This window comes from Gobio gobio (genome assembly GCF_949357685.1).
Source record: "Gobio gobio genome assembly, chromosome: 7".
NCBI lineage: Eukaryota > Metazoa > Chordata > Actinopteri > Cypriniformes > Gobionidae > Gobio > Gobio gobio.
Window position 1 is genome coordinate 42,922,712 of NC_137103.1, and position 144,179 is coordinate 43,066,890.

The 144,179-nt window shown below is 37.7% G+C and overlaps 6 protein-coding genes across 15 annotated transcripts in view; 4 read left to right on the top strand and 2 right to left on the bottom strand.

Moving 5' to 3' along the window:
* Window positions 1-647: 647 nt before the first annotated feature.
* LOC307128769 (high affinity cGMP-specific 3',5'-cyclic phosphodiesterase 9A) lies at window positions 648-10,086 on the bottom strand (the record flags this gene model as incomplete). The annotated part of the gene is made up of 14 exons (XM_079820712.1): window positions 648-1,007; window positions 3,449-3,595; window positions 3,763-3,867; window positions 4,029-4,131; window positions 4,322-4,371; window positions 4,526-4,618; window positions 4,692-4,814; window positions 6,276-6,453; window positions 6,921-6,980; window positions 7,096-7,238; window positions 8,166-8,268; window positions 8,664-8,715; window positions 8,840-9,001; window positions 9,999-10,086. The coding sequence occupies 14 exons, from the start codon at window positions 10,084-10,086 to the stop codon at window positions 849-851; spliced, it is 1,566 nt and encodes a 521-aa protein (XP_079676838.1). The 3' UTR covers window positions 648-848.
* Window positions 10,087-10,905: 819 nt separating this feature from the next.
* Window positions 10,906-14,352, top strand: nifk (nucleolar protein interacting with the FHA domain of MKI67). Its single transcript, XM_079822197.1, has 6 exons — window positions 10,906-11,139; window positions 11,371-11,499; window positions 12,083-12,191; window positions 12,278-12,489; window positions 12,590-12,649; window positions 12,911-14,352. The coding sequence occupies exons 1-6, from the start codon at window positions 11,026-11,028 to the stop codon at window positions 13,094-13,096; spliced, it is 810 nt and encodes a 269-aa protein (XP_079678323.1). The 5' UTR covers window positions 10,906-11,025; the 3' UTR covers window positions 13,097-14,352.
* Window positions 14,353-15,075: 723 nt separating this feature from the next.
* Window positions 15,076-105,893, top strand: clasp1a (cytoplasmic linker associated protein 1a). 3 transcript variants are annotated; one of them, XM_079822158.1, is made up of 38 exons: window positions 15,076-15,172; window positions 17,394-17,972; window positions 52,232-52,310; window positions 52,803-52,906; window positions 53,256-53,347; window positions 53,612-53,687; window positions 54,298-54,395; window positions 57,144-57,214; window positions 65,343-65,486; window positions 65,955-66,031; window positions 66,126-66,218; window positions 66,329-66,474; window positions 67,850-67,985; window positions 69,579-69,649; window positions 69,788-69,847; window positions 70,331-70,408; window positions 70,576-70,743; window positions 72,788-72,834; window positions 72,930-73,100; window positions 75,048-75,155; window positions 77,620-77,775; window positions 84,385-84,488; window positions 85,643-85,666; window positions 87,352-87,581; window positions 87,774-87,837; window positions 88,729-88,892; window positions 88,999-89,077; window positions 89,176-89,319; window positions 90,715-90,861; window positions 91,831-91,937; window positions 92,853-93,000; window positions 93,554-93,794; window positions 96,915-96,971; window positions 97,859-98,031; window positions 98,161-98,289; window positions 99,026-99,232; window positions 102,686-102,802; window positions 103,904-105,893. In XM_079822158.1, the coding sequence occupies exons 2-38, from the start codon at window positions 17,778-17,780 to the stop codon at window positions 103,988-103,990; spliced, it is 4,392 nt and encodes a 1,463-aa protein (XP_079678284.1). In that variant the 5' UTR covers window positions 15,076-15,172; window positions 17,394-17,777; the 3' UTR covers window positions 103,991-105,893. The 3 variants fall into 3 exon arrangements, with proteins under 3 accessions (XP_079678284.1, XP_079678286.1, XP_079678285.1); XM_079822160.1 differs by lacking the exon at window positions 15,076-15,172 and adding an exon at window positions 82,239-82,400 and having other exon boundaries at window positions 17,651-17,972; XM_079822159.1 differs by lacking the exons at window positions 15,076-15,172; window positions 17,394-17,972; window positions 52,232-52,310; ... (3 more) ...; window positions 54,298-54,395; window positions 57,144-57,214 and adding exons at window positions 59,331-59,470; window positions 89,683-89,778.
* Window positions 105,894-108,441: 2,548 nt separating this feature from the next.
* tfcp2l1 (transcription factor CP2-like 1) lies at window positions 108,442-119,877 on the top strand. Of its 2 annotated transcripts, XM_079822189.1 has the most exons (16): window positions 108,521-108,889; window positions 109,229-109,374; window positions 110,246-110,317; window positions 110,639-110,712; window positions 111,465-111,570; window positions 111,924-112,030; window positions 112,112-112,264; window positions 112,641-112,751; window positions 115,238-115,329; window positions 115,420-115,471; window positions 115,578-115,671; window positions 116,407-116,497; window positions 116,588-116,670; window positions 116,759-116,901; window positions 117,840-117,891; window positions 118,982-119,877. In XM_079822189.1, the coding sequence occupies exons 3-16, from the start codon at window positions 110,308-110,310 to the stop codon at window positions 119,017-119,019; spliced, it is 1,206 nt and encodes a 401-aa protein (XP_079678315.1). In that variant the 5' UTR covers window positions 108,521-108,889; window positions 109,229-109,374; window positions 110,246-110,307; the 3' UTR covers window positions 119,020-119,877. The 2 variants fall into 2 exon arrangements, with proteins under 2 accessions (XP_079678314.1, XP_079678315.1); XM_079822188.1 differs by lacking the exon at window positions 110,246-110,317 and having other exon boundaries at window positions 108,442-108,889.
* Window positions 119,878-126,866: 6,989 nt separating this feature from the next.
* On the top strand, window positions 126,867-132,125 carry ddx18 (DEAD (Asp-Glu-Ala-Asp) box polypeptide 18). Its single transcript, XM_079822177.1, has 14 exons — window positions 126,867-127,011; window positions 127,320-127,481; window positions 127,571-127,753; window positions 128,511-128,646; window positions 128,739-128,839; window positions 128,959-129,158; window positions 129,235-129,349; window positions 129,645-129,784; window positions 129,888-130,049; window positions 130,441-130,593; window positions 130,694-130,807; window positions 130,911-130,967; window positions 131,083-131,260; window positions 131,745-132,125. The coding sequence occupies exons 1-14, from the start codon at window positions 126,891-126,893 to the stop codon at window positions 131,888-131,890; spliced, it is 1,968 nt and encodes a 655-aa protein (XP_079678303.1). The 5' UTR covers window positions 126,867-126,890; the 3' UTR covers window positions 131,891-132,125.
* A 1,235-nt stretch (window positions 132,126-133,360) lies between these two features.
* The window catches only part of ccdc93 (CCC complex scaffolding subunit CCDC93), a 14,624-nt gene continuing 3,805 nt past the window's right edge, over window positions 133,361-144,179 (bottom strand). For 2 of the 7 annotated variants that reach the window (XM_079822178.1, XM_079822182.1), the window contains exons 8-24: window positions 143,925-143,954; window positions 143,608-143,644; window positions 141,953-142,054; window positions 141,786-141,836; window positions 140,215-140,301; window positions 139,755-139,868; window positions 139,606-139,668; window positions 139,106-139,179; window positions 136,191-136,272; window positions 135,996-136,070; window positions 135,024-135,095; window positions 134,829-134,937; window positions 134,487-134,569; window positions 134,319-134,356; window positions 134,099-134,183; window positions 133,852-133,965; window positions 133,361-133,748 (exon numbers count right to left, since the gene is read on the bottom strand). In XM_079822178.1, the coding sequence (XP_079678304.1) occupies window positions 133,692-133,748; window positions 133,852-133,965; window positions 134,099-134,183; window positions 134,319-134,356; window positions 134,487-134,569; window positions 134,829-134,937; window positions 135,024-135,095; window positions 135,996-136,070; window positions 136,191-136,272; window positions 139,106-139,179; window positions 139,606-139,668; window positions 139,755-139,868; window positions 140,215-140,301; window positions 141,786-141,836; window positions 141,953-142,054; window positions 143,608-143,644; window positions 143,925-143,954 (1,273 nt within the window). In that variant the 3' untranslated portion in view covers window positions 133,361-133,691. The remainder of the gene's footprint in view (window positions 133,749-133,851; window positions 133,966-134,098; window positions 134,184-134,318; window positions 134,357-134,486; window positions 134,570-134,828; window positions 134,938-135,023; window positions 135,096-135,995; window positions 136,071-136,190; window positions 136,273-139,105; window positions 139,180-139,605; window positions 139,669-139,754; window positions 139,869-140,214; window positions 140,302-141,785; window positions 141,837-141,952; window positions 142,055-143,607; window positions 143,645-143,924; window positions 143,955-144,179) is intronic. The other 5 variants (XM_079822180.1, XM_079822183.1, XM_079822181.1 and 2 more) reach the window with 3 other exon arrangements.

Consider the following 144,179-nt stretch of genomic DNA (forward strand, 5'->3'; position numbering starts at 1 on the left):
AAATGAATCCAAAATGAATGACAGCCATTTACTATGCAAATGTGTACAGTGCTGCATGCTAATGCTTTACCTGCCTCTTACCTGCAACTGAATGGCTTCACATAGAGTTCAGAGGGAATTGTGGGTATTGTGCAGGATGGTATTTGAGAGTAATGCAAAACCGCATGCCTAATATTCCATTTGCATCATCAGACTAAAGAAACACTATATGGATTTTTGGGAAATAGATGTGTAAAGAGAAGTAAGTTTTCTTTTGTAAAATAAATTTGAATGTAAGTCTTGTGATGTGTTGATTTTCTGTTTTTGACCCTCTCTAATAACACATTGAAAAATCAGTGGCAGTAAACCTTTGACCAGGATCTCACACTCTATGTTTCAGACCTACTTCAGTCAATATAATGGAATTAATAGTGGCATCTCTTTTTTTATTTTTTATTATTAATTAAATTTAATGTTCCATTTTCAGCCTCCTCTCTTGTGGCTAGGAAATTGTAGCGCCATCTTTTGGGCTGACTGTGCATGTTCACTATTCATTTACAAAGACAAACAGTTCTCAGTAGACATTGTGATTTTAGAAGTTTTGTCATTAATGCAAAAGACATATGAAATATTCTGAAATTGAACATTAACTTTTCACTCAACTTATGCTGATTATATAATTTAATGAAAATGTTAGGCTATATTCAATTAGAAAAAGGAAAAATTGTATTTTCACTTGTGCCCTCCACAATATGTATTTAGTGCTGACATTTAACTCTTTAATACAGTACATTTAGCTGGTACATTTACTTTAAGCCTTAAAGCATGACTTTCATAATAGAATGCACATTTAACAGCCTGAGGTTAGATTACAAGTTGACTGGTTTTGTCGTCGCACCAGGTTCTGAATGAGCTTCTGGCTCTTTTGAGGTGCTGGGCTTGACCACCTTCTCACTCTGGGCGCGGTTCTGTTTCTCCATCTCTGTGTAATAATCCAGGGCTTTCTGCACTGGGTCAATGATGTGTTGCTGTTAGAAAGTAAGAGTTGGAAATGTTTGTACTGAGAATACTAATTCAATGACACAAAGAACTGCATGAAGGAATATTCACAATTATTAAAAGCAACGTTAGACTTTCATTTTGTTGACATACTAGAGTTAAAGATCATTTTATCACACAATAAATAAAAAAATACTGTCAACAGTCAATATAGAAGGGTAGTTGACAAATAAGCAGTAAAAACACTGGGTTTTTTTTGTAAAACACCACTTTTGAAAAAATAATGCTTGTTATGTAGTGTGAAGTCTGATGTTTGGAAAAATATAAGGGGTCACTAACTTTGTCAATTCTTTCACTGTTTTTGAAAAAACATTTTTACTGAAATTGTCCAATGGTGTGACTGAAAAAAAATGAGATGAGATGTCCAATGGTGTGACTAAAAAGAATATAGGGGTGTCGCACCAAAGGACAACAGAAATGGACAGTTTTATAGTGGTTCCAACTAAGTTAAATATTTGAACAATTCTGAGACAAAATCGTACCATGTGCATTGTGCACATGACATGTCATGGACTTCACAGTAACATGACTTTGAATGGGGTCCTTCAACTAATTAAACTTGTCAGCGGAATTGCCCGATTTAAAATCAGCATAATGTACGCTTTTAGAAATATATAGATTTAGTCATTTACTAAAATAGACACTTGTAAAATTATGCCTGAGGTATTTATTAACATCTGTATGCTTTTCTTTTTAATTTATAAAAGTCGCACCATAGGACAATTTTGAGATTTGGCTCAAAAATTGTAAAAATCTAAAAACAGGTCCATGTAAGACAAAGAAATGTTTAACCATTTACTGCATTTTAAATGATGACAATACTAATTATATTCATTTTTATCTTGTGTGACAGTGAAAATGCCATGTCACGTCAACAACCCAGAAATACATTTTCACTATATTTTTTGGAACGTTAAATAAAGTTAAATAAATCAGGTGAATGATACATGAACAACTTTTGAGAATACATAATTGGTCTGGGGAGTCTGCTATGTATTTTCTACTACACAAGAGGCATGATCAACTCTTGCATAAATTACAGTTTTTCTCAGTCGCTTTGGTACATTTCTCGAATCATCCTCGACATTTGCAAAACAGCAAGTGCATCTCTCAAAACAATTCGTACAAATAGCAAAACACCATGGATTACCTGCAAAAGCCAGTCTCTTGCTCAAAATCCTTAGTTCATCTCTCAAAAGTAAATATCTGTGTCAATGAACATGTCAGTGCCATCAGAATGACAAGTCCTTGTATCATTGTGTACGGATAAGACCGTCAAATTGCTTAGTCATGTTGTCAATATAACTGTACTCTGGAGGGATGTTCTGATGAAAATATGGCTAAAATTTTGATGACAATTATTGTAAATTGTAGGTTACACCTTAGTGTATGTGGGAGTTTGAATGCAAGAGACTGGACAAGATTCACATTTATGCTTTTACTGTTTGTACTGTAATTTGTTGACAGACCATGTCATTGCGATACAGAAAGGAAAAGACAGCACTGCATAGCACAAAGGGGAAAAAAACAGAAAAACAAAAGTAGAAATGTGAACGTCTAATGGAAATGTATAGAAATATGCTTGACATTTTATGACAACTTGTTCAACCATTTTGCATGTAAAGACTTATGCTATGAACTAATGCCTAAATGTTGTGGGGACGAGACTATTGAACAGAGAACCATTATAATACATTTTGATCAACATGACATAAGCAACTGATAATGTAGGAAACAGCAGAGAATTGTACATAATCATTTGCATGGATGTACACAAGCATTTGCAACTTGTTCAAAGAAATGAGAAACTGCTTTTTTGATGTGCACAAGTGGCACAATGATGTGAAGATTGAACAGGTAGCTTTGAGAATTTCAATTCTGATCTGAGAAATGTACCAAAGCGACTGAGAAAAACTGTAAATGACTCTGTACGCAATTGGATAGTCCTTCATTCAATCAACCACAAGAGGCGTGATCACCGGTCAACCACCCATCGCTTCTCTATCCGTCATCATGTTAAACCCGCCAATAGCGCGCCAGGTGGATAAGCCAGTCTGTGATTGGTTACACAAAAGTGTAACAGAAGCAGTAGAAATTAATGTACAGGTTGCCAGACTGAGTTGCAGGGCGAAATTAAATCACCGGCAGATCAGGCTGGGTTTACCCAGTATAGATTTCTGGCTCAGTGCATGAGAAATCAGCTTTTAAAGATATGTATTATAATTTAAATCTAGAGTCGCAAATAGATAAAGTGTAATAAATAAACACTTTGATCCACTAGTCTGAAAGAAGAAATGTTATGGAAGCAAAATAGCCCAAAATCTCAAAATTGACCATGATTTTTCTTGCCCTAAAAATGTTGATTACCTCTTAAAGTTATGTCATAGTATGTCACAAACATTCTCCTCACCTCCAGACAGGGGAACAGATTAGCCAGTTCGATGAAGAGAGGAAAGAGAACGAAGCGTATGAATCCAGTCTGAGAAGACGGTTTGGTCACTTTGTCTCGATCCATGAACGGGGTGACAGGGAGACCTTCCAACTTCTCCATGTCACTCTGGACAAAGATTTCACAACTCTTTTTTACATTAGATAACATAAAAGCACAAAATTCTATTGTTTAAAATTAAATTTATACTGTACCGCTCCCAACATGACACTGGGAGAGTTTTGACTATTATACAAAATGCATAAAAAACAGATGTTAGCAATATTTAACAGTACCTGATTAAAGAACTCCTGCAGCAGACAGTCCAGCCACGGTTCTGCCACATCCATGGGTCTCGCCTCGTTGGAGATGTCACTCACTTTAATCATGATCATCATCAACTGCGACAGAAGTGGATCATCGTCAACAACAGTCCTAAAAACTGAATGCTTATTGCAGCTAAACTAGATTTAACAACATTTTTCATTTGCTGAACATAATGCTAGTTATTTTCTATAGGGTGAAATGGGTGGTTGTCAGGGTGTTGCTATGTGGTCCTCACCACATCTCTGTGATCCTTGTTGCTGAAGTCGAACACAGGGAGAATGGCTTTGAACTTGTTGAGGATATCTGAATGTCTGGTCATATCAGTAGCGAGAATGCATCTGCAATAATGATAAGTAGTTCAGTTTCGGTTTAAAATGGATATGGTTGTTTAAAATAAAGATGAATAAACAATATACTTAATTATGCCCTCTCTTATTCTTTTGTAGTGCTCTGTCGACAAGTTTCGGAAAATGTTGCTTTCACTCTGAAAAACAATGAATGTTGGTATTGTATACTGTGCATACATACTGCACCACAGAATTAGAATGAGTAGTATGGTAGCCATGCTGTTTGAAGGGCTATAAATGGTTAAATATATGCAACACATTTTTATAATGAATGCTGAACATATCATATCAGTGAAAGTAAAAAAAAACTGTTTAAATGAACATTTATTCAAAGTATTTATTTAAAAACGTATGACTGTGATTCATATCTTGAACAAAAGCTTACCTTTTCCAGGATTTCAAAGGCCACAGCGCAGTGGTGATTTTCCAGTGGGGAGATGTCATTGTATCTCAAGGCAAGCTCAGTGCGGGCATTAATCTGAAGCGAAACGTAGTTCCGTCAGTTTACTGTGACTGAACAGCAGCAGAACCTGTGACAGCGTCCCTCTCACCTGGTAGGCGTTGTTGTAGCCGGTGTGATCGAGATCGTGACAGACGGCTGAGGTCAGCATGATGAGGAGGTCAATACTGTCAATCTTGCTCCTGAGATCTGTTAGCCATATCAGCCCATACATCTGACAAACAAATGGACCCAGATATTAGTAACAAGGATTTTTCTTATATAAATATATAAACTTTAAAAAATAGTTAAATATTTATAAATGATGTATTACAATTATATATGAATTTATATATTATACATTAATACTTATTTTATGTAGAAATTACATATATAAAGAATTATTCATATATACTGTAATTGATATATAATAATGCGATTCATATTTATATACAAATTAAATTATTGTTTACAATAATTCATTACAATATGCAACTGGCCCACAAGGATGGATGGATGGATGGATGGGTGGGTGGGTGGATGGATGAATGAATGGATGGATTAGGCAGGTGGGTGGGTGGATGAATGGATGGATTGGGCAGGTGGGTGGGTGGAAGGATGGATAGATGATTGGGTGGATGAATGAATGGATGGATTGGGCAGGTGGTGGGTGGAAGGATGGATAGATGATTGGGTGGGTGGGTGGATGGATGGACGGATGGGTCATTGGGTGGGTGGATGGATGAATGAATGGATGGATTAGGCAGGTGGGTGGGTGGATGGATGGATGGATGGATGGATGGATTGTATTGGATGGATGGTGGGTGTGTTGGTGGGTGGGTGGATGGATGGATGGGTTGTTGGGTGGGTGGATGGATGAATGGATGGGTTGTTGGGTGGGTGGATGGATGGATGGATGGATGGATTGGGCAGGTGGATGGATGGATGGATGGATAGATAGATAGATAGATAGATGGATGGATTGGATTGGATTGGATTGGTTTGGATGGGTGGGTGGGTGGATGGATGGGTGGGTGGGTGTATGCGTGGATGGATGATGGATGGATGGATAGGTGGATGATAGATAGATGGATGGATAGATGGATGGATGGGTGGGTGGGTGGTTGGATGCGTGGATGGATGGTGGATGGGTGAATGGATGGGTGGGTGGGTGGGTGCGTGCGTGGATGGATGATGGATGGTGGGTGTGTGGATGGATGGATGGTGGATGAATGGATGGATGAATGGGTGGGTGGGTGGATGGATGAATGAATGGGTGGGTAGATGAATGGATGGATGGGTGGATGGATGGGTGGGTGGCTGGGTGGGTGTATGGATGAATGAATGGATTGGGTGGGTGGATGGATGCATGGATGATTGGGTGGGTGGATGGATGGATTAGGTGGATGCATGGATGGGATGGATGGATGACTAACCTACAACCTTCACCGACCTTCAAAAACATGAATTACAACACATATACAATCATTTCTCTTTTTATGGCTTTGAAAAACAACAATGACCCACTGGAAAGACTGGTTCTAATAAAAAACAAATAATATTTTTAGCAGCAGTGGTATGAGTGAAATGATGGCTGTGTGGGGCATAACATTTATTAATCAAGCAGATGGAGAAGTGGATAATTGGAGTGATTGGGAGAAACCCTGAGGCTGAAGCTGATTGCACCCACTCTTACCATCTGAGTGACACAGAAGCAGTGCTTGAAGTTGTGGAAGGGGATGTTATTGTAGCGTCTGTATACTTCATAAAGAAACTGCTGCAGCACGTCTAACTCAATGTTGAAGGTGGAGATGAAGTCCAGATCTGTGTACATCACCTGGAGCAGCACCATAATCTCAGCATCCTCCCATTGCCTATAGCACAAAATCTTTATTTGAGGCTAATTTCAAATGAACACGTTTATTTTCCTGTTAACCCCTTAGAAAGAATCGTATCTTGTTGTGTTAATCTGAAACTAAAGCCTGGTTTCAACAAGATGAAGGAAGACTATTGCATTAATGAACACGGAGCTCCAGCCCTTTGCTCACAAGAAGTGCTTTTGATTTGTAATCCACGAACAGGACCATTGATATTGATATGAGGCTCTTCGGGCAGATGAAAGGCCGGACATCAGCCATGTTCTTTATGCTTATTTTAGAAGTGCTGTGCTTTGCTTCACTAACAATTTCCTATTCATGTATGACAGGTGCAGGACTTTGATGTGGCTACAGCAACTGTGGAAACTCCATGATTCCCTATTTTCTTTCAAAATTCTCTTAACTATTATGTGTAGTGAACATAAGAAGGAAAAGAAAGTGTGAATTTCGATCAGCATACTTACCAGTTATCAAAGGTTGGTGTTTTAAGATACTGTCTCACCTCTTCAGAAACCTCCAAAGAACTAGAGAATTAATCAGGAGCCAATCTTTTATGTTCTATATTATATACAATTTTATTTTTATTTTTTATTTTTTTACAATTGCTTATTACACCCTTGTAAGTGGCAGGAATGTCACCTCATTTGGAGGAACTTTTCCCTGACATGCTCACACTCCTCACGGGTCTTGCGCAGGGTTCTTTTATGGTAGAAAGGGGAGGGCTTGTGGGTGCCTTCCGACATGTCCTTAAACAAGCCCAGCCAGCTCAGGTGCTCAACACTCTACAGAGAAAGACATTATTTATACTTGGATAACTTTATTTAATGAGTGTTTCCTGGTATAGAGAGCTTAAAGTCAGATAGATAGACAGACAGACAGACAGATAGATAGATAGATAGATAGATAGATAGATAGATAGATAGATAGATAGATAGATAGATAGATAGATAGATAGATAGATAGATAGATAGATAGATAGATAGATAGATAGATAGATAGATAGATAGATAGATAGATAGATAGATAGATAGATAGATAGATAGATAGATAGATAGATAGATAGATAGATAGATAGATAGATAGATAGATAGATAGATAGATAGATAGATAGACAAATGGACAAATAGACAGACAGACAGACAGATAGATAGATAGATAGATAGATAGACAGACAGACAGACAGACAGACAGACAGACAGACAGACAGACAGACAGATAGATAGATAGATAGATAGATAGACAGACAGACAGACAGACAGACAGACAGACAGACAGACAGACAGACAGACAGACAGATATATAGATAGACAGACAGACAGACAGATACAGACAGACAGACAGACAGATAGATAGATAGATAGATAGATAGATAGATAGATAGATAGATAGATAGATAGATAGATAGATAGATAGATAGATAGATAGATAGATAGATAGACAGACAGACAGACAGACAGACAGACAGACAGACAGATAGATAGATAGATAGATAGATAGATAGATAGATAGATAGATAGATAGATAGATAGATAGATAGATAGATAGATAGATAGATAGATAGATAGATAGATAGATAGATAGATAGATAGATAGATAGATAGATAGATAGATAGATAGATAGGTAGATAGATAGATAGATAGATAGATAGATAGATAGATAGATAGATAGATAGATAGATAGATAGATAGATAGATAGATAGATAGATACCTCCAGTTTCTCTCTGAATGACTCCACCTGTCTCTTCATCTCATACACAATGGCAGGAGTCTCTGCTGCTTCAGCTAGAATTCTTTTCTCCAGGCTCTGTAACCTGATTAAAAGTAAATTACGCAGTGAAATAATACTTTTCTCCAAAGATTTGTATTGGACTCATAAAATGAATTGAATTCTGGTGTAAAATAAGAGCCAATGCCAAACTTTGTGGCACATATAAAATGTGTTCGCCAACTTCCAAAGCCCCGCCCTCTCGCCCAAAACCCGGCCTCTAAAGACATATCAGCCAACCTGATGTCAGAACGTGCAAAATGATTGACAGGCAGATGACGTTTCTGATTGGCTAATTTTCTGACTCTTCTTTTGCTGCCGACACAGACAGGTGTGATTTCAGTGAAGGGCGTTTTATTCTCACCGATTATCACCGAAAATGACATTTTTAATACCAGCTGATACTCCAAAATGTGCATTTTAAATGTGTTCCAACCTTACCTTTTCTCCATAGAAGAGAGGTCAAATCCGAGAGCAACGGCCAGCTCTGAACCTAAAAGAGAGTGTTCAACATGATCCTGGTTATATGTGTGACAGATATCATGCATGTACAAGAAAATTATGTTTATTCATAAGTTTAACAATACAATAACTCCAACACTCTTGGTGGAGAATACCTAACAGCTCACTGTTGCAGTCTGCAGCAACCACTTCCAGCTTATAGCAAGAGTGAGGGCTGTTGGGTGCCAGCTGAGGGGAAATATTAATGATATTGCCTTTAGTATTGTAGAGCTTTAAGATGTCATGTGGCCCTGCTTCAGCTGCAGCTCGGAAAAGATCTGTGATGACACAAACATTTAGCAGATGTAATTCATCATCATATTTCTCATCTTCATGAATGAAGGACAATGTCAATTTCCTCAAGTCATGTAATTAATGCACTTGAATATTGGTGACCATGCCATATGTTTCCTTTAGGGCACTGCTTGGCACTTGAAGACTGACAGACTGTCAGCCCCACCTGTGACTCAATCTGTCTAGCTGAAGTATGATGGTTAGTTTGTTTATGAGTCGAAATGTGGAAGATATAAAGTTAATTAAAGCTCTGATATGGCCCCTAGAGAATATTATCTTATTATTTAATATATCTTTATAAAAATTCCAGTTCTTTAGAGTCTAGAGAACTGGATTTTTATATACAAAAGGTAGATTAAACAATAAGATCATCTTCTGAACAACTCTCGTGTTGTAGCCTATTAGCTATCCAGGTCAACAGAATAGCTCTTTATATGGGCTCGCTGTAGTCGAGAGGACCTGATTAAAGAAGCCTGTTGTCAGCGCCCCTCAGAATGAGATTGAGAACAGTCCTCAAGGTTGTTTTCAGCAGAATAAAGGCTAATGAGGGCAGAGAGCCAATTTGGTCACAACAAAAACTTCTTTTCATATAAGAAATCCTATTTGATGTTGATGCATGAATTAAAGCTGCTGTCATTCATAGAGCGAGACTATGTTTACAAATCTCTTTTTTTTAATCTGATAATCTATATATATATAATGCACTATATAATCATTTAATTGTATATATTGAACACTTTACATTAATTTAATTTTAATAAATGTAATTATATTATTATTGGTTATTGGTTTTCTCATTTCAATACACTACAATATACTTTGGAGATATATTTGACTGATATATTTTGATATTTGAGCATTATATTTCACTGCTTTGCTTGAAGTACAGCACACCAAAAACGTGACATCTTACTGTTTAAATAAGTATAAAGTTCCAGTCAGACTAAAATAAAAAGATAATTTGAGATAGCTAATCCTTACCTTTAACATCTTGTGCAGGACAGTCAATGGGAAACTCAGCTTGTTCTGGTCTTCCATTCACAGTAAAATAAATGATTGTAGTTGCCATGTCAGGTGATGCTGTGCTGCACTCTCACCTTTGCTGATGGATTTGTGTACAGTGTTACATCAGTGATTCAGCCTATCCTTCATTCAAAACCCGCCCATTTTTACACCATCTCCATGGGGTCCAACCCTTTCATCCTCAACCCTGCTCTGAAAGTAATTTATTCTGTACCCGAAATTAGTTTTTTTTAAATGCATTTTAAATGCTATATGTTTGTTTAATGTTTTTTTTATTCATCTCAGTGTGCTTATTAATAATTAATATTAATAATATAAATGTTTCGCATTTAAAATCATTGTATGTTTGCAATTAATTTTTAGAAATGGCTTAAAAATATGAGGATTTAAATATAACGTCTTTTTTTTGTTCAAATGGCTAGTTCAAAACCCTTTAAACTTAAAGCAATGTTTGTATCTGTATCTTTATGTTGTATTTATCTGTCACGTTGTCATTTGTTCATAAGTTCTTATTTTATTACTGACTTTTTGTTTGAGCAGACGAAATGAGCTCATTGTTTCTGCCTTATTTTAATACGTTGTTTAAATTAACACTTTGTTAGCCAACTGCGTACATTTGGACAAGCTTGGACAAATTTGGACAGTCACCTTTGATAACAGATCACTCTAAATTGTAATATATACACATGCATGTGAATCGAATTAAATGAAAGTGATAATAATTATTCAAACATAATATCTATAAAATATGTAATCAATCTATATACCATAAGAACATGGTATATCGATATACTCTTTTTTTAAGCGTTGTAGATATAGCGGACTTTTATTTTGTATTGAATTGTGTACAGCGGACTTTTATTTTTATTGTGAAGTTTCCGGAACGAAGCAGCCAGTTTCCTGAAAGAAGAGCAGCGTGGTTTAAGGAGAGGTAGTGCGACACAAGGTCCAAAACGCATTTATTTCACCAATCTTATATTTTAACATGACAGAAGGGAAAATATCAGAGAAGCCGGCGAAAAACCTGCTGGCTCTGAATCCAAAGGAAGAAGCAGAGTTTCAAAAGAAGGTCCAGCAAGTGAAGAAACGTCCTCAAACGGTATGATGCGTGGCCATGTGGTGTGAGTGTAGCTTCATGCTGAATCGTGGCTACAAGTGAATTTGTCATCTTTATTAGCCAGAATTAGGTTCGGAAGAGCTAATGACACTAATTTACTGAAGTCTTTAAGCTACAATTTTGTTAGACGTGCGTAAGGGTTTAACGTTGACATGCCTATTTTAATATGTTTCATTGAATGTGATATTATTTATTATTTTTTCCTACTCTCAGGGTCAGTCACTTGCTCCAGGAGTATTATATGTTGGTCATCTTCCTCGAGGGTTGTGTGAGCCTCAGTTGAAATCTTACTTTCAGCAGTTTGGGAAAGTCACACGATTAAGAGTCTCCAGGAGTAAAAAGGTATGATGTGCTTGTAATTGTTGTGCACGTGTTTTACTATCCATTTTGTTGTTGCATTATATTTATAACACTGTCAATTAATAAAGAGGTTAACATAAAGGAACTGACTTAATACTAATGGAATTTCTATAATAATTTGAAACCAACCCAAAAGAGTTCTAGTAGGAATCCTATAATGAAATCCATAAGATCCTTATGGATGAATTTAGTTAATCTTATATGGTCCTATTGATTGTAAGAGGAGTCTTGTTTGATCCCATTGGGGCTGCTTCCAAATTATCATACAATTCCATTAGGACTCCTAAATGCTTTTGTTTTGTTTTTGTCGTCTTGTTTGTACGTTTAATCTATTTTACAAAACTGATTAAAAAAGGCACAATCTGAAAATTACCTTCCGCATTTGTAGCGTTGTGTAAGATAATTGTGCCGACAGTAATCTGGTACATATAGCTTATTGCCAACTCCATGTAGTTGTGCAATGAAACCCATGTGCCAACACTATAAACACACAATAGTCATACTAGCAAGTAATGTCTGTCTTTTAAGATTTTAACATGAGTATCATTAAACTCCTCTTTCATAGACCGGAGCGAGTAAAGGTTATGGATATGTGGAGTTTGAGTGTGATGAAGTGGCTAAGATTGTGGCTGAGACCATGAACAACTACCTTATGGGAGAACGGCTCATAAAGTGTGAGTTGGGAGTGATTTGAAAGATTTTGCATGAATATTTTCTTACATAGTATGTTGTGTCAACATTCATGTTTTGTGCTGTTCAGGTCATGTGATACCACCCGAGAAGGTCCATGCAAAGCTGTTTGTTGGTTCCATGAAGGTCTTCAAGAAGCCAAAGCATCCTGCAGTTAGCCGGTACAACAAAGCGCACGCGGAAGAAGATCTGAAGAAACTTGGTGAAAAGCTTTTAAGCAAAGAAACTAAGCTTCGCAAGAGACTGGCAGCAAAAGGCATTGACTATGATTTCCCAGGATTTGTAAGTACTATGTTGTTGTTTTTAATCAGAACTTTTAGGATGCTCTATTCTATTGTGTTTTAGTGTGACCATGTTATCTTTTTTTATTTTCTCAATCCAGGCAGCTCAGGTTCCTGCAAAGAAGGCTCAATCAGAAGCAGATGTTTCAGTATGCAGTGAGGTACGGTCAGGTTTTTAATTTATTTTAAACATTTTCTGCACAGATTTTGTGTGCATAGTCTTGGCACTGACTGAAAATTACTTCAGTTGTAACCATTGACTGGAGTAAGATATCTGTGCCAACAGAAAATGGTACATTTTAAGCTTATTGTCAGTCAGTGTGACTCACAATGAAACCCATGTGCCAACAGTTATTGTAGAAAATGACTAAGATATGTAGCCTTGCACTATTAGTGTTTAAAGACAATTTATTTGCATTTAGGATGTCACTCCAGTATGCACCCCATCAGTTTTGGAGAGGAGGAAGTCGATCAGAGTTGAGGATGAAGATGTTGATGACGAAATAATCATCAAAGCCAAAACAGTCCCGGAAGACGGTGAGGATGTGGAACATAGCGAGGAGGAATCTGATGAAGAGGATGAAAGTGAAGAGGAGCAAACCGCTTAATAAAAAGACTTCAATCCCTCTTTTTAGAAGGGATACTGGACTCACTTTCTGAGCCGTTTGTATGTGATTAGTTCTCAGTCCTCCCCTACGGCTGGAGAAGAGGACTAAACACTTTATACTGATCATCAATGATCTGTTGATTTGAGGTGTTTTACCTGATGTTGTACCTGTAACCTTTATGGGTACAGCGTGGTATCCCAGAGGTTTCTAAAATCAGATTGTCTGTGCAATACACACAGTAGATGTGTATGGAAAATTAGATCGCAGGATGATATTCTATTTCTGACAATTCTTGGTATGATGTATACTGTCCAGTACTATCTTCAGACATGTAGCTTTGCAACATTTGTTAATGTGCTTAAACCATTAAAGGTGGATCAATTACATTTCTTTAATGCTTTTTAAAGCAATTTTGACTAAACAATGGTTTCTTTGTAAGTGTAAGTTTGTAAGAACAGCAACAATATACATTCATGTTAAGTGGCATTGTGGAGAAGAGATCAATAGAAATGCTTCAGAATAACCACTAGATGGAGCCAGGAGTCTTTACCATTGTTTTAGGTTTCACGTTATGGCAAGCCATTTTAACATTTTCTTTAAATGTACTGTTTGTGTTACTATTACTCATGGTAACTCATTTATTAAACTGGTCATTAGAAACTCTATAAAATAGCAACTTTCTATTTGAATACTCTAAGTACATCTGTATTCTGTTGTTAACACGGGTGGATTTAGTGATTTGGAGGCAGGTTTTATATATCTATATATAGCACACATGTACCTAGATCATCCTTGAGGTTTCTTTCTCTGTTGGGATGTTGCTGCTGCACGGTGGTGTCCCGTAGTTGTCCAATTTTTCTACAGTTTTCATGTATGCCTAAATTTTATATTGGCTTTTTATCCTTGTTTAAGACCCTGAAATAGCAACAGTAGGCTATGTGGTGAAATGACACATGGAACTGTCTAAGCGGTTTGGTGTGGCTTAGACTTGCCATATCATAATTTACATCACAGTGCAGTTATGGTATCATGTGGCTCTCCAGGACCAGAGTTCGTCACCCCTGATATACACGTTTAAACAGATTATAACAGTATTAGTGTAGGTTGTGCTTTGGGGTAATGTAATATGTATTTTTGCCAAACATGCAGAAATAAGACATTTTGTTTTATTTGTTTTTCTTTGATAGAATACATTTATAATTTGTTACATTACGACTAGTACTGTTACTACTAATAATAAAACCGATCTCTGTGGGATGTGCGTGGGCCCTAAGAATCGTCTTAAATTCCCTCCCCTTTAGTGGCGCCCCTGCATGCATCTAATAGATAAAAAGCATTTTTGAGGGTTCTTTGGCTTTTGGGGGCTCAAGGCGGACCTTTGCCCAATGGTAAGTCTGGTTGTTAATGACATAAATACAACATATGAGTTCTATATCACCAAAAACAAAACTTATTTCTAATAACTAGTCTTACCTAGTTGAAAAAAAATTAAAGGTGCTTGTTGCTATTAGAATGCTTACTAACATTTAAAAATACATCGGCTACCAGTAACATATGCTATAGTTTTGAGGAATCAATGTTAAATTGGTCTGCCATAAAGGTTCATTGTTTTAGCTACACAAGGAAAATGGCCATGTGGCTGCGATACAGAATGAAACCATAGGATTTCCAATGTGCGGATGTAAACAAAATATCTGTTGGTCACGGTGTAGATAAGCACTCAAATATAAGAGCAATAATCGCTAATTACAGAGGGAAAGGTGCTTATAGAAAAAATACTCCCATACTGTATACATGCATAAGAAAGGGACACAGGCCACATTTTTAAACAATAGCTAGAAATCATAATGGCATAAAAAGAAACATGTTTGTCATGATGCAACGTTTGTATCAAAACTGTAAGCGGGTTGTTTATTAAATTGGTAATAGAACAGACTCAACAGAGGTGTGTGGCGCATGCGCATTCCGGCTCCATCATTGTGTCTACAGGAGCAGCACCAGAGAGACAAACCTCGTTTACCTTTAGGAAACCAACCCGTGTCATTTCACTCAGAAACCACCGCTAGATTCGGCAGAGTGAGTATATAACCTATTATTTTATCCAAGCTTGTCGTTTACATGTACCGGTTTGGTGTAAATCGCCGGAGTTTTGACAGTTTATTCGGTCGGCTAGTGAGAGCTAGCATAACCGGCTAGATGATCAATGAAAAAGAAACAAAATCATCCATATATGATTTGAAAACACTTGATAATTAAATACTGATTCAGATTTCATAAAAAGGGTGTTGGTATTTGAATTGTTAACGTATATAAAAGACAATGAGACCTTTTAAAGCCTGGACTTAGGAGTAAAGCATCTCATTTAGGGTAGATGACAGATACTACATGAGCATTAACGTTAATGTATTTACATTGATACTCATGTATGATCTGTCATTCACTCTGTTTGAGCCTACTTGTTTTGATTTTTCTATTTTTCTATTTTATTTTTATATCAGTTCTGTTGTATGTACATGATGATTTTGCTTTGAATTATAATCACGTTTTCACCTAATACTGGTGAGTATTGATGTAATTGCATAATACATTTAGCTTGTGTCCAGCAGGCTCCGTTCATTTACTTATCAACCAGTTTTAAAACAGACTGCCATGTTAATGTAACACACAAAAAAAAAAATTCAGTGAGCTGTAATCAAATTCTGTGATTGATATATGTTTGAGAGAGGCATGGTTAAATCATCTTCGACATCATTGAATTATCATGCAGTGTGTGACATCACTGATGACTCAAAGATGAACTCCTGTGTGCTGATTTTGTTCGGTGGAGAATTAGGAGACGTAAGGTCTCCTCCCATTATTGTGTAGCTTAGAGACATGAAGCACAAGCACAGACTTGTAATGTAAACTAAGCAGAATCAAATCCGCTTGTGACAGTGAAGAACACACACAGCGAGGACCAAATGTCGGCGACCATTAGTGAATCAATTAAAAAAGAAACATACAAAATCATCTGTTTTGTATTTTTCTGTATTTAGTCTGCATAATAATTTGAGTGGAAAAGTTGAATGTAAAAATTTTATTTGTTTATATTTGCTTTGAGCTGCAGGAAATATTTTGTGCAAATCATTCATTTTACTTTGTCATTTTTCTGCCTTTGTTTTTTTATTCTATTATTATAATTATAATAACATTATTTGGAATCCTGAAACTGGAATGTTAAATGGTTTTGGACTGCACTGTACATGCATACTGATCAGATTGCCTCAGTGACCAGTACATTCATCAATTTCAGTGTTCTGTCCTAATCAATGGACAGTACATTTTTTGCTCATTTCATGAAGTCTTTCAGAAAAATTGTCCTGCGAGCATCAGGTAATCTACTTAGAGTAATACACTTTGCGGGGACCAACTGTGATTGCAGCCAGATTATTTCCATGATGCCCTTATCAGATTTTTGTCTCAATGCAGTATCCTAGTGATGGCATTGCTGTTTTTGTGGTGTGCAACACAAAGCTTTACGTTACCTAGAAGTTTCCTGTAATTCGCTCATTGTAGTATAAATTCTGCATAATAACTTTACAGAATATTTACAAATCTTCAAATTATTGTGCTTTAACTTTAATAATTAACTTCTAAATTCAAGTTAAGTGTAGGCATTATTTCACCCAAACTGTTATTTTTTTCTGTACAAGAGAAAAGGAGAACAATTTAAGAACTTTAATTAAGCGTCTTTTGAAAATGTGGTTATTAAAGTGCACATTTCATAGGCAAAAGCTAGTCATTTCAATATGAATCTGTGCAAGGTTTTGCTTGAGGGCGAAAAAGTTCCCTACGCAGATTTCACTCATGTCAACAAAAAGGTGCTCGACTTGAAAGTGACTTTGGTGTGAGCTGTGTTGTACATTGCTACGCTATTGACAATAGACATTTTTTGCCCACATTAATTTGCCTAAATTTAGCTAATGTTTTCGAGCTATTGCACCGCTTTGAATATAGTATAGTATGGTATACCATCAATGACAGTTATAATTTTGGGGCGAACTATCCCTTTAACCAAAGTGGAATTCCGCTCTTGCTGTATCCCACAAATCTGTGCAGCTGATGCGTGGTCAGCAAATAAATAGTTAAGAGTATGCAATCCGGACTTTGAGTTATGTCACCACCATCAAAGGGCTTTTCTGCTTTTCTCGTAAGTGGCTGCTGAACTGAGCTGACAAAAATGCAGGACTTGCCGCACTGGCATTTGATATCCAGAGGTGGTACTCGACTAACGGCTCTCTTTTCTCATCCTGAGCAGGGAGGACCTCTGAATTATGAAGCAATGCTCCGCCGGACCCTCTCTCTCCTGCTCTAGTTACCGCAACTCCTGCTGCTGCCACCGCAACCGAGAGCGCTTCTGCTGCTGCTAGTGGTTTGGCTGCCTTCTAAAGGGACAAAAAGGAGAATTCGCAGTCCTCATCAGCTGTTGTCTAGTCACATATGGTGCATCGTTTGCATTCCCGAGTCGACATCCCTACCGCTCAGCTTCTTTGCCAGTCTGTGGCACTCATAGGATTCATCAACACGGGATATTAATAAGCGTGTGCTCTTGTTTTGCCTGGATTGCACACGGTAAAGGCCTTTTTTTTTAATAGTTTTTCCACTCCACTGCCACACGGGTGGTGGCAGGACATCGTAGGCCATGGAACCCAATATGGAGTACTGTCTGACCCAGGTGCTACAGAAGGATGTGGCCCGCAGGTTGCAGATGGGTCCGGAGCTCATCGACTACATCACAGATTCAGACAAGTGTCAAGACCTGGAGAGTGACCAGACTGCGCTGGATAAAATGGTGGACGGTATCGCCACATCTTGGGTTAACTCCAGCAACTTCAAGGTAAGAGGCTGTTTATACCATTTAGATGATTAACAGTAATTTTCTGCAGGTTTGATGGGCTTTTTGAGACTGTGAATGGTGCATGGTGGTGTTTCAATGGGGCTGGGTATTATGGGTTTTAAAGCAAGGGCTTTTCTTTTGGAATTCTCCTTCAGGCAGTTGTCTGGCATAGAATTGAGGGCTTGAATCGATCCCTTGAGCAAAACAGAGCAGGCTTTTGAGGTCACTGGAACATTTACAGGCCTTCATGTTGACATATTCCAAGATCAGACACAATGAGAGACTTCACTTTGTGTCCACGTCCTTGGATGACGATTAAGCATTCATTCACCGAGAAATGAAAATTCGGTCATTGTTTGCTCAACCCATGTCGTTCCAAACCTGAATGACTTTCTTTTGTTGAACACAGAATACGTTTGGTGAAATGTTTTTCATGTAGTTACAGCTAATGCTGGTTGCAAACCATAAGATAATCGGTGCGATTTTGGGCCGATTTCTTGTCCTGATTATCTTGATGGTTCTACAGATTATCTTATCAGATTTTCCTGTGGTGTGAGTAGGGTTGGGTACCGAAACCCGGTGCCAATATGCGAATCTGAACGCAGATTTCGGTGCCACTTAAATTCAAATGTGCTTTCGCGCTTTTTGCTGGCGCCGAGCCAGAGACAGACGCGCTCAACGTTCATCACATATCACAACAATTCAGTGTTTTCAACCACATTTAGTTTTCAGACATTTAAATGCTCATAAGTACTAGCAAAAAACACACTGATGTCTATGGAAGCGGCAAAAATAATCCTTTCAGACAGTTATAACTTGACTACATGTTTTATTCATATCAGATACACATTATATAGTAACCATATAGTTTACTCTATTCTTTTCCCAGTTCAGCAGTCACTTACTTTCATGTATTTTGTGAGATGTGAATGAATTTACGTGATTCTCTGAGGCGCAAACTAACATGGCCCTGCCCATCGTGCAGTATAGATCAACTAACACACATTCACGCACACATATTTGAAAATCAGAATATCAGATAGTTCATGACATAGTTAGCAAGTTTGTGAATATTTTGAATAAAAAAGAAAAAATGAAATATACCCGATACAGCTGAGCTGTCTGTAACACAGCGCTATTGTGGCAGCTGTGTGTCATGTGCGAAGCACGATATGTCGCCATGGAAACAATAAGGCAATGCCTTCTAAAATATCTAGCCAGAGAATATGGTCATATTTCTGCAAAATAAAGCTAAAGCTTGAAGCTGGTTTGTAGCATACCAAGAATACAGACTACTGCTGTTATTACTGTAACTGTTATTTAGAGTTAAGTTAGGCCTGTTTTAGTTGGGTTAGGTGGCTTTAGTTTTACAGTTTTTTTGTTAAGTAAATTGTGTTTTGTATTTATATATATATTTATATATTTAAGTATACTTTAAACTTGTAATAAATTGTTCAATTTTAATAGTAATATAAAATCAATAAAAAGCCATTCTTTAATCTCATCCACCTTGTTTTGTGGCCCTTTTTAAGTATCGGTTCAGGCACCATTTAGGCCCCGGTACCGTTTTTAAAGTATCAGTTTGGCATCGGTATCGAAAAAAACCCAAACGATACCCAACCCTAGGTGTGAGGTGTGTTAAGAGTGACTGAATCTGCTCGGAAGAACGTCGGAGGTAGCCTGGTCCTACCAGACTCTCGTATACATTTCATTTGCACTAACTTCCTTGAAGGCGGGTACTCTGTTGAAGTTTAAAACTATTGGATCTGCCCAGAGCCACGCTGGATCTGCCATAACCAATCGCTAACGTTTGGTCGTGACGTATGTCATCTCAAACTATCGCACAACATCAATCAACGTCATCGTTCTCAGCCACTCCTTCTGTTCGCTGATTGGACCGGTTAAAATTTGACCGGAGAAAACCAGAGAATTATCACGTTAAACTAAACGATACGCAATCGGAAAGTGAGCTGACGGAAGACTCACATTTTCATTTTCCTTTTTCCCCCCTCAGATGTTCTCTAAGAAGCAGTCCATACAGTATAAGCGCCATTTCTACTTGCCGGTTGACCGCCATGTTAGTTTACTTTAAAGTCATGTTTGCTGCAAGAGATTTTGAGAGATTTCCTGTGTTCACACACAGGCGGGGCTCTGTTATTTGTGAATGGAATCTGTTAGTGTGTGGTGTGCTTTCCTGATCATCACATCGTGGCGCTCCACACACTAGAGGAACAAAACGGTTAAATCTATGATTTCTTATCGTTTGAAAAACATTTTGAAAATCTTATAAGATTCTAAAAATCTTTTAGTGTGGTCCCAGCTGAATGCAAAAAAAAGAGTTCTTCATAGATGAAAGGAAGTCCTTTAAATGTGAATGATGGTGAGATGGGAAATGTCATTTTTGGGTGAACTAGCCCTTTAATTGTGTAAATGGCAGGCACATTTTTCATTCATTTTTGTTATGGTCTTTTTTTTTTTGTTACCAGAACTCAAGCTGACCTTAAGAAGTTGTTGTTATTTTTATACATGATTATTTATGCAATAGGTGTTTTATACTGAATGCTGTCTACAGTAGACATTTAAGAAGACTGTAGGTTGAATGTGGTCAATTACTGGTTTCATGTTCAAGAATATCAAACTCTAACATCGACAATTAATGGAGATAAAGTGTTTCATGGGAATCATGCCAAAAATCCTCTTAAGAAGCAACTACGAGAGATTTGGATTTCAAATCTTTCTCCTTGACCTCAAAGCATTGCAGTGCTGAGTCAGAGCCGGCGAGACGCCCATCTGTTTTTTGTTTTGCGTAGGTTTTGTTTATTTGTGATATATTATTATTTTGACAGTGTTCAGAGCCTGTTTATCTTTGATGTCACTTCCTCGAGCAGCTTGTAAACATAGAGTAGCAATTATGTTAAGCGGTTAGTGCCATGAAGCGCAGGTCTGCTACTTTTTGTATTCATTTCAATGCTGTGACATCATGCATGTAGTGTAAATTCTTAGGCTCAATGTTTTGCAGTCACATGATTTGAGCATTAGATTGAGGGATACTGAGAGCACATTTTTAATGAACAACCTCATTTGAACTCTCTTCTCCTTGAACTCATGTTTCAGCCAGTTGCTGTGTGATACCATGAATGGAAAATATTTCATAACAGCCATCAGGACTGGTGATAGTTAATATGACAGCCTTTTGATGTAATTCATTGTTTATCTCTAATGTATTGTCTTAATATTTTTCCCACCCAAACAGAAAAAACATAATTTCATCCACAAAGAGACTGTAAATAAGATTCAAATGAGATGCAAAATGTAAAGTAAAAACCAAATACAAACAATCAAGGCATTTTTTCCACTAAATTTACACTATTTAAAAATTTTTTTTTAAAATACACTGACATAACAAAACAGGGTAATAAATAGCAGTAGCCTATTTATTTGCATACATTTATTTAACAAAAATCTGATGCACTTTTGAGTTTAGGCAAATTAATTGCTGAATCCTTTTGAATCGATTTATTGTATTAGTAATGAATGAAGCATATCAAACTCCACTTTGCTAGTCCGGTTTAAATCAGAGATGCAATTAAAAATTCTAATGGCACAAATAGTGTTATAAGTAATATAATAGCCAAATAAAAAAAATCTTTGCAATATTATATTGTCAGCAAAATCACTTTGATTATATTGTGATCGTTTGATATATATATCGCCCAGCCTTAATTGTGAGATGTCAGTAACCACACAGTTGCAAGCAACTGCCTGAGAACAAATGATTTCGCTCACGTTGCGTTTTATCCACAAGCACCAGCCTTGAAGGAGACAGCAATTGATGTTGGGAGTAATGTGGAAAGTATTCGGGCAGGGTTTGGGTGAGGTTGGCCCTCCATGTGAGATGCCGTATCAGAAGACAGTTTGGTGTTTGAAGTAATGCTGACTCTGTTACTTTACAAGCTTTACAGTACTTGACAGCTTTGGCTTCATCATGTTGTAGGTTGTAGTAAAACAGAATTGATTACCCGACTCATCTAAAAGTTTCGTGTTAAACGTTTTTTTTTTTAGTTCATGACTTTGTGGTTTGTACACTATAATAGAAAAGCAGTGTTTCCCATACATTGATGTATTTGTGGCCACCCGTTACAAATCGATTTCCTAGTTTTCACTTAATTTTTTTTTATTTTACAATTTAAAATGTGTTAAATCTTACGTTAACTGGCTCAGCACTTCTCTCTCGCATGACAGCGAGCAAATTAAAACATGGGGGTGTTTCTTAATATCCGTTCATCTGTGTTCCCATGGAAACGTCATCAGTCACAGATGTTACTGACGTAGAAGACGGCTGACCGAGTTTACCAGGACTTCATGAATGGTTAATGTCATGAACACGGTCACTTGCACAAGTCCAAAACTCATGCATTGATTTTAACTCCGATAATGCCTGGCTCACACTACAGGAGTTTTAAAATCCTATCCGATTGTAAAATCTGGTTGCAGCACACACTTCAGGAGAATCTTTGCAGATTTTCTTCCCTCAAATCTTAAACATGCTCACACTACAAGATTTGAAATTCGTGAAGCATCACACACTACTAGGCTTGCTACGATAGTCGGTGTTGCCGGTGTTACCGGTGTCCAGACTCAACACCGGTTACATCACTTGCCCACCGTGGCACCGCCCACCGTCTTTTTGATTTTTTTTTTATAGTAATAAAATAATTTAGTTCAGTTAGAGAACAGACAATACAAATAAAAACTGAACGTGTCTGCTTAATAAAGCAGGATCCGACCGTTAGTCTCGGCAGGAGTCATTCGGATCAGATTTAAGAGTGAGGAGCTGACTGAGATGATCGCGGAAGATTTGGTTTCAAAGCGAAACGTAAAAGCGCCTATTTAAGGGAGTTTGTCATTTGTTTTGTTGTTGTGTTTTTCATTAAAAATAATAGGCTAATGAACCCACAATTCAAGCAACCCATGGCCTCACAGAGCGCGCATTTACAGACGAGCGGTCATTCACGGTGTGTGCGCACTGGCGCGTTTTCAGTTCAGAGCGGTCGTGTGCATGTTACTTTCGGTTAGATAGAATTAGTGATTTAAAAGCCTCCGCCGGTGATACCGGTATTACCGGTGTTGTCACACATCAATTAACCGGTGGGAAAATTTCCTCACCGTCACATCCCTACACACTACAAAATGTTATTAAGATTATCGTGCCAGAGGAAGCGCGTCACGTGATCTACGCAGCAGATCGGAATCGGGGAAAATGGATACTGTAAACCGAAAACTTGCTTGTTGTGAAAAAAAAAACAAAAGCGTAAGAATAAACGAGTGTGGATGAGAAAATGGTTGGGGAGACGGGATCAACATGGACTGTCAGTTCTTCAGCGAGAAATGGAGGTAAAATTTACCTTATATTACTATCATAAGCCCTAGTATTCGCACGGGATTAGTATTATCTGGGGACCTCGTGTGATTTAGAAATTACTCCCCACATCTGAATTTTGCGTGCATTTGCACGGGATAAGCAAAGCCTGTGATTTTACTCGAATTTACTGACTTATCTCCCGGATATGATGTCAAGACTTAATGTTTTCTTCGTTATAGATATAGCTGTATGAAATTATAAACAGTCGTATCAATATCATTTTGATTGTTTTATAGTAGGCCTAATAAAAATAATAATTTAGTTAAGTTAGAGAACAGACGCTACAATTAAAAACTGAACTGAGCAATATAATATATACGGCGGAAGATTCAGTTTCAAACCTAAATGTAAAAGCGCCCATTTAAGCGAGTTTGTCATTGTCATTTTCTGTTTTTGTGTTTTTCATTAAGAATATTAAACACACCATTCAAGCAATTTACTCCCAAATTGATGCTCATTCTAAAGTGAAAGTATAATCCGCGCGGCCGCACGGGAATTCATAACGGTGCGCATTTTATGCAGCCTAGTGCCATTCTTCGTTAAAGATAAAGATAAAAATGCACACAGGAAACAAAAACCTTGCAAAAATGATATACGATCCGCCTAAACCCGGCCAAATCACAGAGATGCAGATTCGCACGGGACTAATATTATCACAGGGCCTCGGTGTTTGGCAAAATATGGTAGGTCATTTGCGGGGGAATATTTACTTTACATATTACAGACATGGCCGATTCGGACGGGATTAAGATCACAGACATTCTCTGCAATTAATACAAATCACCAGATGTCCCCAGATAGCCTACTAAACCCGTGCGAATAGGGCTATAGTGTGCTAGAATGTTTACCGTTATAATATTGCCTGCCTAGTTCAAAAGCGACAGTGTCACCTTTTACAGTGTAGATTTGTGCTGTAATATGAAAATACAATTGGTGCTAGTATAGTAGGCTATGTATTATGAAATGTGTCTACTTATAAGAAACAATGGTTTGCAGCTTTCTCTCTCTCACACACAGCGCGCGCGCGCACATACATAGTCGTAGACTTGTTTCCTATTGGCTATTGTGACAGTACTGACGTTATTACAATCTTGCTCATCCCGATAAATATCAAACATGTTTGATATGATCGGGGCGAGCCCGATTTGTGTGAGAGCAGATCGGGAGGGGCAAGATTTTATCTGTGAATGTCTCACATTACCAGATAATCTGCGCCGAACATCGGAACCGATCGAGGTCGTGGACAAGATTTTTTCTCAGAATCTCGGGAGGGGAAAATCGGCCATAAATCGGCCTAAAACTCCTGTAGTGTGAGCCAGGCATAAGAGTCTATGTATGTTCTTAACACAACGCTGCAGAGACCCAACGCCTCAAATTCAAAGAGATACAAAATTACAGGGCCGGAAAGCTGAACAGTCCGAGCTGTATGATTAGCTATCCAGTTAATTTGATTTGAATATTTCCAGGCTTCAACCAGTGCTGCTGTGGCAACTGAAACAGATTGAGAGGGTCAGGAAGAGATCGATAATGAAGAGAGAGATTCCCTTATGAAAGGACATTAGTATATTTTTATAGTATATATATTTTTTAGAAAGCCAGATAAAATAGCATGTTCCAACTAAGGGTGCAAAATTTGCCATAAATAGAAGAGCCGTAATGTGTGGGAGATGTTTAATTATGTAAATAAAGTTCATTACAATTTGAAATATTTGGCACATATTTTTGTGTTATGTACTATAGTATTAGTTTCCAGCAGCCCCTCCCCGGTGGAAGTACCACCACAAATAAAGTGCAAGTCTGTGGGAAACACTGAAAAGGTTTTGTCCTGTTGATTGTGGTCCTTCCTTCACATTAACCAGAATTAAAAGCTTTTGTGGTTATCTCTATTCTAATGGTGTTTTTGTACAGCTTAATAAACTGATTAATAAAGCCTTTTGTGCTTTATCAAAGAGCAAATCATTGTGACTGCAGTCTAGACTTTCAATCCAAAGGACCTGTTTAGCCAGTGAAGGGCAAAACGCTGTTAACACTTTCTTATCATGCAGGATCTAGTTTAATTTGTTTTGGCAAGTACATGTGGCACTAAGCCTCTAGTATGTTGCCTATAAATATATATTTTTAAATTAGTGAGTCAATTATTCACTGAGGTGAGGTGTAATAAAAGCCATTCTGGACCAGGGGTAGTAACACAGTTTCAGCCAATCTCCATGTTAATTTTGAGTACCTACAGAGTAGCATTGCATAATTCATATCTCAAGAAAATCTTTAGTTTTATTGGATTTATAAAAGACAGATAAGCAGTACCGATTCTTTCCGAAAACAGCCGAAGGCGTGCAGTGGGCAAAGCTAAAGACGCACACCTATGACAAACACACGCACACACAATACATTTTTTGGCATTTCCCTCCCGTGATAACTTTCTATTCACTGTACGTTCGTGTTGTTTACATTTATATGCACTTGCGTGCCGATTGTCAACAAAACACAGACATTTGATGCAGTATATCGACTTGTGATCGGGAACAAACTAGGGATGGGCAACAGTGGTCGAGTAATCGAGTACTCGAACGTGACAGCGATCATCGATCATGAGAACGATGATCGCCCTGAAAAAAAAATATTTGTCTCTTTTTTTTTATTGGTTATTGCGTCGTTTTGCGCTGTACCGGAGGTCTGATTGGTTAGCGTTATACAGCACATCTCCTGACCGCGGCAAAATAAAGTGAAACTGAGGCGTGCACTGCAGTGATGTCTGGAATCACTGTGATCATTGAATGGTTAGTGCAAGATGTGCAGCGCCAATCTGTCATAGCCTACATAGCATTGAACACGAACACGATGGAAATTAGAATGCTGTAAATGATCTGTGCTTGGTTCCCCGTTTATCAGCTGATCCATAGAGAAACTAGCGAGAACACTCAGACTAGCGCGTGAAGTTCATGTGCGCATTTGCGTCCTTTTCTGCAGATGCACGTTGTAAGATTACTTTTATGTTGTCTATCGGATTAATCTAATACAAGAATCGTTTGGTTGAGCTTAATAAACTAGAAAAGCGCTGCCGTTATACCGGCTGTTGTTCATTCTCTTCAGTTTCAGCTCAAATGCATATTTCATGCTCGACATGATGGTTTAGAGACAGTCATTCTTTTCAGATAGGCTATTTCTTTCTCAGAATCATTGATATTAGTAATGCAGCAGTGCTATACTGGTCTCATATTTTTTAACAGTAGACCTATAGTTATTTAAAGTTGTTTTTCGTTATGAGTTCGAAAACACGCAGTGATGTCTGTAAACGCTTGAATAATAAAATTAAGTGCATGATGTGCAGAGTCAATATGTCAAAGCATTATAATGAGAACACGATTTTAATAAAATGTTGTTTCTGTGTGCTTTCGTTGTCCGTGTATCAGCGTTGTTAAGGGAAGAGCGCATTCAAAATGTTCCGTTTCAAACCCGCGCCTGTCAAATCTAGCACGCTGAAGTTCACGTGCGCATTCACGTCCTTTTGTGTTGATTTATGTCGTAATAGGTTCATAATAATCTTCATATTAATCTGATATAGTGTGCGTTTGGTTGAGTTTATTAACCAGCTAGCAAGCTCTGCAGGGTGGTGTTATTTCACAGTTTTAGCTCAAAGGCAATGCTCGATATTTCTGACTTGGTTTGAGACGGTCATTTTTATAAAGATGTTTCTTTTTCAAAGACATTTATGCATCATAATCTAGCAGTTATTTTTTTGTTTTATATGTTCATGTTTTCATATACCTGTTTTCATGTCACTTGTATTTGTCAACAACCATTTTCAAAACAGTTTTCATTATCTCAATGACGGACAAGCCCCGCCCCCTGCACAAGCCCCGCCCCCGAGTACTCGAGTACTCGTTTTTGAGACCTATCGATGATCGAAATGAGAAATTGACAAAAATGCCCATCCCTAGAACAAACAAATACACTTGCAGTTGCTGCTCCAGAAAAACAAACTGCATTCATTGTTTCCCTTACGCTGGGTTATTGGGAAGCTGAACAAGGTTATCTTTCCCTCACAAACAGAAAAACACTTCTTTAGTGACATTGTTGATGTTGTGGTCTAAAAACAAAATGACAGCACTGGCGTTGGCTACCGTAACCCGAATGAAGCATGGTGATGGGCGCGCTCTCGCACGCGCTCTTCCTGGAGAACTGCCCATACAAAGAATTCCCCCCATTTTGACGTAAGGCATGGCCATACTCGAAAAAAACTTTCCGAAACTTGTTTGAATCCAGAAGGAGTGTATTTGGCACAGAAAAACTGTCATACGTCCAACTCATTTTATTACATTTTTTGCCATGTTTAGCATAAGAAACCAACACTTTAACAGTGTAAATAAGTTAGAATGCATGAAATAGAATTAGACGCCCCCCCCCCCCTTTAAAAAGTGCCCATTGAGCTATATTCATACAAGTGTACTAATTGTACATATTTGTAAAAACAATTGCATAATTCCTTAATTTTATGCCGTTTTTTTCTGTTCTGGTTAATCATATGTAATGATATTATAGGCAGTTTAGGAAAATTAACAAAAATGAATGTGTTTGACATGTTTATGAGTAAATCATACTAAAAAAAAATGTGATTTAAACTACTATAACGATTATATACATTTAATTGAATTACACAATTACAAAATGACTCGCATCTATGGTTTCACACAATCAGAGCTGTCAGCCAGTCCTGTAAATGAATGTAAAATTTGTCTGCAGCAAATTTTTGAAGTTGCTTAACAACAGCGGAATATTCTGTCTTTAAGCAGCTTACAGAGGAAATGTGGCTGACTGGGGACAGAGAGGAAAATGGAGGGCAAGAGACTGTCTTTTTTTGTCATGCAGTTGCTGTAAGCCCTTTCAACCACCCTTGACTTTATAATAGCGGGGTGTAGATGTTACTTTCATAGAAAGCAACTTTACGGCACCTCCCTTTAACCATTACGTTTTTTTTATTTCTAACAAAAACATTTAATATTTCTTAAACAAAAAAAATTATATAATCTTTTTAACTGTTCTCCACTGGTCACACGCTTTTTGGCACAGCAGCTGTTGCTGGCTTAATTTCTAATTCACTTTCAGATGGTTTGTAAACGGTTTATTGTTTTATATATTTACCTATAAAACTCCTCCTTCACAATTAATGCTACTGCTCTAAGTTTTAAGTTTGATCAAGTTGATCAAACATCTATTTGGTATAACATTAGACTAACTAATTCCTAGGAAATTGACCACATTCACTTCACACGCATGCCTATGTTTTCCAGAAGCATCATGAGCCTGAGTTGATCAAAGAGACCATGGTGCCAATAGTTTCGACTTGGGCTTATGATGCTTTTGGGAAATACTGCCCTGGTCTTATTGTGAACGATGCACATTATTTCAAAGGAAAACAATAGAAAACACGTTTCCCGATCTAATCAATTCCCAACAGAAATTCAAGTCCCACCCTACATTCTTTCTCATTCAATGTTCTCTTTTATTCTGAAATGTCACATTGTGGAAATTAAAATGGGTTGTAAGTAACTTTTGTGCCACTAGCAACACCAAACAAAACCGCAAATCTAATGGTTTTGAAATCCTCACAGTGTTTAAGCTTTTTTGGCAGTCATCCTGATTCCTGCCACTGGCTTACTTGTAGTTGTCTCTAAAAATCAATAAAAGAAACGTATTAATTTCTTTTATATCAGGAAATTTTGGAAACTGACAGAACCACTTACCTAGCAAAGGCATTTGTTCATGTTAGTTAAACATTTATCTTTTGAAGCGCTTTAGTGGAGAATGTTGCTGTTGTCATTTGAGCATGGCTCAAAGTTTAGTAGGCCGCATAACCTCTTGTAACGTTTGTTTAGTCAGTGTGCGCTGGAATGTCGAGTTGAAGTCATCCTATATTTGGCAGGTGGACCCTGCACATTATGTCATCATGCTTTCGGTGTGTGCAAGAATGAATTCAGGAAAAATCTGACATTGGACAACAATTAAATTGTGTTAAAATGTTTTTGCTTGTGATTATTTTATTTTCATCTTTTGTATGTTTCTGCCTGAACAGTTGGATTATTACTAACATTCTTGTTGCTCATATATAGTGATTGACTGATATAAGGCAAGGCCAATAATATTTTACCATTTTGAGATTATTGGCATCATTAATGAATTTTAATTATTGTGTAAGATACAGTACCATTCGAATGTTTGGGGTCAGTAAAATTTGTTCTTTTAAACATTCATCAAAGAATCCTGGAAAAGTAGTTAAGGTTTTCACAAAAATATTAAGCAGCACAACTGTTTTCAACATTGATAATAAAAATAGTTTCTTGACCTTGATTTTCTGAAGGGTCACGTGACACTAAAGACTGGATTATTGGCTGCTAAAAAAATCAGATTTTCCATCACTGGAATTCTATTTTAAAGAAATATGTGTTACGTCAACACATTGAATAATGCTGCGTGTTTCAAGGCACTTCAGTTGGCCTTTAAAGCCTTGTTTATACTTTCGCCTGGCTCAGCAGTGCAAGCCTCCGCTGACTGTGCGCGCTCCTCCCCAAACGGACGAGGCGTTTATACTAGGGGTGGCATGGTTCACAAAACCCACGGTTCGGTTCGTATCACGGTTTTAGGGTCACGGTTTTCGATTCTTGTTGTTGTTGTTTTTTATCGTTAACACTCCAGAAATTTACTTCAGCATATGATATATAGCTTAATCATCCACAATTTAGAATACAGTATTAAAGGTCCTGTTCTTCGTGATCCCATTTTTCAAACTTTAGTTAGTGTGTAATGTTGCTGTTAGAGCATAAATAATACCTGTAAAATTATAAAGCTCAAAGTTCAATGCCAAGCTAGATATTTTATTTAACAGAAGTTCCCTTTCAAAGCCTACAGCGAACGGCCGGTTTGGACTACATCCCTGTACATCCTGCTTTAATTACGTCAGTAGAACCGTTTGTTGACTAACCTCCGCCCACAAGAATACGCGAAAAAGGGGGCGTGGTCTTGTTGCTCTCCCTTGTGGAGAAGAGGAAGTGTTGCGTTCGGTTCGGTTCGGTTGCGTTTGTCGCCATGTCGTTCAGACGCTGTTATTTTCATCCCGGAGTCAAATCACCTTTGTTTGGTCTTCAGGGGCTGTAGTTTGAGCGCGTTCATCTCCCCATTATGGTAAGAGGCGGGACCTTTCCGGGCAACGTGCGCTAAGCTGCTGTCGAATCACAACACGGGAACCGCTGGCACAATCAGAACTCGTTACGTGTTTCAGAAGGAGGGACTTCATAGAACAGGGAAATCTTTCAAGCCGTTTTGAGGACAGTGAAAACAGCGGTATACAGATAAGTAAATTGTGTGAAAAATACTGAGTTTTTTTACACGTGAAACATGAACACGTTATATTGCACACTGTAAACACAATCAAAGCTTCAAAAAAACACGAAAAACGGGACCTTTAAAAAATTGTTAGATCATGTAGAAGTTGTTTCCTAACTGGCTGTCTACAGAGTCCGACACATTGGCGTAACATTTTTCATGTTAATCATGTCAATTTTGATCAGAACAATGTACTGTGGCTTTAATTCAGCTGACCTGATTAACACATTTCACCATGAAGTGTTCCGTGTGTTTCACTATCACCATCGGCAATGGGGTCTTGCGCTCCCAATGCGCATGACCACCCACTCCCCATTGACGTAATTTTTGCCGCACGCACACCCTCGCGCTCGTGCGGACGCGTCGAGTCTAAACAAGGCTTAATGCGTCCACACTTCCAACATGTGCTGCATTGCGGAATTTAGAAGCGTGCGTGCCTCTCTTACACGCGCTGGTTGCTGTATTTGATCGCGTCATCAAAAACCTCATTGTTCGGTAAAATTTATTCTGTATTTTCACTTATTCGGCCAATAATTTCGGTTGCCGAACATTCGGTGCATCCCTAGTCATTTCTGGGTGAACTATCCCTTTAAATTGTATTAAATCTACATTTATATTCACCATCAGCCCTCCTGGTCTTTAGATATTGCTATCAGCAATGGCATCAGTCATTCAAATCCCATATTTCTTGAATGCTAAACATAATAATGAAAGTATAATGCTACTTTTTTTGTAGATAGTTAGAACAGCGATACTCAACTACGTTTCAGTTGAATTAAATAGCAGTGCATCCATCGGCTGATCATCTCTTCACGGTCTCTTTCACCTGTTCTCATGGGGTTTTCCCTCTCTTTTTTTCCGTGCTTTTTCTGTTCTGTCAGTGTGCATTATTCAAGGTCCTATAGTCTCTGCCTCTCTGTCTCCTCACCTTACTCCATCACTCCATCCTCTCTTTTTAAACTGCGGGAGCTGTGTTGTTCCTGCATGTTGCGTGAGCCCCCTCCCTTACTGCAGTGTGATGGCTTGTACGTGCGCGCCGCTTGCCGCTAGCTGAACCGTGTGTGATGTGCACGCAGCCAGGTTGGCGGCAGGAGAGCGCCATGATGGTGTTGACGCAGGGGGTGATGGGATACCGGAGTACAGTGGGGGAATGATTGCATGCTGCGAGCAACTGCTCTAGCCCGTCTCTCTTAAGCTACTAAAGCTTCCGGAAGACGAGACTCTGATTTAGTTGGCAGCGTTCCACCTCTGTCTTACTGCCCAGCTGTTGCCCTCTCTTCTCCTCTCTCCTTAGACTCCTGCAGTTTTAACTTCTCAAATATTTATTGCTAAAATCATCAGAGAGTTTAGTTCTTCCTTTTATCTTCTATCATGTGGTAGCCTCTACCAAGTTCTAAATGAACTTCCATAATTCCCAGTAGATTTGAATCGATAAAATTGAATTAATAAGAATTGATTAAATTTACTGGCCATAAATGTTTCTTTTTGTGGCATACTTCACATGAACAATTTCTCCTGTGCTTGTTTCTTTTCAATGCCACTGCATTATATGTGCTGTTCCACTGCTTGAATATGAACAAAGCAGTCTGCGTTTTTGTACAGATGTATTGGCTAACTAAATTGTGGGGGAAATAGTGCTATCTTTTTATGTAACCCATCCCTTGTGCTTTTGTCAATCTTACTGAATGAGTTCGGCTTCCGTCGTCTAGGCCTATGTGCTTTGACGAGATAATAACTCATCATGTGCCATTGTTTGTCTTTGTGTTGGAAAATGAGAAAAAAAATCTAGTTATGAGCTCCAGATCCTCCGACTGATGTGTAACCACCTAGTTTTATTTAGAGTTCATTGTGCCTAATTGTGCAAATTCTCACATCTTTTTTTTTCTTCTAATGGTGGCTATATAAGCACAAGGTTTGGGTGGATTATTTCTTCTCTTATGACACATGACACATTTATATTCCTACATTTATTTGTTGCACAGTTTTTTTTATACAGTTATATTGTAAAACTAAAATACCTTTTTCAGTTTGCGGTGTTAGATTTGTGGCTGCATTTGAAGTTCTTTTTCGCTTAAGAAAAATAAATAATATTACTGTCAAATGCATGTCAGATAATAAAAATACTGTAATAAATACAGTAGTTCACTGTATGTATTTGTTCATGTTTTATTAAGGGATAAGTCTGAAGCACACCATAAAATAATTCTAGCAATTCATACAGGGCTAGCAGTATATACAGATACACACCTAGGTATCAGATCAGTACTCGTTATTGGCCGATACCCTGAGCCCAGGTATCGGAATCGGTATCGGAACATCTCTAATATTCGTGCTCTGTGGGTGCGCTGCGCAAGACCCAAACTCAGAGACATGGGCACTTTATCGTCTTGAATATTGAAATAGGCAAAGCTTACAAATGCGAAAATTATGAGTGAAGATGTAACACTGGCCCAAGCGGGCATGTGACCGCTCCGTCAACTGCCCGATGGCCCAGGGTCAGTGTCAAAGAAACTCCAGTGTCTTTGACGCTGGCCCTGGGCCATCGAGCAGTCCTTATTGTTGAGCCCTGAGTGTCATCCCATAGTCTTTAATTCTCCTGCCAGAGATTCACATTTGTCAATAACAAATATAGGCTACTGTTGGCAGGCCCACACAGAAAGCTCTGTGCACATTTGGAATGCTTTAGAAGATACCATTTGTGCTTTTATATATTCTGTTCCAGCAATGTTTATGTTGATAAAGATTGTTTGGCGTTTTGAAACTCTACCAGCTTGTTTGTGCTGAATTTCTACCAATTTTTTGCCTTTTCTTTGTTTCTCTCTTACTCTCTCTCTCTACTCTGCGTGTGTGTCGGTCTCCTTTCTGCCATTGTGCTCAATCAATGCTTCCCTTTATGAAGTCTAATGAAGTCTGCTGGTGCTGAATAGCCACATTAAACCTACTCACAGACCTCCAATGGTTTGCTTTCAGAATCTGAAACTTATGTTGAAACATCAAGCCCTACTTGTTAAACAGAACATTTAAGGGCGTACTCACACTAGGCACGGTTGCCTTGTACTGGCCGGTCCCGCTTCCCCTCTGGACTCAGTCACATTACAACTTTTTGTTTTTAAAGAAACCGAAGAGTCAGAGTTCGCAGGGAGGGGCGAGAGTTTATATGCTTTGAGGTTTCATAGGTATAGTTAGGAATGCTCCAAATGATCGGCCACTGATCGGACCCAGTTGATAATTGCTTCCTTTGATACTATACGAGCTTGATCACACCAGCTGTGTGTAAAGATCAGCAAAGGCTGCATCTCATTCTCCACCGCGCTAGAGTACAATAATAACGCAGTAAAAAGGTGTGTATAGTTCCAACTACTTCATTGAAAAAAAATCCAGAATTCTTCCGCTCTCTTCTGAACTCTTTCGCTCACACGTGAGTGTGTTCTTCTTATTAGAGCTTCAGGTGAAAGGTTGCCAGTAGTAGAGATGCAAGGGTCTACCGTCCATCAATCAGAAACGGCCAGCCATGCCAGTTTAGTTTTATTTCTGGTGATCTCTGTTCCGGACTTGCACACAAAATGCATTGCAATCATTTCCCAAAATGTAATTTGTGTAGACGTTAACAGAGGCCAGAGACGGGACACACTGAAGATGGACGCAAAGAGAAGAGCAGAGAACAAACTGTACCAGGCAGAGCAAGATCACTGTTGCGATGCTCGGAATATTGGAAGAAAATTCTGCACATTAAATTGGAGTGAGAGTTTATATTCATGGACAAAAGGTTGGGAACCACTGGACTAGTTTGAGTCCACCCTCAAGCATCCTTTTTTTTTTCTGTGCAGTTAGTATTTTATTCAGTTGACTTGTGCTTGAGTAGAATCTTTTAACCGTATTTCATACAAAAACCTTGAGTCTGTGCCTAGAAACTGTCTGTAAAAATACTGTACTTTTTTCAGTATTTTACACGTCACTGAAACAATTGGCTGTTTGTGTTAAAAGACAGAAAGTTGTCTTAAGCGTTCTTTGTGTTTGTTGTTCTTGTTCATTCTGCTTGGGCAACGGGATGTGTGAAATCAGTCTGAAGTTCAGTGGTTTAGACCAGTGGTTTTCAAACCTGTCCTGGAGGCACCCCACCCCTGCACATTTTTGCCTCCAGGACAGGTTTGAAAACCACTGGTCTAGAGACACTTCAAAACCAGGTCATTTAGCCATTTAGTCTTCTGAATAGAAAACATTGAGGAACGTAGTGAGTGTGTGTAGAAGTTAAAATTGATAAATTTAAGTTTTACATTTTTAGATCTACCGATGCTTTCTTAAATTTTAGTGAACCAGCATCTTCACAACACTAGAGATAGTCAGCAGGATCATGGTATGTATCGCAAACAGCCCGCATTACAAGACAACAAGCCATATCAGCTCATCCAGGCTTATGAAGGAAATAGAGCTGAACCCCACACCCATAAAGAGAGTTCAGCCCTCCGTACAGCGGATCTGATTGCTGAGGATAACGCACGTCTTTGTTGTTCATGCAGACATCTCCCTGTCAGTCTTATTTTATCAGCGAGATGGAAAGGATGGCAGAGGTGCTGATGTGGACGTGAGGGGACAGAGTGTCAAGAGTTGTTAATTCAGCTGCCCTTCAACAGCACAAACACCTCCCAGTGCGACTCAATGATGAACACAGAGTTCTGTGTTTTTGTTATTAGTAAATCTTTTTTTGTTTTTCTTGCTTTGCTTTAGAGTATCGGCTCATACATTAGTTTGTCGGCCCTGTTAGAACCTGATCATCTTTGTTTTCCTACGGTTGCCTTGGACGGCATGCAGTAATCCAGGCCTTCAGTTGAAATGCAAGAACAGCATCTCGTCCATTCTTCTTCCTCTTTTTTTTTTAAGTGGCAGGAAATTTGAAAGTAATGTTGTTTTAATCATCTTCTTTAATAACCAGTGCTCTCATCCACCCTCAATACCATGACTGAGGTAAGACCCTTTAGCAAGGCACCGAACCCCAAACTGCTTCTCGGACGCCGCAGCAAGATGGCTGCCCACTGCTCTGGGTTAGTGTTCACTACTGTGTGTGTGCACTTGGATGGGTTAATTGCAGAGCAAAAATTCCAAGTATGGGTCATAGGGGTGTAACGGTATTCGTACCGAACTGTTTCGGTACAGGGCTTTTGGTTCGGTGCACATGTGTATCTTTAACAGTTAACAGTCGGCTTGTTTTAAGCACACAACACACTTCAATCCGAGTTCCCACACGTACATATTAAGTATTTAGTCCATTTTACCACGAAATTCAAACGATAAATGCCGTTTTGACGCTCTTTAATGTGACGTGACTCAGTGATCACTGTTTATGCGCGTCAGTTTAAGCGGCGGCGGCGTGGCGTGCGAGTGAACACGATCATCTCTTCCTAAAGAATGAACATGAATTAATATCTCTTTAGGTATGTTGAGGATACATTACAACTCACTGAAACGGCATATGTCGTGTAATCGTTCAATCGGTGTTTCGGAGAAATCAACTCTTTCACTAAATATATGTACTATATTAGCATATACAGGTGCTGGTTATATAATTAGAAAGTCATCAAAAAGTTGATTTAATTCACTAATTCCATTCAAAAAGTGAAACTTTTATATTATATTCATTCATTACACACAGACTGATATATTTAAAATGTTTATTTATTTTAATTTTGATGATTATAACTGACAACTAAAGAAAATCCCAAATTCAGTATCTCATAAAATTTGAATATTACTTAAGACCAATACAAAGAAAGGATTTTTAGAAATCTTGGCCAACTGAAAAGTATGAACATGAAAAGTATGAGCATGTACAGCGCTCAATACTTAGTAGGGGCTCCTTTTGCCTGAATTACTGCAGCAATGCGGCGTGGCATGGAGTCGATCAGTCTGTGGCACTGCTCAGGTGTTATGAGAGCCCAGGTTGCTCTGATAGTGGCCTACAGCTCTTCTGCATTGTTGGGTCTGGCATATCGCATATTCCTCTTCACAATGGGGTTAAGGTCAGGCGTGTTTGCTGGCTAATTAAGAACAGGGATACCATGGTCCTTAAACCAGGTACTGGTTGCCTCTGCACTGTGTGCAGGTGCCAAGTCCTGTTGGAAAATGAAATCTGCATCTCCATAAAGTTGGTCAGCAGCAGGAAGCATGAAGTGCTCTAAAACTTCCTGGTATACGGCTGCGTTGACCTTGGACCTCAGAAAACACAGTGGACCAACACCAGCAGATGACATGGCACCCCAAACCATCACTGACTGTGGAAACTTTACACTGGACCTCAAGCAACATGGATGCAGTTTAGTGTGTTCTGAATAACATACAACACTGCATTATAAAATTATAGAGTTTCCAGAATATAGCTTTTTGTTTGGTCTTTACGTTACATTAGTCTAGTTTCACTCTCTCCTTGCCTCATGACTTGCAAGTGTGAGAGAGTCAAGAAGACATGTTTTAATAGCATGTCTAATTGACATTTACATATGCTACTTGTTTCCACTGTTGCACAGACTTTCACGGATCCACCCCCTCTCTCACTGCTGGAGTCTTTAAATTTGTGTTATTTAGACAGCGAATCTAAAAATGGAATCACACTTGCTTACATTGCCTTTTTACCAATATTGTAACAGACTACACACTGGCTTTGGACACCCCAGCAATTTGATGAAAGTTGCCTTTGACACACACTACACTCATGCACACTCAGCCGACTTCAGATTTCCTGCACTGGTCAGCACCTCCTGTCATGAAAGCTGCATGTGTGTGTTTGATAAGAGGAAATGCTCTTTGCTAGATATCAGCTGTAGTTGTTCTGTCTCCGTCAGGTTTCCGTTTTGTTGGCAAGGATTGTCCACATTCCTCTCTCGCTGTGTAATGACGGCCGCCTCTTCGCCCCAAGGACATTTTTGAGTGGATATTCTAAGTGGTTGGAAAGTTTCCTCTGACCACTAAGTGTAGGCTTGTGTGGCATGTTATTGTGAGGAAAAAGGAAATGCTAGGGTTGTCATTGACCTAGTCGATACTGCTTGACTTTTGATGGCCTTTTGTCTGCACATCAACATTGACTGATATTTATTTTAGTGCTGCACTGATATTAAATTTCTACCTGACACTGATACATTTATTTCAAACTAGACACAAAAAAGAACTAGTGCTGATGAAAGCTGACTGTGTTTTCATCTCGCGTCGCGTGTGTCGGGGGAAAATAACAGCACCTGAACACAAAGGACTACAGGCGACTGTCAACTAGCATGTGCATTCTAGCATGTGATTAATTTATTTGCATGTTATGGCCGATTATAAAATAAAAAAAAATACACTATTTTGTCAAAATAAATAAACATAAAAAATATCATTTGAAATACTACTAAAGTGAACTTAGGCATCACAACATTTAGCATTTCGCAAAAGATTACATTTAACACAGATATTATTAATGTTGTTAAAGATTCACATTCTGTCAGTGTTAGATGATGTTAAATATGATTTAGATTGTAAATCGAAATTTAGAAAATAAGGACTTTCACAATGTAATGTCCTGAGTGTATATACCAAAAATTGTACGGATGTATTGTGCATACCTACTGATATTGTTGGTATGATTCTTTATTATTATTATTATTCATATTATTGACCATGAAATCTTGAATACATTTTTACCATCCTGTGTTCACCACGGCATAAGGGAAATTGTGAATTTCTGTTCACAAATTAAAAAAATAAGTTACAGGGTATTACCATTGTCTTTTTTTTTTTAAATACCTTGGAGTACTGTGTAAATATATCATGTGGAATGAATATGGTAATTATTTAGTACCGTTCTATCAGTGTACCCTCTGAAACAGCCACTGTCCCATGGTACCACCATAGTACTTTTTTTGTAAGGGGTTAATGTTCAGAACATGAAGTTTCTTCTTTCCCTCAGGGTGTTTTTGCAGGATTTGTTTTTGTTTTCTGTTAAAATGTCCCTTTTTATGAGGACAGTTTCTTACTGACACCATTATCAAGATACACAATCTGTTTAGTGTGCAGCAGGACTGGTTCATTTGAAAAGCTTTAGAGTAACACAGCAATGTTTATTGTACTAACATGAGATTTAATATGTAATGTTCATTTCACAGAGGAAAGTGTGCTCAATGCTGGGCATATGAGTGCTGTTGTCTGCAGCATTCTGGTGAAGATTTTAAACAGCCTCTAGAGAGTTCTGCAGCCCTGTGAACCGCATTGATCTCTGCCAGGACACTGTGTATGTGTGGACAGTGCTGTGTGTTCTCTCTCTTGCATAAAAAGCAAGGTGATGGGGTTGAGATCAGGGCAATGGTAGTAACCTCTCTCAAATTCATGCATGCTTAAATATGGATGCTGTTTAATAGTGGTCACACAGGTCACAGAAAGAACAGCAATTTTTTGGTGCATTGAACGATTTTAATTTACTCACACTATTATTGTTCAGTACCTTTTTGGGTGGGCTTTCTTGTAAAGCTTTTTAGCCCTATTGTCAAACAGTAAACCAGTCCTTGTTACGTTGCAGTGATTTGTGTTTTGATGCAGGCCAGCTTAGGTTTAGCTCGTGGCTTGTGCATGTTGTTTTGATAGAGATCATGCCTGCAGTAATCGGTCCCATGAGCTCTCTGAAGATCTTAACAGCTCCCCTGATGTGTTTTTAGTCCGCTGTTGAATACGGAAAACTTGCACTCCTTTAGGATTAGGCTACGTTCACACTGCAAGCCTTAGTGCTCAATTCCGATGTAGTGCTGTTCAGATTGTTATTTTAAATGTGGCCAATATCATGGCAATATGTGGCGAACAGATCATGGTCCTGGACTGACCCGCATGGGCAAAAGAACGATAAAAAGATGTCACGCAGAACGCTGCCATATGAAAGTAAACACAGAGGACATTAAAGTAAGCGATTATGCGTTTATTTATAGCGTAATCTGCCGCGGAAGCCAGCTAATTTATGCACAGGCAATATAAAAAACAAAGACGAGGATACCAAAAAAGAAAGCAGAGTTTTTAAACATTTATGATACAAGCCCTCATGTTTTGCTTGTATATAGAGCTGTCATTGTAATACTTATGAGTTGTGACCACATCACTGACTACCTTTCGCAACTGTCGTGACAACGTCGGGTATGAATCTGTGACGTAAAAGTTGCATGAATTCCTGTTCAGACTGAGGTCGCATTGCAAAACATCTGACCTGTATCGCATTTAGTACCACATATGGAAGTGCCACAAATCAGAAGATCAGATTCCATGTAGTTTGTGCTGTTCACATAGTCATGAGAAAAACAGATCTGAGTCACATATGAGCAAAAAAATTGGATTTGGGCCACATTTACCTGCAGTCTGATGATCACACCCTTAGAGATGCTAGTTTTGGTCCAACAACTCATATGGATCTAGCCCAGGGATTCTTTTACTCTTTCTGTGTTATAAGCTGCTTGTGTGTAAAAGAACACGGTGCCATGCTTCTCTCTGAAACATGTAGTGCATCAGACTAAATCGCAACATTTTCCAGTTTGATAAACACACTAAACCATATCCATGATTTCAATTTTATGTTGAGTCATTGTGCAGTCCTGTATATTTGACATTTTTATGATTTAACTAAATATTTGCTTTTCATCAACTAAAGAACCTTTGCAGTTCCCCCTCAACCTCCCATATGGTAGGCTACACCCTGTCCTGATTTTAGCTAATGATCTCATTTTAGTTTTTAGGGATGGTGTAGGAAAGACTTTTAATTTATTTTTTTTAACCCCACACAAAGCTATCGTATGGCTTCAAAATATTGCACACATGCTGCATAGACTACTTTTATGGTTATTTTGTGTGTTTTTTTTGGACCTATTTGGAGTTCGGCAGCACTCTTAAGGACTTTTGTGAGCAGCAAAACATGCTCCCATCTTAGAGAATGTGACAGTGCATGGATAGCAGAGCCAGAGCCAATACCAGTCATAAACAGAAATAACAAAAGTGCAGTGGGAGGCATTTATGTTGCGTAGGATGAGCCAGGCTTCTCGTTTCAGGTGTTTCTCAAGAGAAATTCAATCAGGAAAAGTGTCCGGTCATGTAAGCATTGTTCAGTATCAGTGTTTCTTTTGCTGTGCTGCTGCAGTGTTGTGACTTTCTATTTATCTTCCATTATCATAGGCGTTTTCTCTTTTCAGACTTCACTTAGCGGCTCCTGACATCCCTCAGGCCTTTTTTACTGGTGACTCAGGAAGCCACTGCTTGAGAACAGCTGTGGTGCAACTAGTCTTATATTACAGATGGCCTTGAATCTCCCTCAAGCACTGACCTGAGACCAGCTTATCTAATAAAAAGCTTTTGAACTCACAATCCCTCTAAATTACAAAGCTAATGCAGGGAGCATGGCCATTACTTTATCTTGGTGGTAGTGAGGTTGCAGGTATGATGATGATGATAATAATAATAATAGGCCTAATAATAATAATGGCCCATGAGCAGGGCCAATCTATGTTGATTTCTTGTGTCTATGTCTGGGCCTGTTGACTCCATCCCAGCTGTTCTCCCTGACTCATGGAAAACAACAGAGAATTCACATTTTCAATTCAATTCACATTTATTTGTATAGTTATTTTCACAATACATATAGTTTCAAAGCAGCTTTACAGAAAATGTATGCATTACATTACAATTTAGAGTGATCTGTTATCAGAGGTGAGTGTGTCCAAGTTATGAATTACAGAAATGTACATATACAAATCACACAGTTAGCTAACAATGTTTTCATAAACAATGTATTCATTTAAGGCAGAAACAATGAGCTCATTGAAATAAAGAATACATGTTATCAAATTATTAGGATAGAAAAAAACATTAATTATTTAGAATGCTCACAAAGCTACACCAATGAACAAATCCTGCATTGAAGCAAATCTAGATTCAAGTTGACATAATGATCGATAGTAGTTGGCAGTGTAACAAAGTTAAAGGACAACTCCGGTGAAAAATGAACCTAGGGGTAATTAACACATGGTTACCGAGTAGATCGTTCTCTGGGATGCGTTTTCATGAAAATCGAATGTAAAGAGTTTTATCTCTAAAAACAGATTAACGCGAGTAAATGGGGCACAGAATAAGTAAAATTAAATCGCTAGTTAATACCACTAACAAGGCTCAATATAGCCTCACATTAACACGGTAGCATAATGAGGGTCCCTACATGCAAACCGGAGCGTTGAGAACTTTGTAAGTGTACAAACAGTTTAATAAGAAGATACTTTATAAAGACAGTACATTACGCGTATACAGACAGGAGCCATCTTGGAAAACCGTCTCGACAAGTCGAGCCACGAACGCTGTGCTAAGCTGAACTTAATTCCTATCGACAGCTCACTTAGCACAGCGTTCGTGGCTCGACTTTGCGAGACTGTTTTCCAAGATGGCTCCTGTCTGTATACGCGTAATGTCTTTATAAAGTATCTTCTTATTAAACTGTTTGTACACTTACAAAGTTCTCAATGCTCCGGTTTGCATGTAGGGACCCTCATTATGCTACCGTGTTAATGTGAGGCTATTTTGAGCCTTGTTAGTGGTATTAACTAGCTATTTAATTTTGCTTATTATATGCCCCATACACTAGAGTTATAAGCTAATCTGTTTTTAGAGATAAAACTCTTTACATTCGATTTTCATGAAAACGCATCCCAGAGAACGATCTAATCGGTAACCATGTGTTAATTACCCCTAGGTTCATTTTTCACCAGAGTTGTCCTTTAACTAGAGCTCAGCTTTAATGAGCTTATTTTACCAGCTACAACAATTTGTCTTTTTTTTTTAATAGAAATTAATATTTTTATTTAGCAAGGATGCATTAAATTACTGTTTTTAACATTGATAATAATAAGAAATGTTTCTTGAGTAACATCAGCCTATTAGAATGTGACACTGAAGACTGGAATAATGAATTTTTCACAATATTTCACTATTTCAGCATTACTGTATTTACTGGGCATTGACACACATTCACGATTCAATATTGATTAATTTGGGCCTATCAGGTACTGTACATGGCAAATTTACCTCAACTAATGCTGTAAACTATACAGGAAGTCAGTTGGTACATTACTATAATATTGGTTGAAATTAACAAATGTGTAGGCTACTTATATTTAAATTGCACATAAGGAAATGTAAAAAAAATAATGTTATAATACATTTTTAATGACAATTATGTTTCTACTTTTTTATACAGGCTCTCATAAAAACATGTGTCATTTATTCCAACTCTTCTAGTTTGGTAAAAATGTTATGTATTATTTAATGAAAATCCTGACCTTAATATTCAACAATATTATCTGCTTGCATTGACACCATTAAATGAGAACTGAACTGAGCTGGACAATGACATCACTGTTTTCTCCAGAGCTGCTGTATAGATGAACTAAATTAATACATTTACAACAGAAGTGAATCAACACTGAACTTAAGGTGGACAATGACCTTCTAGAGCTGCTGAACAGACAAAACAAACTGTTGCATTATTTTCCTGTTATCACTGTAAAGTTTCTTTGAAACAGTCTGTATTGTAAAAAGCGCTATATAAATAAAGGTGACTTGACCTGACCTTGGCCGTTGGTCTTCTGTGCACAGCTATGTGACTTGCGCGTTTGTGAGACTCTATTAGTACTGCCCAGAAAAGGCACACAAGTTGTGAGGAAAAAAGAATAAATCTTTCAGTCTATGCTGTCTATGTGATTCAAGTGAAGCTTTACTGCTAGTTACAGCATGAAATAAACATGAATGAACATCAGAAGGTATTTTGAAAGATACTGTAGAACTTACCAAAATCCATATCACCACATGTAATTGCTCAATCAATGTTGTAACCTCTGAAAGACGTTAAAAAAACAGCTTGTAAACAATGTCACATAGCGTTCCGTAATTTACTTCAGAAAAGCCATTCAAAACTTGTTAGTCAGCTAGAAAAATTCACTCTAGAGAGGAGCATTTTGCTAAATATATATATATATGCATAACTATATTACATAATAATATTTTTACGTAATTTTCATTTTAGGGTGAACTGTCCCTTAAGTCCCTAAAATCTTCCTGACCCCACAAACCTTTGAACACTAGTGTATCAAAAATGCAGTTTGTTTGCTTAGAATATTGCCTGAAAAATGTAGGCTGTAACAAACCAGTGCAATGGTGAACTCAATTTAGAACCTTTGTTTTCATCAGAAACAAATATCGATCCAAGTTAGATATTCATGCAGAACTAGTTATTCTTTCATCTTGCATTCATGGTAGAGCCCGACCGATATATCGGCGAGCCGATATTATCGGCCGATATTAGGCTTTTTCCAAACTATCGGTATCGGCATTTATGATGGCCGATAAATGAATATTTTTTAAAAAATAAAAAAAACGGACGAAACACCTCTCAAACACATTGAGTGTTGGCGTTTCATAGTTTGTCCACCAGATGGCGCTCTACAACGTGCCGGCTGGCAACACCACCAGTTGATCCAGCAGAGTCATGCTGAGCTTCAGCGCTCTGAGCGCTGCATTCACAACACAGATCATCCGCGAAATGCATGTAAGTTGGCAACGAGACATACATTGCTTGAATTGAATAACAGTTAAAAGAACATCCCCATCAGTTCTCTTAACTCAAATAACATGACACAATTTGTAACTGCCAAGTCCAGTTTTGCTGTTACATGTAAGCCAAGAGAGCTGGTAATTACGCTAGGTTACAGTTGACTGACTTATTTTACCTCGGACAATGTGACTGAATAAAATGTATTTCTTTAATAGTCTGACAGTTTGACATCATGAGACGTATCATCTCTCCCCTGCCCGTTATTTTGAAAAAGTATACATATTTCTAAATTATAACTTATCATAGACGCTAACCAGAAAGCTAGCTAATGCCATGGCTATCAGTGGGAGACCGCTAACATTAATGCGCCTTGAAAAACACAACAAACTTATTCTGCCTAAATAAAGTAATGATTACTGTATTTATAACTAGTATATTTGTAGTTCCAGTCTCTGCATTGTAAATCGTAAGTTAGGCTCGTGAAGAGTGAACGAAAGTGCGTGACTTCGTTCAGACGCCGTATTAACGAGTCAAATAATGGATTACACGAGTCATCATCAGTAACGTTAGTAGATTTTAGAAGGCAGGCAGCAAATGATGATTGAAAATGGTTTGTGGTAGCTTGATGGATAGAATTAAAAGTGCATGTAAAGGGATAAGCAAGTTGACATTGTAATTATAAGGTGGCTCATATTTATACTGTATATAGTTTATGTTTTGCTGTTGTTGTTATTTATCAGAACTTCTAGAACTTAACTGAATATTTTTTTTTCCAGTCTTGCTAAAAGTTATATTTATAAAGCTTACCACATCTATTAATACTGGTAACTTTGATTTTTTGTTTTTGTTAGCCTATTGTGTTTTCGTCCAAACGACTTTAAGTTTCATATCTTAAGTTTGTATTTTTATACATTTTATTTATCAGAACTTTAATATATTTTATGTTCCTCTGTTCTGTTGTAACAATAAAACAAACAAGTTTATTTTTAAACTGCATTATCATATTATTTTAGAGAGGCTGAGGGATCATGAATAACTACAAATAACTGATGTATAAGGGAAATCTGTTTGTGTTTTTTTACGCGTTTCTGTTATTTTATTTTTTTATTTTTTATATATATCGGCTGATATATCGGAATATCGGATTTTTAAGTGACCAAATATTTGTATCGGTATCGGCCTTAAAAATCCTTTATCGGTCGGGCTCTAATTCATGGTGCAAGATGCAAGAAAAGTCAATAGTAATGAAATTGTCTAAGTGGTCAAATTAAAATGTATTTTTCTATTCTAAAGTGTATAACATTATTATGTGATGAGGAAGAGAGTGGGGTAGGAGTGTGGGATCGCAAGAATTTTGTAATATTCTAGGGGCCCAGTCAAGCATTTGATGTATTTATTTTTTTTTTTAAATGCATTCTCTGAGGTTCATTTATTATTTTTTGTATTATATTTGTATATTAGGAAACGCTCATTTTAATAATACATGACCATTTTCCACTCTGTGTTCGACCCTCTGAAAAAGCCACTGTGAGTTCTCAAAACGTACCGTTTTTATTTTTATTATTGCAATGACCTCTAAAATTTCAAACTATCAAGGAAAATCTAATTCCTCATGACATGACCCCTTTAAAAATGGGTCGTGCACCAAACAAGGTTGAGTACCCCTGACATAGTGATGGATGTACAGGTGGTGTGGGGTTGATTAGCAAGGCAATGCAAATTGTGGTAGACCACAAAACCGGGTGAATGAGCACATCTCTCTGAAACAGATCTGTCTCGTTAGTGTGTTCTGACAGATGCAGCCTCCTCTCTCCTGTTATCCACTGTTTGTCTCACCAGGTGTGACGGAGCCTTTGTAGACTTATGTAATATTTTATTTTGGTATTGATTTGAGCCTGAAGCAGAAACTGCCTGGACTGATCGATCACGCTCCTGTGTATTTCCTAGCAGCAGTTAAAAAGGAAACAGAGGAAGGAATGGAGCAAAATAAGGCACCGAGAGATGAAACAAAAGCTCAGCAAGGAGAACAATAGTCCTTGGCTTCTTTCTTTGACTGTGGTGGATAGGAGAGATATAAATAGCGGGATGGGGTATGTTTAAATTTGGCAGCCTAAGACGGTCTGAAGCAGGTCGCTGGTGAGAAGATGGTTTATATTGCACATTGGGAGGAGGCAGGCTTACAATCCATCTGTCTCTGTGAGGAGTGTGCGGTGCTCTGTTCTATAGTGGGTGTGGTTAGATCTTCAAAACTGCCTGGAATCTTATCATCAGACAGAAAGAAGCCCAGCTCCCCTCCAAACCCTTACATTCAGATCTGCTGATGTTGTTTTGTTATTGTGCTTTTGTACATATCTTAAGTTAAAGGTCCCATGGCATGAAATTTTCATTTTATGAGGTTTTTCAACATTAATATGAGTTCCCCTAGCCTGAATATTGTCCCCAAGTGGATAGAAATGTTGCTCGGTGTAAACCCGAGTTCTGGCTGTCTTTCTCTGCCTTTGAGAAAATGACAGGCCAGACGAGCCAATCCTGAAGTCTCCTGGTTTGACGTCCAAGCAGGAACGGTTTCCTCCCTTTCCTCCGCCCAGAGAATCTGGCACGCCCATGAAAACGCTCGAGAGATCATTGCGTGTGAACGAGTGAACGCTGGCAGTTTGTCTTTTTTGCAAGTCTTTTTTCAGTTCCTTCTGATCTGTGATCAGTGATTTCTGATGTGTAGCTAATTATTTATTATTCGTGCACACGCAGCGGCTTCTCTCTCTCCCGACAGAACGGTGTTTTCGTGTTTTCTATCTTGTGAGTCAGTGTTTTTGTACGTCCTCGTCGCGTCTATCGGTTCTAAAATGTGCATACAGTCATGAGTTTCTGCTCAACATCTTTAGAGATAAACCTAACACACGCCGAAGCTCGGGCTGCACTGGCCGGTGGCCTTCAACATCCCCGACCCACAGTACTGCATCTGGCCCACAGCGGAGGCACCAAACGCGGCGTGAGATTAAGCAGAAGGGGGGTAAGCGTGAGCATATCCGGGCTAGCCAGCCTAGCCCCACAATAAACTGGATTACATTCGATTACTGCTGTTGTGTCTTTGTTTGCGCTGTGTACTCAACGCGCGTCACTGACGCTTTTATTTTATTTTAAAAATAATGCTATTATCAACACTTACTTTTAACTCGTTCATCTCGACAGCTGTAATGGTACTTTGCATGTGTTACAAAGTTGGTAATAATGATGAAGACGGACTCGGCGTGACTGGGACTCGTGTTTATTCAGAACTCTCAGATACAAACTCAATAAACTCGCGCTGACAGACAGCGCTCTCATAACTCAGTAGTTACTATAAATAACTTTGTTAGCAATCGCTCCGTCTCCGTGATGTCCGGTTCGCGAACAATCTTTCTTTTGAACCAGTTCTTTTTAGTGAACCGAATCAGTTCACCAAATCGGACTGAATCGTTCTAAACGGTTCGCGTCTCCAGTCAGCGCTGATCCATAATTTACTAAAGTTACTAACTTTCTGACATGAGTGACAGCCCCTCCGACTAGAAATAGACTAATAACCTGAAGTATATGCTGTAACTACAACAGTTCAGACATGCTGAGAACTGATGTGAAGTGAACTCAGGTCCATCCGTCTCTCTGGCAGCAGCTCGTGCCTGCTCGTGCCTTGTAGACCTCGGTAAACCACGCCCCCTCCGCTCATTTAAAATGCAAAGATGTCAGCCAATCACAACAGTGGGCGTTTTTACTGAAGTCTCACAGCAGACACGCCTCTTGAAGCAGGGCAGTCAGCCACAGGGCAAACAGCAGTATAGAAAAAATGCCTTTTATTTCTAAATTATGACATTTTATGATGTAAAAGTCATACTAACGATATAAGTACACCTCAGGAAACATTATAAAATAATAGAAAAATGCCATGCCATGGGACCTTTAAAGCTACACTGTGTGATATTTTCCCCCATCTAGTGGTGAACTTGTATATGACCATCCAGTGAATTTTAGTTTCTGTTCTGTTCAATTCCGATTTCGTTTTAACTCCTACGGTGGCCGATTTAGTCCAAGATTAATATGGCTTCCAGTTCGACCTCGTCCACATTCGACACGGTGCCTGTGGGATATTATGTGCGCAGTGGGATGGTTGGAACTCAACTGGCCTAATTATTCGGCTAGAAAGAACTGCAGCTAATCCAGAGTGAACTTTGATGATAGTAATGTTTATTCAGTCATCCAATTGCAAGGCATAAACAGGTTTGCATGGATATGTACATAAATGTGGTTTCTGTGAGAGAACAAATTAGGATGGTAAATATACATGATAATGACATGACAGAATATACACAGTTAAGAACTGTATAACTATACTTATAAGTTACATTTGTATAATGTAACCGTAAACCAGAGCTTATTGTACCATATATAGGCGCTAAATGCAGCTGCATTAAAAGGAGCGGAGCTGCCGCTGCTGCTGCTAACAAGCGGTGTCGGATTACAAAAGTGTGTGCGCAGGTTTAGCTCTGTATAACAAGTGTTAATATGCCGATCAGACCTGATACATATTTCCATCAACATACATTACAAGCAAATATTTTCTATAAACGAATAAACATTGTTAATAACTGAATGACTATTCAAATAGGTGAGCATTACGCTATTGTATGTTGACACAAAAATACTTCTGAGGTGACATCAACTGAATTACGCGATGACACACTCTGAAACACATCCACAATAACAATAACTATTATTACTTACGGAGTTATTAACGCACAGAAATACCACACAAGGAAAAACAGACTTTTGAGGAATAAACAAGCCAGGAAAACTCTGTATAACTCTGTTACTGGAGCTGCTGAGATGAAAACTCTCTGCGCATGCACCAGACAAGTCTGAACAAGTTGACGTGCACAGTGTTAAAACCGGTTAAAACGCGAAAGGCGAAGCTTGAATTTACGGGTATGTCCCTCTTTGGCTAATGTACTTTCAAGATGGAGGGGCAACATGGCGACCACCGTTAGATCCCATTACCTTATGTATTTTCAATGGCATATTATAAACTTACGAGAATACTTTATTACTTGAAAGAAGTAAATATACATTAATGAGCACATATATTTTTGAAAGAACTAAGTGTTTTTAGCTAAGAATAGACTAAAAAAGTTACACAGTGTAGCTTTAAGATTACCGGGTCAGCAAGAATTTTCAGATACTCTTATGCTCACCAATTATGCATTTATTTAATTAAAAATAGTTATATTGTGAAATATTATTACAAATATTATTTGTCAGTTTGTCAGTTGAGGCTGCTTCATTTCAGAAAACTGACCACTACATTTCAAATGCAAAAATGCTCCTACTGTCACTTTTGATACATTTAATGCATCCTTGCTGAATAGAAGTATTAATTTCTTCTTCTTTTCCTCCTCCTTAAAAAAAGGCTTACTGACCCCAAATTTTGAACAATATTTATCAAAGTTGAAAGTGCCTAAATCTGTTTACATCTGTGGGAATGTGTGTATGCAGAAAGGACAAAGAAATCATCTGTGTGCTACCCAGTGCCTCATGATACGACTTGCATTTTTTACACCTCCTCTAAGGCATTTAATACTCTCCTCAGCTGATGTGATTTGTCTGTGTCTCAGTCCTTTATTTCAATGGTGTGTCATCAGGATAATTACAGTCATTTTCTGTATGGGTGAGAACATCAAGACTTCGTTATAGTAGATATAGTCAAGCCCAGCAGTTTAAATACATGCGTGAAATTAATCAAGAGGGCAGGACTAAATAAATAACTGGAGATAAACTTTAAAAGTGAAATTACACACTGAAGTTAATTGCTAAAATAATGAGTTTCCAAACTGGTTTCCCAGACGCTCCCCTTATTTTCCATTAGTCCCACCTTATACTGGAACTTATCTTGTTTGTGGATTTAGGTTTAACATCATCATTTGTCATAGTAGAGAGTTGACAAAAATTGCACCATTATCTGACATCAAGGAAGTCAGGTGATGCGATTTGTGTTGGTATGGCATTAGCAGGCCTGCTCTCACTATGCGCTCATTGAACAGTTCTCAACCCCATGACAGGGAAAGTTACGTTTTTTGGGTGGCACATATGCAGTCCAGTTGTTTTCTGACAATCTTCTCTGTGATGGTTGGAATAAAAATGAAACCAATTTGTTGACAATTGCAAGGAAACTGCAAGGTAAAAAGGTTTAATAGTACTTTACTGGAAAAGAACACTGATTGTATTGTCAAAAAAGGCTGAGAAATGAGAAAATAAATGAGAAGTTAGGGATTTACCCATAATCCTTTGCACTACTCATTCAGAGTGGGATTTCTAGACTGTTACCCATAATCCTTTGCACTACTAATTCAACTATTGCTGAATTTGGAACTGCATGCTACTCTTACTACTTCGCTAATGGAAATATATTATAAAATTAGTAATAGTAAACTATTATGCGTTTCTAAATTCAGCATATATTTGAAGTATATTTGCATACAACTTTTAGGCCCGGTTTCACAGACAGGGCTTAGACTCAGCCAGGATTAGGCCTTAGTTCAATTAAGGCATTTAAGTACCTTTTTATAAATGTGCCTTAGAAAAAAAAATATTACTTGTGTTGTGTGCATCTTGAAACAAAACAATGGCGTATTTTAAAGTCGGCATGAAACGGAAGTTGAGATCGTCTTTTTCTCCTTATTTTGAAATTAGAAAAAATGTAGGGCGAGGCTTGATTTCGTCCTTCGGGAATTGATTGGATCGTTGGGCGTTGCTAACAAAATGGAGGCAGATTTGAAGTTTGCACTCAGTTGTGGAGAAACTCGATCTATCTCTTAAATAAATGTATTTTCTCTCTAAATCTTTTCTACATATGTTACTGAGCGTATTTCCTCACTTTTCGCTGGTTTATGCTACAGATTTCACTTATTTTAAGCCTTTTATTGGTTTATTTCTGTAAAACCTTTTTTCTCAGCTCTCCCTTATAAGGGGGGCGCGCCGTAAGTGTGTTCACACACGCTGCATTCCTAAGTGCGAGCCGTCACGACAAGCTGTTTGTCCGATTATATTGAGTAATTTTTACATAAATAAAACTTTTATTTCTCATATATTTCTCTCTTTTTGCCTCAAGTCCTTCTTGAAGAAGGTATTGTGTACACCAAGAAAAATGCACCTAACCACCATATTGCTACGATCAATGACAGGTTTCTGAGAGGCGGTGCAGAAATGAGACAGGGGGCGATAACCCCGCTCTCACGCCATAGCACATGACCGGGGGAGAAGAGAAGTCGTTTTGATGGGGGAGGGAAAGTTAACATATTTGATTAAAGATTATAAGGGTAAATGAAAAAAAAAAAAAAATGAAGTGCACAGATAAATCAGTTATAGTAAACACTACAATATTAAATATACATTTTGATTTCATGCCACCTTTAAGATATGTCAGTGTAAGTTGCTTTCAGTTAAAACAGTTCAAACTTTCACTTTATTCTGGGACTAGCTTAAACTGTCTGTGAAACCGGGGGTTAGAGTAATATGCTAATGTGTAGTAATTCTAATACTAGTAGCCATACTTGTAATATGTTATTTTGTATTCAATTGAAATTTGGGTTGTTTTGTCTATTACACATAGTTTGTTGCATTGCTCTTTCAGACTCGGATGTGTAGTTTGTTACCCATAATCCTTTGCTCTACTCGTTGGGAGGTTGGGTCATTTAATTAATTGTACATTCTTGTTTCCTTTTTCTTTTCTTTTTGATGCTTTGAATTGACAATGACATTGTAGTATTAAATAATTTTGTGTATTGTAATACACACATTTAAAAGTATTTATCTCTGTGTTTGATCTAATGTTTTTTCCATCTTCAGTTGGCGTTGTTGGGAATGGACCTACTATCTGCCTTAGTGACAAGATTACAGGACCGATTTCGGCCACAAGTTGGAACAGGTAGGATTACTAAAATCTAATGTGTATAAATAATGTTAATTTTATGACACTTTTTCATGTTAGTTTATATAGATTTTTTTAAAGAAACTTTTAAAGATGTATTTTCATCATTATTTTCAAGCAGTGCTGCTTTAAAGGGGACAAATGAAGAGATGCAACTTCCTGCAGAAGATCTTAGTGTGCTGACAGTGTTGTACTTCAAGTGCTGTAACTGTCAGAATTCACTGAAACTGTGTCAGAAATTGCTTCTTAAAATCCATCCGCTTTAAAGCATCGCTGCTGCAGTCATCAAATAACGCTTTTGTAACAAATTCACTGCATTCATCAATGAATTCCAGGACAATCATTGTCAGACTTCCCAGTATTACATAATCTCAATCTCCAGTCTCTAATTATTTGAAGATTCCTTAAGACCAACTAGTTGACTAATCAATAATGAAAATAGATTTGCACATCCCTATTATCTTTAATGTTTGTTCTCTCCATCTCCAGTTTTACCCAGCTTGACAGATCGGTTAGGCGATGCCAAAGATCAAGTCAGAGACCAAGATCAAATCCTGCTGCTGAAGATCATGGAGCAATCAGCTACACCTCAGGTAGTTTGTGGGGGTATTTGTATTTATTTAGCCTAAATATTAATTCCAGGATGTTCAAGCTGACACTGCAATCCTGTTGTGCTTTCCTGAATAAAGTGCATTATGGCTGCAAACATACATCTGTGTTGCAGTATTATGACAGCTTAAACAATATTTGTAATGTAAAGTCTGAACAACCTCCTCCATTTAGAAGTGCTCTTGCGAGACACCTTTGTGATGTTTTAATTTCATTTAGTTAATAAATTGAACGCTTTGTTCCATGAAAAGGCTTATGGGAGGTCTCTTAATAAGATTAGATGCCATTTAATTGCATTACATAAAAAGTATTCCATTCGGATTGTCTTCACAGTACATATGGGACAGAATGTTGGGGGGTTTCAAACACAAAAACAACCGGACCAGAGAGGGAGTCTGTCTTTGTCTCATTTCAACTCTGAACACGTAAGTTGCATTGCTCTTAGTCTGGATATTGAAGCTTTCATTCATTTTAAACGCAACTCACATTGACATTTATGTTTGCAGTTTGTACTTCTGTTTATTTTTTTTGTCTTCTTCTGCTGAATAGAGATATTAAGTTGTTAAAATTTAAATGTAGCTGCGCATTCTTCTAGGATAATCCATTAAAGCTGGACTTGGCAAAGATACTGCTACCCCCCCATGATGCACTAATGCTGCCCTCCCTGTCACATCGCTTCTGTTTTTCAGATACGGTGCCCAAGGCTTGACTCTGAGCAAAATTGTACCACATATATGTAATCTACTCGGAGACCCTACAAGTCAGGTATGCACATTTGTTGTAATCGAATACATTTTAAGATTAAACCTTGATCTGCATGACATGGCTTTTTTACAGAGCAAGGGATGATGGTAACAACATTAGACAAAGCTATAGTGACCTCTGGTGGTGGTTTCTGATATGGAGTTTCAAGAAATATGATGTACATTTGTGTTTTTATTAAATGATAGATACAGTATACAAGAATGTTGGTAACCGACACAGTGGAAAGCATTTCAGACAGTATAATAAACATGAAAGTAACACTTAGTTGTAATAGGTTTCCTGCTCTCGCTCTCACACACACACACACACACACACACACACACACACACACACACACACACACACACACACACACACACACACACACACACACACACACACACACACACGCACCCAAAATGAAGAAATTTCAAATACATTACATTATTGTGGCAGGCAAAGCAATTAAATAGACATTACAAAAAGTAGCTATAAAAGTCAATCAATTATTTTATTTCCATATACAAGCTTCCATTGTTAAAAGTGTCCCCGAATAGTTTTAATTGCATAGTTTATTGACTCATTTTAAAATGAGTGAAATTATGAAATTGTTGTCCAATTATCTGCCTAGGTTCGGGATGCAGCCATGAACTGCCTTGTGGAAATATACAGACATGTTGGAGAGAAGGTTAGGATTGACCTTAGCAAAAAAGGACTGCCGCAATCAAGGTAAGCTCTTGTTTTTGGTACCAATTCACAGACAATGGATCAGCTTTACATCTACCCTATTTGAGTATTTATGACACTCCCACTCTTTTCTAATTCAGATGGGAATTTCTGTCTAATTCTAAACTCATCTGTATGTTTTGGAGGTCTTTTTCCCCTCTCTAGATAAATGCTGCATCTGTTCATTTACTTATATCAGGCATTGATAAATCTAGACAGATGTTTTTCCCCATTAGTAAGTGTTTCTAAACAGAGTGAAAACATTTATGCCTCTATTTAGGACTGTAATGATTTGTATTCACTTAAGGGGGTAAAGTGGCTCTTCATACAGGTCATTAGGTCTTAATTTCCCTCCGGACCCAGAATCAGGCCCTGCCCTCTTAACTTGAAACTAATATGCTCTTAGCGACTAACATTATGTGCTCATAGCACACTATTTCATTTAGCTTAAACTTCCTTACAGCAAGCATTCAGAACAGTGTGCCATTCAGAGTGTCACTGTCAGATGTTTTGCTCTATAGGTTTGAATCTGCAAGCGAAAACATCCACCCATAATACTCACAGCATGAACTGCTTGAAGTTGAATGCACAGAGAGGAGGAAGGCATGCCAGCATTTGCTTGTGGCCTGAATTTGGTTGTAACATCTGTTAGGTGTCCCTCCCCCTAAAATCTGTGCATGTCTCCAGGGACTGTGCAGGCATCTGTTTCTGTGATCTTCTCAGTGGTTTTAGTTTTAAGACTTTGAGGGCCGGCTCATTTGGAACTTGCCTGGGGAAAACAGTTTGCTGTGACTTCGGACACAATGTCAAACCAGCAAGTAGCTTGTGAGCATCCTGGCTGAACTATGTGTATAACTCCAAAATCTTTGAGTTAGTTCACCATATCTCATTAATACAATCATTTGGGTCAAACTAAAATATTTTAAGCTAATGCTAATTCTTTTCCATTTCCGAGAGTCGCGCTCATTAGATTTGATTTATTAGATTAATATCATTTCCATGCTGCCCTCTCAGATGGCTTCATGGGCATCTGTGCCTAAATTCTTTGGGTCTAGACCAAATCCTGTTGCTATAAATGATAACCACACAATTAAAATGGCCCTTGGAGGGATCTATGATAGAATCAAACCTCGCTAAAGCCCACATTTAGCATAAATCAAGCATCCCTTTTGAGTCTTAAGCACACTGACAGCCTGACGTTTTTTCATAGACTGCCTTGAATGTCTGCAATTCAAATCTTCTCAGCTTAATTTAGAGGCACAGAGTCAGTTTGCTTGGATGCCATTAATAGAGGAATAAATCTCTTTTGAACACTATAGTGAAGAAGGGTTTAGCAAGCAACACTTTTAACTTCTCTCAAATTGCATAAAGGGCCTCACATCTCATTTGCAATTCAAAATTCTGTTGTGGGGCACTTGGTAAAGCCGATATGATGGAATTGTGGGATTAAATGTTTGCATTTGTCAGTCGTTGTCAGCAGGGATGCCTTAATTTAAAATTAAATCCTAACAGCATGATTGTTGTGAACAACACCCTTTAAACATTTAATGTTACAAGGCTTTACTTACTTGTCCTAGTTAGAATTTAATTACTTTGCCAGTTGGAGTTTTGAACATTATCAAAATATTCACAGTGTTGCTTATTTTTTATCACTAGCAAATATCACTGCATATAATTAGTATTTTGAATATTCAATGTATCGCCCAGCTCTATTTTGAACCTAAAATGATTGTTTGCCACACTGTAATGCAGAAATGTGGCAACCCATCTGGGCTCAGCATGGCAAAAGAACATGAGGATGAATCAGCTTTGATGCTCAGGGCTCTGGGATCTGCCTGACTCGCACAGATAGTCTTTTGAGAGGAATGTTCAGGATAAAGCGTTCTCAGAGGGTATTACAGAAAGACAACATCCTCAGCTCTGTGAATGCGCAGTGGGAGGAGTTTCAGGGAGCAGCGCTACATGGTTCGGTTTTACATGTGTTTCCCAAATTGTTGCTTCATTAAAGAGGTCATAATTCATTAAAGATCAGTTTTTCATTTTTCATTTCCTGCGATCTACTTGTAATGAATCTTTCATCTAATAGTATTATTGTACACAACTATCTTTTTGACCCTTTTATTTCTCACTATACCTTTAAAACTTATAATTGACCTCTGTTATGATGATTAGCTCTTCGCACAAGGATTACACTTACTTCTGGACTTGCAGGATTGCTGTGGGGTCAAATATAGTTTGGTGCAAAGCCTGCATTACACTAACAGGATCACAAAATCATCCTTGCTGAAATGTCACATCAACTGTTACATCACAAGCCAGTCTCGCTCAGCCAGACTTATGGCTAACGGCAAAAAGTCTGGTCCTCATTGTCGCTTGTTCTGGCCTTGAACCACCCATTTAGACCGCCTGACCTACATGTTAAGCAACCAGCTATTCTACTGTCTGTTGTGTCCGTATTTTATGAGTTAGGTCATCATGTCATTATGTCCATAACTAATAGTTTAAGCGTTTAAGTAGTAGTGTAGTGTAGTCAGGAGGTACTTTAGGACAGAGGGAGTGACCGAATGACATTTACCCTACTTGCTGAGAGGGTTTCCTGTTAGATTTGCAACACCTGTTTCTGAGGATTGTGTTGTGTATAGTGAAAACTCTCATTTCTAGGAGTTACTGTTCTGAAGGTCTAGTTATTGCTTTTCTGTAACTGAGCAATCTTTAACTTAAATGGATTTATTCTTCTTCCTTTTTTTACAGGTTGAATGTAATTTTCAGCAGATTTGATGAAGTCCAAAGATCCGGGAACATGATCCTCTCCTCAGGTTCAGGTAGGCGCTTTATATGTGGAAATTCCAAGAATTCAAATTTTCAAAACGGCTTTTAAACATCATATCTGGGTTGTTTACCCTGGCAGTGCTACAAAATCTAGTTCTACTCCCTACATCATCCTAACTGAAATGCAACCTCATAACTGAAATGCAACCTCATAAGTGAATGATTTGTAAAAGCCCCAATTTACTTTCTAAGTAATTTCGACTTAAACACATCTGATTGGCCATTGCATTCACATGCTCAACAGTTATGTCTGTGATTGGCTACATTGCTCAACACTGCAATAGAAACCTATTGATGGAACATTTAATGGAAAATAGAAACCTTTGATGCTGTTTACAGAGCGCTTACACAAACACTAACAGGAGTCTTTTAAAGCAGTCGGCTATCCACAGGTACCCATACTACAGAATGGCAGGTATTGTCACATTAAGTAATCAAATAAATCTTTGGCAGTGCAAAGATTCCTTTTGGAGGCTGCCAAAATATTTTCAATGCAGGAAAACATCCTATTATTATGAAGCATCACAACCGAAAACTACTACAGTATGGTCAATGTAATACCCACACAAGGTACATTAAATGTATTTAACTGTTTTATTGGAATAAAATAAGTACTGTTTAATGACTAATATTGACCTGATCAGGTACATTATGACAGCCCAAAAGGTTTTTTGATCAAGCTTTATGAACCAAGCTCTTTGTAGGGCAGGTTTTGTTATGATAGTTGCCGATCTACTATTAGAGGCTGTAAAGGATGTTTGTTTGAATGAGGGATTAAGGAGCTTCTGAATCCCCCTCCTCCTCTTTCCTCCCCTGCAGCCCATTGCACATTACAGGATTTGTACTGGTTGTGCATTTCAGTGGGAGGTTGAAAACAGCATCTGTATTATAAGGTTTCACTGAAATTGAAACATCTGTTTATTGGGGTGTATCGTCTCTTCGATTCGTAGTTTTCTTTGTAAATCTGATTGAACTGTCAGTGAAATCAGGCAAAGGTAATGTAGAGAAAACAACATGAGTCTTTCATAATTTTTAGGATAAGCGTCGGCTTTATAATTAAATAAAAGAAAAACATAAAGAGCAATATTCTTCTTGATGTATGCTACATTTTTTGGGGGGGAAATCGCTTTGTGTTTGTCTTTTTCAGATTGAAAGGGACTCACTTTGTCATCCCTTTCTAAATTCTGATTAATTTAATGGAATAATGTCACACTGATTTTGAAATTGAAAAGCTTTGATGTGATCCTTGGTTCACGCTGCTCCATATAAAGCAATTTTTCATGGACCTTTTTGCTGCCATATTGGAACTGTGAGAGTTTTACAAATGATGACTCATGATACTTTTAGCAGTGTTCTTTTAGAAGACACTGAAAAAGTGTCTGCACATCTGAACCATTTCTACCTGAACCATTTTAACTATGCTCTGTCGAAACATATTCTTTAAGAATTTACAGATATCAACATCTTCGGATGGGTATCAGCAATGACCTTCCTGACTTCTGATAGGGTTTCATATTTCTACATAACATCCTTCACAAAAACTATAGAACATTTCAAAATAAGTAAAAAAAAAATTTTTTTGCTACTTTTTGAACTTATGGAACCCTTGAAAGACATAGCCCTGGGATTGCTGCTTGCAGCTATATTGAATAATATTATTCATATAATTATTATAAAAAAATTTAAATGAATAAATAAATTCATGAATTATAAGTATTAAATTCCACTGACATTTTTAACACCTCTTAATTTTCTTCTTGTAGATGCAGAGCTTGAAAACTCTTTTAAAAAAGTGCTGTCTCTGCACAAATATTTATAGCATTAAATAATAGGAAATGTCTTTTCATTTGCATTACTAATATTTTGCATAAATCTCTTGTGTGTGAGGGCCAGAGAATCCGGAGCGTCTTTCCTGTGCCGAGATTTTAGTTTGTGTAAGGATGATGTTTCAAGACCAGCGAACGTAAACTCAAAATAGATTAAGGGGGAGCTGTAAAGCAAACAGCCCCAGATCCACTGTATGTATATTACATTCAGTATTTACTGGGGAAATTTAAAGGAAAGTCCTTTATTTAGAAGAGTTGGGTGTCTTTTGTCTTTGGTGAAGTCATAAGACCACAGCAGCAGGAAGGGAAGGGAGGGAGAGGCGGAGACCAGAGAGAGACTAAAAAAAAAAAATCTACAGCTTTGTTGTATTTGCAGTGTCTGTGTGAATTGAAGAGACGCTTGCTCTATGACAACCGGAGAAGGTAAGGATTGGAATGAAATAGCGACTTTAATGTGAAGGACGAATAAAAGAAATGCTGGGCACTAGCAGCCTTAAACCTCCTGCTGCTGTTCTGCCAAAGGAATGGCATGTTTATCTGTGTTTTCGTGTTTACAGATGATTACGCTTCTGAGATATTCATATTTCTGAGATCTGGATATTATTTTGCTTCGCCTGTCTCTTTAGCTACATTTCAAAGCATTGGAAAGGCAATGTTTCCATTGATAGATGTTGTAATTTTGGAAGAATAAAACATGTCCTCTCTCAGATTGTCATGGATACAGATATGCATACACTAGACTAGACTTATGACTCTTTTTTTTTTGAACTCTCAAGACATCTCGTTAGTTTAATTTTATGTGTTTTATGCAGTCTGTTACAACTTGTCTCTTTGTTTTTGTTGCATTGCATTCACTAAATATAGCTGCATCACACTCATTTTGACGACTACTTGCTCATTTTTACAAGTGACTGCTATTTTTTGTGCCTTTTTAATATTGTCCTATGCACCAGATGGATTACTATGGCTGTTTTATCGTGTACCTCTATTTTATTAATCGTCTCACAGCATGCGTGTTGCATTTTTACATACAACATTTGCTAAGATAATGCCAAAATAACTTTTTGGTTGTGGTTAACATAATTTTTTCCCGCCTATGTTATGGTTAGACATTTTTATTTTTGTCTTTTGCTATAACATTTACTGATAATTCATGCACAATATAAGACCAGGAAGTTGTATAAAATATTTAATGTTTACTTTAAATAAAGCGATCAGCAGATTGTTTTAAAGCAGAATCCACCCATAACACTTCCTTGGCTTATTTTAAAACCAACTGACAGCATGTTTCCTTTCCCCTCTGCATACATAGTGATGCAACAGATCGAGGACTTGTGTTCTGTTCAGAACACTACTTCATTTGTTCACCTTCAGCAAAGTGCCCTTCTCCAACCTTTTGTTGTCACAAAGTGTTGCCGGCACCTGTGAGAACAGGTTATGAGTTGCACGTGCCTTATTGTATTAGTGATGTCTTGGAGACCCTGTGTTTATACGAGGACACACTGCAGGAAGTGATGAGAAAGGTATCCCATATCTTCTTTAAATTCATCATACAGTTGATATTGGGCCCAGTTGATAGTTTGAGATTAATGTGTGTGTGTGTGTGTGTGTGTGTGTGTTCATGTCCTACAGCACTGTTATGTAAACATGTCGCTTGGGTCCTGAGCTTTTTGTGCTGACATGCTCAAAGTCACTGACATGTTATGCGATGTCATCGTCTCTGTCCAGTCAGGAGCTAAAGAAAGTTGTCACTTGGCACAGTGGCATGTACTGTTGTCATTTGGCACAGTGGCCACTTCAGTGGCTGTGAAGAACAACACAGATTTTTGACAGGTGTTTTCACAGGTCTATAAGCATCCCATGTTTTTGTGGTAAACAAATGACAATGTTCCAGGATTAAAACAAAGTTTGTCTTCAGTCGCATGTGAAAAAATGGATTTAGGAGCTGGGGAAGCACTTTGTCCAATGTTGGCAGGTCATGCAGAAAAGATTATATCCTCCTTTCCTTTTCCAGCTGAAATGACACATTTCTCAAAATCAAAACTTCAGTGGCGTGGAGATTAAGGCCCCCTTCAGGGGTTTGTCCTCTTAAAAGGACGTTAACATTTTGATTAAACATTACAAGCTCAAAAAAATCTTTAAAAATGAAACGCATGTGTGTGTTTAGAGCAGTATTGTTAAAATCAATGCTGCTAAGGTATAACTAGTTCTGTCTTATTTCATTTGACATGTTGCCACTTTGATCTTGGAAGTGCCTTCCACAATCTTCAGGCAGTATAAAACAGGAAAAAAAAGTCTGATTAGCCATTTTTACTACAAGGGAGACGTTTCTATTTAGTTGAATAAGAGCTCGCTGTTGCATTGATTTGCACAGCAGTTTTATGATGCACCATTTCATTTTCAAGGCCTTTAAGTGAGTTACAGAGCATGTTGTTTAGTCAGTGGTCTGCTTCTGATGGATCTCAAATCAAAGCAAATTGTTATCATTGAGTGAAATGGAACCTCAACCTAGCTGCTTGGGCTCCAGCTAAAACTGATATGTTAATATCAGAGTGAATGATGCCTTTGTGACATTTTTGACTGTCAATAGCTATCTGCCCACATGCTGTGTTATGAAAGATGCCTTTTTGTGGGCATATCGCCGCTGTCTTCAGATGTTTTATGCACATACACATGTTCTGTTGTCCCTACAACCCACCGATGGGCTGTATTTTTCAGCAGTGAGCATACCTCTCAGTAGACATTCCAACGGGTTTAATTAGAGCAGACTGCGACTGCTTTCCTCCGCCCACAGTGGCTCTCTCTAAACGACATTTCTCAGCTCAATGCTGAAAAAACAGCCTCCAACCTGCTTATTTCCTTTTGCATGCAAGTTTGAAACTTATGGAACTCTTAATTGATCAAATGGTTAGATTAAACAAAATATAATCAAAATATTTTGCCATCGTTTTTATTTCTTGGCTTAGAGAAGAGAAAATCTTGGCTTGAGAGTAAAATACTCATCTTTAGGAGAATTATCAGGAGTGGTATATAAAAGGGGATTTTTTACCATAGTCAAACAGTGTCTACTCTGCCATCATCAGCACAAAAACAGATGCCACCCTGTGAAGAGACTTCGCAATCCAAGTCTGCTTGGAACAGAAATATCAATTGAATTTTTCTTCCCTTGCTCTGACTGCCTTGATTTGTTTTGACTGGTTTGTTTGCAGTGGGATCTGCAGGCTTGTCAGGATTGTTACATAATTGCCTCTTCATGATTATTTGATTTAATCAATGTGCATACTTCCACATTGCCACAATGCCATACAAATATGTGAACATATGTGAAAATGCTATGACATTTATTCGAATTAGACCATGAAATATATCAAATTGCATAATATGTGGTAATATTCTGCTATTCAACAAAAATATATCATATATATTACAGTGATATACTATTAAAGTAAACTGGGTTCAAATATTGGCATGAAAGGAAAATATACTGAATTGTTTACATAATTTATAATACTTTTTTTAATTTTGTTAAATTGTGCATTAATTATCCAATATTAATTCTTTGAGGATATCATCCATTTTATTGTCATTTTATAGTTCAGTGTGAATAAATTACTTAATGATCATGTGTATAAGCTGAACCAGTTTATTCACAGTTATATCTGTATGACATTTAATCGTCAAACTAAATTGCAGGACAGCACTAGTGCTCTGCAAGAATCAAGCAGCAGAATAGATTCATCCTGTAGCTCCTTCCTGTTCAGAAAGATTGGTGTGCCGCCCCTTCCTCTCAGACTGCTGGAATGTGTTAATGTCCGCTAATTTTTTTACTTTGGCTTATGTCCAGAGTCCCTTGCTGTAGAGTGTAGATTAATCTATATATTTTCCTCATAGATGTGCTCTGAACTATAACCTGCTTTAGACATCACTCCAGAGTATTTGCTGCCATGTTTAGATTAGATTAGATTAGATTAGATTCAACTTTATTGTCATTACACAAGTACAAGTACAAGGCAACGAAATGCAGTTTAGGTCTAACCAGAAGTGCAATAGCAGCAAGTGCAGGATATACAATGGTTGCGTAAGTGCAGGACATAAAAATGTTCTGAATATAAATAAATATGTATAAGTAGAGAGATGGTTATTACTATAAGTAGAACTGAATTTACAGATGAATATATACAGTGAATAAATATACAGATGGCTATTACTATAAACAGAATTTACAGGTGAATATGTACTAGAATATAATATACAGATGGCTATTACTATAAACAGAATTTACAGGTGAATATGTACTATGAATATAATATACAGATGGCTATTACTATAAACAGAATTTACAGGTGACTATGTACTATGAATAAATATACAGACGGTTATTACTTGAACAGAATTTTACAGTTGGAGGTATACAATAATATGTTAGGCTAATATGAGGAATATAGCAGTGGATTAAGTTAGTACAATAAATTATGGACAGAGCTATCCGAAAGAAAGTGTAAAAGTGCAGTGGAAAGTGGTTGCATATTCCAGTTAGAAGTACGGTGCAAAATGCAAATGTAAACATTGTTACTGTAAATACAGTCGGCAGTGCAAATGAGCATAATCCAGTTACGGTATGGTGGTGCAGAATGCATAAGTAAACAGTTGTTACTGTAATAAACAGTCGGTAGTGCAAATAACAAAGTGAATGTAGGTGTGAGGTAGGAGAGTTCGCAGTTTATGAGGGAAGTGGATCAACGGGGGTTTGAGTTCAGTAAAGAGACAGCTCTGGGGAAAAAACTGTTCTTTAGTCTGCTGGTCCTGGTCCGGTGGATCCTGAAACGCCTGCCGGAGGGCAGGAGAGAAAACAGTCTGTGGGCTGGGTGAGAGGAGTCCTTGAGGATGCTGCGAGCTCGATGCAGGCAGCGTTTCCTCTGGATGTGTTCGATGGCAGGCAGTGGAGTTCCTGTGATGCGCTGGGCAGTTTTCACCACCCGCTGCAGTGCCTTGCGCTCCGCAACAGAGCAGCTCCCATACCACACTGCCACACAGTTGGTCAGGATGCTTTCTATTGCGCAGCGGTAGAAGTTCACCAGGATAGCCGAGGAGAGCTGATTCTTCCTCAGTGTCCTCAGGAAGAAGAGGCGCTGGTGAGCCTTCTTGACCAGGCTGGAGGTGTTGGTCGTCCACGACATGTCCGCCGAGATGTGGGTCCCCAGGAACTTGAAACTGGAGACACGCTCAACAGCCATTCCATTGATGTGGATGGTGTCGTGTGTGCCTCTTGACTCCTTCCTGAAGTCCACGATGAGCTCCTTCGTTTTGGTGGTGTTGAGGAGCAGGTTATTATCAGCGCACCATGTGGCCAGGTGCTGGATCTCCTCCCTGTAGGCAGTCTCATCGTTGTTGCTGATGAGACCAATCACCGTAGTGTCGTCCGCAAACTTGACGATGGAATTAGTTCCATACACAGGCTTGCAGTCGGAGGTGAAGAGGGAGTAGAGAAACGGACTTAGCACACAGCCCTGTGGTACACCAGTGTTAAGAGTGATGGATGTGGAGCAGGTGGATCCTGATCGAACATTCTGGGGTCTGTCAGTTAGGAAGTCCAAAATCCAGTTGCACATTGAAGTGTTGATGCCCAGGTCTCCAAGTTTGGCAATTAACTTGGATGGGATGACAGTGTTGAATGCTGAGCTGAAGTCAACAAACAGCATGCGTGCATACGTGTTCTTATGGTCCAGATGGGTGAGCACAGAGTGCAGTGCCATGGAAACGGCATCCTCTGTGCTCCTATTGCTGCGGTAGGCAAACTGGTGTGAGTCCAATGTGGATGGTAAACCCTAAAAAAGGTATTTGGCTTGGTCTTGCAGTATGAGGAAGCTTTGGTCTTCATTCCACACATTTCTCTGAAGATGGGGAATTATTATAATCAAAAGATGCATGGTTGGCATGATGTTATGATCATGAATGTGACAAATTAGTGGTAATTGGTGATAAAATAGTGACTCTGAGATGTTGGGAAAGTAAATGTGAGCCTTCCCTTGTGTTTTCAGGAAGAGAGTGTTTCCTCTGGTGTTCCTTGTGTGCTCTTCCAAATAAGATTAATTAGCTTGCCATTTGTTACCATCTGATACATTTGTGTTACCATCTGAATGAGCCCTAAGAAACAGATTCGACTAGTTATTCAGACAACCCATAATGAGTCGATTTCAAGAACATACTTTTGCAACTCCCTCGTCATTGGTTTGCAGTTTCAGAGCAGATGACCTGTCTTCTTGACATTGATCAATGATGCTTGTGTTCCCTACAGATAAGAACTTTGATGACGAAGACTCTGTGGATGGGGGCAGGTCCTCCTCCTCTTCCTCTTCTAAGGGCTTCTCCAGCAGCAGGAGAGGGGGCAGCATGGGCTCAATGAGACGACCCAGTTCTGCCTCTGGATCCAGGGCTGCAGGTAAGACCACAGCTACAGCTCAGCCCAGGTTACTCAGAAACTGAAGTCAGATCAGAGTAAACACTGTACACATCCATAATACTTCACATAAGCATGTTGAACAAGGAAACATGTAATTGTTCTCAGAAAGATTACATTTCCAAAAGCTTGTAGTTTACCAGAGTGAGAGGAGAAGTGATATTGAGAAATGACTGGAGATAAATAAGGACTCTGTTGGCTGGCCAAGAGGAAACACTGCAGGAATATAATATATATTTTAAAAAAATATTAAAATAGTTACTTTGATTTGTTATAATGTTTCGCAATATTACTGTTTTTACTGGGATTTTAATTTGATTCAATTATAATGTTAATGTTGAATATAATTGTGAATGTAGATTAGAATTTCGAAATGTCACCAGTATTGGCATTGAATGCTACAGTAAATCTTTTTTTAAATATATAATTTTGTGATTTGCGATCCCTCAGGGAAGGACAGTGTCAGCGCTGGAGCTGTGGATGAAGAGGATTTTACTAAGGCTTTTGAAGATGTACCTGCAGTGCAGGTAATGTATCTTAAATTGACATTATCATGCAATTTATCATGGTTTCCTTGAAATGAAACATTCAAAGCAAGACATATATGTTGTTCGTTTTCAGATATATTCCAGTAAAGATTTGGAGGACTCCTTGAATAAAATCCGTGAAATTTTGTCAGATGACAAGCAAGACTGGGAGCACCGCGTCACTGCTGTAAGTCGCTGATTAGTTTCACTGCTTCTTTTGTCCACAATACATGCACTCCAGCTTGAAGAATTTGTCTTCAACGTGGCACTAAAGGAACTCTTATATTATGTATTTAGCTGAAGAAAGTCCGGTCACTGCTTCTGGCTGGTGCGACTGAGCATGAGGGTTTCCTTCAACAACTACGTCTTTTAGAAGGTGCCTTCAAGCTGTCGGCTAAAGATCTTCGGTCCCAAGTGGTTCGAGAGGCTTGTATCACATTTGGGTATGAAGCCACTCTTCTCTACCAATTTTCTCTTCCAGTCTCTGTAAAAATCTTTATTTAAAGGTATAGTTCAACCAAAAATGTTAATTCTGTCATCATTTACTCACCCTCAAGTTGTTTTAAACCTGTATGAATTTCTTTCTTCTACTGAACACAGTAGAAGATATTTTGAAGAATATGATATATAATATAAGAGTTGATGGGTACCATTGATGGGGAAAAAAATACTATGGAAGTCAACGCATCTTTTTTGTGTACAGCAGAATAAAGAAATTCATACAGGTTTAGAACAACTTGAGGGTGAGTACATGATGACAGAATTTTCATTTTGGGGTGAACTGTCCCTTTAATATAGCTTTCAAGTGTGATATCTACTACCAAAATCGACTTGTTAACTCTTTCTCAACAATTTACGTAATTTTCCGGCTTTCTGTGTCTTCACTGTTATACGGTAGGGCGTGCTGTAATGCATCTTCTGAAAAAGTACAGAAGCTCTAGATCAAAAGACACGTGATGAAGAAGCAGAAACAAGCGATAGCATAATGTTATTGAATGAAATGTCGGCCCAGGAAGGGGTATAGGCCAGTGCAAGCTTTGGGGGTGTTGATGGACTCAATCTACTCCATCTATGTTTTAATCATCGTTCTGAATCTGATCCAAACGTAGTCTGACAAAAACGCGATTTTCTCAGCTCATTTTGCTCAAAATTTTGCTTTTTTTTAATTAAACTTACCCACATTCAAGTGTTAGTAAATTCTTTTTGCAAAAAGCTAGAATAAAACTGTTTTTTTTTTTTTTGTTTAAAAGCAGACAGTTCTGTTCTTTCTTTTGATATATTGCATGTTCAGATATTTATACAACAAAATATTCTGGGGTCCATAAACATTTTGTGAAAATGATCAAAAATGATGCTGCTGGCTGGCAAATAGTTAAGAGTTAGCTAGTAGGATGCCACCTTTAGATGTTCATTGATCAAAGACACACTTCAGCAGCAGGGCAATTTTTTCACGAATCCAGTCTTAAAGGCACTTCATCATACTCCGATGCATGTTATATCTCAAATATCATTGGGGTACAGCATTAAAAAATGCTGCTTAAAGGAGTAAATTAAGCTGTTGTGCGAGTCTCTGTGATTGAGCATGACTCAGTGCCGGTCTTTAATTATTTTGGGTCGTAATGTGTTTCTAATGAAGTGGAACCGAGCTGACTGGAGCATGCAGGACAGCTCTTCTGCTAAAGTGCAGCCACTTGATGGATATCTAAACAAGTTCCATGCCTTAATGTCACACAAATTTGATTCATTTCCATCTAGACCTGAAGTTAACGTATCCTTATATTTGTATCTTGTTGATTGGTGGTTTTTGCTGTCTCTCAGGCATCTGTCTACACTGTTGGGGAATAAATTTGATCACGGGGCTGAAAGCATCATGCCTACGCTGCTCAACTTGGTGCCCAATAGCGCCAAAGTTATGGCCACATCCGGAATGGCAGCCATCCGCATCATCTTGCGAGTGAGTTCTGATGATTTACTTTTTACTTTTTCACAGGTATTTATACATTAGAGCGTGTTCTGAGATCAAATGAAAAGAGTGACACAATAACTCTGTTCCAAAACCTAGTGAACTGCTTGCTGTCTACTGTTTACATAGGCAGCTACCTTCTAAAGCCCTATTCGGATGGGATTAGTTTAACATGGGGAGGTGGGGGTAAAGTAATTATTACCAGAGGTTCTCTGTGATTTTAGTCCCGTCCGAATGTGCCATCTCGGTAATCATTACGGACAATGTCAGAAAAGATTACGGAGACTTTTACCTTCTGTAAAAAGGTCCGGAAAAATGACCTTGGGTAATACTAATCCCGTTCGAATAGACCCGCTGTAAAAATGTACGGTAAAATTCCATCATTTACTGTTTAAAAGTAGTTTTTGGCACGTTTTGCAAGCATGGAGCCGCTTCAAACAGCACTCGGTTGCGTTGTAGGTGGTGGGACAACTCTGTGGCAAACATCCAGTATTTTCCACATACCATTTAAACCAAAAAGAAGATTGAAAGCACTTATTAGAGGGACAACACTTACATTAGAATATTTTTTAATATTCATATAATATAAAAGTTATTTAAGATTTTTTTAATATTCCGAGATTAAACACAGCGTTTCCTCCCTGCTCCAGTTTCGCGTTTTTCTTGTTGGCGTGTTTGCTCACGTGATAACAGGAAGCAACGTCATACGACAAGGAGGTTACTGTGGTGCGTAAAGCGAGTTACCCCTCCCACTTCTGCTAGTTTTACTGAGATGTTTTATCCCGTGCGAATTGGCCATTAACATTACAGACGTCCTGAGGTAAAATTACTTTACCCCCACCTCCCCATGTTAAACTAATCCCGTCCGAATAGGGCTTAAGGCCCCGATCAGATAGAACACGTTTTTTTTGTAGTGAGAGGTGCCTTTTTGTTTTGTTTATGCGCCCCGGGCCCCTTGCGTTCTAACCGCCTAGGAGCGCCTGAAGTTGAAAAAAAATTGACACTTTTTTTTTTTTGAAGAAAAGTACCCGACGTCCTTCGCGTTTTTTTTCCATTGTCCAATCGAATGAATGGAGAGGCGGGGCTTCCATTGTGGTGACTGACAGCACTCCAAATTAGACTGACAGCACAGCTGATTCAGGGGTTGCCTAGCAACATTAAAAAAAAAAGTGCACTGCTCTTTTCTAAATTAAAAAATTGTCAACCAAAAAAAGGCAGTGCAGTGCGCCTCACATTTTCAAATCTAAAAAACGCATTCTTTCTGATCTGTGCCTAAGGCAGCATCCTAACTCATTTGGGACCTCGTAAGAATCTCAGTTGAATTGGGATGCGGTAAATAGGCAGCAACTTCACACAAAAGTGAGAGTCAGGACATTTATAATAGATTGTTTTTTGCTATAATAATATTTTATAGAATTACTGCTTTTTTACTGTATTTTTGATTAAATAATTGCAGCCTTGGTGAACATAAGAGACAAAAACATAAAAAATTACGAACAGTAGTGTATTTATTCTATTCTATATTTTATTTCTGTGTTTAATATTCTAGCACCAAGATTTATAATTGTGCTTTTTCTTTCTCAGCATACACACTTCCCACGCCTTATCCCAATCATCACCAGCAACTGCACTTCTAAATCTGTGGCTGTTCGAAGGTAAACTAGACCTCCCTGAGAGATATATTTATTATTTTAAAATTTTTTTGCAGAGCATCAATTAGAAAGGCATTGTCTTCTAATAAGTTAGAAGTTCTCAAGAACTCAAGAAGTTCTTGTTCTTTTTTCCCGCTTTAGACGGTGTTATGAGTTTTTAGACCTGTTATTGCAAGAATGGCAGACACACACTCTAGAGAGGTGAGTGAAAATGATTGATGTTGAATTGAAAATAAAGATATTAGTTTTTGTGAAGTGATTTTTGCTCAGGATGTATCTCATAGAACTTGGTACGTGCATGAATTTCTGTTTATTCCTTCTGCTGCCAAGCAGTCACCCCCTCCCTTTCCTGTTTTTGTGACATTTAACTGGTGAAAACCTGTGTTACTTATCAAAGCTCGGCTGAACGGGCAACTGATGATTCTTTTCGCGGGTTGAATTGATGAGCCAGGGATGTGTGGCAACCATGCGTCCCAGCCGTTTCCATGGCAATCTAGCCAAGAGCTCTTTTATAAGGAGGTCTGGACTCCCCTTATCCTCTCTTTCCCACTGTTCCGCCTTTAGAGAACTCGGAAAAAAGGTCTGCCGTCTGGTCCAGAAAGTTTCAAAGGAAACTGAGTGAATTCACGGTGGGTTCTGCAGACTGTAAGAAACTGTATTCATCATGTTTCCTTACTACCCCAGGCATGTGGCGGTTCTGACTGAGACCATCAAGAAGGGGATTCATGATGCTGACTCTGAGGCCAGATCCGTGGCCAGAAAGTAAGTCTGTTTGCCTTTTTGTTTTGTGTGTTTGGAGACCTTGGTTAGATGTTGCATGAACTTCATTGAGATATTAATTGATGTGCTTTGATAGTACATTTTAACATTTGTTTCAGTCTAGGTAATTTCCATGGTTTTGTTCAAGAGGTTGTCCATTTGTTCTATAGGTGTTACTGGGGATTCCATGGCCATTACAGTCGGGAGGCAGAGCACCTGTTTCAGGCGTTGGAGTCGACCTATCAGAAGGCCCTACAGTCCCACTTGAAGAGTTCTGACAGTATAGTGTCTCTACCGCAGTCTGACCGCTCGTCCTCAAGCTCTCAGGAGAGCCTCAAGTGAGACATGCACACATTTCACTTGCCACCATAAATTAATTGGTACATCTGTACAAAATATTATCTATGCACCTGCGTTCCAGTTTTTACTATATTTTCTCTCTCTCTCATGCACAAACCAACACACACATACTACCATTCAAACGTTTTTTCTTTAAATTGATTCTTTCATTTAGCAATGATGCATTAAATTGATTAAAAAAAATGATAGTAAAGACATTTATAATGTTACAAATTATTTCTTTTTAAAATAAATGCTGTCCTTTTGAACTTTCTATTAATCACATATCCCTGAAATAATGTATCACAGATCCCACACAAATATTAAGCAGCACAACTTTTTTCAACACTGATAATAATAAGAAAAGTTTCTTGAGCACCAAATCAGCATATTAGAATGATTTCTGAAGGATCTAGTGACTGAAGTAATGACTGCTGAAAATTCTGCTTTGAAATCACAGAAATAAATGATTATTAATTAAATGTATTAAAATGGAGAACACTAGTTAGTAATAACATTGTCTCTGTGGTGTTTGCTAGCTCATGCTATCAAACTGTGAGTTATGGCTGTTCCTGTTGAAATTGCGAAACTATTTGCCAGCTGGCTGTTGGACCATGTGCGCAGATTGGTGATTGTGCTTCCTAGCATGTTGAGTCGTCTCTTAATATGAAGCAGTGATCTCATCTTCAATATTAGACTGCAGCATCTGTTACATTGTCTCCCTGTTGTTCAGAGGCAATGAGATCATCTTGCATTAGCACCAGTGTGATGAGTGACAGTTTTAATAGTCTCAATCTGCTATCGGTTTTTGTACACAAAAGCAGAAACTGCTGTGTACTGGTCACAAAAAATTTCAAAAAGAAGGTGTTACAAGAAAATTAACATTGTAATTTGTAGATGGTAAAATAATTATTACAGATGGGGTTGGGTGAAATATTCAATATTCAAACTCAATTCACACCTCCTGACAATATAAAATGAAGTTCACATTGTAACGTTAGGGGTTTTCAATGCTGAGGGGCCAGACAGGATTTCTGTCATTAGTTTAAGTTTGAGGTCACAGCTGAGTATAGATTTAATGCTCTTTATATTTGGCTGTTAAGTTTCCTAAAGAGTGTGTCATTTAGACTATTTTCACAATCTCTCTTTGTCTTGCAACTAGTGAGTTTGAGTGCATTTAGATTTACTCTGGGGGGAAACAATTGGTGTAGGATTTACTTTGGAGCAATTTTCACTCAGAAATTGCTTGTAAATTTCACAAATAATTACAAAGAAACAGAAAGTAACACATTGAATTACACATGACATTTAGTAGTAAGACTGAAATAATATTTTCTTGTAAAATGTACTCAAATTCTATTTTATTTACTTCTAAATATCAAAAATTGTCTGCAAACTGAAAAACATTTCATTAGACCAAAGCCGAGGGTCTATCAAAAATATATCTTTAATTTAACATTTGTAAAGTGAAAGCATTGAAGAAAGTGAGTATTGAAGAAATCATGGGCTTTTTGGTCGTTTTTTAAGACACTTTTCACTGTTTTGCACTTTTTCACTTTGCAAATGTTTAAAAATATATTTTTGATAGACCCTTGCTTTGGTCTAAATGAATGTTTTTCAGTGTGTGGACAATTTTTGCTATTTAGTTGACAACTTTTTTTGTTCTTCACACCTGAGAACTGACTGGTTACTCTTTTTTTGAGCGCATACAATATCCTTTTTATTTACTTTGAAAAAGTATTTTTTTACAGTGTTGTAGCAGAGTTGAGTCGGTTCAAACTGTCTCTGTCAGTGAATTGACTCAGAACTGTGATCATGTTCAAGGAAATCCCTTGTGACATTTTCCATGCTTGTAAATTGTTTTGTAAAAATATAATTATGTAAATGGTATTAATCATGAAATTTAAAATGAAAGAATGGAAAACCTGCCTCAATTATTTTCAACTAGATTTTTACCGGGCTAGTTAATTTGTATTACTGTTTAGTTTACTCTTTTCTAAGTGTGCCTCTGTTGATAAAATCTTTTTATCCACCTTCCTGCAGTCGACCGCTGTCAGTGAAGAGTGTTATTGGAGGCCCTGTTACAAGAAGTAAGTAAAGCAACACTTTATTTTTGCTGGTGAAGTTTTTACAAACATGCCATTTTGCCATGTCTGTAACTTTTGTCTGTGTAATGATTTCTCAGGTAAAGTGATCGGCTCTCGGGTGTCCTCAACCCCTGGTGCCCTCCAGCGTTCCCGCAGCGACATAGACGTAAACGCCGCCTCCAGTGCCAAAACTCGCATGTCCACCGCAACCTCCCCATCACCCTTCAGCTCTGCTGCAGCCTTGCCTCCAGGCTCCTACGCCTCCTTGGGTGAGATCTCATCACACTCTATCCATCTTTTCTCCTCTTTCATCCTTAATTAGGAATTTTAATAAAATAGCCATAAAAATCAGTGGCTTTTATGGCTGCAGCGGCCCATTAATAAAACTGATGGGCACCATAGATGCTATTAAGCTGCTCCGTGATGAGGAACAAACGACGGGTTTGTGCCACGGATATTCTACCATTTATTATCCTTTAAGGTTTTTTTAGAAAGTTTTAGGCGGGAGAATAAAAGTAGCTCAACCAATCAGAATTTAGAGTCAGAACGATACATGTTATAAAATTATTTTTAAAGACAATGTGTTTGAAGCTACTTGGATATTACTTGCTGGAATAACAGTATTGTTATTAATAATAATTTCTTAGCTAGATGTTGTTTATAAATGCTTAATTAATTGAAATACATTACACTCTTATCATATTGCTCAATTTTCTAAAAGCAATGTCACACATTTTAAAATTTTGTAGCTTATTACTTCAGTTATATTTTGGTTTTCTCAGTGTTAGTTTTTCAGCATAAGACAGAAGAGAATGTTGGAGCTTTATAACGCATTGGTCCTGTGAGAAATGTTAACTATTTGTCCCGGGAAAACAACATTCAACGACCAGAACTCGCCACCTAACGTTTGACCACTAACTTGTCAATTACTTTTGTCTGCATAATCTTCTTTCTCTGCCATTTTCTAATCCCATGATTCCTCATAAATGATCAAAGAGATTTTATTTCCTTACCCACAGTCACACTCAGTAGCTCCTGTGTGCTTCCATGCAAGGCCCGTTTCTGAGCAGATCCCTGTCTTCCACGCTTCCATGGGCTTAACTGACTCTAATCTCTGCCTCTTATGCCTCTCCTCTCCTCCACCCTGCACTCCCCTGCTTTTGTTTTTGTGTTTTTGCCCCAAAGACGGTGCACCTGGTAAAATAGATGGTAAGATGTATGTGTATATGTGTGTGTGCGTGTGTGAATGTCTACCTTCTGTGCTGTCCGAGGGATTCGAGCAGTGTTCTATTGACGATAAACAACTGTACACCTGGCAATCTGACTATTTTTGTGGTCTGCATGACCTGTTTGCATGGTAAATCCCATCCCCTCCTCTTGACAGTAAATAACAGTAGTTCAGCTAAATGAAAATGGTCACTTGTACGTCATATTATCTGTAATGTCATTTGTATTAGAATGCCTTGGGGACAAAAAGTGAAATGTAGGAACCATGTATGCAGATGGTGGTATTGGTCTAGTATATGGTTACAGAAACAGCATACAAAATTGATGTTTTGTGCAATTTCATACTGGAACTTTGTGTCAAAAGATCAAACCAATTTTTTTATTTAATTGAACTCAATAGGTACACTATTGTTCAAATGTTTTTTAAAGAGGTCTCACCATGGCTGCATTTATTTGATTGTAAAAATAGTAATATTTTGAAATGTTAATGCAATTTAAATAAACTTTTACCTTTTTTGATTGTAATATATTTTAAAATGTGATTTATTCCTGACATATACATACATACATACATACATACATACATACATACATACATACATACATACATACATACATACATACATACATACATACATACATACATACATACATACATACATACATACATACATACATACATACATACATACATACACATTTTTTGGGGGACCTCAAACCTTTGAACAATAGTGTGATTTGATAGATACGTCTGCTCAAAAACCTATAATATGTTGCATTTATTTGAACATCAATCTTCTCAGTACAGCATGTCACTCAATTCAGTCAGTATATTTTCATCAGGGAAATCTCTTTGTTTGTCCTTATCCCTGTCCTTTTATTGTTGTCGTTAAAACCTCAATCTGTCTCTCTTTGTGTCACTCTAATTCTCTCCCTTCCTTTCAAGCATTTTATATTGCTTCATCTCACGCTGTGTTTTTTACCTACAGGTCGTGTGCGGACGAGAAGGCAGAGCTCAGGGAGTGCAGTCAGCGCCAATAGTACTGTGACAGACAGCCGAGGTCGAAGCAGAGCTAAAGTGGTGTCTCAGTCCCAGCGTAAGTGTCTCTGTAGGGCCTTGATCCCATCCTCCACCTGTTACACCTAAAACCTTTACTGTTATATTGTGTTGCAATATTAATTTTTGTTAATGAAATTAACACGTTATTACATGGCTCTCTGAGTACTTTATTCTGATTGGGAAGTCTTATGTCATGACTTTCTGCAGTTCATTTTTTTTATATAATGACCACTAAACTTTGTGACATTTGACAACCCAGACAGCCAATTTGCTGAATACAACTATGCTAGTCTCATTTTTCCCATATCACTCCACAGTCTCTTTCTTTTCACATAATAAAATAATTTCATATATCCTTTAAATAAATATGACAGTCATGAGAACATTGTCAAAGTTAAAACATCTGGAACACATGATAATTTGATGGGAAAATATGCTTAAAGGATAAGTTCACTTCAAAATGAAAATTTCCTGATATTTTTTTTTACTCACCCTCATCTCATCCAAGATGTTCATGTCTTTCTTTCTTCAGTCGAAAAGAAATGAAGTTTTTTGAGAAAAACATTCCAGGATTTTTCTTCACATAATGGTTTTCAATTGCAACCAATGGGTTGAAGGTCCAAATCAATGCAGTTTCAAAGGGCTTTGAAGGGCTTCAGAGGCTCTGCACGATCCCAGCTGAGGAATCTGTACTTCCACCTATGCCACGGACGTGACCTTTCCGACGTGATGACATCATACGCAGTAAAGAGAATAACAACACAGAAGTCGCGCATTTGAGGTTAAAAAGTATATAAATGTTTATTTTTTTATATAAAATGGCCGATGGTTTCACTAGATAAGACCCTATTCCTCGGCTGGGATCGTGCAGAGCCTCTTAAGCCCTTTGAAACTGCATTGATTTGGACCTTCAACGTGCTGGTTGCAATTGAAATGCATTATGTGTGGAAAAATCCTGGAATATTTTCCTCAAACGTAATTTATTTTCGATAGAAAGATAGACATGAACATCTTGGATGAGATGAAAATTTTCCTTTTGAAGTGAACAAATCCTTTAAGATGCATGTAAATTATAAAAGAAAATTAAATGAGATTCACTTTCCTTGGGTCACTTGAGATTGAGCAGCTCCGATACTTAACCATTGCTCTGCCACCACTATCATCATCCTTTTTGTCTCTTTTGACTTTGTTTTTAATGTTTTCACAACCCAGTTTGCCATCCTGCTGGAGTTTATTCCACAATTATAGTTGAAGCCGCTCTTTGGCATTAAATTTGTAGATTTAATTTGCTAGAGCACGAATAAACGACATCTTGCCTGATGCATGCTGGGTAACCATGCATCACATCAAGCGTCTATTGTAACTGGCTACTTTTCACCTGTCCGTTGCCTCGCCTTCATACACAAGGATCCAGATCAGCTAACCCCACTAGTGGTAAGCCCCCCCCCCCCCCCCCCCCCCCTCTTTAGAATAAAGCTGCTTTAATACCAACCCTGCATGAGTCACATGTCTCCCATCATGTTGCATGTCCTGTTCTAGCTTAATCTTACTTTTATTTCTGTTCAAATAGAGGTCAGACATGATATTTGGGTATTTGTTTTTGCTTTGATGTCTGTCTGTATATGTTTGCAAGGTGTCTGCTGCTCATAGTATGTCACGTTACCAAGCCTGTGGAGATTACCGTTTTCCCTGCAGCTCGAAATAATAGACCTTGGATCCAAGCTCACCCTGCTTGTCTGTCTCTGTGTTTGTCTGTATTTCATCAGAGTTGAGCTCTGGTCTTCATATATTTGCATACACATATTTAATTTTTCTTTGTGGTGATTTTTTTTTCTCCACTTAAACCTAAGCTTTTGCTTGTCAAAACAGGCCACGTGAGTAAAGGAAGGCTTTAGGCCACCATTTAAAAAAAGAAGAAAGCTTAGTTTAGTTTTCACACCATTGTTGGGCAAATATTGTCACTCAATTTTCTATAATTTGTCTTTTTTAATTTTTATTGTGCTATTTTATATTATTTCCTTAGTTTACAAGTTCTGGAAGAATTAATCTAATCATGAATGCCTTGATACAGCAGGTGGATTTTTTTTTTTTTTTTAAAGGAATTGTTTATTTTCACCAAGACTGCATTAATTTGATCAAAAATACAGTTAAAACGGTAATACTGTATTATTGAATATTAGTAATAAAGTTAAAAAAAATATAATATTTTTTATCTGACCGTGAACTTTTGAACAATAGTGTACATTTTCTTGCAATCAAAAATAATTCATTGCATAATGGAGAACAACATTATGAACCGCACATATCTATTTCCACAGTTTAGTGAAGCTCACTTTGTATATTAAAGAGATCTTGTGTGCCTTTATAAAAAAGGGGCCTTATTTCATTTAATTTTCATTTACTTTTTTAATTATGTAAATTCATAGCTAAGACATTGGCATTTGGTAGATTATCATTCACTATGTTACTTACAACAGTCCTGGTCTCATTTCCCTTTGCAGCCGGCAGCCGATCCAGCTCTCCAGGGAAGCTCTTGGGACACGCATATGGCAGAATTCCTAGAGCCACTGCCCCTACAACACCCTCAGACAAGTACTCTAGGGTCCCACGAAGCCAGGGGTGCAGCCGTGAAACCAGCCCCAACAGACTGGGCCTAGGTAGGAGCAACACATTTTCACATCTCACAATTTAACACTTAGGATGCCTCCAGGCGCAGACACATCATCGGCGTATATAAAACAACTTGATTCTGGCACTCAAGTGGACCTAAACTGGTTCCTCGAGGAATCCCATAAGAGTATGCATTACGACATGGAGATTATTTGTTGTGTTATTTTGGAGAAGGACTTTGTGGTAATTATGGATGGTAGGATTTTTCAGAGCTTTACTTAAGACAGAAAAAAGACTTTGCTAACTTTAATTTCCTGAATCATTGTTCACTGCAAATCCTATTAGATTTGACTAGTGCACTAGTTTGGTGTGGGAATGAAACTCAGCATTCATTTAATTGGCTGATGCAAGTGTTTATGCCAAAACTGACTCAGTGGCAAATCACTGCTGTCTTTTGCATGTTATTCATTTACCTGATGTTAAATGATGACAGAACTGACTAATGTCTTCCATTCCTCATCAGCTTTTCTGGCTGTGTTTTGAGTACATTGTGTTTGTCAGCTTTTTCTAAGAAATGTTTGTGTGCCCAGCCTATTTAAAGATCTGACCAAAAATGTCCAGCCAATTATTTAAACTCATTAAATTTAACAGTAATGCCTGGCTCACACTACAGGAGTTTTAAAATCCTATCCGATTGTAAAATCTGGTTGCAGCACACACTTCAGGAGAATCTTTGCAGATTTTCTTCCCTCAAATCTTAAACATGCTCACACTACAAGATTTGAAATTCGTGAAGCATCACACACTACAAAATGTTATTAAGATTATCGTGCCAGAGGAAGCGCGTCACGTGATCTACGCAGCAGATCGGAATCGGGGAAAATGGATACTGTAAACCGAAAACTTGCTCTATCAATAATGATCGCTTGTTGTGAAAAAAAAAACAAAAGCGTAAGAATAAACGAGTGTGGATGAGAAAATGGTTGGGGAGACGGGATCAACACGGACTGTCAGTTCTTCAGCGAGAAATGGAGGTAAAATTTACCTTAAATTACTATCATAAGCCCTAGTATTCGCACGGGATTAGTATTATCTGGGGACCTCGTGTGATTTAGAAATTACTCCCCACATCTGAATTTTGCGTGGCGCATTCGCACGGGATAAGCAAGCCTGCGATTTTACTCGAATTTACTGACTTAGGCCTATCTCCCGGATATGATGTCAAGACTTAATGTTTTTTTCGTTATAGATATAGCTGTATGAAATTATAAACAGTCATATCAATATCATTTTGATTGTTTTATAGTAATAAAAATTATAATTTAGTTAAGTTAGAGAACAGACGCTACAATTAAAAACTGAACTGAGCAATATAATAGGATATGCGGCGGAAGATTCAGTTTCAAACCTAAATGTAAAAGCGCCCATTTAAGCGAGTTTGTCATTGTCATTTTCTGTTTTTGTGTTTTTCATTAAGAATATTAAACACACCATTCAAGCAATTTACTCCCAAATTGATGCTCATTCTAAAGTGAAAGTATAATCCGCGCGGCCGCACGGGAATTCATAACGGTGCGCATTTTATGCAGCCTAGTGCCATTCTTCGTTAAAGATAAAGATAAAAATGCACACAGGAAACAAAAACCTTGCAAAAATGATATACGATCCGCCTAAACCCGGCCAAATCACTAGATGCCGATTCGCACGGGACTAATATTATCACAGGGCCTCGGTGTTTGGCGAAATATGTAGGTAATTTGCGGGGGAATATTTACTTTACATATTACAGACATGGCCGATTCGGACGGGATTAAGATCACAGACATTCTCTGCAATTAATACAAATCACCAGATGTCCCCAGATAATAGCCTACTAAACCCGTGCGAATAGGGCTATTGTGCTAGAATGTTTACCGTTATAATATTGCCTGCCTAGTTCAAAAGCGACAGTGTCACCTTTTACAGTGTAGATTTGTGCTGTAATATGAAAATACAATTGGTGCTAGTATAGTAGGCTATGTATTATGAAATGTGTCTACTTATAAGAAACAATGGTTTGCAGCTTTCTCTCTCTCACACACAGCGCGCGCGCGCGCGCGCACATAGACACACACACATACATAGTCGTAGACTTGTTTCCTATTGGCTATTGTGACAGTACTGACGTTATTACAATCTTGCTCATCCCGATAAATATCAAACATGTTTGATATGATCGGGGCGAGCCCGATTTGTGTGAGAGCAGATCGGGAGGGGCAAGATTTTATCTGTGAACGTCTCACATTACCAGATAATCTGCGCCGAACATCGGAACCGATCGAGGTCGTGGACAAGGTTTTTTCTCAGAATCTCGGGAGGGGAAAATCGGCCATAAATCGGCCTAAAACTCCTGTAGTGTGAGCCAGGCATAAGTTGTTTGTCTATAGAACAAGAAAAAGTCAATTTCTATATATGAAACTGAAAATATTTTTTTTTTCCGAATGCCTCAAAAGTTTATCAGAATGCTTTTAAAGGGTTACTTCAGTGATTTAGCATTAAGCTTTGTATCAGTAGAAACCCGGTATATTCGAATTACGGTACTTTGCCCCCTCATATCCCCCTGAGATGAGAGAATTATGCATTTTATTTCTGGAAAAAATCCTCTGATTACGCAAATATCGTCAATTTGCGTCATCGGAGGATTTTTTTAGCCAGAGCCTAAAGACTACAGCCAGTAGAGGGAGCTGTTCAGCATGTTTTCAACCCGCTCATAGGGGAGGGATCTCATCTCACTCACAGAATGTAAATGCGCTCGGCTCGGCCTCTGGCATTCATAACGGAGCCGCGCAGAGAAAGTGAGTGTTTCAACTTTTCATTGAATTCCTATGAAAGTTTAGCTTCCATATGCGATCTGAGAACGCGCCTGACTGGACACGCGCTGTAAATGACTGCCGCGCTTACCTCAGCTCTGTGCTCTCGTTATGAAATCTGACTCCTGCTCCTGCTGCGTTTGTCTCGTGACTTTCGTTCGGCTCACTCACACGTTAAAAGAAAAGACACATTCGTGTCTTTTTAGTGTTAGTGTGTATTCTTCTAGAGAATAAACACTAAACTGTAATGTTTATTCTCTAGCTGAACGAAATGATTGTATTACTATAAAAATGAAACCGACGTTGGCGGTGGGCAACGAAGCAAGTGCATTCTGGGAGTTTGTTGTCCTTCATCCCCATGAGACAAAAATACATTGTCTGTCTTTTCACAGTCTAGAAGGCACCAAATTCAACAATAATTTCACATTTCTACTACATAAATGACCCAGTTTAAATACAAAGCTTAATGCTAAATAACTAAATTAACCCTTTAATCTAAATGCAGTCTTTTTGTGTGTATGTTTTTATATAAAGGTGCACCAAGCAATTACATCTAAAAATTAATATTGCTTTATTTTATTTTATTCATTTATGTATGTTGAGATGAATATTCAAGTCATAAAAAAGCTTTTTGAAGTGTTCACACTGACAACGATTAGCAGTGACAAAGTGAACAAAAGTAATTTGATTTCAGTGACGCATAGGGATTTGAGGTGACCATAATCAATATATTTGGTCACATGACGACAAACATGAAAGTTGACAAAAGTTTAACTTTATGCAAAAGAACAGTGATGCGATACAGCAACTACCAATCAGAATTATGTCATCGCAGAACACCCATCACCTGTCAGATACTGTATCACATAGATAGAGTGATACATAATATATATTCATGCAGGGATACAATTTTTCAAAAGAGATGCATGGAAACCAGTGTCAGAAATTGTCAGTGTTGATTCATGAGAGCTTGATTCAGGCATTGATAATCATTCATCTTATTCATGATATGATGCATTATGGATTGCCATAATTTATATACAAACTCCAAATGTAAAATGTATAGCAGCAAGAGATCTGATTTATTGTCAAAATAGAATGACATCTTATTTTTACTGATTACACACTACCTTTTAAAAGTTAAACATTGATTTAATGTTTTTTAAAAGTTTCTTGTGCTCACCAAGGCTGCATTTGTTTGATCAAAAATACAGTAAAATTGTAATATTGTTAAATATTATTTCAATTTAAAATAACTATTTTAATATATTTTAAAATGTAATATATTCCTATGATGGCAACGCTGAATTTTCAGCAGTCATTATTACTCCAGTCTTCAGTGTCACATGATCCTTCAGAAATCATTCTAATATGCTGAATTGTTGTTCAAGAAACATTTCTTATTATTAATGCTAAAAATACTTTTGCTGTTTAATTCTTTTGTGGAAATGGTTCAAAAGAATTACTTGGTGCACCTTTTAACGCTGTATGTTCAGAAACTCCCTAAATGTTGTCTGAATTGAATTCAAAATGTTCAGCTTAAGTCTTTGCTTTAAACGTTTAACCTTTCTAAAGCAGAAGGACCCTAGGAATGGCAAAACCTCACCCTTCCTTTCTCTGACTCCACGGCCTCACTAATGCCCTAACCTGTGTTCTAACAGCCAGGCTGTGTGGTAAAGCTCTTCTTCCTGCCACTTCTCCCTATCGCACGCTAGCCCGGAGCAGTCGCATCCCCCGCCCCAGCATGAGTCAGGGGTGCAGCCGTGACACTAGTCGCGAGAGCAGCCGTGACACCAGCCCCGCTCGGGGCTTCACTCCTCTTGGTGAGTAGAGCGCTTAAGTGGCTGATGGAACCCAAACAACAACAACCACCACCAATTATTTCCAATTCGTTACCACTAAACTTTTCCCTTCAATTTTATTTGGCCTTTATTTATTGACAGTATTCCTGGGATATGACATTGTTTGCTTTGCTTGCCTTAATGCATGCACTAATATGTTCTCAAAGTGCTGTAATAATCTGTGCTGCTTTGTCTTTGGGTTGTCAATACATCCAGTGGATATTTTATTGGTTCGTCCATAAATGGATTTACCTGGCATTTCATATTAAATTGTGAATGAAAACAGCTGGTCTGATATTTAAAATCATTTAAAAAAAAATTATGCTAAACACTGATTGTAATGCGTAGCATATTGAATTGTGAATTCATTGCTTGTCCTCTTGTGAATGTTGTCTATGCTATAGCTGGGAGACTGATTCGGTTTCACGTATATTATATATACAGTACTGTGCAAAATTCTTAGGCACATTAGTATTTTCACCCCCCAAAAAATGGTTTTAAGCCAGTTATTTATATCTTTTGCTATAGTGTCAGTAGGAAATATGAGTTTACATTTCCTAACATTCCTTTTGCCATTTAATTGTAACTTCATATAACTTCATGTAATCACAGACAGACTCGATGATGGTGAGATCAGATCTCTCTGGAGCATACCGGCTGTTGTCAGACTCCTTGTGCATACAAAAATCTCACTGGATGTGTAAACTCCTACTGAAATTTCTAAACATTTCCTACTGACACACTACAGCAAAAGATAACTGGCTTAAAACCATTTTTTTGGTTAAAATACTAACGTGTCGACTAGTAAACTGTGGCATGTTGGACATTTGAAGTCAATGCCACGGATGGTGTGCTTCAGTGTAGCACTAACCGTTCCTGGGATGTTACCCTTCTTCCTGTCCCCTTGCAGCCTCCCGACGTCACTCTCGTTCAACCAGCGCGCTGTCCACGGCCGAACCCGTGGGCCAGTCAGGTGACCTGCATGAACCTTCGTTCCCCTGGCCCCCCCCCCATTCAGGGCCAATCACCAGCATGCCATAATACTTTACTTTTTTTTAAGTAAAACTGGCAACTGGGAACCACTCCACGTCACTGTTAGATTTAGATGTGAATTATCTGTTTATTTGTGAAATTATATTTCCAGTGTCTTTGTCTTGAGTGACGTGTTGTTTGGCTTTTCTCGCCATAAACATCAGCATCCATCCTAGTTGAGGTTATTTTACTTGTGTTTCCATTCGGTTAGTAGTGTGTTTGCCAGAAATCATTTTAGTTCTCTTCTTCGTACATTAGGTTTTGTATACTTGCCATTTCTACTTTTTCATTTTTACTTTTGCATTGGTGTTATTGCTGGTAATAAATTTAAAATGGGTATTTCGCTTGGCATTTTGTGCTGTGAGCATCATAGAGGTTCAGTATATTTTTGGGGATTGTTTGAATTCAGTTATTGTTTTGCCGGACCCATAATTCACACACATTTGGCACTTGATTTTTCAAAAAGCTGCTTTGTCATCAGTTAAATCGGTATGTTTTTTTCTTACTTTTGATCATGCAGCTTTAGAGGTGAAATGTGTAATTTCTAGGCCACAACTGCCACTAAAATGAGTTTGAGCTACCCAACTTGTTGGCAAAACATGATAGCATTAGTTCAACCTGGGTCAGTTTGGGTTGGGACTATCTGATCAACATAATGGTGGATGTGGGGAGTGTTACACACTTAACCTTTAAGTTAAGCAAACGTAATTCTTTTTCAGTCCTTTCTGGGCTTGTGTCTCATATTATGTGTTGGGTTGTCCTGATTCTCTCAATGTCTACATGTCATCCTCAAGTTTTGTCTATGACAAATTAGCCTACTTGGTTGAAATAATTTGTTTATGACCTGACTTTAAGAGGATGTCGTAGAAGGTAAGTATTTGCTTACTCTCCATTGCCCATCCTCACTAACTCATCCTGTGGTCTAACCCCACAGATCGCTTTGGCCTGATCCATCAGGCTCGCATTTCTGCATCTGTCAATGCTATGAGGGTACTGAACACTGGCACGGAAGTGGAGGCTGCCGTAGCTGATGCTTTGGTAAGAATCATGGCCCTCACTCAAAGACATGATTATGATGAACTGAAATACGTCTCACTCTCATTATCTCATCTAGGATAACAGGGGTGATGCTTCTGTATGGCTCAAACAATTTATGTGTCCTAAAAACACCCACAGAAAAATATGGAATTTTAGGAAGAGCTTTAAATATGTACTGGGTTTTAATTACTATTAAAATATTAAACTACAATTAATATGAAATTGTATAATGTAAACAATATTATAAAATAATATTTTAAATTAAATATAAAATGTTTATTAAATTACTGACAGACTGGAAAGAGAGGTGCTTCAACAATGTTAAATACATTCCAACCAAAATGTATTCAGACACCTTCAACATTTTCTCATATTATCACAGTTTATTCACTATAAACTTTAATAAAATATGACAAGAACTCAGAGTTAAACTGTGTCAGAACAAACTCATCTTGATAATGTCAGATAACTTTGATAGAAAGGTATGGTAATGGATTACAATCAACCAATCAGCTGTCAGCTGTTAAATTTAAGTACACAATTAGATAATGCCAATTTAGGCCAACCAATTACCAATCAATGCTTAATTTTGTTCAGTCTGTGGTGTAAAAGGTCACATTAGCAATTAAAGAAAAAAACACTTTAACAAAACATGGTCAGGTCAAAGTGTCTGAATAATTTTGGTCCCAAATTATCATACATTTTACTGGTAGTCCACTGTATGAAGAATTTTTGGGTATAATATGTCACAGTTTACTTTATTTTGCTATCCTCACTTACATAAATGAGCTATAGTGTACTGCACCCACTAGTAAAAAAATATATCTGGTTGAATAATTTTTGGTTTGTGAAAAAATGTTTTGGGTTTTTTTTTACTTTCAAGAATTAAACCCTATTCTAGTAGAAAAGGGGGGAAAAAATCAAGACTTTGTAAATATAAACTTTTTAAATATAATTTCTGTGAAAAATAGTGTTGAGAATTATTTATTTTAAGTAAAAAAAGGTATATTACATTTTATTCTGTATGTGCTTATGTGTCAGCTACCCAGGAATATTATGAGGGAGACGTTTTCACATTGTGTCTTTTCTGCAACAAATTTGCTCCCTTTGAAATGTCTTCGTCTCTTTGCTCTTCCTTTCTTGGTTGTCTTCAGCTGTTAGGGGACTCCAGGAATAAGGTAGTGCTTCCGTTTATTTACTGCTTGTCCTTCCATTTTTATTCACTAATCGTGGTCTGTCAAATATCAAGATTATTTTGTGCACCACAAACATTTGTTTCTTTCATTAATTTGGTTAATGACCATCTCATTTGCACATCTCATCATTTCCTGCACAAGCCACAAGATTCATTTCATTTATTTTCCTATCAATTTGGTGTTAATCTTTTCATTTTATTATCTGTATAAGTCACCCAGTGTTATTGACTTGGAAAATGTATATCATCGTTAATTCACATGTGACAACACAGCAGGATTAAGTTGTAAACAGGGCAGATGTTATGCATCAGCATGACACATCCCCTTTGCTACATAAGTAGATGTAATTACCCCAGGGTGACACGCTCTTCACTTATGTCACCTGCGCCCACTGTACTAATGACAAGGGTTTAAATGTTTGTTAATGCTTTGCCAACTGCTGGAAATTGTCTGCTTGAATTATTCATGACGGCTGAATTGTTCCTTCACAATCCAGTGTTGAGACTGGAGAAACACCTCAAAGGCCATGTACGCACTGGAGCTAAAGTTGTCACTCCTTTCTTAATTTCACAGAGTTCAGTTATTTATGGGAATAACAACTGAATTCTACAAATAAATTAGCTAAATTACTACAGCTAACAACTGAAAAATGTATGAAGTGCAACCAAAATGAACAACTAGTTGTTAATATTTTGACACACCGATTTTGACTCTCTTGTATCACTTTCCACCATAGTCAACGGTAGTTTACTAAAAATGATTCTGCTTTAATACATCTCTGATGACTCATTTCCTTCTTTGAATGTATACTATCGTTCAAAATTTTGGTGTCCGTACGATTTTTTTTGTGTTTGAAAGAAGTTTCTTGTGCTTTTATTGGATCATAAATACAGTAAAACTGTAATATTGTGAAAAATGTATTTTAAATTAGATTTATTCCTGTGATGGCAAAGCTGATTTTCCAGCAGTAATTACTCCAGTCTTTAACTGAAGTCTGTCACATGATCCTTCAGAATTCATTCTAATATGCTGATTTGGTGCTCAAGAAACATTTCTTATTATTATCACAGTTGAAAACCAAATATTTTTGTCGAAACCCTGGTGTGTGTTTTTTTTCCAGGATTCTTTGATGAATATGAAATAAATTAAAAAAGCAAAGAAATATAAATCTTTTGTAAGATCATAAATGTATTTTATTGTCACTTTTGATCAATTTAATACATCATTACTTTTTTTAAAAAATTACTTACTGCCCTTAAATTTTTTAACAGTAGTGTAGGTAATGGTTAAGAATTACATTAAACTGTTGGCATCCATGTTTCTTGTTTACAGTTTCAGTACACCAAACCATTCAATTTGTCAGCTATAAACTCACAAGACTTCTATATTTTTCTGTATGCACACACATCGATATTTTAAATTATTTTTTGCCACATTTAAATTTGGTCATAACATAAAACATGTACATGGCCAAAGTCCCAAGGTTATAGTTAAAAGAACCTAAACCCTTGTTGTTATTTTTAATTTTTTTGCTGCATGGCTTTCTCATATCAACAGCATACATACTTATGTTCAAATCGAGTTATCCAAAGTAAATTGTTGAATCAACTGTCTTTGTTGGTCTTTTGTCCTGTCGAACCTACTAAACTGCTCCATCCTCTCCTCAGCGCAAGCCTTTGAGAAGGAGGTACGAGTCTGATGACGATGCCAACAGTGATGCGTCCAGTGCCTGCTCAGAGCGTTCCTATAGCTCTCGTAATGGAGGCATTCCTCACTATCTGCGTCAGACAGAGGATGTCGCCGAGGTGCTAAATCACTGTGCCAGTTCCAACTGGTCAGAGAGGAAGGAGGGCCTACTGGGTTTGCAGAACTTGCTAAAGAGTCAGCGTATTCTCAGGTGAGGGCCAGTGACCAGTCAGTATCTGGAAAGTGTTGTTTTGTTGCTCTTTGTTTTTGTATAAATAGGCCACATGATGCATGTGCAAAATCCCAGTTGGCTTGCAATGGCTTTTTATACTTTTTCTGTCTTTTTCTTATAACGAACAGGCCTTTTATAATTTTTCTTCAATCATATTTGTGTTTGTTTCAGCCGTGTGGAGCTGAAAAGGCTGTGTGAGATCTTCACCAGGATGTTTGCAGATCCTCACAGCAAGGTAACCGATTTGAGGATGCGTCCTTTCCACATGGCTGCTTTGATCCAACTTAATCTACTTACCAATGGCTGGATTAATGGTAGAATTCCAAATAAAGGATCTTATGTAGGATTACTTGCATCGTGTGTAATTGTTCTAAATGAATTGTGATAATAGACTAAATAAGAAGCTTTGATCATTATGGATTCTGTTACATTTAACATTTAACATATTCAATTTAAGTTTGTCTGGAAAAATGGAATGAGATTGCACTAATAGAATGTTTTTTCCTGTTGTTTGCATGGTCTGCCTTGGTGTGGATTTTAACAATAGAGAGTAAGTGGATCTTACAAATACTGAACCATTCTTTTATATAAATAGATTAATTGTGTTGTATTCTTATATAAAGCGGTTCATGCTTTACATAGATTTATAATGAACAAAGATGTTATTGAACTAGAACAGTGGTTCTCAACCAGGGGGCCAGGGGCCAGAATATATTTACAAGGGGACCTCATGATGAGTCATGTATTAGTTAAAATAAGCTCTAAAATAACTACAAATCAAGATATTTTGTATTTTATTTCAGCCCCTTCAACAACTTTTTTTTGTCATCTGAGCAGTTGTACTGACATCACAAAGACTTGACTTGAATTGAACTTGTAACCAACGACCTAGTAACCACCCACAACACCCTAGCCACTACATAGCACACACTTAAAACTTCTCGGAACACCTTGGCAAATTGCGGCAGCAATTTTTGCAATGCCAAGCACAATTCTCATTTTGTTCAGAGAATGTAGAAATGTAGTTTTCTAATACATTTGTGAGAAAGCCATACAAAGCCATTTGTATGTTTATGAAATTATATGCAGTGCAGCATTGGTGTGACGTTGGATGATCTGCTTCCAGGTGTTTAGCATGTTCTTGGAGACTCTAGTGGACTTCGTCACCGTGCACAGAGAGGATCTCCAGGACTGGCTCTTTGTACTGCTCACTCAGCTGCTGAAGAAAATGGGAGCTGACCTCTTGGGCTCAGTCCAAGCTAAGGTCCAAAAGGCTCTAGACATCACACGGTCAGTCTCTAGTGACAGTCCTAGTCGAGAGATTTTACCTCCATTGTGATTTTGTTCTTTTAGAACTTTTGTGCCTCTAGGATAATGTCTTTTTTCTCTCTCTTAGGGAGTCTTTCCCCTTCGACCAACAGTTTAACATTCTAATGAGATTCATTGTTGATCAGACTCAAACCCCCAATCTGAAGGTACGATGATGCCTACCATTACTGCTTACGAACTCCCAGCTGCAAATTCACCATGTGCTGAGCCTGTTATTTCTTATTTTCTTGATGTTATAATGCAGGTGAAGGTGGCCATCCTGAAATACATCGAGTCCCTAGCACGGCAGATGGACCCTGCTGACTTTGTGAACTCAAGTGAGACGAGATTAGCCGTGTCTCGCATTATCACCTGGACCACGGAACCCAAGAGCTCTGACGTTAGAAAAGTGAGTTTCTATGGAGATGTGCTTACAGACAGTGCACAAATCAGTGCTGTAATGGTGGAGTATAATGGAGTTTTTTATTTCTAGGTTAATTCTCACAAATACATTGTGTGAATTCTGTCATCATTTACCATTATTCACTCTCATGTCGTTTCTAAATAACAAATGATCCCATTAAGATTTTTTTGTGATATTGGTTGTGAGATTTTTACTTTTAAAATGTAGGTTAAACTTCAGTTAATCACAATGAACAGATGCAGGACATTTATTCCCAATATAAGTTGCTGCCTTAAGGCAACTAGTAGTCATCATCAGTTTCTCTTTTATTGTCTGTTGTTACCCTATTGCCCTGACATGATGGCCCAGACCCTTCATAACTGGGCATATGAGGAGTTGTCAGGCAGGCCCAGCACTGCAGCTCTACTTCCTGGAGAGGGTCATCTGGAGGAGAGGTGCAAGCAGGTAGTGCCAATCCAACGGCCTAACCAACAACCCACACGTAGCCGCTGCACCTAACCGTGTGCTCTCTCCTCACTCTAATCTGCCTCGTTGCCTTGCGATGTGACTGCTGAATACAATCTCTTAACATGCAATTCTACCAGAAGGCTAAAGAGAGCAGAGATATTTTTTAACTATATCAATATATGAGTGTGTTTTAAAGTTTCCTTTTGTTTCTCAATTGCTGTTAACGCTCCACTGCTTAAGATATTTTTGTTTCTTTTCACAGAATAACAGTGAGTGAATCAGTGTTCTTGCATGTGTTTAACATTAAACAGAACTGAGTCATGGACATTTGAGCGATCTATGAATTGAGTGAAATGTAAAAGTCAAATTTACCAGGGTTGGGAATCTCACCTCTTTGGGTGAGCAGAAATAACCATCAAGAATTGTATAATGCAATTTTATATTACTGCTTATTTATGATTTGTTGATCTGTTGAAATCTGAAATGATCTTATCTGACTACATGATACTGAAGGCATTATACCTTGCAAGAATTTGTGTTTTCGTTCTTCCCCACTTAAAGAACCGTTTATCGAATCGCTCAGAAACTAGAATCATTTAGGGAAATTGAAACCAGAATCATCCCTTATGATTCCCATCCCTGATACTGAGAACACCTACACACTACAGAAAGCTTTGACAGAGCTTTTGACAAACAGGAATTTGTTTTGCGAAATCAAGCTGCACCCAGTCTCTTAAATATCAACGGATGTGTAAACTATAGTGTGTAGGTGACACATCAGATCCAGTTGACTTCAGTCACAGTTCCTTATACAGTCTCTCTTTCTATTCTGAGTTATCGCCGCCGGATTGTCTCAGCATGTATAAGTGCACTCCTGTTCATTAAGGTGTTAGTATTTGTGCCGGATCTCATAAGTTGTGCTGTGTTGTGCAGGCCGCCCAGGTGGTGCTGATCTCACTCTTTGAGCTGAACACTCCTGAGTTCACCATGCTGCTGGGCGCTCTGCCTAAAACATTCCAGGATGGAGCCACCAAGCTCCTGCATAACCATCTGAAGAACTCAAGCAACACTAGCAGCGTGGTAAGATTTCTTGTTTAATCTCCTATGAGATTGTATATTAAAAGATTCACTATACACTACTGTTCAACAGACTTTTAAATGTTTTTGAAAGAATTCTATGTTTACTAAAGCTGCATTAATTTGATCAAAAAGACAGTTCTTAAAGACATTATTCTGCTCAGGATTGTGCATAGAATGCACATCAAACTGCTCCTTATAAGTAAATTTGACCTAAGCAATTCTTCATTATGTCTTAAATGTAAGATGGAAGTTGGAGACTATATTCATTGCATTTGGTACGGTTCTGTTATTAGGATTTACTGATCAAAAGTTTTTCAATATATGAATGTTTGGAGTAAAGTTACAGTTAAAATCAAAGACCCCTTGTCTTTGATTTTAGATCTTCCAAATAGACTTTTTGCAAATAGATTAGGGGAAAAAATATTGTTATCCTGGATCAGTGATAAACCCTACCCTTTAAAAAGATGACATAGAAATTCTAAAGGAATCATTTCTCTAATCATTTTAACATGTGAAGACAGACCATTGGTTGAAAAAATGCTCAGTATGGCAGCAGTTGAAATGAAAGTCACTCCCTAAAAGAGTTTAAAGGAGCAAATCACATTTTTGATACAGGCATTTCCTGTTTTTTTTTCTATCTTTTTTTTTAACTCTAGATCATATTAATTGGACCAGTCTGAAATTTTTTTTTTAGCTTGATTTGAGTTAAAGACACATGATTTATGATACCTTTGTCAGATTTTATAGTTTGAAATAAACGCAGCCTTGACAAACATTTTTGGACATTTTAGTCTCTCCATTCAAGTGCATCAAGTTATCCACACTATTATCTGCGCAAGAAATTGACAGCTATTTAGGCAAAAGGACAAAAAGACAATGATAAAGATCTGCCACCAATTTTGTTGCAGAACTGTTGTTTAGCTAAAGCCTGAAATGATTTAGTTTATTTAATTTTTGTCTCCTTTACAGAGTTCACCGAGCAATACAATGGGCCGCACGCCACCTCGGCACCCCACCAGCAGGACCAGTCCTCTCACCTCGCCCACAAATTGCTCTCATGGGGGTCTTTCACCCAGGTAACACATCCTCTTCCCTCCTCCCATATGCTGACCATTCTAAAGCATGATATCACTCTGGGCATGAAGACCTTCTACAGCAGTTTTGTCACTCTGTTTTATGGCTCTAACATGTACTAAACATCTGGATTGGACTTGCTGTGTTGTTTTCTTCAAAATTTCCCTTCACAACCTGAAACCCTTAAAATGAATTTCTACATTTCTGGGGTGGGAGCCAAAACACCTGCAGAGTCATCCTCTCATGCAGGGTCTAAAACTCTTTTAAAGAGGTCTGTAGAACACTTAAGATGACGATTTAGGGGTTTCTGGTCCTCTTAAACTTTTTAACCCATGCTGCTAACACCCCGACTGGACCACTCTTTTTTTTCTCTCTCTCTCTTCCTCTTCTGCCCTGTTCTCTCCCTCTCTGGCCGTTCTGTGGGCACAGTCGGTTATGGGGTTGGAGTGGCGATGGGCTCTTAAAGCACCCCTCTCCCTCTCCCTCTCCTCCTCCTCCTACTCCTCCATCTCACTCCTCTATTCCTGCCGGTCCCTCCCTCAGGGCCTTCCGCTGCGCTCTCTCACCAAGGTAACTCAGCTGCTAGCCATGACGAGGAGGGGACGGGATGGGTGCTTAGATTCCCACCCATTCCCAGCCTAACAGGGGCATGTATGTCATTCCAAATACAGACTTCCCTCGGTGGATGGTGGTTGAATAAAATGTACAACTAAGAAACAATACTATGTGGAGGATGTTTTAATTGATGTAAAGTAGGTTTTGCAAGGTAATTAATTTACTACTGACCATGTTTGGAGCATCCATTTATTCACCTGTAAGTGCATGTTGTCCACTCAATTTTCCCTTTTTTTTTTAATTGTGAGTGTTGCAGTCCATTCAGCATCAATGTTTATTCCCTCTTTTATTTCTCTCTTCAGTATGCTGGAGTATGACACAGAGAACATGAATTCTGATGAGATCTTTAGCTCACTGCGTGGTGTCACAGAAGCCATCCAGAGTTTCAGTTACCGCAGCCAAGAGGACCTGAATGAGCCAATCAGACGTGATGGAAAGAAGGATGATGCTGTGAGTCTATGCTTTTAACAGTGGGCAACAGGAACAAGGACACAAAAATGTTTGACCTTATTTTGTGTCTTTTTGCTATTATTATTATTATTATTATTAATGTTATGAATAATATAATCTAATAATAATAATAATAATAATGGCAGAAACACAAATTGTGGTCATTAAATATAATAAAATTATTAATAATACAATTAATAATAATAATTTAAAACATTTTTTTTATTTAGATTAGTTATTATTAGTAATAATATTTTGTAATATACTTTATTCATATACTTTATTATTAATAATGAATTAATAATAATACTTTTGTTTATTTAGTTATTTGTATTTATTTAGAATTCCAAAAATAGCTGTGAGATTGTGAGCTGTGAGAGCCTACCACAGCTAAAGTGGACCATAAATTCACTTTCAATTGCAGATACAATGTGAATGCAAAGTAATCTAGATTCTTTTTCCCTACCTTTTGATTAGATTTTTTTATTTTATTTATACAAACTGTGCATGCCTAATCAGCACATATTTAACACTTTCACTCTTCCTGTCTTAGACTGGGAAGGAAGGCGCATCTCCAGGGTCTGATGCAAGACTGGGATTGGATGTAGTGGAGGGTGGTCGAACCGCTTTGGATAACAAAACATCTTTGCTCAACACACCGTCCCCACGGTCTTTTGCTGTGCCACGGACGAGAGAGTTTGCACCCTATGGCTACGGAGACACGATCACGGCCTATGACAAAAGTGCCCTGAAAGAGGCCGTCTTTGATGATGACGTGGAGCAGTTCCGAGACTGTGAGTCGATACGCTGCTCAAAGCTTTTACATCCACTCTCACATCTGTACTCCATACCGCACCCATTGTCTTTAAGCACTTTAAGATGAGCAAAAACAAGAATAGCCAGAAATAAGTGGCATAGAATATAAAGAGGCATATAAAAAATTCAAATGTTATGAAATTAATCTATACACTAATTAATTCATAAAAAAATTATTATACAGCACTTTGAACTCTTCATCATGTTCCTCAAATCATTCCTGAACAATGTGTAGAAGGGTGCATTATCCTTCTGAAAGAGGCCACTTCCTCTAGGGAACATCATTGTCATCAACGAGTTTACCTGGTCTGTAACAATGTTTAGGTAGGTAGCACGTGTCAAATTTATGTCCACATGAATGGCCGGACCCGGCATTGCCCAAAGCATCACACTCCTTCCACTGGCTTGTCATTGTCCCACAGTGCATCCTGGTGCCATCACTTCACCAGGTAAATGGCATACACGTACGCAGCCATCCACGTGATGTAAAAGAAAATGGGACTCTTCGGACCAGGTGACCTTCTTCCACTGCTCCAAGGTCCAGTGGGATGCTCACATACTCATTGTAGGTGCTTTCGACGGTGGACAGGGGTCAACAAAGGCATTCCGAGTGGCCTGTGGCTAAACAGCAGAGTCCGATGCACTGTATTGAAGTCAAAATCACACAGACAGTTTCTCAATACCAAATACTTGTATTAAAATCTAGTATAAAAAAAAAAAGATTAATTTAACAATATTTCATAAACAATATCCATTATAAAAGTTGCTAAGCAATTCAGTCAAAAGTACAAAGATAAAGCATTAAAGTTACATAAAAATATAAATTATGAAACTTTGCCCTCAGCCAAAACTGTTTGATCTGTAACAAACAATAGATTAATCAGACGAAAGACTGTCCAAAACAAACTATATGTCATGTAACCATTATAGAGATATCAGAGCAATTAACAATTTCCAGAAGAACTGGCCAAGGGAAGGCTGTTCTTTGCGGGGTACATGAGCACTGAATTGCCGCTGACACCCGATTTTAAATTTAATTTAAATAAACAGCATTTTGGAAGTTTAAAGCACTACATTCTAGCCTAAAAAACTCTTAAAGGGGTCATAAGTCATGTAAAAATAAGTCTCTGATGTCCCCAGAGTGTGTATGTGAAGTTTTAGCTCAAAATACCCCACAGATAATTTTTTTTATAGAATGTTAAAAATGCCTTTTTTGGGGGGTGAGCAAAAACGTGTTATGCAGACACGCACTGAAAATGTCAGAAACTGTTCAGCCTTTTAAGTTTGAACCGGAATTGGACCATGATGGAAAGACTCAAGAAGAAGTGACAGCATGTAGAATGCAACAGGATGTTCCTGAATGGTCAGTTGATGAATTTATGTAGCTGATGTGGAGTTAACTATCTTTAAGTCATTTATTAGCATCTTCTGTCATGATGATCTATAAATCGCTCATGTGGGAACTGTTGTAAGATTCCTACAGAGCCAGAATATATGTTGCATGAAGATAGAACAGGTATAGTTTAGTTTAATTACGATTATAACTTTTGTCATCTTGCTTTTATGACATGCCATTGCATTTGTGTTATGCACTGTATTGCAATAAATGTTAAAAGACGGATGCGACAGCTTGAGCAGACTCCTAAATGTACTCTACTACAACAACTCTTCCTCTTTTCTAAAGCAGCCTAACATGGCTTTATGCAACACAGGGTTTATGTAAATTTTAGGGTTTGTGATGTCATCAACCTGGCAAGAAGCTTGTTGTAGTCTTTAAAAAGAAAACATCTCCCTTTGCATTGAACTTTGAGTGATGTAAGTTAGCAGATGTTGTTTATGCTCAAACGGCAACATTACACACTAACTAAATTAAAAAAAACTGAAATCATATTCAAAGATTCCTTCAAGGGGGTCATATGATGCGATTTCTTGTTTTTTTTTTCTCTTTAGTGTGTTATGTAGCTGTTTGTGCATGTATAAGCATGTACTATCTGCAGAGTTGCAAAGCTCAAAGTCTCAAACCCAAAGAGATATTCTTTATAAAAGTTAAGGCTCAGCCACACCTTCTTAAAACGCTTCGTTCAAACACACCTTCACATCCAAACATCAGTATGTAGAGGCAGAGTTTCATAACCCCGCCCAAACGTATACGCAAAGAAAGAAGGCGTAACTTTTATTCGCTGTAGTTTTGTTGCCGCCGGCGCTGCTATGTCGTTGAGACACTGTGTTTTTCGTTGCGAAAGGAGGGCACAATTAGAAACCAGTGGCTAAGCTTTAGTTACAGCACTGTTCCAGAATGGGACAACCCAAATATTCGACTGTGTGCTGTTTCTTGCACCTGGGAGAGCACAGACCGTCTTTGTCGTTTCTACGATAACAAATGCAAACTTACCAATCTGATACTTTGTGGTCCATTCACGCTGGCAACGTTGATCAATCAGCTTGGTTACCTGCATCATCCAGATCCGATTCGGGCTCGAATTGATAAGGTAGGACCGACATTATCCTCTCAATATTGCTTTGCTTTGGGAGCTGATGTTCCAAATATGGTAAGAAGCGTGACATTTCCATCAGATGCTTAAGGTATTTGGGCCAATCACAATGCACTGGATCGCTGGCCAATCAGAGCACACCACGCTTTACAGAACCATGAGCTTTGTAAAAATATACGCATTTCAGAAAGGAGGGGCACAGAGGAGCAACAATAGTATACAGTATGTGTAAAATGACTTGTTTTAACCTAAAAAACAACATGTAAACACATTACATTAAACCAAATGCACAAAATAATGTTCTTTTTAGAACCATCATATGACCCCTTTAAAATTACATTCCGTAGCACAAGAGTAGTATTTGCAAAATTATAGTGATTTAACAAATTTTTGGATAATGGATGGGGAAAAAGAGGGCAGACACTGTTGATTGCAGAAATAACACCTTTCAAGTCAGTGTTAACAACCTGATGCTGAGAGACCATAACAAAACATAAATAAGTGATTAACCCCCTGTAAGCGTAAGTTTCAGATATGTAGGTATAGCATGTAGGATAGTGGAGTTTGTGTGTCATCACTTCCCCTCCTGTCCCTCCCCTTCTACAGGCCGTCGGCAAGACTGTGGTGAGAACAAGATGGTGCTGCCCAAGGGCTTTACTCCTGGTAAAGACCTGCACAGTTAAACAAGACTGTTGCACTTTTCTTAATTTGCTTCCCCTTCTACCTCCTCTCTTTCATTGTCATCCATCTCAGTCTCTCATGTGATGTCAACCTTAAATGACACAACTGCTTTGCTAACGGGGTTATTTGATAGCTGCTACAGGCCACCAGCACTAATATAAGGCAATACAGTCGCATAGTAGGACTGTTTATTGGGTGACTGTATGTTCAAATTAAATGGAAACCTGGTGATGATTCACTTACATTTGCTTTGCAACTAACAGAGCATCACTGTTTGCAAACACATCAAAAAAACTGATTAACCAGAATCTAAGTGAACACTTAACCGTCCTAACTACTAACAAAAACTAACGTCAAAACACTTTTACTTTTTACCGCTTTTACAAAACACATTACTTGCTGATGTATAAGAGTAAATCTTATGAAAACATTTCCATTATATTATTTCCATTATACTATTTCATTTAATTGATAATTGTTATTACTGTGATTATTGTATTAAACTGTAATGTGTTTTTTTTTTCAAAAAGTGTAATTTGAATAAAAAATAAAAAACTACCATGAGTAGTTACATAAGTACTACCATGATATACCTAACAATTTAATATTTTAGCATTGTTTTAAATGTCATGATGCAAGAAATAGGCCTAAAAATAGGCTTACGCTTTTTTAAAGCAAAATATAATGCAATTATTTTTAGATTCGAGGTGCAACATGTTCTTGACAGGCTTCATAAGATTCAATTATATATTGAATATCATATACTCAAAAGAGATTAACCAAAGTGTTCTGGTACAATTGAAGTAGAATAATAGCTTGTTTATGAAGATTGTCTTCTGCTCTGACTTGAATCATTGTGGATCATTCAGATTTGGTTGCAGACCTGCTGAAGGAGCTGTCTAATCACAACGAGCGAGTGGAGGAGAGGAAGGGGGCGTTGATCGAGCTGCTGAAGATCGCCCGTGAAGACAGCCTTGCTGTATGGGACGAGCACTTCAAAACAATCCTGTTGCTGCTGTTGGAGACACTCGGGGACAAAGATGTCAGTCAAAGAATTGTACTACAATTGGCACTTTCAATATAATCCTTAAGTCTTTTAAGTTTCTTTTTTAAGTTTGAATGTATTTGTAGTGGTTAGTAATGATGGTATGCATTCTGTCTGATTATTTAGCACACTATCCGAGCACTGGCTTTACGGGTTCTGAAGGAGATCCTGAGGAACCAGCCAGCGCGCTTCAAGAACTATGCAGAACTCACCATCATGAAAACACTAGAAGCCCACAAGGACTCTCATAAAGAGGTTAGAATCAGCCCTCTCAAAAATCGAATGTTTTAACCTCTAATCAATTTAAGCAATACAACTTTAGTATTATACTCAAAAATCATACTTTAGCTAGTATTGTTCTTTACGTTTGGATTAAAGTAATACGTTGAAGGACCGAAAATGTAGTAGGTTTTCTGTCATAATTCCTTGCCATTTTCATTAGTATTTTTAACTAGAACTTCATTAATAATATTAAGATATTCAATAATAATAATGATAGTGTGTAAAGGTGAAGATACAAATTAATAAATAATTATACAATAGTAACATATTTTGTATTACTTCCTTGTAGTAATGTGATCTGATTAAATCTAGATTTATAGGATATGAATATGTTCTTTTAAACCAAACTCCATGGTCACCATAATACCTCTCGCATGTGATGACCTCACTGTTTCTGAGAAATCAAGCAGGGCAGGTGACGTTTTCTTTAGGACGGCCTCATTGAGAGTAAAATGAGCTGATTGGTCTCTTTAATCCCATTTTAAATACAACACCTGTACATGTGGACACTGAGCACCTTGGTTACATCTAAAGCAAGATGACCCAAGCCAACAAACCCAACACCTAGATGAATAAATGAATGAAGTTCCCTGTGCATGTAAAACCGCAGTAATAAAGCAGTCTGTAGTACTGCCTCCTATTCCAAATGAAGTTACTTGTCCATCTAATTTTCTGTTAGATCTCAGGTTGTTCAATATTATATGTGCAGGTGGTTAGGGCAGCTGAAGAGGCTGCCGCTACATTGGCTGGCTCCATTCACCCAGAGCAATGCATCAAGGTGCTGTGTCCCATCGTTCAGACTGCAGACTACCCCATCAACCTGGCTGCTATTAAGATGCAGTCCAAAGTGGTTGAGCGCATTGCCAAGGATTCCCTGCATCAGCTGCTGCCAGACATCATCCCCGGCCTCTTACAAGTGAGTATTTTATGTTGGAAGCATTTTATGATAAAAAGTTAATCTCACCAATGCTGTCACTTTGGGAACTTGTTACATTTTTAAATTCCCTCTTTGCAAAATACTCTCTCTATACAGTCTCTATAGTTGTTTTCATTTCCTAGTTCCAACTCCATAAGATGTCATTGTATGTCAGTGGGAGTAGTTTGAAAGTATGCAGCATCTCGCATCTTGCATTTATTGCATATACAGTCAAACCAAAATGTATTCAAACACCTTCAACATTTTCTCACATTATCCCAGTTTATACGCTATAGTTTAGAAAATGGTAATAAAATATGACAAGAACTCAGAGTTAAACTGTGTCAGAACAAACTCATCTTGATAATGTCAATACTTTGATAGAAAGGTATGTAATGGATTACAATCAACCAATAAGCTGCCAGCTGTTAAATTTAAGTACACAATTAGATAATACCAATTTAGGTCAACCAATTACCAAGCAATGCTTAATTTTGTATGGAAGGATATCGCGGACAATTTTCAAAAGGAATTGCAAATGGTATTTGCAATTGCGTTTTCAATTTGTGGACGCATAATATGTGACACAATCCAAAAGCAATTGCAAATCGCGCATTACCATTTGCATTTTCGTTTACGCAAACGCACAATGACTGCCAAATTTCAAATGGAAAAGCAAAGTCTGTTTGCAATTGCATTTCCAATGTCTTGCAAGTTATGACCCTGCCATTTTGGAATAGCAATAGCAAATCACCTATTTGCTCTTTTATTTCCTCCGTGTCCTGCCACAACCTGCACAAAATTCAAATGGAATCGCAATCCTCTTTGCGTTTGCATTTCCGATGCCTAACACAGTCAACTGTCAATCAGGCTTGAGGGCGGGGTTTATTGATGTAGTCGGAAAGTAGGCCACGCCCTCAAGTGGTGGAAAACCAAGGACTTTTTCATCATTATTCATTCCTAAGAACATGGGGAGAAATATCCAATGTGTCTATTTAGCAAAAACAACAAAAAAGTCATAAAACTACTGTGTAGTTTTTTGCACTTCAAACAAAGCCAAATACCTGGAAATAGACTATTTATCAACTGCCAACCAAACAAAAAGAAACCAAAAGAAGACTGCTCTGGTTGCAAGCAAATTGTCAAGAAGCAATTAAGATAGGGATGCTTTAACCGTTGACCAAAAGTAAGAATTTTGACAGATTAATATACAGTTAAACGGTTTAAAATGTGTAGGCTATATATATTTATTTATTTATTTTTTTAAGGTTTTTATTTTTATTTAATTTTTTTGCTGCATGGTTAAAGCAAAATATGCTAAATTCGGTTTAAAAATCAGTTCAATATATAATATAGGCCTATAATCTTTTGAAATAGGCCTATCCTTTTATTGAACCTGGGGCAAAAAGACATTTTGAAAGATTTCACCAGCTGGTACTTTCGGTTTTGCCGCGGAGATCCTTGTGATAAATAAATGTGTTGTATTTATGATAATCCGTGTAGATTTCAGTTGACGAAAATAAATAATAAAAGCGCGATAAGTCACGAAAGACAACTGAATTACTCACAGGATGCTGTGCGCGTGTTCCTAGCGCAACACGGACAAGCGTGCCCAAACGGCCAAATAAACACAGAAATAGGCTATATCAAAATGCCAAGTCGAGTATTCACATAAACACAGTAGGCTAGATGTAAGCACTGTGTGCGTGCACTGCACACACATAAATTTATAACCGGACCTCAAAGTGAAAAATTTTAAATTAATCTGATGAGAAAAAAAATGCCGGTTCTTTATAAGATTCAATCTGATTTAGTAGTTTTTCGTTTTGTCATCTTAATGTATTAATTATTTAGAATAAGTGAGAAATAGGCTATTTAGTATTTATTTATTTTATGCTTTTTATTTATATTACTTTATTATATATTATTTCAGTTTTTCTCTGTTGTCAGAAACGCTGCAGGTGCGTGAAAATTTGTGTGAATCCAGGTTCTGTTGTTGAGCTGTTCTGTCAAATCTGTTAAATGTCAAAATAAAGATACAAATATAGTTCAATGAATAGGAATAGGCTACATATGATGAAAATAATAATGTTGAATAAAATGAAATGAAGAAGAAAATCAGATCATCAGAGGAGGTAGGCTACGAAACGAACATGAACTGCGATTGAATGTCACTAATGTAGTTTTCTTTTCTTTTTTGATCGCTTGGCTCTTGAGCACAGAATCGTATGAACAACACACAACTCACATCATGTCAAGTTTCTATAGATTTTCTGATTTTAACTCATCATGATAATTTACTGTGTCGGGTGCAATATGATGATATTCGTCTGATATAGGCTAGCCTATAGCCTACCGAATGCAGTCATGTCACTTTTCTTATTTGCTGTTTTTTTTTTCTGGTTGCAGGTGAACATACAATCAGTTCTGCATTTTGACTTTGTTTGAACTAAAGAGTTTAAACTTGTTTTTTATTACAAAAATAGCCAAATCCCCCGTTTTCCACCACTTGAGGGCGTGGCCTACTTTCCGACTACATCAATAAACCCCGCCCTCAAGCCTGATTGACAGTTGACTGTGTTAGGCATCGGAAATGCAAACGCAAAGAGGATTGCGATTCCATTTGAATTTTGTGCAGGTTGTGGCAGGACACGGAGGAAATAAAAGAGCAAATAGGTGATTTGCTATTGCTATTCCAAAATGGCAGGGTCATAACTTGCAAGACATTGGAAATGCAATTGCAAACAGACTTTGCTTTTCCATTTGAAATTTGGCAGTCATTGTGCGTTTGCCTAAACGAAAATGCAAATGGTAATGCGTGATTTGCAATTTGCAATTCCTTTTGAAAATTGTCCGCGATATCCTTCCATAATTTTGTTCAGTCTGTGGTGTAAAAGGTCGCATTAGCAATTAAAGAAAAAACACTAAAGCAAAACACGGTCAGGTCAAAGTGTCTGAATAATTTTGGTCTCAAATTTTTATCAATTTTACTGGTAGTCCACTTTATGAAGGATTTGTGGGTATAATATACGACTGTTTATTTTATTTTGCTATCCTCACTTACATAAATAAACTATAGTGTCCTGCACCCACTAGTAAAAAATTATATCTGGTGCCTGAATAATTTTTGGTTTGACTGTATACCCGAACACAGTGCAATATGCGGAATGGAGAATGAGATTTAAGATAGGATAGATTTTCTGTGACTCTTTTGTAGCCCTTTTGGTAATTTAACCTTTGGTCAAACTATTGGACAAAATTGGGTAAGTATATTTGCATAGTCTGCATTGGGAATGTTGGGAGCATAGTCCGCAAGTATGCCTTCTTTGTACTTTTGCCTACTGTACTCTTGATGTGTGTGTGTGCGTGAGAGAGAGAGAGCGAGAGAGTGGGTGTGTGTGTGTGTGTGTGAGAGAGAAGATTTTAATGCTAAAACGGTCTATCTGTCTGCAGGGCTATGATAACACAGAGAGTAGCGTTCGCAAAGCCAGCGTGTTCTGTCTGGTGGCCATCTACTCAGTGATTGGTGAGGAGCTTAAGCCACACTTGGCCCAGCTCACAGGTAGCAAGGTATGTTCACATGCTCTCAAAGTCCACCAAAAGTTTCACCCCGTTCAACCTTCTTATCACGAAGTCCTTTATTTACTTGTTTCTCCCCTCTGGTTTCAACTTGTCTCTTCAACTGTTTTTTATACATGTCCCAATTTCACTGAGTCCGAGGTTAATAGCACAACACATTTAAAAAGAACTGGGGGTGAGGGGCTGAATTTAACCTGAATTTAGCATTTTTTTTTGGCATTTTTTTCAAGGTAGTTAAGCGCAAATTGAGTTTTTATTTTTGTAATTTCCATTATTCTCAATGATTCTCATAACTTTAATACAGTGAGTTTTTGGTGTTGTTTTATTTAAATTCGCATAAACTAAAAACAATAGAATTAAAGGTACCATAGTGTGTAAACGCTTAGATTTTAAATAATAAATTATTAAATAATTTTTCACACATTACAATGCTGAAGTTTTTTTTATTTATTTTTTTATGTTACAGTAATGAGATTTTAGCTTAATTACTCTAAATTTCACAGTTCAAAATCTTTATAGTCTAAAAATAAAATTAATTTTATTTAAGACAAACATATAAAAAAAATAATTTCGGGTGAAATAAGATGCGGACATGTTCTGGATAAGTTTCATTAAATGTACCAAGAAAAAAAATGTCATCACCCCACGTCTGGACCCTAGTCATGACACCGCATGCTCCAAGTCATCTTCTCCGTTTTTAGTGTTATGGAATTTTTTCATAACAAGGGAAAAAAAAAGATTGGATAGGGAAAGCTCTGGCTTTGTGTGGATGTGGCCTAAATGTCTTCCTCCCAAATTCTTCATATGTTACGTGTACAGATCTTAAGTGTCCACTCTCTGCATTTTATTCAAAATATTGATATCAGTATAGTGCTGAGTATTGTTTCTGCAAAGTGGTATATTTGCTGTCAAATCATTTTACATTGCCCTCCTTTTAGACATAATACGAAAGTCAATATTAACCCTGACCTTCTAAGATAACACCACTACAGTAGAAAGTGTAAATACATGCTCTTATCAGAGAAACCAGGTCTATACAGAGGTCTATATGAGTGTTAGTATTGAAATTCACCTTGTCTTTTATTTCCACAGATGAAGTTGCTAAATCTGTACATTAAGAGGGCCCAGACCACCAACAGCAACAGCAGCAGTTCTTCAGACGTGTCCTCTCACAGCTAGCCAGATGGACTCTAACCAGTGCCCTACATGTGCATTTGGGAACATAGTTGTGCCTCCTCCAGACATCTTTTTTTATTGCTTCATCACAATCTTGCTGGATTTTCCCAGAGGGATGTGTTGCTCACTGCAATCAGACTTTTCTTTTCAACAACTCCCGGAAACCTCTTAGTTAGCCTCATGCATCTTTCCATCTGTGGAACGTTGAATGTAAAGGGGTTCGAATCGAGAAAAATGCATGCATATCTTCCATGATAGGCATTGCTTCCTTAATTGGAGCGAACAGGCTTTCTTCAGCTTCTGAAGAGGTGATTCGTTAACTACGTTTATTAGTAATAACTTATTCATGTTTGCAAGTGATGTTAAAGGTTTAGTTGAGTTATTTGGATATTTTAAATGGGCACAGTTGGGTTAACTAATACCCCACTTGAATCTTTGTTGATGCTAGTGGATCATTTGGCTGGCCGAGTGATAAATGTAAAGAAAAGAGAACAATTTAAGTAATTTGTAGGTTTGGCTACAATGACAACCAAAAAAACAAAAGTAGGATTAAAACATTCTTTTATTAATTTTTATTTCATGGGACCGCAATACCACATCCCATTATGTTGGAAGTGATGTAAAGCAATTGTGTTGATTTTATTATAGGATGGATTATGTGTTAAATATGTGGGCTTCACTACAGAAAACAAGGACAAACTTCTGAATGTAGAGCTTTTCCTTTCATCTTTGGGGAAAAAAGCAAATGGAAAAACATGCGAGCCATAACAGTAATGTAAAAAGTTCACGAACACTCGAATGGAGTTGAAAACATGACCTGGAGCATCTTCAGTCAAGAAACAATGAATGAAACCGATTTACACTTTATGTTCTTAGAGCAAGAGGATTGTGATGGAAATTGTAAAACTACTATGCCTTGCGTTTCTTTTTCTGTTTAAAAAACTCAGACTGTTAAAATGTACGTGTCCACAGGCAGTCTTACTACATTGCTTAAGCATGACACGGCAAGTTCACCGTGCATCTAAAACACTAATGAAAACCCTCTCCGTCTCAAGAACTAGAGGGGATGTTATGTTCTCTGAACTCTTTCTGTTTAGTGTTATGTACATACCTTTCAATCATTGCTTCTCACTCCCCCACAAAATTAAGGTAAAGATGTTGCACTCTTTTGCACGTTAACAAATAGCCTGCATGTTTTGATGACATAACCATCCTGTGCTGCCGTGACTGACCTAAGTTTGGCTGTTTGTGAAAAACTTGCCCCGTCAGCAATTCGGTCGGTCTGTAAATACAGTATTATTATTGTTATTATTAATATGTTGCCCATGTGGGAAAGTAGGCAAGTGCAAACTCAAATGGGTCCCACAGAGTTGACCAAAATGCCTGTCCTCAGACTGTGAACCTGACCATGTTAGAAATTAAGGACAGGCATTTAAAAAGCACCCTACTTTTAGTATTATATACTGAGGCATGTGGCTTTTATTGGTATGCTAAATGTGCGTACCCTTGTTTGATTCAGCGTTTCTTTCGAATGGTTTTTAACCGATTCAGACCATGAACCATCATTTTGGTTTAGACTGGGGTTATTCATAAAAACAATCTGTTTATGAAAGGACAAAGCCAACTCTGCAAATCAACAGTGAAAGTATTAAGTTGCCCCTTGGGTTTCCTGAAATGTTGACCTCTAGTGGTATCCCATCAAATTGTTCACTACGCATGTTAGACTTTTTGTCGTTTGACACCGATACACCCTTGTATTTATAAATTTGTTATTTCCTTTTCTGTCCCAATGTACAGTTTTTTTTTTTTTTTTCAAAGGCTTATGATAGATTTACATCAACTTGAGTTTGGCCTAGAAATAAAACAACCAGAAACATGAATTTATTTTGATGATTATTTTAAACCCTAAAATGTATCTGAGTTGACTGTTTACTGAATGTCCAGTGCCAAAGAAAGGCGTGTGTGTTTGTATGTATGTATGTATGCATGTGTGTATATATATATATATATATATATATATATATATATATATATATATATATATATATAATATATACATACCGATCAGGCCTAATATCACGTTGGTCCCCATTTTGCTGCCAAACCGGCCCTGACCCGTTGAGGCATGGACTCCACTAGGCCCCTGAAGGTATGCTGTTGTATCTGGCACCAAGATGTTAGCAGCAGATCCTTTAAGTCCTGTAAGTTGTGAGGTGGGGCCTCCATGGATCGGACTTGTTTGTTCAGCACATCCCACAGATGCTCGATTGTATTGAGATCTGCAGAATTTGGAGGCCAAGTCAACACCTCAAACTCGTTGTTGTGCTCCTCAAACTATTCCTGACCCATTTTTGCTTTGTGGCAGGGTGCATTATCCTGCTGAAAGAGGCTACAGCCACCAGGGAATACCGTTTCCATGAAATGGTGTACATGGTCTGCAACAATGCTTAGGTAGGTGGTATGTGTCAAAGTAACATCAACATGGATGGCTGGACCCAAGGTTTCCCAGCAGAACATTGCCCAAAGCATCACACTGCCTCCGCCGGCTTGCCTTCTTCCCAAAGTGCATCCTGGTGCCATGTGTTCCCCAGGTAAGCGACGCACACACACCCGGCCTTCCACGTGATGCAAAAGAAAATGTGATTCATCAGATCAGGTTACCTTCTTCCATTGCTCCGTGGTCCAGTTCTGATGCTCGACGGGTCAGCAGGGGCACCCTGACTGGTCTGTGGCTATGTCTTCGTTTCTCACCTGCATCAATGAGCCTTGGCCGCCCATGACCCAGTCGCCGGTTCACCACTTCTTTCCTTGAACCACTTTTGATAGATAGCCTACTGACCACTGCAGACTGGGAACACCCCACAAGAGCTGCAGTTTTGGAGATGCTCTAATGCTGCGTTCACACCAAACGCGAATTGAGCGTCTGGCGCGAGTGATTTCAATGTTAAGTCAATGGAAAGGCGCGTTGACGCGCGTCTGGAGGTCCCGCGGCGCGGGAGGCGCGTTACGCGCGGCGCGAAGGACGCGAATCCGCCTCATTCGCGCGAATGGCGCGAATTGGACGCGAATTGGGCGTCTTGCGCGATACGCGCGTTACACGCGAATGGTGCTTTTGTGCATTCACGCGTTTGAAGCGAATTCGCGTCTGACGCCCGAGTTGAAAAATTTGAACTTTGGCGTCAATTCGCGCCGCGTTAACCAATCAGGAGCCTGCTCGCTGCTGTCACGTGGTAAAGTGACGTGTATGAGAAACCCTGCATAAATTAAAAACAGTACTATTGTGTCACAAAATGTATTTTTAAGACGTTTCAGGTGGGAATGTAGTTGTTTAAAGCTCAAATCTGTGGTTTATTTATAAAGAGAGCGCCTATTTAAAAAAAATAATCTTGTGTTTTTGGAGTTGTGAGATCCAGGCTATCACCGGGCAATCACTGCTCATAACCCCAGCGAAGGCAGCCTTTCCTCGCCAGTCTTTCTGGCGTCTGCCGCTGGCTCTGATGTCCTGTAGTGGTTCGTCTTGTGTGGATCTAACGGTCGATCTTTGCTCTCATAAATATATAATTTGTTGTTTGCCAAATCGTTTTGACTGAGGGCAAAGAGAAGTTTCATAACTTTATATTTTAAGGATATTTAAATATACATGTACTGAAGATGATGTAGGAGTTGCCTGGACCACATTTGTGTGGCTATTAATGCTTAATATATATGTTTAATGAAAATGAAAAGAGGCAGAGTGGTGTTTTATGACATATTTCTCCTGGAGTGCCTTGAACGCGCGTCAATTTCGCTTCCAGCGCTCGATTTCTACGCGCGTCCAATTCTCTGCTGACGCGCGAATGCATTCAAAATGTACGCGCGTGAAACTAGACGCGGTAGACGCGATTTTGACGCTCAATTCGCGTTTGGTGTGAACGCAGCATAACACAGTCGTCTAGCCATCACAATGTGGCCCTTGTCAAACTCACTCAAATCCTTACGCTTGCCCATTTTTCCTGCTTCTAATACATCAACTTTGAGGACAAAATGTTCACTTGCTGCCTAATATATCCCACTTACTAACAGGTGCTGTGATTAAGAGATCATTGTTGTTCACTTAATCTGCTGTCAGTTATCATAATGTTATGCCTAATCGGTGAATATTAATTATATGTGAATATATATTATAGGCCTATATATATCTAATTATTTATGGCAGATTACGTTTTACTTATACATTACATGTAAAATATATTAATATTATCTGCCATGCATTAATGGAAATCCTATCCAGACACATTTATTGTATTAAAATAACCAAATACTGCGAAACAAATGCTATCACGTTGTGTCATTAGTGTACAAATGTAAAAATAAGACATTTTGGGGTGAAATATAACCTTGCCAATTTTTGTGAGCTTCAACCAAACTTTAAAGCACGTTTTTGGCGTGCCGTGATGTCAAGGTTTTCCATCAATACAGATGTGAAAATGTAGTACAGAAACACATGCGTGCTCACAAACATCGCATTGCGTAATGTAGTTTATAAAGTCCTGCACACATACTATGGTTTATCAGCAACTCAGTCTTGACCTTTGATGTCAGATTCAGCCTGTACCAAAACAACTCGGTGGCCGTTTGTTATTATTAAACGAATGGGTCAGAAAAGTGCGTCGGTGCAGGCGACAGAGGATGAAGGCAGAGTGACGGACACAGCAGGTCACCTGACGGCCGACACGCGGGGATAAAAGACAGCGGACAAGTTGGTTCAGACAAGCCTTTGTGGCCCTCACGGTCCCCTCACAGGCGACCACGCGTTTGGCTACTCATATTTTTGGATACGACCGTCACCGAACTGTAGAGCATGCTGTTTTGCCACAGCCATCCTGAAACCTATCAACAGCACGCGCAAAATAATTATATAAGGTAAGTACTTTGGCGCGAGTTAGTAGTCGTCTTACATTTTGTCATTTAAATTAGTTATTTTATTTTACATTGTGTACCTCTTTTTAATTGTAAAATTATTATAAACTTTATCTTTATACAGATTAATAGCCTACCTTAGAAGTCTTTCACGAGAAAGCCGTAATGATTAACTAAGCAAGCAGAAAGTCCATAGCCAGTGGAGTTTTTTAGTCAGTTCAACTGTAATCTTCAGTAATATTATCTGCCCTGATTACTACCAAACTGAAATTATATATAATCTTTTCAACATGTTTAGAGGTATTTTTGAGCCTCTACTTTATGTCCTTTATTTCCCCTCAGAGATGCTCTTGCTCCGTTTCTCAAGCACGAAGAAGAGAAGCAGCAGTCCACTGAGATCAGAGCGTCTCCTTTTCATTATGTGCTTTGTGCAGCAACGTCTCCAGCGGTGAAACTCCTGGACGAAACCCTCACATATCTAAACCAAGGTATTGTTAAATAATCTTCTTGTGCTTGTTTAAACTTTGCAGACCCTGTACAGGGTCCGGAATGACATCAAGTATATATACTTTACATTTTAAATGTCTGTGGAGAGAAGCTCTGACCTCATATTTGAAAGCTTAGAATGTCTACTTTCTGGAGATATGCATCTGCATTTGTGTAAAATTGTGTTTTACACAAAGTAACTTATTAACACTAAATTACTCTGGTACCATTTCCGCCTGGATTTGGCCTATACCCACATACAGTGGTCTAAATACAAAATGTTGGTGTAATATTACAGGAAACCCTTTGAAGTTACATAAACCACTGCTAAAAGTGATAAACATGTAAGTATATGGTGTCTGAGCTGTAATAACCAATCCATCCCCCACCCCACCCAAAAAGAGGCGCTTTTTGATTTTTTTTTTTTTTTTGGTTATAAATTCATTTTTGAAAGTGTATAACCCAGGCCATGTGTGCTCTAGCACCCTGCAGACAGTTTTTGCTGTTTCCACTAGATTACAGAAAGTACTGGAAAAAAGATTTTTGTTTCATGTATGCAATATTTATTCAAATTACTCTGAATGGAGGAATATTACCTTTTTTATGTAAAAAAGGGAATACATAAAACCACCCCACCACCAATACCCATATACAGTGGTATAAATGCAATATCCCCGTGTCATGTTACAGAAAACCCTGAAATTACATAAAACACTGCTAAAAGGGATACATATTATAGTATATGTTGTGTGTAATATAATAAACATATAAAATATTTACAAACAAAATACCGGTAGGCGCTTTTTGATTATAAATTCATTTTTGAAAGTGTATATCTCTTGTGTTCATCTTAAAATAACCTTTTTTCCCCAGCACATATCAGTCTGTACTTTTGACATGATGGTGTAACCGAGAGTTGTTGATGTCTGAAGTCCATGACTAAAGGTGACATGACTAAATGACATGACTAAACTTGACATGACTAAAACAAACAACACACTGCAGAAAGAGTTCCCTAAGCAAACTCTTAAGGAGAATCACAATAAACACTCTTTGCTGTAAATGTGATTTTTAATCACTGCAACGATATTTTAACATTTTATTTGAGGCTTACATTTTGCTCATATGCATGTACAGTAATTCATTCAGTTCTGTGTTTGGTTTTGTTGACATTATAATAATTTAAATAAATTGTGCATTGGCAGTCAAATCAGTGGTTTCTGTTTTTCCATTTTAATCTGTTAAAAGTGTTTTAATGCACTGTAGGTCAGTCCTATGAAATTCGGATGCTTAATAGGAAACTAATGGAGTATACAGATATAAGCAGCAAATATGTAAAGGTAGGTTAAAAGAATGATGTGTTTTTTCACTATGTGACTTTGTTACAGTATGCATCACCTGTTTATACACTAGTTACAGTACTGCTCTATCTTCTCCACATTAGTGGCCTCATTTTGTTTTTATGGATTACATTAGAGGTTTTTTGGACGTTTTTCAGTGCAGACCAAAAAAAAAGGCTTAAAATTTAAACACAAAATAGCTATGACATTTTTTTGTGATAATGTGAACATTAGTACAGATGGTCAGATGCTCTTGCTGATATTGAAGCATTAATAATTATAAATTACAGTTTTTAGTTATGTTGTTATCTAACAGAGGGCATATTCTATGTTTGTTTGTTTGTTTATTGGTTCGATAGAGACAATGCACGTTAATGAACATCAGTATCAAAATACAAAATGTAAATATGCTGGATTATAACAATATTGCTAATTTACATCCGTACTATGTCCCTTGGAACGTAACACAAAAAGACATTACTAGTAAAAATATACAATATTATAAAAATAAAAAATACTGTTACAAATATGACATACTCATAGGAACAATACAATATGCAACACACCAAATGCATGTAAAAATTCATAGTTGACACTTAACTGTAAACATTGTGGCTGAATGTTTAAATGTGAAATGTGTGTTATGAAATACTAAAGAAAATGCAGACATGCGTATGATATATTACTTGATTTTACCCACGGTGACATGTGTGATGCTTTCCTGACACCATACTGTCTTGTGCTGTTTCCAGAGCATCGTGCGTGTCGTTTTCCATGACAGGCGGCTGCAATACACAGAGCATCAGCAGCTGGAAGGATGGAGGTGGAATCGACCAGGAGACAGGATTTTGGATCTAGGTGCTTTCCTAATAAAGCACATTTCTAAAAGGCCATCTTGCCTAAATGTGTTTTCAAATCATTGGCCCGGTTTCACAGACAGGGTTTAGATTAAGCCAGGATTAGGCCTTAGTTCAATTAGGACATTTAAGTAGCTTTTATAAACGTGTCATAGAAAAAAAACTGGTGTGCATCAGACGAAACAATGACACTGACAATGACATAGCCTATTTTAAGATATGTCAGTGCAAGCTGCTTTCAGTTAAAACAGTTCAAACATGCATTTTAGTCTGGGACTAGGTTTAAGCCTCGTCTGTGAAACAGAGGGATATTGTGTCAAACACATGATTTACTGTTCAATTTGTTATGTTCAGATATCCCGCTGTCAGTGGGCATAATGGAGCCTCGAGCCCACCCACTGCAGCTCAACACCATAGAGTTCCTCTGGGATCCTGACAAAAATGCCTCCGTGTTCATTCAGGTGGAGCATTTCATTCAGCTATCCACTAGATTTCCGAAGTGAGTATCACCAGCAGTAACTTCTCTATTTCTTTATATACAGGTAAACTGCATTAGCACTGAGTTCACTCCTAGAAAACATGGTGGAGAGAAGGGCGTCCCTTTCCGCATTCAGATAGACACCTTTGCAGCGAGCGAGCATGGAGAATACACTGAACACATGCGCTCTGCCAGCTGCCAGGTCAAAGTGTTTAAGGTAGAGCATCCTATAGACTCTACAAAGATAACCGATACACAGTTTGCTTTGTGGAGATGTTAGACTTTGAAATAACTTCAAAGGTGAAATTATCATTTTGATGTTAATTTAAAGGGATAGTTCTCTCAAAAATTCAAATTCTGTTACATTTACTCACTCTCATGTCGTTTGTCTGTGGAGCACAAGAGAAGATATTTTGAAGAACGTTAAGAATCAAACAACATTGGTTTCATTGACAAAAAACACTGATATGTTCCACAGAAGAAAGAAGGTCATGCAGTTTTGGAATGACATGAGAGTGAGTAAATGATGACAAAAATGTCATTTTTGGGTGAATTATCACTTTAATGCTTTAATTTATATTTTTCTTCTTAAGCCGAAAGGTGCAGATCGCAAACTCAAGACTGACAGAGAAAAGATTGAGAAAAAGTGTCCTCAGGATAGAGAAAAATATCAGCCATCCTATAGAACAACAGTGCTGACTGAGGTAAGACCTCTGCCTTGGTAGCATTCACTACCACGAATGTCCTCTTTTCATGACAAGTGGATCTAGATTTATTATACACCTCCAAAAATAACAAAAAAGTAGGGCTGTGCGATATTGAAGAAAAATGCAATATGCGATATCCTGTTAAATAATGCGATATGCGATATGATATTGCTTTAAGTGTGTAAAATCTATTTCTTTCCCCAACTGATATCTTTCACTTAAAGCATAACCGACTGTGTTTACATGAATACTCATCAAGACAAGAATACCCATTTTGACATAACTGTGTGTGTATTTGACAGTTCGAGTGCGCAACAAGACACGAAAAAATGAACGACTGGTGCGCACGTTTCGGTGTGTGTGTGTCAGACAGCACGAGACTGCAAGGAGTTTTCGCAAGTTATTGCGTTTAATAACTCTTTTTAACGTCAAGCAAGTCACATATAGTAACAGTCGTGTGCTCAGTCTATTCTCTGCTATATGCGTCGACCTAAAACGTACACTTTTCACAATGTTGAAGTAGCCTATTAAAATAATTCAGATATTGCGTGCCCTTGCGATATGCATATTGCGATATGTACATTTGCAATATTTCGATCATTTCTATATATTGCGCAGCCCTACAAAAAAGCACCATGAGGAAGACCAATATTTTCATTACATTTTTTCCCTCAAGTTCCTACTCAAGAATGTATGCTTTTTCGGAAGCAGCCCAATAATCTTCCTCTGTAGCTCTTGCATCTCATTTGTGACTATGCTTTACGTTGGTCATGTGCAGGGGCGTAAATCGCGGGGGGGACGGGGGGGACAGGACCCCCCCAATCTGAGGGCTGTCCCCCCCTAAAAACCATGCTGAGTATTGTAAATAATATAATGATATACAATTAAAATAAATGTGTGAGTAGTAAAACAATACAAATGCAAACGGGACAAAAAATGAGTTTTAAGTTTAGAAACATTTTGAGTTCCCCCTTTTTGCCCCATAGTGGTTTGATCCACCTCAACTAACGTTACTCATAGACCATAAAAAACTACCACACAAGTTTGGGGAGAGAACAAAGCTCTTCAGACAGCAGTTGTGAAACACCAGTTAGCTGTCAAAGCTATTTTATTCACTTTAAACATCAGATGATGTGATTATTTTCTCTTTAAAACACTGCTAACATCACTTGCCCATCTGCGGCATTGCCCCGGCCGGGCCACCGTCGTTTTCACATTTATAGTAATAAAATAATTTAGTTCAGTTAGAGAGCAGACACAGCAATTAAAAACTGAACGTGTCTGCTCAATACAGCACGAGCCGAACGAGCAAACAGCTGACAGACAAGATGATTGCGGAAGATTTGGTTTCAAAGCGAAATGTAAAAGCGCCTAGGGAGTGTCATTGTACTGTTTTCTTGTTGTGTTTTTCATTAAGAATAATAGGCTAATGAACCCAAAATTCAAGCCCCCGAATTAGCGCTAATTAAACCGACACGGCCGCTCTGTCAGATCTGTGTTGGGTTTTGCTCAATATGATCATAAGTGGCAAATCAGAGGACTTGCTCATTAGATAATCATCTGCAGTTGAATATCTAAAGATCTGAATATAGTATAAAATACTATGTGGAGGACGCAAGATAATTTAATAATTATAATATGACTGCGTAGAGAACCTTAATCGTATTAAATGCACAGATCCTAAACGGGATCCTAAAATGTGTTATTTGTGGAATACAGACGTGCGTCTCTTTTTAAACGGGACACTCATTATCAGAAAAAGTTATAAAAGTTTTAGTAAACAACTATCACTTTGTGTTGTTGGTCAGATAAAATGACAGAGAAAAGAAAAATGGACATTACATAATTTTTCAGTGCACCAAAACGCCAAATAAGTACAAAATGTTTTTTTTTTGGTACACATATCCTTACAAGTACGATTTTGGCTGTATTATTTGTGTCCCCTTCAAAAATAGCTCTAGAGAAATTTCATGTTTATTGTCCCCCCCAACTGTTAGATGAAATTTACGCCCCTGGTCATGTGATATTCAAAAATCTATTTCATTTGTCGTCAGTTACATCAAAGCATACAGGCTACTTTTATGACATTAATGTTGTTTTGGAGCCTGAGAGTATAAATCACCATCATTGTATAGAAAAGATCTGCTTTCAAGGAAGACTATAAGTTCAGAACAACAAGTAAATGATGATGAAATGTTAACTTTCGGTTTAAGTATTTCAGCTATAGGAATATCTGTGCATTTGTTAATGATTGCTCTCTAAAGACGGCAGTCTACATCAAACATCTATGACTGCTGAATTTTCCATTACCTCTTTACTTTGACTGGCCAAAGTGAAATATTAAGCTCTCACGCAAGCAAGGTGTGACTGGACTGTTCGCATGATTGCTTGTTTGACTAAAAAAAATTCATATTGAGAAAAAGTTCAAGAGGTGGGGCTAAAACTGTCACCTAACATAGGTAGACTTTTTCCTTTTCTTTCAGTGCTCCCCTTGGCCTGAAGCCCCATCCGTCAGCAGCAACACTCCATCTCCTGGTTATCACAGCGCTCACACTTCCTACAGCTTCCCAGAGGAGTGAGTCCTTATTCAGTATGAAAACACAGCATGATTTTCAGGAACACGAACATAACTGGCAACTGCTCTCCTGTTTTATTGCGTTTATAGAAACTGCTCTCCAGACCAACAGGGGGAGCTACTTCTGCCCAGCTGCTCTGATGTAAGTATGGCTGGCTGCTTAAAAACATTAATGCCGTGCTCTCTTATCTTTATAGGTTTGTGTTTGAGGACATGGATGATGCTATTCTTCTTCTTTTTGCCATTAGCACCTGTTGCCATCGTCCTCCATGCAGGACACGCAGCAGTGGCTCCATCGTAATAGATTCTCCTCTTTCTGCAGGCTCTTCTCTGGCTTCTCAGGTGGGCTGAAATATTCAAAGAAATTGCAACTGTGTGAAATTCTAGTGAACTGCATACTGCATAATAAGGCAGCATCTCTATTAGATATATAAAGATCTGTCAAGGTTTAAGGTTCATATATAGAGATGATCAACTGTTCCAAAATGTGTTTATTGTAAAAGACTTTTATATATATATATATATATATATATATATAACAATTTTTTAGATCGAATTGAATAGTTTAGCGTGAACATACTCAGATAAGCATAAAAATACACTGAACACAAATTTTGGGTGAACAGTTAAATTGTGAACTGTATTGGGTGAATTATCAAATGTTTGGAGTCAGAAAAATATATAGATATTTTATTCAGCAAGAATGCTTTAAATTGATCAAAAGGGACATTTATAATGTTTCAACATTTCTATTTCTTTTGAACTTTCTATCCTTTAATGAATCCTAAAAAAAAGTTTCTATAAAAATAAAGCAATATTAAACTGTTTTCTACATTGATAGTAGTAATAATTTTTATATAAATTACATTTTAAAATGTATTAAAATGGGAAAACATTTAAAATTATAATAATATTTCACAATATTAAGTAATAAATGTAGCCTTGATGAGACTTCTTTCAAAACCCTTTCAAAAATCTTACCAACCCAAAATTTCATTGTGTTCAAGTTTTGATTAAAAAAAAAATCATAATTTTAAATATTAGACTACTATATGCACGGCATTGCTAATGTTTCAGGTTCTGATCTGCTAAAAATGAGTAGAGAAGACTTCATTCAGATCTGTGGTCCTGCTGATGGCATCCGTCTTTTCAATGCAATCAAAGGAAGGTGAGCTGTCTCCCAAATCAAACACTTCCGATTCATCCTAAAATGGATCCAGACATGTAATAAACACTGTCTGCGGCAATGTTCCCCTAGGTGTATACAACCTCGTCTCACTGTCTATGTATCCCAGCTGCAGAACAGGAACCAACCGCACACAAAAGCAGCGAGTGATGACGGTAGGAGACGTCACAGTGTCCTTTATGATATGCATGACATGCAAATGGTGTGTTACATTTATTCTTAATACTCTGTTTTTGTCTGTAGTGTACCATGCCCTCTACCTAGAGGACCTAACTGTCCTTGAGCTCACTGAGAAGATAGCCAATCTATATAATGTTCCCTCACAGCAAATCCATCGTATATACAGACAGGGGCCGACGGGGATCCATGTCTTAGTTTCAGATGAGGTAAGAGGGCAAGAGTGCTTTAAATTGAGTCAGGACATTCCACATAGAGATTACAGATCACTCATGAACTGTTGGTTATATAACCTGTCCGAGGAGTAGTTTATCCAGAGGACAAATAGTAACACATTTACACTACCATTTCAAAAGTTTGGGGTTGGTAAGATTTTGTTAATGTTTTTGTATCTTAAGCTCATCAAGGCTGCAATTGTTTGAAAATAAAAGGTAAAAAACGTCATATCCTGAAATAATATTTGAAATAATTTTATATTTTACTATTATGTAATGTAATGTAATTTATTCCTGTGATGCAAAGCTGAATTTTCAGCAGCCATTACTCCAGTCTTTAGTGTCACATGATCCTTCAGAAATCATTCTAATATTATGATTTAATGCTCAAAAAACATTAGTATTATTAATATTGAAAACAGTTGTGCTGCATACTTATTTTTTGTAGAAATTGATACATTTTTTAAGATTCTTTGATTAATAGAAAGTTCAAAAGAACAGCATTGTTTGAAATAGAAACATAATGTAAATTATACACATAAAAATATCAATTTATTTCAAATAAAAAAATCCTACTGACCTCAAAGGTAGTGTAGATTTGTATATCAGGAGGTATTGGCCACATGACATTTTATTTCTAGGATTAGTTAACCAATAAATGAAATGTTTTGTCATCATTTCCATCATTTCAACTCGTTTCAAACCTGCATGACCTGCAGGAGATGTTTATTAAAATGTCTTTTCCATACAGTTATAGACTTGGTCTGTAGCAACACACTTTTCCTCGAAATCATTACCAAAATCAGTTACTGATTGTTAAAATAGATTAGAGTGCCAGAAAATACAGTGATCCAAGCATACGCTGTTAAAAAGAAACGCAAGGGTGTGTTATAATGCATTCAGGTCACTCTATATATTTTTGGCTTTTTCAGATGGTGCAGAACTTTACAGAGGAGACTAGCTTCATTATCAGCACTATGAAAGGTAACTTCATGGACATCATTTTTATATTAACTATACTGATTAGGCCTCATGTTTATTAAAGGATTAGTTCCCCCCAAAATGAAAATTTCCTGATAATTTACTCACCCCCATCTCATCCAAGATGTTCATGTCTTTCTTTCTTCAGTCGAAAATAAATGAAGTATTTTGAAGAAAACATTCCAGAGTTTTTCATCATATATTGCTTTTCAGTTGCAACCAAAATGCTGAAGGTCCAAATCAATGCAGTTTCAAAGCGCTTTGATGGGCTCCAGAGGCTCTGCGTGATCCCAGATGAGGAATAGGGTCTTATCTAGCGAAACGATTTGTCATTTTCCAAAAAAAATTTAAATGAATATACTTTTTAACCTAAATTTTCCATCTTGTGCAGCTCTGCGAGGTGCTAAGGATGACGTAATCACGTCGGAACAGTCATGCTAGACGAAGGCAGAAGTACCGCCCCAGTGTTTACAAAGCGGCAATGTATTAATCTTGTGAAGATTAATACAAACGCCCTTTACCAAAAACACTCAATTTTCAACTTAAAATTAGGGATATATCGTTGTTTTACCTTTTTTTTGCTAAAGGGCGTTTGTATTAGTCTTCACACGAGCACTTTGTAAACACTGGGGCGGTACTTCTGCCTACGTCTAGCGTGACTGTTCCGACGTGATTACGTCATCCTTAGCACTTGCAGAGCTACACAAGATGAACAATTTAGGTTAAAAAGTATATTCTATTTTTTTTTTTTTTTTTTTTAAATGACATCGTTTTGCTAGATAAGATCCTTTTCCTCATCTGTGATCACGCAGAGCCTCTGAAGCCCATTGAAACGCTTTGAAACTGCATTGATGCGAACACTTTGATAAGCACTAATTCTATATAATACATAAAAAATCACAGGTAGCGACTGGTTGCATCACTCTTCTGACTTTCATGGCTCACTGAACAGGCAACTGTTAAAAAGTCTTCAGACAAAAAACACTAAAAAAAAATCACATTACAGTATTTCTGAAACTCCATTGCATTCACACTTCGTAATCATATGTGGTTAATATTGACTACGTGTTTTTTTTCCCCTGTGTGATGGCAGATGAAAGTAATGATGGCTACCATGTTGTACTGAAGTGACCTGAGCGTGTGACTACTGGAGCATTACAGGTGCCTTTAGCTGATTCACACAATATTGGACTGTTTCTAAGTTAAATATCACATGGTGGAATGTGAAATGAATGAATGCGGATGATTTTTTTATGATGTAGATGACTGTTCCATAATGAATGTTGTGAAGGGTTTTGCTGGAATCAATTAAAATATGAATTATTTTATGTATTAAGTCGAGTCGCGTTCAGTTTGTACATTTGTTTTATAATAATTATTTTTTATCATGTTGCAGTAGTTTTTTGGCAGTCTTCTTTTTTTTCTGTTCTTTTGTTTATTATTAGATACCAAATAGCAAAGACATGGATTTGCTGTACAGATGGCCTTACCAAAAAAACTAAACAAAATGTCTTATAGACATATATACCAAATATAAACTTCCAAAACCTGTCTATTTGAATTTGTCTCATTTGATGTTTGCATCATTGATTCTGCTGCTTTGAAACGATCTGTATTGTATAACACGTTTGTCAATAACCTGGCCATTTACAATACAGATATTAGTGTTTATATTAATGTTACTATTATAGACAAACATGGAATTTAAAAGACCTTTCTCAGTAATGTTACATTGGTGCTTTTGTTCATCGCAGACAGTCTAAATAAAGTCTTTGCTCAGGATCTTTTATTGCTTTGCTTTTTCTATCACAACGCTTTTGAGGTTTGTATTTTTGTATCTGATTAATGATTGTGTATTTCACAAAGCTTTTTTTGAACTGTGTGATAGCACCTGTTTTGTTTGTTTTTTAACTTATCTTGATGCACCTTGCTGCTTGATAACCTTAAAAATATACTTTGCAGAATAAAAAAATACAACTTTTGTATTGTAAATGCCCTGGTCATAAATGCAATATGTGTGTTTCAGTTTTACCAAAAAAAAAGGTTTTTTTTGTACCCAATTTTTTTTAAATAACACACTTACAGTGTGGGGTTACACCTGCCACATCAGGTAAGTAAGTGTTTAAGTTTATACTATGTGTATATAGCTGTTTAACAAATCAGCAATCCTTTTTGTTTGATTGACCGTACAAATAATTTCCTTGGGTTGTAATGTGTATCGGTAGGTTGTCTAGGTTCAGCTTGTGAAATGCGTTGGTTATGAAACAGTTTATTGACAAAAGCCTTTGGTTTCTACTCAGATTCTCCTCCAATTCCTCTGTAGTCATGAGGTCAGTGTAGTTAAGTGAACTTGTAGGGGTGATTTTGTGTGTGTTGGTCATGACATGGAGAGCAGCACACTTCACTGAGCAGCACTGAATCCACTAGTGTGTAATTCGCAAACCCTTAGACAAAAACGCTTAGCAACACATGCAAAAGATATTATATATTTTTTAACTGTGAGCACAGATGTAGATGATCATTGTCCTTATCCTTGGTGTAGTCATATATGGCAACCACTGTAAAGATGAACGTTATTAGTTATTAAAACAGTAAGCCACATTAGTGCCACATATTTTAGACAAACTATAATATGATAAAAGACACCGGTGTTTAATAAATAGCTGTATTAATACTAGTATGAACAATATATAGTTATAGTTACATATGTTAATACAAATAAAATAATGTTACTAATAATACAAAACATATATATATATATATATATATATATATATATATATATATATATATATATATATATATATATATATATATATATATATATATATATATATATATATATATATATATATATATATATATATACATACATCATTATTACATGTTGATTTTTGAAAAATATAAATGTTGCATACATAAAATAAACAAAACGATGGTTGACATAATGGAATCCATAGTGAAATCCTTCCAACCGGCACTACTCCAGTAAAAGGTTTTCTTACCTGTAATTTGGTCAGGACAAATTTGGTTCACTTCAACAATGAGGAAAGAGCCGGTTCCATAAAATGGGATGGTCATTCCTTTGCTCACATTTGCTTAATTCTGAATGCAAGTACACAGTGTTCTCTGTCGCCATCTTGCGGCAGCTGATTGGAAGATATTATTTACCTGATAACACTGCTGTTGAAGGACTGATGAACCGGATCAGTTATAATCCGTTTGAATTGAACTGGATCCACAGGATGATTAATTGCAGTTTTGGAGGGATTTGGTACGTAGGTGTTTTTTTATAGTTCATTTTTCTTATACAATAGTTCAAAACTTGGATACAAGATATTTTCAGATAATGACCTATAAAAACACGAATAACAAACGAAATCGAATACCAATAATAATAATAATAGTAAATGTGTATCAGAAAGTTAGTTTATTAAAAAAAAACAAACATAATTTATAGAAAAAAATATTTATGAATAGATATTTATAGATTCACAGTTTTTCTGTACATTAAATAGTTACACAACAAATCCAGTGAAACACGCATCAAATAAATGCATCAAAGAGGCTGCCTAAAAGTAGATAGTTGTTTTATTTTATTTATTTTTTAATACAATACTGGAAAAAAAGTAAAGTATAAAGGTCTTTAAATTTGTCAATTGAAACAAAAAATTTAAAACAAACCTTTATCTGATTGTTTGCAAGAAAATGTATACTGAAATAGTGAATCAGTTGTATTATATACCCATTGGCTTCAGGCATAAATTGTGGAAAATAGGAATTATATATGTTGTTCCAATGCTATTGGCTTAGTGTGTGTGAATTTAATCAGTGCAGTGACAGCAGATGAAAATAATCTGTTTATATGACACCAGTGCTACTTAATGTGTGTTGTCACTGACATAAATAAATACAGTTTATATTTCATTTGTTTATTATACATGCATTCATATAAGGCATGTACAAACACAATAAACATTTTAAAGATTTTAAATGACACAAAATTTGGTGAATATATTACATAAATAATCAATTTGGTCTATGCTGCCTGGATCCGACGGCTGGTCCATTGCCATTTGTTTCTTTTTTTGTGGGGGTGACTGGTGGTCCACACCTGCATTGTCCTGTTGAAGGAACATAATCCAGGTTTAATGAGTGATTCTTTATCTAAAGACCACTTGCTTCTACCATTTCAATATGAGGGGTCTGTTATAAAAAAGGATTTGATTAAAGTGTTTAATTTCTAAACCTATAAGTAAAACTGAGAGAAAGGAGTCTAACCAATGCTCCTTTCCGGGTCAGCTGGGTCCAGGGCTGAAGGCTGCTCAGAGTCCTCTGGTTCAGTTTTGAAGTGCTTATCTGTGGAGCTTGATAGTTGTCAATTTCCACACATCATTTTTGTTGAGGTGCCTGTTGAGGGAACAGATGCATGTATAATCGTGCAATACTGGACAGGTTTGTGCTTCAAGATGCAAAAATAATGCTTCAGTGTGTGACATTTCTTAGCTCCAGACCAGCTTGCCATATATATAGGCCTACGTGTTGTTGTATAAGACTCATTGGTTTCTTCAATATCCAGATACAGTCATTGGTCTCTATATGATTTTATTATGGAGAGTGACGGATATGCAACGTTGTTAACATTAATGGTAATGTTTTTCTTGTTTTTAGCCCTCAGGTATTTTATAGTGTTTCCTGAGGTGTACTTATATTGTTAGTATGATTTTTACATCATAAAATGTCATAATTTAGAAATAAAAGGCATTTTGTCTATACTGCTGTTTGCCCTGTGGTTGACTGCCCTTTTTCAAGAGGCGTGTCTGCTGTGAGACTTCAGTAAAAACGCCCACTGTTGTGATTGGCTGACATCTTTGCATTTGAAATGAGCGGAGGGGGCGTGGTTTAACGAGGTCTACGACGCACAAGCTGCTGCCAGAGAGACGGATGGACCTGAGTTCACTTCTCATCAGTTCTCAGCATGTCTCAGTTCAGGGTGAACTGTTGTAGTTACTAGAATATACTTAAGGTATATTCATTTTTATATATTCACAACAGCAGTAATCGAATGTAATCCAGTTAATTGTGGGGAAAGCTGGCTAGCCTAGCCGGATACCCTCACGCTTACCCCCCTTCTGCTTAAAGGGGTGGTAAACAACGATTTCACTATTCTAACTTTAGCTAGCGTGTAATGTTGCTGCTTGAGCATAAACAACATCTGCAAAGTTACAACGTTCAAAGTTTAAAGCAAAGGGAGATATTTGCTTTTAAAGAAATCAGTTTCTAAGAACTACAGCAAACGGCCAGTAGGCGACTACACACATACCTCCAGGGTTGGTGACATCAACAGGCTCAATATTTACATAAACCCCTCCTCCGAGAATATTAAATAAGGGGGGGTGAGGCCATTTTGTATCGCGGCGCTGTTGTGGTATAGTCAGGCTGGAGTGTTGTTGCCGCGATGCCGAGGAAACGCTGTTATTTTCATCCGGATTGCAGGTCTGGGGTATTTGCTCTGTTCAGCCTTCATAGGGACAGGGGTGCGTTGCAGAGCGTTTAACATACAGCATGTTATATGCACGTGTGTTTGAGTCAGCGGGGAATCAGGCGCGCGCAGGGCTCCCTGCAGCACATCTAACAGAGGAAAACATCCACCGTCTTCGCGATTTCAATGCCAGATTTGCACAACGTCAGCTGCGTGAAAAAAACACTGCCGGTGCGTGGATGCACGACGCGCGCGCTGCACATTTCACGGAGGACAACACAAACTTCCACAAACTTCGCGAGTTCAATACAGGATATGCACAACGGCTTGTCCTGAAAGCTGGATTTACAAACAGAAGCTGTTTACGGGCCACAACCTGTAAGTCTGATTTATTTTTCATCGATGTGTTTTCCTGTAATAGGTTAATTGTACGTTGTAGCAAGGAAGTAAACAGATGACAACGCTGTTCTGCAAACCAGTCTGTTAAATGCTCATTCATACTTAACGTTATCCGACGAACACCTAACGTTACAAACACTAACGTTTAAATCTCAACAGCGAACTTGGCATTAGTGTAAATGATTCTTTGATTAGAGCTTTTATGTATTGTTTATCTACAGGCTTGCTAAACATGCTTCTGTGTGTGATTTGGCTAACTTACTAGTTAAAGCCAGTGCTTAGTGTTCGTTTTGGGTTAGTTCTTGCGACAGATATTTGGCTATAATCGTTCTAAAAATACAAAAGTTAAAGTGCCATTCAGTAGCGATCATTATAGATCCGCAGTCTTTACTCTCGAGGACTGAGCAGGTTCTGCTCGATCATCTTCACTCAAATGTTCTGGGTCTGATTCGAGCTCATATGGTTTTATTGACGCCGTTGTTTCTAATACTGAACAGCCTCCGGTAAGGGGCGTGACGTTTCCGACGTGCACTGCGGTTAGCGAATCACAACACACTGGGCCAGCTAACCAATCTGAGCCCACTGCGTATTTTTGAGGGACTGGCTTCATACAACCCGGAAAGCATCAGACCGTTTTACAAGGAGGGACAGAGCAGTGTAGAATAAAGGTCAAATATATGAAAAATAAGGCAATGTTTTTTAAAACGAAGCATGAACACATGTTACAATGCACCCCACAAACACAGCCAAGCCTTCAAAAGAATGTGTTTTACCACCCCTTTAATCTAACGCCGCGTTTGGTGCCTCCGCTGTGGGCCAGATGCAGTACTGGGGGTCGGGGATGTTGAAGGCCGAGCTTCGGCGTGCGTGAGGTTTCTCTCTAAAGATGTGGCTCTGCCGATGTTGAGCAGAAACTCCTGACTGTATGCACATTTAAGAACAGATAGACGCGACGAGGACGTACAAAAACACTGACTCACAAGATAGAAAACACCGTTCTGTCGGGAATAATAAATAATTAGCTACACATAAGAAATCACTGATCACAGATCACTGCCAGCGTTCACTCATTCACAAGCCACAAATATAGTGCTTGCATGGGCGTGCCAGATTCTCTGGGCGGAGGAAACCGTTCCTGCTTGGACGTCAAACCAGGAGACTTCAGGATTGGCTCGTCTGGCCTGTCATTTTCTCAAAGGCAGAGAAAGACAGCCAGAACTCGGTTTTACACCGATCAACATTTCTATCCACTTGGGGACAATATTCAGGCTAGGGGAACTCATATTAATGTTGAAATACCTCATAAAATGAAAATTTCATGCCATGGGACCTTTAACTATTTTCAATTAAATACATGTTTATAATGTAAATTTTAGTTTAATAATATGTATAGAATATTTTGAGGAGATATTTTGGTACTAAATACTATTTGAGCAATATATATATATATATATATATATATATATATATATATATATATATATATTTTTTTTTTTTTTACTGAAAGATCAGCCTTCTTCCCTGTAAAAGTATGCTGTAGGTTGATGTATAATCAATTTGTTCTATTTAAAAGCATGCCTCTATATAGTGCTTTAAAATTGTGTGTGTGTCTATAGGATATACTGTATATACAAAGCGTCAGATGTATGAATTTTGTCTTACAGAATTAATTATATATCAAAGGCAAAAAAGAAATCAACAACAAAAAAACAAAACTAAGAGCTTATTTCCACTGTGTTCTCGGGTCATTCTTAATAGATGACAGGTGTAAGCCTGTTCCAGAGGCTTGCCACCATTGCAATGTTCCTGGTGCTACCCCATTCAAATGCTGATGCAGAGAGTGTGCTTTCTGTGGTGAACCGTGTGTGTGTGTGTGTGTGTGTGTGTGTGTGTGTGTAAATAAAAGAGAAGTGATTGTTCTGTACATTGTTTATTTTTGTAATGCAAGTTATAATTTGTACTACATTAAACAAATTCTTCTATACATTTATTTTGTCATGTAAATTAAAAATGTGTAAATGAAAAATAAATTGGTATATACAGATTACTTAAAGTACTTTTTACATCTATTTATACAATATATCTTAAGTTTAACATCAGAAATCGACATTTAAATGAACAGTTTAAACAGAAGAAAACATTTGTAGCCGATGTACACTTTAATTGAGCTGATCTGGAGACGCTGGTGGTGCTGCTGGACCGGGGATGGGCTACACCCTGTAAGGCCTCTGTCAGTTGGACATCCTCTGGGATGAGTGTATATTTCCGCAGGTTTGCTGTGTTGAATCAGTCAATGACTGCCATGTAATAAAAAGTACAATGCATATGAGATGATGTGAATTCAATAAAAATAAGTACTTAGATAAATACTTGGACGTCAATATATAAATGTGATAATCTATTGTAACAGTTACATTTCATAAGTAATAAACTAATATTTTGCTGATGTTTAAATAGTTAACCATGGGCTACATATTTACTCAAAATCCAATAAAAAGCTCATTATAAACAAAACATTAAAAAAAACTTGTCTGCATCCATTTCTCTTTTTAAAACCCCCTCACAAACATCCACTGTCAGTTGTCACACAGTCACACACCTGTAGCCCTATAGGCCATTTATTTAACGACGCTCGGTTCAGTGTTGCCAAGTCTGGAATTGGGCTATTTTTACACTGTTGCTGTGGGTTGTTTGTCACTTTAGCAATAGTTCTATCGCCCACCCCCCGCGTTCTGGCCATAGACAGGTTCTGGCCATTTTTACGGTCTATGGTTCTGGCGCGTTTTGTCCGTGATTCCGCTAGTTTGTATTAGAAATTGGAGGGGTTTTGTTGCGCAAACCTGGCAACCCTGTCCCCTGGTTCGGCATTCGTGCACTTCGAAGCCCGCAGCCTTCGCTTTGGGACACAGCTTCAGTGTCCGAATACGCACGCTAGTTTTCATTCACTCCCTCAAGTGAACTATATTAGTGGACTAATATAGGGAATTCGGAATTGGGGGCGATTTCGAACACAGCCGTGGGGTCTTGAATATTTTTTAGTCAGGCATAGTTTGAGTCAGTCAGCTAAGCGAAAGGACCCCACGCAGCACGCACGCACAAACACACGTGTTTGTGTACAGCCATGGCGGACATGCAGATGAAGATTCTCCGCAAGAAAATACAGAAGAGAAATGAAAAAAATAAACAACGGAAACTGCTCAGATCTCAGAAGGAAGAACTTCAAGAAGAAGAAAGCGTCGGAGGTGATTTGTCAATTTTGTTGTAAAGATGAATGTAACGTATAAGCGTTATCTCGGATCCACCATGTGATAATCACACCGCTTTTTAAACGCTTTCGTAAAGTTTTGTCGTATAGTTCAGTCAGTTGTATTTAACCTAGCACGACATTTAGTTTTAGTTCAATCGTAATTACAATGTTGATTAGGGGGAATCTTGAGGGACATGTTATCGACACAGTCAATGTAAAAACCTACTCCTCATATTGAGTGTCATGCTCTTTCCTTTAAGTTGGAGTTGACAAAATGTGCTGTATGTGTTTCTTATCTGGCAGAGGTGAAGGCTGTGCTGGAGGAAGCTGATGTGACCAGTGATTCTGCTCCTAAAATCACCGAAGAGAAACAACAAAGTATCTCCACCGAGGGCGGCGAAACCTCACAGAAAACCAAGAAGAAAAAGAAAAGAAAATTGGATGGCACAGGAGACTCCACATCCAGTGAGTGTTTAATACTGCTGTGAATGTGTAGTTATGCATTTTAATGTAAGTATTTGACATATAGTGTATACTCACACACACTCTTTTAGGTGTGAAAAAGGTCAAAAAGAAGGAAGTTGAAGAAGCATCAGAAGAGCAACAGAGTGATGAGAAACAGGAGGAGGAATGTGCAGGGACTGTGAAGTTGTCAGAAAATGGAAATGAAAAGGAGGGATCAGCTGAGGAGGATGATAGTGATGAAGATGGACCTCAGCTTCCTTCTGGTCTGACAGGTAAACATGGCACAGTCTGCATTATGTAAAATACAGTCTAGCTCATTTAAATGCAGAAAATAATGAGTGAATCAATGGCTAGTTTTAGGAAAAACTTTCCAGAAAGTTTTTTTGTCCCGTTAATTAAATAAATTATAGTACATAATTGTAGAGTTACATAATAAGAGATTCATGTTTTATTGCTAGGAAAATAACTAGCTTGTTAATTAATCTTAAATTCACAAGTTTTTTTATTCAGTTAGCTAGTGGACATTTTGAAATGCAAAATAACTTATTTAAAATACTTATCTTAATAAACCAATTAAACTTTTTTTGACAAGTGAATTAATTACAAAAAATATTATATTAAAAAAATAAATATTAAATTATTGAATCCACAGAAGCTTTTATTCAGCTGGTAAAAAAAGGTTATTTTTGTGTTTTTTTGAAATGATTTTCTTTCTAAAAATAAACCAATTTATTATTTTGGACAAGTTAATTAAATAATGACTACATATTTGCAATTGAGAGACAAAAAATAGATGCCTGGTTTAGTAGTAGTAGTAGTAGAATAACATGATCTTAAATCCACAGAAGCTTTTTCAGGTAGCTGATTACTTTTTTGTTTTAGTTTTTTACTTTATTTGAAATGCAAAATAACCTTTCGATATGTTTTTCTTTCTAAAAAAAATAAACCATTAGGCTTTTTTCCCCCCATTAACATGAATAAGTAACTATAGTAACTACGATTTGTTCTCCTCACTGGTGACTTTCTCAGGTGCGTTTGAGGACAAGTCATTTGCATCTTTGGCAGAAGTGGTCAGTGAGAATTCACTGAAGGGAGTGAAAGAAATGGGCTTTGAAACCATGACAGAGATCCAGCACAAGACCATACGCCCACTGCTGGAAGGAAGGTGAGTCCCCAGGGTTTCTGTGATAGTGATTTATCACATTTGTTTAATTGTCATATTAATGTTTGGGATGTGTGCTCATTCTTGTCCAACAGAGACGTGTTGGCAGCAGCCAAAACAGGAAGTGGTAAAACTCTGGCTTTCCTGATTCCATCCATTGAGCTTATCTACAAACTTAAATTCATGCCCAGAAATGGTAAGCGCACACTGAATATATTGACTTTCTTTGACTGTTATAGTTCTTTTCAGATTAGAGATGTCAATCAAACCTGCAAGTATTACTATGTAAGCTTGACATTGTGGTCTGTTTCTCAGGGACTGGAGTGGTCGTTTTGTCTCCCACTCGTGAGTTGGCTATGCAGACATATGGTGTGCTGAAGGAGCTGATGACGCATCACGTGCACACGTACGGCCTCATCATGGGAGGCAGCAATCGTTCTGCTGAAGCCCAGAAACTTGCTAATGGAGTCAATATCCTTGTGGCTACACCTGGCAGACTTCTCGATCACCTGCAGGTAAGGCCTTTTACAGTGAATAGATTGACCAAATGGGTCTGTACAGTTTACTTGACTTCGCCATTTCTTTCCACAGAACACACCTGGGTTCATGTTTAAGAACCTTCAGTGTCTGATCATTGACGAGGCTGACAGGATTCTGGAGGTTGGCTTTGAGGAAGAACTTAAGCAGATCATCAAACTACTGCCTAGTAAGACTTAATTTTAACACGTAAATTGAACAAACTCTTGTCAAAATAGATAGATAGATTTCACTAGTATTGGCATAGTAATTATTTTAGTGCCTAAATGCTTTATTATTGTATCAGCAAAATGCAATATCAATCTATCTATAAATATTACTACATAAACCATCATTACATACTTGTACACTGAATGAAACATGCAGTATGCAATCATTTGAGCCCATTACACTCAATTCAAAAATCATAACTTGGATGGTGTTATTTGTACATGACATACTGACAAATATTTCTCTTTCTCTAGAAAAAAGACAGACCATGTTGTTTTCAGCAACACAGACACGGAAGGTGGAGGATCTTGCACGAATCTCTCTCAAGAAGGAGCCGCTGTATGTTGGAGTGGATGACAACAAAGACACGGCCACTGTGGAAGGACTTGAACAGGTAAACTGCTCGCCTTTATCAGCACCAGTGGGTCATGTGTTGTTGGTGTAAAATATTGAGTTCCACAAGAATTTGATAAGCATGTGCTTTGTGTTATTTTTAGGGATATGTCGTATGTCCTTCGGAGAAACGTTTCCTGTTGCTCTTCACGTTCCTGAAGAAGAATCGTAAGAAGAAGCTGATGGTGTTCTTCTCATCCTGCATGTCTGTGAAGTACCACTATGAGCTGCTCAATTACATTGACCTGCCCGTCATGGCCATTCACGTGAGTCATTGAGCGATAAGACGAGAAGTGCCATTTATGCAGTCTGATGAATGCTTTTCAAAGTCTTTAATTCAGTTTTATCAAATTTAAGGTAATAAAATGGCCAAAAAAGTCTTTATCATTTGAAGCGGTCTTAAATTCGATGAAAGAAAAAGGGAATCTCAGTATGGTTTAATGCAAATATTAAAGGCTATGAATTAATTGTCTCTACTGCGTGGCCTGTGGTTTCAGAGCAGGTCACATTTTAAATGAATTAAGTGTGTAATTCTTACTTAAACTTATTTTCCCTTTTTAAGAAAATGTGAGATGTATTATTATTTATTGCAAAATCTGTATTTGAACTGCAAACCCCTTTGAGTTTGAACCTACTTTTGTTTTCACCATTTTTCAGGGGAAGCAGAAACAGACGAAGAGAACCACAACGTTTTTCCAATTCTGTAATGCAGACTCTGGCATTCTCCTCTGTACGGACGTGGCTGCCAGAGGTCTCGATATCCCGGAGGTGGACTGGATTGTTCAGTACGACCCACCCGATGATCCAAAGGTACACCATTCATGCCCCTTAGTCCAGCATACTTGTAGTCCAACCTGGTTGCTTATTTAAAATGTGTGTTTGTTGATGTATGATTTTTCGGTTATTTTAGGAGTACATCCACCGTGTAGGACGAACAGCTCGTGGTATTAATGGCAGAGGACATGCCCTCCTGATCCTGAGACCAGAGGAACTCGGCTTTTTGCGATTCCTCAAACAGGCCAAAGTATTACATCTCTATTGTTAATGTTTTATATTGGCTTATTTCAGTTTGTGTCGGCAAGATTTATCTAGACAAAATGGATTTCCTCTCTTGTGTTCCTCTAAAGGTCCCTCTGAGTGAGTTTGAGTTCTCCTGGACTAAAATCTCTGATATTCAGTCCCAGGTGAGACCTCATATTTTTAGCTGAATTGAACTAAATCTTTAACTCATTTCAAATTGAACACCTTTGAAATCTTATTAACCCATTTAAAATTGGTATTTGCTTTTGTCTTTTTCAGTTGGAGAAGCTGATAGAGAAGAACTACTACCTTCACAAATCAGCTCAGGAGGCCTACAAATCCTACGTCAGAGCTTACGACTCTCATTCCCTCAAACAAATCTATAACGTAGAGACACTCGACCTCCCGAAGGTGGCGATGTCTTTTGGTTTTAAAGTGCCGCCTTTTGTGGACCTCAGTATCCTTTCAGCACTGCATTACAGTGAATCTTCTTGCATGTGGAACTTATTAAACAGTTTGAGTTTGTTATTCATGGCATTGTCATTGTACACACTACTGTTCAGAAGTTTGTTTTAGAAAGAAGTCTTCTGCTCACCATGGCTGCATTCTATGAAAAATACTTTAAGTGAGTGGCAAGTGAAAGGCCAAGTATGGTAACCAAGTTAGTGCACACATTGTTCACTGTGGCGCCCGGGGAGCAATTTGGCGTTAGGTGCCTTGGTCAAGAGCACCTCAGTCATTTCCTGTCGGTACCGAGTCAAACCCACAACCTTGGGGTTACCAGTCTGACTCGCAGGCCATTAGGAATCCTTGCTAAATAAGTGTTAATTTCTTTCAAAAACAAACTACTGACCTCAAACTTTTGAACAGGACCGTAGATCAGTACCAAGCATTCATTCATTCATTCTTCCAGTTTGTTTCTTAACCGTTTGCTCTCTCAGACGTTCACAGCAGTAAAGGGGTGAAGATGCAGAAGCGAGGTGGTGGCGGAGGCTTCGGCTACCAGAAATCTAAGAATGTCCACAAGGCCAAGATCTTCAAACACGTCAACAAAGGGAAGGGAGACGGTAGACAGTTCTCACGCTGAGAAAAAGAAGAATTTTTCCTGTTGTGCACCTCTTTTGATCTATATGGAGTAACTATCAGACCACACAATTGTCACTTTAGTTACTTGTTCTGAAATGTGTGAGAAATGCTCTGATCAGTCTGCATTCCATGTCTGTACAGAAATCTGCTTTCAGAAGACATTATATTGTTAGATAGTTAAATTTCTATTGTTACTCGCCCAACTCATTAAACATTGAAACTTGTGTTGTGAATAATTCTTCTCCTGATGTCCGCTCTTTCCAAACGAGATTGAACCTACAACCTTAGTAGCAGGCAGCGCATGTTGATGGATCAGTCTTTTGATTTTCATTTATGGATTTGCTCAGAAATGGCTCAACAAGTGATGTTAATTGCAACTAAATATTTTAGTTGCAAACCATTTATCACAGATTTTTTACAAAAGTAATCGTATGCCATAATATAACAAACTGCAATGCGAAGTACTAAAACCTAATAGTTTTTCTCAATAGATTTGACAGTTTTCTCCAAATGAATGTCGTTGCTCTCAAAACAAGGCACACAGTAAACTAAACACTTATGTTGGTAAAACATTTCAGTATTCACTGCATAATGAAGCACTGCATTTTATTCTAGTAATGCATTTATCAAAAATAAACACCTTACACCTCTTCCTTTCCCATTCTTCTTTTCCCCTTTTGTAGTTTTTGTAATTGAGAGCTCTGTAAGCAATTAGGAAATTAGCATTTCCTGTGTTCCGTGCATTACTAACTCAACAGATATTTGAGGCTAATTGAGAACATTCCAAGTGTAACTGAGAATTTGACAAATAACAGCGTGTTGTTTGGAAAAATGGTGCACAGATGATTGTAATTTTTGTAAAACCAATAAAAAGAGCTGCAATTGGTTTTTCCTGATATATTAAAGCTTTGGTTGGCTGTATGAACTACTGTGAAAACATTTGAGAATTTTGTGCACCGTGTTTTGAGAAAATTGTGCATGTGATTTGTTTGAAATGTTACAACCTGTTTAGAACAATCAGTGTTCAGATTACTGTTAACTTTTGAGAACAGTGACCTGAGTTTGGAGAAATGTGTCAAATCGATTGAGAAACTAAATGCCACAAATATCTTTATTTTTTGTGATGCAGATGATTTGACAGACAACAAATTTATTACATTTATCAAAGCTATTGACATTTTAATGTTTTTTTCCCCCTTAATTTAAATGCATCTTGGCCATGAACAATGTACAAAGCTGGAAAGTAGCATATCCTTTAATAAAAATTACTGGTCAAATAAAACCAGTACATTAATATCACGAAATTGAAGAGTTGGGTTGATTTTATGTTCAGTAATTTGTTAAATATGTTGTAAATGTTCTATATATTGCCCATTTCCCCCAGACATAGTAGCTGCTATCATTTAGTCGGAGGCAACTGACAATTCAATTATGTTCTTTAAAACGTGTACAAGAACTGCAAGTCTCAGCAAGTAGTTAATTCTCATTTAATGTGTTTTGGTCTTATGGCAGCAGATTTTTATCAACATAATACAAAAAGAAAGGTGATTAGTAATATAATTTGTGTTATATACATTATGGGTTTAAAGAAAAAGGCATCAAGGCACAAAACATTTCCAGTTTATCAGTAACATGCCTAGAATAATCCAGGCTAACACATTCTGAACAGAGTGTTTCAGTCTAAAAGCAGATGTCATATCAGCACGAGACTGCGGTTCAATGAAACAAACATCAGGGAATGTGTGGGTGTTTTGAAGTGCTAGGTTGTGTATTGAAGGGGTGTGTGTGCTCATGTCCAGCTGTTATGATGCTCCCTTTGCCCTCAGTTTAGACAACAGCATCTCATTCTTGCGGCACTCCTGAAACAGACAACAGACAGTTTCCTCAATCCAGAATATCAATAGAATGTCTATACACCCTGTGCAAAGGAAGAGGGAGGAATTTTTTTGTGTGAGTGTTTACCTCTTTAAAGTCTTTGACTGTTTTAAAGTAGAGTCTCTGTTTATCCAACAGCTCCAGGTATTCATCATTCAGCTGATCTCTGCGCATCTTATTCTCCTGTCTTTTCTTTTCCATCTTCAAGTGCAAAAATACACGTTAGAAAACCACAAATAGAGTGGCATTAAACCAATTCATTTGCAAGATGGAAATAAATCAGAAACAGTAGCAGATTTCCTCTATTATATGATGTAGAAGTCTGGTTTTGTACCTTTATGCGGCTCTGTTTGATTCCTTCCACAATTTGCTCCATCTGTCTGAGAAACTGTTCTTTACTTCCTGATGAAGCCATGGCCCTAAAAACATACACACACGCTTTACCCACATTTACCTGTGCCTTCCGAAAAGACGTGTCGAAATTCATTTTAAATGCTCTTGCTGTAATATTGCGAAATTCCTGCATGGATCCAAGAGCTTTATTTGATACTCACTGCTGGAAATGATCATGTATGGAGTTCAGCAGATTAACCTGTGAAAGAAAAGACAGTGCCTCATTTCCATTGCACATCCTTTTAAACACTACACTCTTGATTATGGAGTCTGATTCCATTCATACAAGAAAATTCCTTCCCAATAGCACAGCAAAACAAAGCTGATACCTCCTTCTCCAGGTAAACCTTCTTGTCATCCAGGGTGTTGTAGAGCGTGAAGAACTGTTTTGTTTCTTTGTGTGTTGCAGAAACTGAAAAATACCAAAGAGCAAAGAGGGTTTAATAAAGTCGTATGCTATTTTACGACAAGTTTGACTGGCCCATCCAATCAGATCTATCTATTATATAACCAACATCTTAAAGTTGCAATGTAATGGAAATCGAGAGATATTTTCTTTTGTATTGTGACAATACTGTACATCCAAGTGAAATTGATAAGTGAGGGAAAAACATGCATTTAGAAAACTAGAATTTTTATTGTCATGCTGACTTTAAAATACCAACACACACCTTGGCTGTAGAGCTCAATGAAGCGTTTCTGATACTGGGTCAGTTCGGCTCTATTGGGAACCTCGTCAATCTTTCGCTGCAGGATGGCGATCTCGCGATTCCTCTTAGCCTGCAGGGGGCAGTAGAGAAAAACACTTGAGTGTGAAGAATCTCATGCAATTTTCTGAGTAAAACCATCAGTACAACTTGACCTACCATGAGCAGACGAATCTTCTGTAGTTTTTCTCGGTCTGTAGTGTACTGCTGATCAATCAACATATTCATCTCCTACAAACACACATGCAGAGGATGAGCCTGAGAAACGAAACTAGACTGACACAGAGACCGGTTCTGTTCCAAACTTTGGAGGATCCAAAGTCACCCAGAATTGTTTCAAAAAGGTAGGCTGCCTTCTAAGATACCTTCTTCATGTTCTGGAATTTATAAAGACTTCAGGACTGTGTGCCAGGGTTTGAGGATTTTATTTTTTTATTATTTTTTATTCACCATAATGTGCCGAATGGCATTCAATCTGTCATTAAACTCAATAAAGCTGCGTTTCCACCGCAGGAACTAGGGACTTTGGGGTGGTACTCGGTGTGTTCCGACCGCAGGAACCGGGGTCTAAATAAAGTTCCGGGTAAAGATTTCCCCCTCAAAATGGCCCTTGCGAGGTAGTACTTTTTCAAAGTTCAGGAATTTTCGGGGGTGGGACTTAGGCACTGAACATGCTGATTGGTTGAGTTCACGCAGCATTTTATTTCACCCTAAAAGTCGACGACGAGGTTCAGGCTTTATTAAGTATATTTGCGGAGGACGAAATCCAGTGGGCTCTGAAAAGTCGCACGCAGTCCTACGTCACCGGACTAATCTTCACTGTACTTTAGACTGCTATGGAAACGCAGACAGCAGCAGGTCTGAGGGAAAAAGAGTTCCTGGGACAAATTGTTCCGGTAATTTCGGTGGAAACGGGGCTTAAGAAGAAGAAGATACCTTCTTTTGGTCAAATACTAAGGCAACAATCCCCCAAAACATTAAAAGAGGCAAGATAAAAAATATTATTTAAGATGGTGGACAAAGCGAAGCAATTGATAAAAAAAAAGAAGCTACATATAATTAAACAGAGTTTTTAATATTATCGAATATTTGTGTGCTATGTATGATTATATTTGAGATTGTCACCGGCACCTTCTTATCATCTCCTTCATCTCCAGATTCCAGCTTCAACTCTTCAATATTCTGCTGCAGACGGGTCATTTCCTCCTACCGACACATAACTGTTAATGATACTCATGTCTTCAACATTACTCAGTAAAACAGAACAAACCAAAAGAAGTTAATGTTTGTTGACATGGTTACGACATGGTTGTTATAGTAACGTACGCGGCAATGTGAGCGGAACGTTTGCTCTTGATGTTTCAGGTTTTCATTCATAGCCACCAAAGCACGAAGTTTCTCCAGCAACCTAAAAGAAAAACAAACACAATACATAACCAATAAGCATATTTATCCACCTAGGATTTGTTTTGGTAGATCAGGGGCCTGTACCATGATGGTAGTTAGTTTAACAAACTCAGGGTTACAGGATTAGTTTTGAGTTGACAAAACCAAACCAATCTATTCAGGCTTTGTTGGTCCCATGATGCTGATTATCAACTTTCTCTGTCAACTCAGGCTTAGATCCTGAGTTTAGGAGTTTAGCTGTGACATCAGCAGTGAACAGCCAATCACACGCTGTGGATCAGTCAAACTGAGATTCACTTCTCACAAGAGAAGCAGTGTGATTCACTTCACTCTTCTGCAGAATATACATGATTGAAAAATATTAAGAATTTAAACAAATTTACACAGAAGAAAAGTGAAAAATTACACTTTAAGAAAAATCTTATACGTCAATGCAAGTAAAAGTTATGAAGTTAGTTTAGTTGATATATAGAGAAAATTGAACATTTATGCTCACATGTAATTTTTTATAGATTTAGTTATTGAACTTAAAGCTTATTTGTATGAACTTTATATAGGCAATTTATTTTAATATTAACAAAATGCATATTAATGATTGATTTACTAAAATTATATATGTGTAAATGATTACGGGTATAATAATTACATAAATTATTTTTTAATAATTCAAAATTATTATTATTATAATTAAGCATTGTTAAAAGCCAGAGGCTTAAGTCTTTAATAGCCATTAGCTATGTAGTGACCTTTAATTTGGAGAAGAAAAAGGGGGAGTGACTTTATTGCATCAGATATGTGTCACTTTGCTCACAGCTGATTGGTCCAATTTCAGTTTGAGATCTCTTATCCAGAACATAACCTGCCCTGGAGCAGGTTAGCTGTGGAGCGTAAGTTACTATGGAGATGAACACAGCTAAAAGCCAAACCACTTTAATGGTACCTTAAACCCAGGATTGGCACAAACTAAGCTTAAACATATCTGGCTAGCCAGCTAAACCGGCTTCATGGTATAGGCCCCAGATCACAAGTAGACGAGGGAGACACCTGGGGCCTATACCATGAAGCCGGTTTAGCTGGCTAGCCAGATATGTTTAAGCTTAGTTTGTGCCAATCCTGGGTTTTAGGGACCATTAAAGTGGTTTGGCTTTTAGCCGTGTTCATCTCCATAGTAACTTACTCTCCACGGCTAACCTGCTCCAGGGCAGGTTATGTTCTGGATAAGACATCTCAAACTGAAATTGGACCAATCAGCTGTGAGCAAAGTGACACGCCTCTGATGCAATAAAGTCACTCCCTCTGTTTCTATCCAAATTAAAGGTCACTATAGCAAATGGTTTTTAAAGACTAACGCGTCTGGCTTTTAACAATGCTTATTTATAATAATAATACTTTTGAATGATTTAGATATCATTTATGTAATTATACCCTTATATATTTTAGTTAATCAATCATTAATAGGCACTTAGTTAAAATTAATATTAATAGCCTATATAAAGGTCATACAAATAAGGTTTAAAATCAATAAATAAAGCTATAAAAATGACTACATGTGATCTTAAATGTTCAATTCTCTCTATATATCAACTAAACTAATTTCATAACTTTTACTTGCATTGACGTATAATATATTTCTTTAAGTTATCCTCTTTCATAGACAGCTCTTTTCTTCCTGTCTATTTGTTTAAATTCTTAATATTTTTCAATCATGTAATATTCTGCAGAAGAGAGAAATTAATCTCAGTTTGACTGATCCACAGCATGTGATTGGCTGTTCACTACTGATGTCACAGCTAAACTCCTAAACTCAGGATCAAAGCCTGAGTTGACAGAGAAAGCTGATGATCAGCATCATGGGACCAACAAAGCCTGAATAGATTGGTTTAGTTTTGTCAACTAATCCTGTAACCCTGAGTTTGTTAAACTACCATCATGGTACAGGCCCCTGGTGTTTTAATCCATCTCTAAATCCGTTTTAATCATTGTCCATTTTCAACCACTTCTGTCCTGATTTCTTTGATGGGAGGATCAATGGGCGGGTAAATGGATGTTTTAAAAAAAAAAAAGTATCTAATGGACAAAATAAGCTTGTGCAATTTACATATGAATGGGCCCAGAGACGACGGAAAAACATACAGAGGGCAGCTGCTTTCGTTTCTGCTCTGACAGCCGCAAGACGAACACAGAACACTGTCAGTGCATGTTAGAAATCAGGAATGGGGAGAGAACATTGTCTGCTGGAGACCGAAGTTTGGTTTAAAGATGAAAAACGTACCAAGCACAAAGTGTAAATCCCGTCTGGCTAATGCGCTTCCCATAATGTTTACACATTAGGTCAGTAGGCAGTCTTTTGTGTTCGAACGCATTTGCGTTTTTGACTACCTCTGAAAGTGATTGAAGGTGGACAAGCTCAAAGCGTTTTAGACCCCTTTTACACCTGTATTTAGTGTTGTCCACTTGTGATCTGATCGACCAAAACGCATCTTAATACCAGGTGTAAACAGGGCCCCATTGTTTTGGGGCAAATGCCAGCATCAGTCATCAGTCACTTTTTACCCATCCGTTCAATCACAGTGGAGGAAGGGCGAAACAAATACCACATCGACCAACCATAACATTCTGCTTGTACAATGATAACAAACGACAGCAACAAGCATATCTCTTCCTCCAAAACTAATGCCAGAGAAAGTACATTACATTGTGTCAACATTTTACACAAGTGCCCAAGCGCACGCAGCAAGGCTTTACCAGAAGAGCACTGACATTTTCAGCGGACTAAAAACAGACACACGGCGTAGGTTTAGAGAATTACAGGTGCCCTGTTTCTGTTTACTTACCCTAAATCCGCCTGAGACTCCACATCCTCCAGTGAGCTCAGCTCTCTCTCTAGCTTTTCAGTGTGTACTGTGGCCTAAAAAAACACATGCATCAAAGTCAGCATGAAATGGAAGTTGTGATAGTATTTTCTTCCCTATTGTAATGTATATCAGAGTGAAACCGCTTCTCAAACACGAAAAAATGAAGGGCGGGACTTAATTTTGTCCATCAGATCATTGGAACATTGTGGTTTGCTATTGCTGTGATCTCATGTGAGTGACAGGTTGTCCCGCCCTCGCACCAGTAAACACATCATCAGAGAAGAGAAGACATGTTGTTCAAAGTTATTTTGATTAAAGATTACGAGGGCATATGAATAAAAAAAACAAAAACAATGATGTGCACGGATAAATCATTTATAATAAATACTGCACTATTCCATAAAAAAATAAGAATAGTCCATTTTAATTGTCCAAGTAAACCTGTATACTGACAGATAACATCGGTCTACCTGTCTTACCTCGGATAGTTTGATTTTAGCATCATCACATGCCGCTCTGGCCTCCTGCTGTTTGGATTGCAGCTGAAATAAACCAAGAAATAATGAAGAAACAAACAAAAAGAAGAAACAATAACTGTCACATCAGCAATGTGAGGTATGTCCATTACCTCTTCCAGCTCTTTTGTTTTTTGAGTGATCTGTTTGTTGAGTGACACCAGCTGACGCCGGTGTTGTTGCACAGGCCCAAATCTCTCTGGCCGATCCTCCACAGAACGCTCTGCCTGTTCAATCACACGTATGTACATTAAAGCCTGGCATACATTAAAAGGCATTTACTAGTAGGCATTCTGAAGTAGATTCTGAAGTGCGCATTTGATGGACACTTTACAATCGCGTGAGGTCAGAATCACATGATGATTCACACCATAGGGAGAGCTAGGGAGCTGATTGAGATGCACCATGGCTATGACTTTTGCAAACTTACGCTGACTCCTCCAGATTGCAATCCAGAGCGAAAATCTGTGCAAAGGTCATGTAGCCTTTTCCAGCATCAAGCCATGGTTGTTATAAGTTTAAAAAGTAACTCACTATTTTTTAGGGGTTCAGTGTAGATTTCACTATACTCACCTTTTCAGCATACTCGGTGACAATTTGCTTAATCTCCTCAGACTGCAGCCCAACAATCTGCCCAACTGTGCTGGCTGACAACTTCCCCTACAAAACACACACAGAAATAGGGTGTAAAATAGAGACTGTTGACCATTATATATTTTCTTGGTAAGAAGGCATCTGCAGAACACACGTTATAAGTAAAGAATCGATTTTTAATTGCTAATCCTCTTTATAATTAAAACAAAAATTTGGTAAAGGTTTTGGCAATTGCTATGTGAAAAAAAAAAATGGACATGATTTGAAAAGGTTAAATGGTCCTCAAAAAAAGAGTCACAATTGTACTCAAAAATGACCACACTGGAAACGAGAGGGAAGCGGATTTTGGTATTGCGCCTAAACAAAATCTTACTGAGAGCTCATTTTTTGAGACATCAAGCTCAAATTTGGAACACAACTTGTTTAGATTTATGGCTCTGATTTTCACACAGTTTTAGAGTAATACGCGTTTTGGAAAATATATATTTCATATAAAAATTAAAAAAATCAAGCGTAGCGTTAGTTCTAGCAGGTCATGTTAGTCAAGCTCGCAGCAGCTGACTGTCAGCTGATCACGTCTACCTATAGGAATACGATGCCTATCACAGCATGCATATATAAGCTCCTTCAGTATTATCAGCTGCTATCGCATTTCTCCAGAGCTAATTACCCTCCTCCATCCCTCCTCTCGTCAGTCAGGATTTGGCATTCTGATTCCCCTTAAATCACACTAAATTCCCAAATTAGGTTGTACATTTTAATATTGACATTAATGCTATCTGCAATACATTGTTGGTTCTGTTCTGTTTACCCTAAGGGGGGTTTATCGCTGCTCTCCCTGTTCCTGTTCCTGCCCAGAACAGAACCATACCACCAATCCAGACTATATGCTAATTGTCTAACATCTTTGACGATAGTGGTTCTGACAGAATAGTATTTGTGTTCATTTTTCATAAAAATAACCTCAAAATGTTATACTTTTTTATAAGTTAAATTTTTAAAATCTTTTTTCACTTCAGTAATAATCTGCCATGTGTCGTCTTTGAAAAGAGACCAAAATAAAGTCTGTGCTCTAAAGCATTCAAGATTTATGACAGTTTAAGTTGGAAATTTCATGCTCAAAAAGTGAATAAATGGATTATATCTACTGCATAAATATAATTTAGTACTATAAAATCCTCTAAAAATACAAAATATTAAATAAAAACATTTTCAAACTAAAATATAGTACATTTATTTCATTGAAAAACATTTTGGTTAATTTTGACCTCCACACGAAGAGCACAAGAGGGTTTATTTTGTCCATTTACATTTTTAATTATCATTTTTGGGCAAACTATACCTTTAAAAGGTAACATTTAAAACATTTACCCCATATTGTTCTATGGCTTCCTTTACCAATTTGTGAAGAAAAAAGAAGATTTTTGGATCGTTGGGACTTCCATTGTATGGACAAAAAATATTATTTTATATTCCACAGATAAAGAAAGTCCCTTTTGAGTGAACTACCACTTTAAACTCTTTAGTATGCTATGCGTTTAGAAGTTTACCTCCTCGGTTGCCATGGCAGCCATTCCAGTCATCAGGGCCTTGATTCTGAGCTGTAAAAGAGACAGAGCTTCTGATTGGTTGATGTAAAATTAATGTTGGTCAGATGAAGAGTGGGTGATTAGGAACAAGTGAGATATGATTGAAGGTTAATATGATCCTAACTGACCTCCTCTGCAGCCTGCAGGTCTTCTTCTTCAGAAACTTGGGCCATTCCAGGCGGCACACCCTGCGTGCCCTGAGCCAACACCTGCTTCTGCTCCACTGCCTGCTAGAAAAATCATCACATGATCAAACTAACAACAAACCAAAATGAACAAAGATCAGTGCCAAGCCCGCCTCTCAATCTGTGGTCTATTATACCCAGATGGACACCACAGGGGTGATTCTGGGGTCAGTGCATACAAAAATCTTCAAAGTCAACAGACATTTTCTGCCAATTTTATTGCTTGTAGAACATTTTATTGCTGAAAACATTTGATGTCAGTTTAAATGAAATTCAGTGGGTTTGGATGATTGAAATACAATAAACACTACACATCAATCCAATAGTGCATTGTGCATGCATTATGGATGTTGTTTAATGACAACATTTACCTCTTGGTCAGTATATTACTACAGTGTGTGCATAATTATTATGCAAGTTGATATTCTGATCTTTTTTTTTTCCAAGCACATTTTACCGATTCCAAACCAGACAACAAGACTCTTGAAGGACCAGCACAACATCCTCTCGTACCACTGTTTGAAGAATTTAACTTCCAGAATCTGGCAGTACATTTTGGGAATTGATTTTAAGTCAATATCATACCCTGAAATGGCTGTCTTACTCACAGCTCACGCCTTAATTTTGTAATTTCTAGAATTGCATCCTCATGAGCAATAATTTTAGATTTTTCAGTGCGAGTTTAATCTCTATTTTGGCCAATTTTACCTGTAAAAGAAAACCTGCTTGATAATTATGCACACCTAAATATAAGGCATTTTTCACTTCCAGCCTTCCTTGACAATTGTATATCACATTTAAATGATTAAATACAAAATGAATAGTAGTTGTTAAGACTGATGTGGTTCGGAATTGGCAAAATGTGCTTGGAAAAAAAATATGATCAGAATATCAACTTGCATTATAATTATGCACACACTGTAGTAATAAATGCTGTAAAAATATATTGCTCATAGTAAGTTTATGTTAACGAATGCATTAATTAATATTAACAAGTGAGATCTCATTGTAGTAATACCAATATTTTTAAAAATCCATTTATAGAAATTGCACTCACAAAGAACATCTTGCCAATTCTGGGAAACTGCAAAGCTTAATTAGAAGGGGAAAAAAATCCACCATAGAAATTTCCATTACTTCAAAGGAATTTAAAGGGATAGTTCACCCAAAAATGAAAATTCTGTCATCATTTGCTCACCCTCAAGTTGTTCCAAACCTGTATGAGTTTCTTTGTTCTGCTGAACACAAAAGAAGATATTTTGAAGAATGTTTGTGACCAAGCAGATAGAGCAACCATTGACTACCATAGTATTTTTTCCCCAACTATGGTAGTCAATGGTTGCTCTATCTGCTTGGTTACAAACATTCTTCAAAATATCTTATTTTGTGTTCAGCAGAACAAAGAAACTCATACAGGTTTGGAACAACTTGAGGGTGACTAAATGATGACAGAATTTTCATTTTTTGGGTGAACTATCCCTTTAATAATTTATCCATTTAACCCGTGGACAAATGAGTCAGCTGCTTAATTATAACCTTCTCTGACTGAATTTTTTATGTGATGTGGCAGAAAAATGAAAAGAACATCTGATACTCACTGTGCCTGCTTTAGACTGTTTGCTGAATCCATAGCGCCTGGAAAAACAGAAAATAAATCATTTTAAATGCTTCATGTTCACATTACACACAGCATGCAGCTCAAGGCAAGAGTCTGTTTCAAAACACATCAGACTACAGGCATGACACACCACATGACAGGAAATTACATGAACAAAACTTTTAGATGCAATGTGTGAAGAACAGCACTTCGGCAGATGCAAAAGTAAAGACGTTAATGCAAAGCCATTACATCTGACTATTAGAAGTCAATCTGTGTCACTCCCATTCTCAGAAACTGAACCTCAGTCATACTCACTGCATATACTGTGATATGAGAAGGCACGGACTGATGAGTGAAATAAAAGAGACAGATGGAAAGGAAAAGGGGAGGAAATTAAGAATGAGAACATTAGAGGAGTACAGAAACCTGTGAATAAATAGATGCCGTTAATGGAGATTTAAACCCAGCGCTGCTGAAACAATGACGCAGGAAACAGGCCAGTAAAGGAAACAAATGAGAGGATGAACGAGAAACATAAAACTGGATTTGCACTGTATTGTTGATCAAATG

What these genes read in the sequence shown, in the direction of transcription:
- nifk (XM_079822197.1), top strand. Translation starts at nt 11,026, where the DNA reads ATGACAGAAGGGAAAATATCAGAGAAGCCGGCGAAAAACCTGCTGGCT. An exon ending in TGAAGAAACGTCCTCAAACG is followed by an intron (nt 11,140 to 11,370) that starts GTATGATGCGTG and finishes TCCTACTCTCAG; the next exon opens with GGTCAGTCACTTGCTCCAGG. An exon ending in GAGTCTCCAGGAGTAAAAAG is followed by an intron (nt 11,500 to 12,082) that starts GTATGATGTGCT and finishes CCTCTTTCATAG; the next exon opens with ACCGGAGCGAGTAAAGGTTA.
- clasp1a (XM_079822160.1), top strand. Translation starts at nt 17,778, where the DNA reads ATGGAACCCAATATGGAGTACTGTCTGACCCAGGTGCTACAGAAGGAT. An exon ending in CCATCCGCATCATCTTGCGA is followed by an intron (nt 67,986 to 69,578) that starts GTGAGTTCTGAT and finishes TTTCTTTCTCAG; the next exon opens with CATACACACTTCCCACGCCT. An exon ending in CTCAAACCCCCAATCTGAAG is followed by an intron (nt 89,078 to 89,175) that starts GTACGATGATGC and finishes GTTATAATGCAG; the next exon opens with GTGAAGGTGGCCATCCTGAA.
- tfcp2l1 (XM_079822188.1), top strand. Translation starts at nt 108,828, where the DNA reads ATGCTGTTTTGCCACAGCCATCCTGAAACCTATCAACAGCACGCGCAA. An exon ending in TTCTGCCCAGCTGCTCTGAT is followed by an intron (nt 115,472 to 115,577) that starts GTAAGTATGGCT and finishes TTTTGCCATTAG; the next exon opens with CACCTGTTGCCATCGTCCTC. An exon ending in TTCAATGCAATCAAAGGAAG is followed by an intron (nt 116,498 to 116,587) that starts GTGAGCTGTCTC and finishes ATGTTCCCCTAG; the next exon opens with GTGTATACAACCTCGTCTCA.
- ddx18 (XM_079822177.1), top strand. Translation starts at nt 126,891, where the DNA reads ATGGCGGACATGCAGATGAAGATTCTCCGCAAGAAAATACAGAAGAGA. An exon ending in TGCCCGTCATGGCCATTCAC is followed by an intron (nt 130,050 to 130,440) that starts GTGAGTCATTGA and finishes ACCATTTTTCAG; the next exon opens with GGGAAGCAGAAACAGACGAA. An exon ending in TCTCTGATATTCAGTCCCAG is followed by an intron (nt 130,968 to 131,082) that starts GTGAGACCTCAT and finishes TGTCTTTTTCAG; the next exon opens with TTGGAGAAGCTGATAGAGAA.